Source organism: Leiobunum rupestre, chromosome 3 (genome assembly GCF_980474605.1).
Source record: "Leiobunum rupestre chromosome 3, qqLeiRupe1.1.hap1, whole genome shotgun sequence".
In the NCBI taxonomy this organism is placed as follows: Eukaryota; Metazoa; Arthropoda; class Arachnida; order Opiliones; family Sclerosomatidae; genus Leiobunum; species Leiobunum rupestre.
This window is the reverse complement of record NC_143386.1, coordinates 36,645,619-36,789,797: the sequence shown is the minus strand read 5'-3', so window position 1 is coordinate 36,789,797 and position 144,179 is coordinate 36,645,619. Positions and strand designations below refer to the sequence as shown.

The following is a 144,179-nucleotide window of genomic DNA, read 5'->3' as shown; positions in this document are numbered from 1 at the left end:
GACCACAAAGAAGGTCAAGTGCAAGAATGCATTAAATTGCCTAAAAAAACCTGATGGTTCCTTAACCTCAGGTATTGAAGAGACGTGGTCTACTCTGTTGGATATTTTTTTTAAAGAGGACTCCGTGGATGATGATGAGGAGGTTCATACGACAATAAGGGCGTCATTGCACGAAGACTTCATAAGTCAGAACGATGAACCGTTTACGAGTGATGAGGTCTTGGAGACTATCAACTCTTTTAAAAAAGGCAAGGCTCCTGGTGAGGATGGTATTACCATTAAGCTTTTCAAGATCGTTTTCTTAGCTTGCCCAGTGTTGTTTGTCAGAGGAGAAAGAAATGAAGCCAACTAAGTTGGTGATTAAAAGGTGGCTCAACGAAGTGACGACTCAAAGGTGGCAGGAGTCGTGGAATGTAAGTGAGAAAGGTAAGGTAAATAAGAAGTACCTTCCTCAAGTCAAAAGTAGTTTCAATACGATTTTTGACGCAAATCCTAAGTGGACACGGTAATTTCCCACTTTACCTGTTCAACTTGGGGCATATTGCATCACCCAAATGCATATGCGGTGCTCTGGAAGCAGACTCAGAGCACTATGTTCGTAATTGTCCCAAAACGAACCATTTGATAAGAAGACCACAACGAACCATTTGATAAGAAGACCACTCCAAGTGGATGGTCTTCGAAATCTGGATAACGAAACGATCAACGATCTTGAACGCGTAATGCGTTATATCGTTGTGAATTTTGACGAACTCACGAGTGAGTCGTGAGTAGGTGGTACAAATATACGGGTGTATATCTGTTTTGTGTACATCTTTTATGAAGTGATTCCTAATTTTGTATACAGGTCGACGGCTCGGCCGGGACAAATGATGAAAAACCCCTGTAATGCTTAGGCGGTGCACGGGGTATATAAATACAATAGTCTGATGTTTCCCAGTAGTCGAGTCTTCATTTCTAATATGAATTTATCGATTAATTGGTAATAGGTGGATATCAACTGATTATTTAGGATATTTGCTTCCGTTTCTTTACTTCCCCTCTTGCATATTATCACACAATGTCTTAGCCTCTTGTTTTTTTATTATTGTTCGTTTTCTTAAAGCTACCCCTGTAGCAAATTAGAGTCGGGCCGAAGTCGGCAAAAGGTACTAAACACTAAAGTCGGCCGACCTTTGAATTTAGGGTCGAAATGTCCTAGGGGTAAAAGGGTCGGCCGACCGTCAGCCGCCTACAAAACATCGACTCTTTACCGCCTTTTAGTAGACCTAAGAACCGACTCAGAAACGACGTCATCCCGACTTAGAATGTACTGTATAATTACGTCGAAACGACCTACTTTTTGATATTTTAAGTGACTAAAAATGACCAAATAAATCCGTAAATATAGCTATATAAATAGCTATATACATGTATGTAGTTGGTCAAGTCCCATGAACGGGAGTGAAACAATGAGTTTACTTCCGTCAATCGGAAAGCTCTTGAATCTAGAGTACAGAGTTCTAGAATTTCTTGGGGCTTAGTAAAAGTAACGAATAAATCTTCATTAATAATATCTTAGCCTAACATATTTAGCTATACGAATGTAACCTACTTGAGCTGAGAGATTTTTAATAAGGAAACATTCTCAGATTGAATATATAATCTTTTTCGAAAAAATATAATACAGAAAGGAAGTTATTTTAAAAATATTTCAATTTGTTTTATTAAATCGCCAAAGTTTCACAGTTTTGAGCGATTAATTGGCAAAGCGCGACCTTAAATCGACTCTTTGTACCATAGGGGTAATAATTAAATGTAAGGTCTATTTTAAGTCGGATAATGGTCGGCATACCGACCATAAATAGTCCCAAAAAAGGATTTACGGTTTTAGTGTCCAAAAACGTCCGAACGTTTTTGGACACTAAAACCGTAAGTCCTTTTTTGGGACTATTTATGGTCGGTATGCCGACCATTATCAGACTTAAAATAGACCTTACATTTAATTATTACCCCTATGGTACAAAGAGTCGATTTAAGGTCGCGCTTTGCCAATTAATCGCTCAAAACTGTGAAACTTTGGCGATTTAATAAAACAAATTGAAATAGTGAGATCAACAGAAGGCCCTCTATGGGCTAAGTTTCTTGATAGGGGGGGGGGGGGTAGACTGTCCATCCTGTCCCGGCTCCACTTTCTACTATGGTTGATCTCAAAAGTAAGAGAAAAGAAGGTGGGAGTAACCAAAATCTTATATTGTTTAAACGGGGGAATGCTATATCTGGGGCTCCTAGTATTAGGGGGACTAGCCAGTTTCCGAAACTTCCTATTATAATAGGTATAACTATAAAGAAAATTATAACAAAAGCGTGGGAGGTTACAATTACGTTGTAAATTTGTTCATTTTCTATTATTGAGCCTGGTTGCCCTAATTCAATTCGAATTAGGATACTTAGGGCAGAGCCAACTATAGCGGCTCAAACTCCAAAAATTATATATAGTGTCCCAATATCCTTATGGTTAGTTGAGCATAATCATCGCGGTAAAATGTCTGAAAATAGGAGGTAAATTGTAAATTTATTGATGGGTTACTCCTTTTACTATGGTTTTATAGTTTAAAAAAAATTTAAAATTGCAAATTTTGAGATATACTTTATTAAAGCTTAATTTTGATTAATGTAAACTTTGAAGGTTTATAGTTTTTTTTAACTTAAAGCCTTAAAAGCTTAGGATGATTAGAGGTCCTAATAAAAGGAATAAGGTTGATAATCAGTTTTGTTCCTTTTGCATATTTGGTGGTCTTTGATTAAATATAGCTAAGGCAGTGTAAGTAATTCGTAGATAAAAATATAAGTTGATTATAGAACTTAATAACATTAAGAGAATTAGGGGGTATCTAGCATTTGCCAGTAGTAGTATTAGGACTAGGATCTTTGGGAAAAACCCAATTATGGGGGGTATCCCTCCCAAACTTAATATCAGTAAGTAAAGGGGTAGTTTTGACCCCTTGAATATAAATATGGTTTTGTTGAGTGAATTAATATTATGTTTATCTAAAATATTCGATAAAATAGCTAAGGTGATTGAGTAGACAAGAAAATAAATTATAAAAACTTTTAAGTTAAGCTCTAGTGCCACTAGAAGCCACGCTAAATGGGAGATAGACGAAAATCCCACAATTTTTTTTGGGGTGGTTTGGTTGAATCCCCCTATGGCCCCAAAAATTAATGATAACACAATATAAAATAAGAGATTTATTTTAGTTATTGTTAAGGTCACTAGAAGTAAAGGGGTTAATTTTTGTCATGTTAGGATAATAAATGTGCTTAGTCAACTGACGCTCTCTAATAGCGTGGGGACTCAGAAATGTACGGGGGCTGCCCCTATTTTTGTTATTAATGCTAAGAGTGTAAGAGAAGAGGATGAAAAATTTATCTCCATTTGTACGGATCTGATAATAAGTATCGAGGAAGCCACCCCTTGCACAAAGAAATATTTTAAAGCAGCTTCTGAGCTATTAATATTTATTTTATTAATGATTAAGGGGATAAGGCCCATCAAGTTTATCTCGAGGCCAAATCAGACTAAGAATCAGGAGGAAGCTCTTAGGGAGATTATTGGCCCTAATAAAACTATCATTAAGAAAATTAGGTTGGCAGGTTTTATGATTATAAAAGGAGTTATTCTCATCGTTAGGTTATGGGCCTAAAAGCTTACTTAGCTTACTTTTAAGTTTTGGTGTTGCTGCACGGTGCTCTTTGAAGGTACAGGAGATAATTTGTCTTATTAAACTTAATTTTTTCTTTTTCTTTTTACCCCCAACATAAGAAAAAGGAAAATTAGGTTTTATTATACTTTATTATTATTGTTAGGTGGTTCAGTTAGGTATTCTTTTGGGAGGTTATTGTTTTGTTCGAGTTATTGGATAGATTAATTTAAGCTAAAATCTTTTATAGTCGCTTTAAAGTTTCATACGCCTTTTGATAGATTTTGAAGGTAGAAATATTATTTATGTTTATCTAATTTCTTTATATACAGGGTCTTTTTTTTTGCTCGGAAAAGTGTTTTTTTTCAAAAACTATTTATAGTACCGAGTTCAAATTTGGAAGGTCAATTCTCTATACCGGGGGACATCAGTTTGAGAAATTTGAGCGTTTTCGGTAATGTTTTTCACCAATTTTGAAAAATTATTTTTCGACCACTAGGTGCGAGATAAAAAATTTCTATTATAAAGTTGTAGGCCGTCATCGAAAACCCTTAAAAATTGTTCACTCGACGAAAAACAACTTATTTATCAGTGAAAATTCGAGCTTGAAAAATTTACAAGTTGGTGAAGCCAAATTACGATTGTTTGAAACGATAATTGAAAAGGGAACAAGTCTAATACAAACGTAGTAGAGTTTTCACACTTGAAAAAATGTACACGTTTGGTTTTTAAATGCAGATATTTTATTCACATAAATTTTTACAAAACATTTTCAATAATATCACCATTGGCTGCAACACAGGTTTGTGCGCGGACAATTAAGTTCTCAAACGCTTTCTCTACTATTTCTGGTGTGACGTCTCGGCAAGCACTGATTATTCGTCTAATGAGTTCCTCCCTAGTTTCAATGGGCGTGGCGTATACCTTTGCTTTAACGAATCCCCAGAGAAAATAATCCAGCGGTGTTAGGTCAGGTGACCTTGCTGGCCAATGCACTGGACCATTTCTCCCTATCCACCTTTCAGGAAACTCGTTGTTGAGGTGCTCAGTTACTTGCCGGGAAAAATGCGGAGGGGCGCCATCTTGCTGAAACCACAACTGACGTCTTTCAGCCAATGGAAGGTCGTCGATTGCGTCACTCAGTTCGTTCTGTAGAAAATGTAAATACCTTTGGCCGTTGAGGTTCGTCGGCAGGAAAAAGGGACCAATCAAACGGTTTCCAACATGTCCAACCCAAACATTGACCCGTTCAAATTGAACCTGGTGATGATATTCAAAACCCCAATGTGGGTTGATGTCAGACCAAAGATGGCTGTTTTGATGATTAAAGGGCCCATCTCTAGAAAATGACGCTTCGTCGGAGAACAAAACATGGCGCAAAAATTGTTTATCTTCTTGGACAGCATTTAGTAACCAGTTGCTAAATTCATAACGTCTTTGATGGTCTCCGTCAATTAGTCCTTGGTGGAGCGTAGCTCTGTATGGGTGATAGCGATTCTTACGAAGAATTTTCCACACACGATTTGCAGAACAACCCAAATCAGCAGAGGCGTTAGCGCAACTGTGACGAGGATATGCCACAAAGTACGCGAGTACATTGTTCTCGAAGTCTAAATCCGGTTGACCCAATCCGCGAAACCTAGGTTGCAAGTTACCAAATTGATTGAAATCGTGAATTGCTCGTCTTACTGTATTTACAGATGGTGCTCCATTTGGATGTCTTTCTGCGAAGATTTCAGTCACTCTTCTAAGGTTTTGCGCTGCTTCTCCATAGTAAATGGCAACTATCTCGGTACGCTCAGCTACTGAATAACGAGGCATTGTTCGAAATATTATCAAACACTGATAATAATCTCCCAAAGTTTTCCTTTAAATACCCAATGCATGTTTAGGATTGACCTATAGCCTCGTGTTTTTTAAATCCGGTCGTTTTTTTAACCAAAGTTTCAACTGGATTAGGTAATTCGGTTTCAATTATCGTTTCAAACAATCGTAATTTGGCTTCACCAACTTGTAAATTTTTCAAGCTCGAATTTTCACTGATAAATAAATTGTTTTTCGTCGAGTGAACAATTTTTAAGGGTTTTCGATGACGGCCTACAACTTTATAATAGAAATTTTTTATCTCGCACCTAGTGGTCGAAAAATAATTTTTCAAAATTGGTGAAAAACATTACCGAAAACGCTCAAATTTCTCAAACTGATGTCCCCCGGTATAGAGAATTGACCTTCCAAATTTGAAATCGGTACTATAAATAGTTTTTGAAAAAAAACACTTTTCCGAGCAAAAAAAAAAAGATCCTGTATAGATTAAAGTGAATTAGCCAGCTAAAAGCGTGCCAGCCGCTGCGGTTATACGTAAGGTTTATATAAAGTTTGTTTATGCGCATTTTGGCTATAATTTAAAAAAAAAAATTGAGTTAACTAGTGAAATAGTATCTTTTAATAAATTTTATGGTTTGTTGGATGAAAAGTTAGGGTAAAGACTAGGATTAGATACCCTTCTATGCTAGCTTATATTGTTTTAAGGAATAATTTTAAAATTAAAGAATTTGGCGGTGTTTTATCCTCCTAGAGGAACTTGTCCTGTAATCGATGTACCCCGATAAATCTTACCTTGGTTTTTATTAAGTAATTGAGTTTATATACCGTTGTTGTTAGATTACTTAGCTAAATAAATTGTTAGTTTTCGTTATAGATAGGTTGGTTTTGTCACTTCAAATCAAGGTGTAGTTTATGCTAGGGTAGAGATGTGTTACTTTATTTAAGATTTGGATCGTGAATTGAATTTTTATGTGAAAAAGGATTTATTAGTAAATTTTTATTAATAAGATGAGTTGAATCAGGCTCTAGAACATGCACATATCGCCCGTCACTCTAATTTTAATATTAGATAAGTCGTAACAAAGTAGATGTAAGGGAACTTGCATCTAGAGGTTAGAGTAGAGCTTTAAAGCGATTTATTTACATTAAATAGTTCTTTGTATAACGGAGTGCTCTTATGAATATTTTTTAGTCTGGATATTAGGAGGAATTTGGTTGAATAAGCTAATTATTTTTTTTGCTTTATTAAATTTTTTTGAAAAAGTTAGATAAGTGTGAACTGTGAAGGTGTTGAAAGATTTAGTTAAAAGTAAAATTTTTTGTACCTTTTGTCTCAGGGTAGGTTAAAATTTTAGATATATTTTAGTTTCCCGAATTAGAATGAGTTAGGTACTTAAGTGTTAATTGTGACAAAATTAATAGAATAAGTATTTAGTAGTGAGATGCTATACGAATTTTAGGTTATCTGGTTTCTTTAGAAATTAAGAAGGTAGGTGTTATTTAACTACAAAGAATAGCAAAAAGTTTGTTAGGGTTAAGCTTAGCATATGATTTTTATATTTTTTGTTAGGGGTAGTTAGTAAGGCTTAATAGTGGCTTGTTGTTTAATAACATTTTTTTTGTTAAGAATTGAAGGGTTATAAAGAGAAGATTGTAGCTTTAAAAAATTGTTCATAATGATTTAATTAGTAGAGATAAGAGCTGGTTATTTTTTGGTTAAGTTTTAGTTGAATTAGTTTGGATTTAAGTTTAATAGAGGAACTCGGCAATCATTTACCTTAACTGTTTATCAAAAACATTTCTTTAAGAATGGTTATTTAAAGTAAATTCTGCCCCCTGGTTGTACTAAAGGGCCGCAGTAGCCTGACTGTGCTAAGGTAGCATAATCATTTGGTTTTTAATTGAGATCTGGTATGAAGGGATAAATAGGGTATGTCTATCTTTTTTAAATATTTTGAATTTAAATTTTTAGTAAAAATGCTAGAATTATTCTATGGGACGATAAGACCCTATAAAGCTTAATTTTTTTAGTTTTAAAATTTTTTTCTAGTTTTACAGCTAAGTTAATTATACTGGGGCGGTAGCTAATAAACTTAGTTTAGTTAAAATTAATGAAGATCCATTTTTGGTGAAATAAGACTAAGTTACTTTAGGGATAACAGGATAATATACTTTTGGAGTTCTAATCGAAGAGTATGTTTGTTACCTCGATGTTGAATTAATTAAACTGTAAGGTGAAGAAGCTTTACTAGTTAGTCTGTTCGACTATTAAAAAATTACATGATTTGAGTTCAAACCGGTTTAAGCCAGGTTGGTTTCTATCTATAGTTTTTAAAAAGTTTCTTAGTACGAAAGGACCAGAATCTATGAATTATTTATATAATGTTAATTAGTGAAAATTTATTTGGTTAATATGGCAGATTAGTGCGTTGAATTTAAGCTTCATTTATAAGACAGTGTCTTTTTTAACAATTTTGTTAATTTTAAGTTATACTTTGATATTAGTGTGTCTTCTCGTAAGTGTCGCTTTTTTTACTTTATTGGAACGTAAGGTATTAGGGTATATTCAGATTCGTAAAGGGCCTAATAAGGTGGGTTATATGGGTCTTTTACAGCCTTTTTCGGATGGTTTAAAGTTAATGACTAAAGAGCAAATTTGGCCCTTATATAGTAATAAAATGATTTTTTACTTAAGACCGGTGTTAGGTTTATTTTTAGCCTTAACTTATTGAGCTTTATGTAATTTAGGGGGTACTGTTTTTTTATCAGTATGGTTTAATTTATTTTTTAGTTTTATCGAGTTTAGGGGTTTATTCCCTTTTGGGGGCTGGTTGGAGTTCCAATTCTATTTATAGAATGTTGGGGTGTTACCGGGCTGTGGCTCAAACTATTTCTTATGAGGTAAGTTTGGCTTTAATTTTATTGAGTATTGTCCAGTTGGTGGGGAGTTTTAATTTGGGGGAGAGTTGGAGCTTTTCTTTAGTAAAGTTGGGTCTTTTACTAGTTTTATTAGGGGTATGGTTTTTATCTTGTCTTGCTGAGACTAACCGTAGTCCCTTTGATTTTGCTGAGGGTGAGTCTGAACTAGTTTCAGGGTTTAATGTGGAGTATGGCTCTGGGGGTTTTGCTTTAATTTTTATTGCAGAATATGGAAATATTATTTTCATAAGTTTGTTAAGTTGTTACTTGTTTTTTAATATAGACTTTTTTTTAGTCTTGTTTGGGGTTATATTTTTCTTTTTGTGAGTGCGGGGTTTTTTCCCCCGTTACCGTTATGACAAGTTAATAATGTTAGCTTGAAGGGGTATTTTGCCTTTGGTTTTGGGATATTTTGGGTTTTTATACGGAGTTCTAGTATAAGTTTTTAATTACTTTGTCAGATAGATTGAGTTAAATTTAGAATTTAAATAGGGCTTAGGTCAGGTAATAGTATTAATAAGAATGTTAATTCTCCCTTTATCTCTTTTGCTTATAGGTGCCCTAAAATCTAGTTTTGAATTAAATAAATCATTAGGTTACCTATATTTTGCTTTCAAAGCAAATTGCTTTATTTAGCTAAATGACTAGTTTAGTCTATTATCTTGAATTATTATAGCTAGTGGTCTTAATAAGAAGTAGGTGAAGTATCTCATTGTAAAAACTTGTCCTAAATTGAGGTAAGGTTCCTCGATAGGGGAGGCACCAATTCATGTTAATAGCATAATTAAGGTAATAAAGCTTCAGAATATAAATTGAATATGATGAAAAATTGACTGTGTATTCCCCCCTCTCTCTCTGTATTAAACTGTGAATTATTTTAACATAAGCATACTATCACCCCACCACACAAAAAATTAAATACCAAAACCATTTATTCTTATAGAACTATAAGAATAAATGGTTTTGGTATTTAATTTTTGGTGTGGTGGGGTGAATTTCAAAAATTAATATCTCGAAAACTACAAATATTACTTTGGGATTTTGAGTGATTGTTATGTATTCGATAGCGCAGATTTTGAAAATGCTAAATTCGTTGATCTACGACTGAGGTGTCTGGGCGGGGTCAAAGGTCAAATTATTTAAAGGCCCAGATTTTAATGCAATTTACGTCACATAACAGCCCTGATTATATATTCATATTAGGGTACGCATTCCCTTTAAAATGAGATATTATATGTGATCTTTCGAAAATTACTTCATAAGATATATAAGAAAACATTTAGGGGATCAAGGTGTACTTTTGAAAAAACACGTATGCTGTATCTTGTAAACGGCTCTACCGATCTTTATGAAACTTTCACAATCGTTTTCTTAGGCCCAAAAAACCATATACGCAAATTGTGGGCGAAATCGAAAGGGGTCGGGTGTTCAGCGTCAGGCGTTTCGTCATGGAATGACCCGTAAGGGTTCGTTGTTGCGATACGGACTCCGCAATCTTTGAAGTTTCTTTCCAAATTGAGTCGAATCGTTCAGATTTCCAATTTCTTCTAAGGTAGTTACAGTAGTTGAGCCAATGCCAACGGCTTCCGTATAAACAACTTTCGAACTTCGTAAGTATTCCGACAGCGAATTTGTAACACCTAAAACTTCATCTAACGCAACGATCAAAATTAAGTTTTTAAAATTCTGCAATTGAGAAATATATCCTCGACATTCCGCTGCTTCCTGATGTTAACCTTTCTCAACCAACTTTTCTTATGCTAAAACAACAGAATTGAACCTATTTCTAAATTAATGAATTCTCTTATTTTTGCTCCACCATCTTGTCTCGCAGATATGAGGCATTTTAAGGATGACGTCATAGTCCAGCTCTTTCTGGTTTTCCTCAAAACATTCGATTCTAATAGCCAAATTGCTTTGGAAATTGTAGATTGCTTGAACTAAACCAAGCCATTCCCTCATTGCCAATATATTAGAGAACAATTAACCAAAACTTGATTTAACCGATGAGCGTTCGGACAATTACAGTCTACTGCCGCTGCTGTTCTAACTCTAACACCTGATGTGTGTCCGCTCTCACTACACTAGCCCCATCGTGCACCGCAATTTCCAAATAATAAACCGCTTTGCGTTAGAAGGTTTATAATAGCTGAGCTGATGTTTTCAGAATCAAACTTATGCAAATCTATGTACAGTCTGCAGGGCCGGATTAACCCCAATATCTGCCCTAAGCAATTTAAGAATTTGGGTGCCCCCCCCCCACCTCATTAGTTAGTAGACGCCGGATTCAGGAAAACAAAAATTCTTATTTGGAATCTTGGATAATACTAATGCAGATGCATTTATATTTTATTTATATTTTACTCCGTAACTTAATTTTTTAACGTGTATGAAACACAATGGCTATTTTTAACAATAGGTACTTTTGTTATTTTTTTGGTTTTGTTTATTGCTTTTGGTTTATTATTTATCAAGGATTACAATAATGCAAAAAGTTCTAACTGCAATTTATTATTTAGAAAGATATTATAAATATAAAATTGTTACTTGCCAGCAATTTTGGGTAAAGTGTAGAATAGCTGCCCCCCCCCCGATTTTTTTATAAATCTTATTTAAGGATAGCGGGCAAGATGGAGATTATTTTAATGTTAATTTTTTTTGGCGGAAATGAATATTTACAAAGATATGAATTTTTAAACATTGGCCTTTTGTAGTAAATTTTCCCTAGGACGATTCTTTAAATTCCTAGATTTTAATGCGTTTTGGATAACGTGGGGCTGATGACGAAAAAGAAAAAAATATTTTAGGTATTTTCGACGTATTTCTACGCATTTTAGGGGTTTTGGCGGGGAAAATAGGTAAGGTTAGGTTAGATTATTTATGTTATTAGGTTAGTTTGATTAATATCGGGTTGACGATACTTGATGCGTCAGGCTTGGTTGCGTTATAGATAGCCCATAGCTTTTTTTAGTATGGGGTTGGGGAGGCGCTGCGCGCCCCCAGCCCTCGAGCGAAGGGAGTGCGCGGCGCCGTCAGGCGCCAATACTTAGAATACATTCGACGTTGTATAAGTCAACATCACACAGAATACATATAATATGACCTAGTATGGTTAAAAAAAAGCCTAAAATGCGTTGAAATACGGGAAAAATTCCCAACCCTTAAAAGTTAGTACTGTTTTGCATTTCAGCCTTTTTCTGTAACGTCATCAGTCCTACGTTATCCAAAACGTATTAAAATCTAGGAATTTAAAGAATCTTCTTCGTCATCAGTCCTACCTCATCCAACACGTACACAAATCTCGAAATATGTCGTATTTTCCGTTGTAAAAATCGCTGGCAAGTAACAATTTTACATTGATAGTGCTTTTCTTTTACGAACCTTGCGCAAAAACCGAGGGGCTAACCACTCTTAGAAAATCTGTACACCGGATTACGCTTAGATTACCACTGTCAAAGGCAGGGACTTCAAAGATTACGCGTAATCCCATTAGTAAAGTCAAAGGTACGGCTCTGTACACCGATTACGCGGAGTGATCAGCCCCTCGACAAAAACCAAGGTTAGTAGAAATTCGCTATAAAAGGTTTGCTGGATTGCCCGGTTTCCCTCTCATAAATTCCTGCTTTTTCATTGGTTGTTGAAAATTAAGTCGCTCATAGACCATAGGGAAAATTACTCCTGTAACTAAAGCCTGTGGTTAAAGCGGGAAGCCGGCTGTTCGGCCTAAAGTTTTTCACTTATAGTAAATTTTATTAATGGTAAGAATCTGATTAATGCTTTATTTTAAAAATTATTTTGTTAACTATATTACTAAATAACGTTTGGGTAAAGCTTTTAGTTTTACTTCAAACAGTATCATTTTAAATCTAAACCAGAAAGTAAATTTTGAGGCCTTTGCTTAATCTAGCCCTTCACTCTTTCGGCTTTTTTTGTTTTAGTTATCATTTCATCTGACTAAGAAGGTGGATAGGAGATAGATTGGATAAAAAAAAGAAAAATGCCAGGAACTAGGTGCGCAGTTGCCACCTGCAACAATAGTTTAGAACAGTCAAAAAAGAATCCAGAGAAACAGAATATAAAGTATTATAATTTTCCTAAAGATGAATACAGAAGGCTCACTTGGGCGCACAAGTGCAGAAGAAAGGACAAATTTAATCCAAAAACTAGTCACATTTGCTCATGGCACTTCAACGCTGATAGTTATGAGAGAGACCTAAAATCAGAGCTTTTAAACATTCCTCCGAAACTAGTTCTTAAAAATGATGCAGTGCCAACTGAAAATTTAGGCAGTTTTCCTTTAGTTCCTAACAATAATTTCAACTCTAATGGTCGACAATCAAGATTTAAGAAGCGCCAGCGAAAGAAACTAACTGAAACCCTACTCCACAATTCTTCAAATAAAAGTTTAGAAGTACCTGAAATATTGCCACAAGTACTTGACAAAATTTAACCTCAAACATATGAACAACCATCCGAGCCCCAAAATTCAAAAGTACTTGCGAATTTTTCAAAATTGAAAAAGAGGATTCATCAATTAGAAAACCAAAACTCACAGGAAAGATTAAAAAACTTGAAGTTAAAGAAACTTATTGGATATTTAAAACGGGAAAAATTTATGGAAATCTATTCAAATAAACAAGATAAAAAAGAACTACGCGAGTTAAAGGCTGCTAAGAATAAAACCAAAAAAGCTCACGAGGAAGCAGAAAAGTGTAAAGAAATTTTAGAAAGGGTATTTACAACGGATCAAGTAAAATTATTGATGGGCAAGAAAAAAGTTGTTAATTGGTCATCTGACGTTCTTTTAAAAGCTTTTACTTTACGCTATTTTAGCAAAAGAGCCTATTTATTTGTAAAAAATGAGATGCATATCCCACTCCCTGGTCTGTCAACGTTGAGATCATACGCAACAAAAATTAACTTAACCCAAGGAATTTTAGAAGGTGTCTTGAGAATTATGAAAACGGTTGGATCAAGTCAACCAGCTTTAAATAAAATCGCCGTATTAACTTTTGATGAAATGAAAATAAAATCTCAATACGAATATGATACCAGAAATGACCAAATAATCGGGAAGCATTCTCAAATGCAAGTGGCGATGGTAAGAGGTATGTTTAGTTCCTGGAAGCAACCCATTTATATAGGTTTTGATAAAAAAATGACCAAAAAGATCCTAATGGATATAATCTCCAAAGTTAATACTGCTGGGTATACTGTAACAGCTATTGTTTGTGATATGGGGGGAGGTAACATGGGGTTGTGGAGAGAGTTGGGAGTCAATACAAACAAAAATTGGTTTTGGGACCCAAAAGAAGAAGAGAAAATATATTGTTTGGCTGACGCCCCGCATGCTCTAAAGCTTCTCAGGAATTGGTTGCTTGATGGAGGGTTTCTTTTAGACGATGGTGAAATTGAAATTAACAGGACACCATTAGACTTGCTTTTGAAGTTAGATAGAGGAGAAATTAAATCGCGCCATAAGTTAAAAAAGGCTCATTTAGATTGTGAGGGCGTAAGTAGGCAAACAGTCAGTTTAGCCGCAGAATTAATGAGCAACACAGTATCTAAAGCATTATTGGAAGTAACAAGACTTGTTGAATCAAAACAATTGCCTCGTGAAATGTTGGATGGCGTGGATCCGGATATGATAAGAGAAACTGCTTTTCTAATAGACACTGTAAATGTTTGGTATGATGTATTTAATTCCTACAAAGAGAATTATTCTAGTCCCACAAAAAGTGCATTTGGAGTCCATCTTAAAAACCAAATCAATGCTTTGGATAAAATGGAAGAATTGGTCAAAAATATGAAGTGTATAGACAAAAAGACTAAAAAAATTAAAAACTTTCTGCAAATTTTTCAGAAAGGCATTTTGGTTTCAATAAAATCTCTAAATGACCTCTATTTCGATATGAAACAAAAGTATGACATCAAGTATATCCTAACACATCGTCTCAACCAGGACTGCTTGGAAAACTTTTTTTCTCAAGTACGTCATAGAGGTGGGTTAGACGACCATCCAACTCCACTAAATGCCCTTTTTCGAATTAGAATGGTAATTTTAGGGAAGAACCCTGGAATTTTTAATAAAAATTCTAACACAGTTGCTAGAAGTCATGACGATTATCTAATAAGTTCAACTAAAAATCCAGAAGCTAAACCACAAGAATATTTGTTAGAAACCGCATTTAAAAAGGCATGTTTGCAAGCTGATATAAATGACACTACGGAAAAAAAACTGATGTAGAATATTTAAAAAGCTTAAGTGATATTGTAATTGAGATGCCTTGTGCTGATGACAATAGATCTGCTCAAATCCATTCTTCAAATACTTGTAATAAGAAAAATTTAGAAATTTCTGACAAAAATTGTGAGTCAGTAAATGAATTTTCAATTTTGGAAGAAAATGGTTTAGAGTACTTTGCAGGTTGGGTTGCGAGAAAACACCAAAGTGACTTTCCAAACTTAGATTTAGTTGACCAGACAAAATTTTCTGACCATTCATATAATGTACCTTCATGGGCTAATATTTTATCCTACGGTGGTCTAACTGTCCCCTCACATAGTTTAATAAAATGTGCCAAAGTATATGAAATGGTTTTTCGTAATTATTTACCTGAAAGACAACTTACGAATGAACCGCATATAGTACAAAAAATTAGTGATCTCATTTTTAAAGAAAACCAAAGTTATCCGTTAAAAATCATAACGTCATTTGTAAAACTAAGAATCTGTATTAGAATTAAATCCCATAATTCGCTTAAAAGTACTGTTTCAAAAAATATGATGATGGAAGCAAAAATGATAAAACTAGAAAGAAAATGAAAAAGCTAGTAAGTTAACTGTGTATAAATGTTTTATTCCCGTATCAAAATTCAATGCAATTTGTTTATATGAGATATCTATTACCTAGATTGAATTTCCTTATTGTGATATCTGTTTGCAAATGTTCCTACCCATGTTTTATCACTTCCCAATAATATTAACTTCAAAAAGTAAAATTGATAAAACTATAAGAAATGTAAAAAAACTAGTTAGTTAACTGTATATAATTTTTTTATTGCCCTATCAAAATGCAATGCAATTTGTTTATATGAGATCTATTAGCTAGATTGAACTTTCTAATTGTGATAGATCCAACCACATGTAATATCTATATTGATGTAAAGGTGATAACTAACTGTGATATAATGTTTGCAAACGCTCCTACTATAAAAACTCATTAAAGTTTTATTTTACTCAATTTTATTGTTTAAAATTTTTTACAAACTTAGCAATGTATTTAGCCGTTACCTTGTTTAATAAAACCTTTAAAATAACTGATATAGCTAAATATGACAGGCTATAATGTTTGTTAAAGTTCCTAAAAATGTTTAAAAAAATTCCGTTATTTTACTCTAGTGAATTGTTTTTAGAAGTTTAAGTAACGGCATATTGGTAACGGTATGTGACTTATGTTAATTTGTTTTACTTCATTTTAAATGTTAAAATAATCAATTTAAGTCTTTGGTTTAATAAAAAAAAACTAATTGAGCTAAACTAATTTCCTATTACACTGATTAAAATTTATGTAAAAGTTGAGAAGAACGTATTTTATAAATCAATTATAATATCCCAGAAGCCAAAGTTCTAGTGCTCCTTGTAAAAACATACCGACTTATACGGCCAACATGGATTAATAGACGCTAAAAGAAATTATTCGCTCCAAAATAAAAACCGTCAAAAGGAAGGGTTTTTAAATTAAAAACGCGTGAATCTCGATGATATCGCCCATTTTTTCGTCGCACGTGTAATTATTTATTCTGATAATAAAATAGAATCACGTGGGCTTAGCAATATTTATCTGCATTTGTCTTAGCCAATAAGATTATCCCTTCCGAGCAAGCACGCGCCAATTTACGCAATGAACCGATGAAGATTTTCAAATCAATTTCTTTTAAGATCTATTAGTAGGTATTTTACTTAATTATTCCATATTTTCCAAGGATAGATATATTAGTCTAAAATAATCTGGAATAAAACGCGCATTAAATATTTTCCATTTTATTTCAATTTAAATAGCGCACAATCCTATAGAGCCTATGGTCGGCGGTCTATGAGTGACGTCACGCGAGCCTTCCGTAAACCCGTGCCAGGAAAACGTAAATTCTCTCTCGCGATCCAGCACCCGTTGCGCAAAAACGACTACCTCAGTACCTCTATAAATATATTGGATACCGCCAAACTGGTGGCGGGAACAAAATGGAAACACGAAATGTTTTAACTACACTAAAGTATAATAGATGATGCCAGACTACCATTATTTCAAAATGTTTTCCGAGTTAAATGTATTTACTGAACTGTGAGTTTTAATAAATAAAATTTTACCAATATACGTGACTTTAGTATATTTAGTATAGTCAAAACATTTCAGGTAGCCTTTTTGTTCCCGCCACCAGGCCTGCGGTATTCAATATAATTATGTAAGTAATCGTTTTGGCGAATTGCCGATGTCAGTAGCATTGAGTTGGGAATAATACACAATGGTCAGTAGACGCTTCAAAGGAGAATATTAGTATAAATATTATATTATATATTTATACTGATATAGTAATTTTTTATTTTGTTTTAGTTCCATTGTATCATTATCACATTTTTTAGTTTTTCCCAATGAATAAAGGACCCCGCACACGGCCTATGTAAAAAAAACTTTCGGCCAATTTTGTTGAAATTTAAAAATGATGTACTACCGACCACGGTGAACTAATATACGTTCTGATCATTGAACAAAAATTATTTGTTTTGCCGCTAGGTACCTTCGAAAAAACCGATTTTGCCATTGAAAAACATACTATTAAGTTTCCACGATTAGTATCATCTAGTTTAAAAAAAAATCTATCTTCGCGAGTCGGACGTTACAACATATTGATTAAAACGTTACACAGCCTATGATATTAACTATTTTTCAAACCACTTTTGAATAACACATCCAAAATGAATTTTAAGGCTAAAGCTGGGTACGTGACAATAGTTCTTTTTATAAAATAACCTTGGCCATCTTGTTGAAATGTTGCCTCCCCGCTTCAGCTGTGGATCCGTTTTCTCTCCCACTAAAGAGTTAATGAAATCATTCTTAGGCATTGGTTGAACTATTCCAGGGCAAGATTTCAACAAGCTGGGTAAGCGTAAAGACATTTTATAAAATCAACAATTGTGTAAATGAATAGACGTTAGCAAACAGTCTAACTGTAGTATTTCTTCTCGTTATTATATTAAATGATTTATAGCTTAAGAAATATTTAGGATTTTACCTTTGAAAAAAGGGGTCCGCAAACTACATTACATTGGCGGAGCATTAATTAAAATTATCTAAGCGATAGCTAGGACCATGGTTTATATACACAACTTAGAATTCAAAAGCGATGTATGGGAACCGTTACGAACTGCAAGCCCACGACCATGATAATTATGGCGCTCGACGCGCCATCTATCTATGAATTGTTGAATTTGTTTCTTAAAAATTCGCACTATTTGCGCCTTGTCAATAGAGCCCATTAATAGCGCCATTTGCATTCTAATTTTAAGTATTGATAATTAATATATAATTTTGAAAGTACGAAAATATTTTATAACAGCTTTAGTGATGATTAAATTATATTTACATTTAAAATAACAATAATTATAATTATTAATTAGTTATTTCAAGACTTTGTAACAACATTTAATTGAAACAAAACACGTGACGATGAAACTCTGATAAGACTAGAGCGAAGCCAGAAATCTCTCAGGGGGCGAACTGAACTGAACCCAATGATTAGGGGGAAGAAAAGGTGGATGGCAGCTACTATTAAGTAAAAGATTAAATCTAAATAGGAAAATGATAATTAAAGGAAATACTACAATTAAACTCTTTACTAACGTCTAATCACTTAAACAATTGTCACGTACCCAGCTTTAGTCTTAAAATTCATTTTGGATGTGTTATTCAAAAATAGTCTAAAAAATAGTGAATATCATAGGTTGTGTAACGTTTTAATCATTATATTCTAACGTCGGACTCGCGAAGATAGATTTTTTAAATTGGATGATACTAACAGTGGACAACTTAACAGTATATTTTCAATGGCAAAATCGGTTTTTTCGAAGGTACCTAGCGGAAAAACAAATAATTTTTGTTCAATAATCCAAACGTATATTAGTTCACCGTGGTCGGTAGTACATAATTTGTAAATTTCAACAAAATTGGCCGAAAGTTTTTTTTCATAGGCCGTGTGCGGGGTTCTTTCGATTGCGCCCCAAATTTCTATATTTCTTGATGCCCTAAGCAATTGCTTTTTTTGCCTAATGGTTAATCCAGGGCTGACAGTCTGTTACAAAAGTCTTCGACAAAGGGAGTTTTTGCATTTATCTTAAATTTTCTCGAAACGTGTAAACGATAGAAAAATGAAACCAGAAGCAATTTTTAATACTTTTTTATTTCCTTTCACGTCGATTTGTCGTATTTTGCAAAGCGATAATAGTTACGGCGGAAACGCCAGATGTCGTTTTTGACAACGTTTTAAATAATGGAGTTACGCCCCTGAAACCGGCATTTTCGGATTCAGGGTGGTCGATTCATATTTAGAAAAAGTAACTGTCATTGCTCTACCACCAACGGTTGAGGAGCTATAGCCGGTTGCAAGTTTCGATTCCATTTGGGAAAAACTAAAAGACGCCAAAATCACTTGTGGCATTTCCCCGATAATGCAGAGCGTTTCAACAACAATTAATATTGTATAGGAAAAGAGACGAGAATGGAAGCAATGAAAGTAGAAAATAGGTGTAGAAAACTGTAATTGCTGGTTTAGCATCCTTTCCTCGAGTGAATGGCTTTTTTACAATATTTTGATAGATACAGTGACTAAAAGGTTTAACATTGAAACAATGGCAAGTGTCATACTAATTAGATTTACTTGTGGTAAAAACGAATTTGGAAGAATCGGTTGAGGAGTTAAAAGGCGGAAACCTTTTGCTACACCAGTGATTACAGTTTTCTTCACCTATTTTCTACTTTCATTGCTTCCATTCTCGTCTCTTTTCCTATACAATATTAATTGTTGTTGAAACTTTCTGTATTATCGGGGGAATGCCACAGGTAGTATTTGGCGTCTTTTAGCTTTTCCCAAATGGAATCGAAAATTGCAACCGTGGGTGGTAGAGCAATGACAGTGACACTTTCTAAATAAGAATTGACCACCCTGAATCCGAAAATGCCGGTTTCAGGGGCGTAACTCTATTATTTAAAAAGTTGTCAAAAACGACATCTGGCGTTTCCGCCGTAACTATTATCGCTTTGCAAAATACGACAACTCCACGTGAAAGGAAATAAAAAAGTATTAAAAATTGCTTGTGGTTTCATTTTTCTATCGTTTACACGTTTCGAGAAAATTTAAGATAAATGCAAAAACTCCCTTTGTCGAAGACTTTTGTAACAGACTGTACCCTAAAAATCTATCTACGACACCTATATCTTTTCTAGTATTCTAATTGTTTTACACGTGCATTATCACGAGTTTCATCGCCAATAACATAGTAGAAGAGCGAGATCTTGTCGGGCGCATAATAAAACAATTTCCTCGTGAGTAACTAACACCTCTCTATTTCGAAAAACGTCCAGTTTATGGTGGTCATTAACCTTAGACGCTATTGTGCCGCGGGATTTCGATTCCAAATAGTCTAAGTACTTTTTGTAGGATTGTTGGTGCAGCGATTTAGTAATATGTTCTTCGATTTTTTTGCCATATTTTTTAAATCCATATATCCATCAATAAAAGCTGTATTTCTGCCGCTGATAAAATGCCGGCAACAAAAACAATAAACTTTATCTTTCGCTATAGAGTACATTGGGTACAGTGGCGCCGCCAGGGGGTAGGCTGAGTAGGCTACAGCGTACGTGTTAATTTCATGAGGGCCCCCAATTTATCGAAATTAATAGGGCCCCATCCATTTGTCCAGCACTAGTATTTTACTTTTAAATTCATTTCGACTACAACGAACCGATATTACCAGGAAAATATATAGGTATACACTTGGAATGTCTGAGGAAGATTTTTACGGCCGTGACGAAGCTCGTAGAAATGGGCGTGTCTTAAAGCGGGAAAACTCACGAGAAAAACTCTCGCGCCTCGCTACCCTAATTCGACGAAAACTCGTCATTAAGCCTATTCATGGTTATTATATTATTAGCTTACCTGATTATATCCTTTATAACCATACAAATACCTGAAATTAGTCATCACTACACTTCTTTCGCGAAGAACATTATAATTACTTCAATATATTAAGTACGTTAACAAATTGAGGTTTTTAAATCCATTGTTTTATAAGCCTTTTTTCTGCGCGGGAAAATCGCCTATTTGTTACCATGACGACGCATTCTTTTCGCATCAAACCTCGAGCCAATGAATTTGAAATGTCGTGTTACGTCTTACACTTGACGTAGTTAAGCCCCGCCTTTTTCTCGGCGCGCTTTCGTATCACCGTCCCAATGGAACCTTAGACATTCCAAGTGAATACCTCTATAGTTTCCTGATATTACCCATAGACTTGATATGAACACGAACAAGGGGACCGGTTTTTCAGCTATTTATTTGTTAGAGTCCGCTTCCCTTAATGTTAGTCGTCTTAGACGAAGTTCTTGAAACGACTAATTCACTCTCAGAGGTTCTGCAAAATCCACAGCTTTTTTATTCTAGAGCTAATGAATTATGTCAAGGAACTATAAAATCTTTAAAGGATATGAGAAATGAAGATAAATTTAACGAAATGTGGGCTGAGGCGTCTAAAGTGGCAAATATGATAGAAATCGAAGTAGCTGATCCCAACGCTTTAGCCAAAACAACAGGAAAAAGAATGAAAACTCAGAACAGAAAATGTAAATGTATTTTTGTTTATGATACAAAAGCACCGCATAAATTTCTATTCAATACTGGATACGTTTGTCAGTGAAATGCAAACGTGATTTACGGACAACAATAGGTTACTAAAAGTAATAACAAGAATGTATTGAAGTTACTAAGAATATTGGACTACAGGATTCTGATTCCCATCCTCGCAGCGTTTCCATTCAAGTTTGCTATATGGTATAACCTTGAATGCCCCTTAAATGCAGACGAACTTTCTCCACAAAAGCTGTGAGGATGGTACCAGGGGTTAATGCTATGCTCAAATATTCTTAGTAACTTCAATACATTCTTGGTAATAACAGCAGCTGAACCTCAAAACGAAAACTTTTTAAATCCTGAAGAAATAGTTCAAGATTTTCTTTTAATATTGACGCGCTAAAATGTCATACTAAAGTTGCTAAATACCTTTTATTTGATGGAAATTTTAAAACCGTTGAAGATTGATTCAAACATCTTATTCCAATTAAGGAGGGTTTCCGCGATCTCCGAAAATATTTGAATCTTGTCAATTGTATACCAGTTTCAAGCGCAACTGGCGAAAGAAGTTTTAGTTCGTTAAAGAGAATAAAGTCATTTACGCGAACAACTATGGGAGAAAATAGGTTGTCGAATCTCTCCATTTTATCAATAAATCGCGACTTGTCTAACATTCTTAGAGATAACCCTATGCGCGTTGTGGATGAATTTGGAAATGCAAAAATAGGAGAACGTCTTTCATTATTTGAAAAAATATTTTATTGTCATTTTGAAATATTTTTAAATTGACAATAAACATTTTTCTTAAAGGTTTCATTGTGTTATTTCTTCTACAAAGGTCTCTAGCTTTGATAGTTTTTTAGGGGCCCTCTCAAATTGTTTAGCCTACGTGCAAAAAAATCCTGGCGGCGCCACTGTAGGGTACTTGGCGTACCAAAAGGAATTAAAGCCTCGATTTTTACCACCAATCAAAGTTTTGGGAAAGGAAGTGATCGTAGGTTGAACGAGCAAACAATCTTTCGGCCTCCGAGTGGTTGATAACTCCCAGTAATTGGTGTACAAACTTGTAGCTTTGACGGTACTAAAGTGATTACGTTACAGAAATCACATTACCAAAGGCTTTATTCCCCAGTCAATTTCATATGCCTGTAATCGGTGTACAAAATTTTAGGAAGTGGTTTGCCTCAGCGGCGGCGGAAGGTTTTTTTTGGGGCAGTACAAAGAATCGAAAAATGGTTGTCTGGGCGGGAGCCGATAGCGCTTGATTTTTTGTCGATATATTTAATGCATATTTCCAGATTTTCTTTAACTTATAAGTTACCGATTTTAGCCGAATTAAACAGCTGGTTTATTAACTAAGTTAGAAGCAAACGAGCTAGGAAGTTCGACTAGATCGGTTAACAGAATCAAACTAGTCAAAAATAATTACACAGAATATTCACACAAATTTTATTTTAACTTTACTCTCTTTATTAATTAAATCTTTTACTACCTCATTCAAATGAATTTTATAAAGTTCATCTTGATAGGCGTGAAGCAGTGTTGAGCATTTTCGTCAAAGAGCCGCGCAGCTCACTCACGCTCACGCAGTTTTGAGCGTTAAAATCGGCGCTCTTCTCTTTTTGCTCTTTTTTGAGCGGTAAAATTTTCGCTCCTCTCTTTTCGTTTTCGTTGAGGGGTAAAATTTGCGCTATTGTCTCTTTTCGCTTTTTTTTGCCGTAAAATTCTCACTCCTCCCTTTTTGTGTTTTTTTTGAGCGGTAAAATTTGCGCTATTTTCTGTGATATTATTTGCGCTTCTCTCTTCACTCCTTTTAGAGCGGTAATACTTGTGCTGGCGGAAAGCCCAGGGTTTTAGCTTACCCAGAGGCATAGCCAGGGGAGGAACAGGTGGCAGGTGCCCCCCCCCCGATATATATGGTTGTATGAACTACTTTCTCAATTTTTTATACAATTGTGTGCCCACTCCAAACCCAAATTCCTGGATTTCTGGGAATCCTGGCTTCTCCACTGAGCTTACCTCAGGGCAAGTAAGCACCAGGGTCAGGCTGTGGGCCTTGGTGGCCCTAATGAAGGATATGAAGTGGGCCACATCTTAAACATTAGGATCATTTTTAAGAGTGCTTTTTTCGATTTTGAAAAGAGTAAATACTAATAGTCTTTACAAATGCTGTTTAAAAAAGTATCTACTAATAGCCTTGAAAAAGACTTTATGAAAAGAGTAAATACTAATAGCCTTTAAAGAGGTTGTTTAAAAAGAGTCTATTAATAGCCTTGAAAAAGTTGGTTTGAAAAAAGATAATACTAATAGCCTTTAAAAGGCTGAAAATAGTAAATACTAATAGCCTTGAAACAGAAGCAGGCATAATCAGACTTGTACAAAATAAACTGCCATATATGGAAAATAGTTATATCATTGCTAGAAGTATTGGAACCATTGGAAACTGCGACGCAATATCCCTCCAGAGACTAATATCCAACTTTATTCAATGGTGTTTTCAACACTGTACTGTTTAGAAAGTGAATTAACCATACAAACCTCTGCCTCAGGATCACAATTATAATGTTTGGAAGGTTTTAATGAAACATTTAAAGTTAAGATTTCCAATCTATCACAACAACACACTATTCCTAAAGGCAATGGTCTTAGAGCCTAGGTTTAAAACGATACTCCTTACTGTTGAATAAGAAAAACGTTGCTCTAAATTTGATAAGAGCGGAAATTTCACAGTCAAGTGAATACGACGCTCAAGAGGGTCAAGACAAGTAAGTTGAACGAAGTGCGTCCATTTCTCTGAAGAAAAACGCTTTTTGGAGACATGTTGGGAAGAAAACTGACCAATCTAAAAAAGTAAAAATAAGTAAGCGATCAAGTCTACATATATTTGGATGAAGATGTAGTTCCTAACGATTGTAATGTATCGTAACACTTATATCTCACTTTAAGTACCCACATTTGTCACGTCTATCTAAGAAATGCATATCAATTCCAACTTCGTCAACATCAAGTGAACGAATACTTCTGGAACATTTGAAGCAACTCGCGCTACTTCAAATGTATTTCAAAAACAAGTAGAACATTTCAAATTGTTATTGCAAGCTGCGAATTTACAATTTACTGCTGTTAGTTTTTGATTATCAGCTTTAAATATGGTATTCAAAGGGTTTTTAGATGATCTTACTTTGAAATAGTTGAAATAAAATTTTTTTACTCGAAACCCACTTTAAGAGATAAGCCTAACTATTCAAGTACTCGAAACACCCGTTTCTAAACAAGCCTTAATACTCGAGTACTTTAAACCCCCTTTTTAAACCTAAGCCTAAATACTACAAAACTCTTCTTATTTTTCTATTTAAAAACGGTTCAGTCAGACGGCGGGATCAGATCCCGTTAGACAGGAGCTTATGCTACAGATACAAGTTGAGGTGTCACCTCTGCGTTGAAAGAATATGAACTACTTTTACAGTTTTCATGTATTTGTTACTAATCTTATCTTCAGAACTCTGATTTATAACATGACGGTTATTGTAAATATAATACTTCCACTTCAAATATGTTTACTAAGCGGTTGCTGATGGTCTTTCTTCTATGTCTCTTACTACTACAACTACTTTTATTAACTCAATTGAAAGTAAATATGTCAAAGAGCAAGGCCCATGGCATATCAACATTCTAAATTGGACTTTCATTTAATTTTGAAGAAACCCATAGGTTAATTAATTGAATGACGACTAATCTGAGTTTTACTATTACTTTTTTAATTTTTATTATTTTGGAAATAATTTTATACATGTAATTTGCTACGTGTCATGTTCATGAATTTCGAATTTCCAATTTTTTGTCACATGGTACAATAAATAGCAGTGCTGTGGAAACTCACCTTTGGACCTTAAGGTGTTACCAAAGATTTTTGAAATGTCATAAGCATTTCATTTAAAGTGGTGCAAACAAAAACATTTGATAATTCAATTATTATTTAGTACGTGTAAACGCAGGGCCGCCAAGAGCGGTCCCGAGCCCCGGTAAAACAATACTTTCGGGCCCCACATTTTTCTAAATAACAATGGTTAGCGGAAGAAGTAGAGTAGAAGTTCTCAAACGTGGGGCCCCAAAAGTTGTACGGGCCTCCTTACTTTGTACCGGCTTCCCCCTCTCTTGTCAGGCCTGTGTAAACGCAAGTAGGTACATATGTATTAGATGGGCTACGTTTACGTTTTTATTCTGATTTAAAGGGAATATAACCTCAAGTCTTTTTTAAGGTTCTTTTATGTTTTTTATGTTAATAATTTTGGCGGGAAAAGACTAATCAGTGCCAAAAATATCTGAAGCCCTAGGAGGGAGCGGGAAATGGTCGAAGTGTTGGTTATATTCCCTTTAAGTTGGACGTTTAAATAGGAACTAGTGTTCATATCAGAGCTTACTATCTATTGAATTTCACTTTTTAAATGGGATATTAAACAAGTACTTTTCTTGATATCCCATTCCAGTTTAATTAGTATTTAAAGGGTTCCATCAGCCTCGTAAGGGGAGAAACTTGCTCCCCCCTAGTCAGTCCGGATTTTGAATTCGATTACCGCCACTAGAGAGCGCGTCGCGCTAAACGAATGTACGATGACCGCGTAGTATTCCTCCGCGAGTTCGCCAGTCTGTTTTAAAATATTCGGTTTTAACAATGTCGAGCAATTAAATTAATGGTAATAATAAAATACATGATACACGAAAAGAAAATCAACCACTAAGACAATTCTTTGAACAAGAACAACTTTCCATATTATTTCTAATTAAATTCCAATAAAAGCAAAGTAGGCCAAGGAAACAAAAACTCTGTGCGTTGCGACCGATATCGAAATCCGAATTTCCGCGAAATGACCACGTGCTTTGTAAAGTTTCGTATTACCAAAAATATTTTGCTTTTGCGTTAACAAAAATAGTGCTATTTCACCCCCCACCCCATTGTCATCCCCATACGAAGCTGATGGAACCCTTTAACTGCCAAGACTAGGAAGTGGTTCTTCATTATTACATTTATCTTTAATCTGTGTTTGAATTACGTGACGTGTATTTTGTTTATAAATAGAACTTGAAAGCGTTCTTCAGTAAAAACTGTGTGGGTTTTGTGCTTTGTAACTTTTTATTTTAGGTTTTTTTCTTCATTCGATTTATGGCCAATCCATACAGGTCATCACCTCTAAAAATGCCCTTTCTTGAATCATAATTATTATACTAACTAAAGGAACCCTCACTCTTGCATGATCTAATTTTCTCTTAAATGTTTTGAAAAATGGCTCTTTATTTTCAAGTTGAAACACAGTGCAGTGTCCAAATTTCATGTTGTGCACGACTTTACAAATTCCTTTTTCAAAATAAACGAAATTTTCATATGAGCAAATCACCTTCAAAATTTAATTTTTTTATAAGTATAATAAATGAGTAGAATTATTTTGATGGCTGTTGCTTCATAATATTTTACGGTGTCTTTATTCGTAGCTTTATCGAAATGTCGTTCAAAGGTCAATAGAAACTGATTCAGAAAGATTAGGCCGCCTTTTTATCTTTTAAGGAATACTCTTGAATAATCTTTTGTTCACTCATGGAAGTGATGATATTGACATTTTCACGGTTACTTTGGTTTTTTATTCTAGATCTTTTTTCCCCACGCAGTAAAAACAATCTCAATTTCTTATCTCGATCAATATGTGAATGGATTAATCAAAATAAGTTTTATACATATAGCATAAGGCTTACCCAGAATTGGTGTTGTTTATATCTTAAATATTGGTTGAGCTTGACAAAGCTTATTGTTATCGTCTTTTTTGTAATGAAAAAGTTGAAATGCCTTACGCTTATGGATAAAAAAGGGCCTACGATTATAATGTCATCTGCGATGTGTAAAACCCCTGTAGGGCTTTTAAGAGTTTCGCATTTCCTTCGCTGAAACTCATCTAGTGTCGAGAAAAATTCAAAAGGCATACCTATGTCACACATACGAAGTCCAGAAGTTTGTGATAAACGAACTGTTATCGTCAAGTTTAACCATCCTTCGCATCAAGAACTGTAAAAATTTTGACATTGACTAGCATCGGAACCCGTATGTTAGGAACATAGCCTTCAGGCACTTTAGAACAGTGACCTTGGGTTACTGGATTAAATAAAGGGGTTATCGAGTCATGTATTTAGTTTGGGTCAGTACTTATATATGCATACCAGTGCACCTGGGTTATCAATCATCCTATATCACCGGTAGTCACATCTTAATACCCTGAGACAACCCGGACGCGTGACCAACAGCCTTATGCAGCAGGAGAACCCTACTGCTGACGGTCACACCTTTGACGCAAGCCATCCAACTCTCCGAAAGGTGCAGTAATAGGGCGACCACTCCCCACTTCGCACACAGCCATGGGAACAAGGATAGATGCTGTAGCACCACCGACAGATACTCAACTCACATAGAACCAAAAGTGACATAAGACCCAAAAGTGTGTCATCTCTACCTTTGCGCCAGTTAAAATATTTACTGAGACCTAGTCTCACAATAGACTACATAACCTACTAGTTGGAATAGTACTAGTAACGGTAAATTTAGTCTATGGTCTGGCGCGATTTTCTCTCCGATTTACTCGCCCGTAGACATACGTTCTAAAACGCCTCACTCGGCGGCGCTGGAGTTGAGAATATTTCAAATTTTGATGACGTATTTTCAACCCCCTCTCCCACTCCCTCTTTTTACTTCGAGACAAGCTCCCATTAAACATTTTACCGTACTGACACACTTTTGGGTCTTATGTCGCTTTTGATAGAACGTGAGTTAACTCCCGGAAGTGAATTTTACAAAATGCGCACACTGCGTCCCAGCTTTCCCCGCTAAATATCTCGAATGGATGCAAAAGAAAGGCAAGCAAGGGCCGCAGCGTCTCATACACAACTTCACCAGAGCGCGGGTAGATTATGGACATTCCCGTTAGACTGAACTAAAGCCCAGTTTCCGGCACAACATGACCGATTCGTAGGTGGAGGCATTGTAACCCGGCCACCTGAATTAACGGCTTTAAAAAACGCTTGATGACTTAGGCCTAAGGTGGTGCCTAGCTAATTATAATTGACTGATTGTAACATCTCCTAGTTTACCACCGCCCTTATGGGTTATAAGTGCTGGACCCCGACACAATTTTTTACACCCGTTGGCCATTTAAGGGACTGCATGCATGTAGTTAGCTGTTTGATGCCGCGCATCCGCCATTTCTGCTCACAGGCACTAGTAAAACTTATGGCCGAACGAGGGCCACCTTGTTTCTATGGAGCGTGACCACAATTGCGGCGCCGAGTATTGCACTTTGGGATAGTTAACTGGAGACCTATCTACCGGACTAAAAGAGTTGCGGATCATGGAAATTGGTACGGGTATAGTGGGTCTTGGGGTCGTTGGTTAACAAAATAATTCCAGAATTCTGAACTTTTATTTATTTAAAATCAACTGCATTATCTGCTCTAGCAGGGGTCTAAATAGGTCCCCGGGGGGTCTGGGATCTAACCTTTTTTGTCATTTGGAAAACGATGATAGTTTCGTTCCCCTCATCAGGCGCGTAAAATACCAGGCGGGGATCCTATAGAATACGTAATAGCAGAAGAAAATAGGGGAAGTACGTATCTGTAGCTTTGAGCCGTAGAAATCGTCGTGTGACCCACGAAAACGCCTTTTTACGCATAATAAACCAAACTGAAAACGTAGTGCCATTTTTGTTTTGATTCAACACGGCTATAAACGACGAAAGCAAATTCGCCTTAGCTCAATTAGCAGAGAATAAGAAGGACAATATGTTACAATTGTTCAATTTAAGAAAAATTTATTTTTTAAACGATTTATTCATCCGCGATTTCCCGCCAAACCGTTTTGGCTTGAAAATTCGTGAAAAGTGACGCGTACTTCCCCATATCTTCTTCTGGTAATAGGGATATTCCTGGACTTCAGAAAAGCATTCGACCTAGTTACTCACGACAATTTATTAAAATAAAATTACACCTAGGAATCCGGGGACCCACCTATAACTGGTTGTACGTAGTAATAAAACCAATGTTGAGCACACCATTTCGAAACTAAAACTAATTAAATGTGAAGCCCTCCAAGATACATCTTATCACGTCTATTAATTAACCTATTTATTAAAGTGTTGGTTGCACGAAAAATCGATAGTAATAAAAACGAATGAATGCGGGCTTGTTTTGAAGCCCAGGACGTTCTCTTTCCAAAAATGTCATTGTCGAAACAAATTTCCAAGCCTAAGTGTATTAACTTTGAGTCCGAAACCGACCTTTTTCGCTCCCAAAAATCCTGAAATTTTCGGCGAATTTCTCTCCTCCGTAGCACGAGCAATTTGGGGCAAATCAAAGCTGTAGTTTTATTCCTAAAATAGAAGGAACTGAAGTGGAGGGATTCTGTTTACTTGTAGAAGTTTTCAAACCAGAGGTTTTTAATCATAATATTAGGCTTATTATCGAAATAAAATATATTTTTTACGCGCGCGCGACCCGACGTTTTAAGAAGAATTTACAAGGAGCCTTCGGTTTCATATCGTTTTTCTACTACGTAAGCTTGTGTATTCCTATTTCAATTACTACTACGTAGGACTTTTTCCTGGGTGTTAAATCAACCTGCTTTTAATCGCATTTTCTGACGTCATGGGTGCCGAGAAGAATTTTAGAAGTCTGGAAATTCGCTGAAAAACTCGATTTCCACCATTTCGACTTCTTTTTATAATAATTCAAAGACCACTTAACCAATTTTGATGACATTTTCTGTATTTGCTATAAAATGTTTGCTCTTTCTAATGAATCATTAATTAGCCATAGCTAAAATTTCGTGCAACCAACACTTGAACGACATTTTCCTCTCGACGACAATGACTCTTACTCTACACGCGGACGACTCCCTTCTTCTAGAAAAATGATGTAAACTTACACAATCTAAGCAATAATATATATACTAAACAAGATAAAATTTATAACTGGTTCACTTGTAAAGCTATAGAACTAAATTTAACGAAAACGGTTTATATGGTTTTATTTAACAAAAACAAAAATATATATCCAAACATCAATATATTCCTTAATAATAAACCACTAACTAAAGTGGATAGCCGAAAAATTATATATTCAGTGAAAAACGTTTTTACGAAGTCTTTATTACGCTTTAATATATCCTCTCTTAATTTTCTGTGAAGTTAAAAGGAACCACCTATGGACTGCATTGTAAAGGATGATAAAATTAGCTAATAAGTAGATTAGTCCATTATGAAAAGGGATAATAAAGTTAAATCCTAAACAAATTTGAAGAAATTTAAAAACTTAATAATAGCTCGTACCGATAGGACTTCGAGCAAACAAAGAGACGCGAAACTCGGACCAAATAGATCTTCGAGTGAAAAATTAAATTAAATTAAATTAAATAGCCAGAAATTCCAACGGTAGACCGGTTTCGTCCTACTTAATTTTCTGTATCTCTTCATGGTGCAATACCCCCCAAAGCAATCCTCAATATAATTCATACATTAAAAAAAAGTTATTAAAAGAATCCATATTACGAGCCAACTAGAAAAAGTTTTATATCCCTTAATTTATATGATGTTAAATTATAAATAAAATTGTCTAATCTTTATCTATAAATCACTAAATCATCCCGACAACGATCTTTTTAAACTCGCCCCTCACAATAAATAGAACCTCAGATTACACGATTTACTATATCCGTACCATCGGCAAATACATGAAGAAAAAATAATTCAAATATATTTTACGCTGGTGTTAAACTATATAAATTAATTCCAAAAAATATACAAAACTAAACAAATTTCTTCACTTTTAAAAACAAATATAAATAATTTGATCAAGGAAATCTAAATCTAAAACTATTACAGTTACTAAAAATTAACATGTCTTTCTGCAAAAATTTAAAATGTATTATCATTAATTAATAGTTATTCTATGTATTATCATATTTCTAAATAATCGTAAACGAATAATCGCAACACTAATATAACTATTGATTCATGTAACATGTTTTAAAAATACTTAATTCATGTAACCTAATCTTGATCTCTGTCGGGCATAAAGCCCCATTTTCATGCTCGCTGGTAGCGGATAGAAATCGTCAAAATTCGCTTACTCGACTCGCAGGCGTGAAAATAAAGCTAAAATATCTGTTAGAAACAGATCGACGCGGAAAGTGAAAAAGTGTATTCGCAACCAAAAGAAATAAAAGGGGGCGCTTCGGTTTGTCCAAGATGGCGCGATCTCAAGGAAACAAATAGGCGACTTAACGTAGTAAGCTAGATAATTGGGACGTTTAAATTAGACTGATAGAATTATTTTGAAGGTGTGTTTGTAATATTTTGCAATAAAATGGTTACGTATTGCTGCGTGTTTGATTGTAAAAACAACGGTACCATGGAAGGTATGAGGTTTCATCGTTTTCCTTCAAAACAGCCGAAATTAGCTAAGGCTTGGGAAGTTGCGTTAAAAATGGGAAAAACACCCAGTAAAACTATGGTTGTTTGCTCTTCACATTTTAAAAAAGATGATTATAAAAATATTCCTGAAACACATAAAGGTAAGTCAATTCTGGTGTAATACTAAACGTTGTTTTTAATCTTGATCTTGATATTATTTTACAGATCATTTCAAATATCCACCTCGCCTACGGCCCTTAGCAATTCCTTCTGAGAAACTACCTCTTCGTAAGCATGATAAAAAGACAACACCTTCATCTCAAAGGAGAGCAAATAGATATATTGTAAGGAAAAATAGGCAGACTTCTCTCAACAAGATCAGCGAACCCGAGAGTAACGAAGACGAAGATCCGGAGCAAGAACACTTGGTACCTCAACCGCCTCTACCAGTTGAAATAGCTCAAACTGATGATAATGCCATTAATACTTTAGAAAAAGGAATCATGGTAAACACGCTAGCAAAACATAAATGTAAAGTAGCTGCTAATTGCGGAGTATTCGAACAAAAAACTGTTGTGTGTTTGACAGGAGTTCAATCGATGGAACTTTTTGATGAGATTGTTCAAATAGTAAAAGAAGAATTTCCAAGTAAAAGTGCATTGCCAGTCGCGGACAGAATTTTACTTACATTTATGAAACTTAAATTAGGTATTACGTACACTGCTCTCGGAGCTCTTTTCGGTCTTAGCCAGCAGATAACGGCTAATTATTTCAAACAAACAATATGCCAATTAGCCACGGTTTTAGAATCATCAGTTCCATGGCTAGAGAAAGAGGAAATCATGGAATCTATGCCACTTTGCTTTAAAGATTATGAACATACGAGGACGGTGTTAGATTGTACAGAGGTCTCCGTTGAAAAGCCTAGGTGTCTAAAATGCAAGATAAAAACTTACTCTCATTACAAAGGTACCAATACCGTTAAAGTGTGCATTTGTGTATCTCCATCTGGTGTGATTACTATGGTGAGTCAGGCGTTTGGGGGTAAATCATCTGATAAACAAATTACCGAAAAGTGTGGAGTTCTTGAGAAGTGCATACCGTATGTAGATGCCATTATGGTGGATAAAGGGTTTGCAATTGAAGACTTGTGTAGTGTAAGAGCGCTGAAGTTAATTAGGCCGCCTTTTCTTAAAAGAAAGGCTAAAGGACAAAACACTAGAAAGAGGGGCCAATTTTCCCGAGAAGATGCCTTGCTAACTTCAAAAATCGCTAGCGCTAGAGTTCACGTTGAGCGAATAATTCAAAGATTGAAAACTTTCAATATTTTTAACAAAAGCATACCGTGGGATTTACTTCCTTACATTAACAAAATGTTTATCGTTGCGAGTGCTGTTGTAAATTTGTCAACATCTATATTGGCAGATAATAAATTTTAGTACAATCATAAATTGCTAAATATTTTATTTACTCAAAAATAAACAAAAAGTAAAATAATACTGTAATTCAAGTCTGAGGAACAATGGTTTAGGAACGAATTGCAATTTTTAATTGCATAATAACATTTATCCTGAACCAATATTGCTTAGGATTTTAGTTCTATATATTTCTTCAAAAAATATTTAAAATAAACAAATTGCAATTTAATTAAAAGCTTAGTAACAAATACTTCAGCTATTTTAACTTCAACTACTAATATGGCATTGCTTTTCTTTGAATAAATGACTAGGTGTGCTAGCGAGAGCCCTAAAATTGCAAGGTTTAGTTGAATTTGTCCATAGAATTTATGTTTGGTTTTTAATTTCAACGTCTCCTCTTTGTGGTTCAAAAAATTCAAATCTTTAACTATTTCATCAAGGGGCTTATCATTTCCCGCTGTAGGACATTTCACTTCAATCAAAATTGACTTATTTAATCCATCCGGCGAACAAGCCAGGTACGGATGATCTGGGTGTATGACTAGACCAATTCGTGTAACATTTACTCCAAATTTTTCCTCATACTTGGCAATGGCAATAGGTTCGTTAATAATTCCATACTGAGTATTTTCATTTCCACGAAATTTTGATTCAATCATTTTGGCAATCTTCTCCGAGGGGTCTTTATGATAAGTGTAAAACTCATAGCACCTGCTTGCGGTCATTCTCTTTCCTCTGTTAGACAACCAAAAATCCCTAGTCTGGGTAATTGTTGTAATTGCAATTTGTAGAGCCTCCTCACTTGTGACTGTGATGTTAGTTTCATAGAAATTTTTTTCAGTTTCAGATAGTCCATCAACTAAGGTTCCAAGATTTTCATCCAACACCTTCATATTTTCACAGTCAAGCATTATGTTGAAACGTATTTTGATATCATCAAAAGTGTCAGAGATGGCAGAGCTTGCGGTGGCTGGATTTTTATCTTTTAATGGAGATTTAACAAATTCTTTCCTAATTTTTGGGCCAGGTAAAATATGTTTATGAAGCGCCGTTTCGTACTTGGATGAACGAAGAAGACTTAATAAGATACTCCTTTGCTTATTTTTATCAAATGATGGAACCGCATACTTGGGTGGCCCAACACAACACATATCACTAATGGGTTCCCCTTTGTGCATTTCAATCGATTGCTTCTTGAGTTTTCCCCATTTCCGAGTAACGTCAGTACAAGGCTTCGTTTCTTTACATAATGTGTTACTCTTATTAACGAGTAAAAGAACGGCAATACAATGCTTGCAATATCCACCGCTCCCACTTGGACATGTACAGATCACTTGAAATTCTGTGAACTCCACATTTAGTTCTAAAGTTACATGGTGGGGCTCCTCAGAGAAGGCAGAAGACTGCAGTACAAGAGCCTCCACTTTGTACCCTTTAAGCTTCTCGGACGTTCCAGTAATACTGCAGGAAATGATATGATTACTTCTTAGTTTTTCCTCTCCTTGTTGTAAATAATTGACTTTGGTTCCAACATATTGTATTATTTTAATTAGAGGCAGTCTGACATCAACTTCTATTTTAAAAACAAATTAATGTTTAAAATGCAACCTAAAGAACAAGCTTAGGCATAGGCCTAGTTTAGACTTTTTAAATAATATTTACCTTCTTCAGCATCGACAGTAGGGGTATTTCGATCCATTTCCGTGGTGCTGGTTTTTTCTGAGAAAAAGTACTAATTAATAATTCATTAATTTTCGAAATACATGTAGAATACTTACACCAAGTGTATGTATGCCTAGACATGCCTCCAGCTGACAGCAGTACTGTTTCCTTTAGATCGTAGTTCTGCTTTTTCGCCACTAGGTGGCGATACCATATCTTTTGGTTGCGAATAGCTGATGCGGATTTTGACGATTTGGACCCGCTACCAGCGAGCATGAAAATGGGGCTTAAGGCCTAAAAGTCTTTTAAGACTTGGCCGAAACCTTTCGCGTGTAACACAATTATTATGATATTCACTATTAAATTTGAATTTGAATATTTAATGGTCAGATAATTTGAATCAATAGGCAAAATGCTTCGTATAAGACAATACGTAATGCAGATAAGATAATCCATATTATTTACCAGATAACCAGTATTATTTATTAATTATTAAGAATTCGCGCCCGAAAACTATCGCTACGCCCCCTTTGGTTCACCATTGAAACCTAGATAGGTAGCGGCTAAAGCAGACGCTATTAGTTTTTCCTCATCATTATTCGTAATTTTGACTTAATAAATAATAATATTTTCATTTTAAGAAGAGAGTTTTGACTACTATACGATTTAGTCTTGTGCGCAAGATTTTACTTAGACCCCTGATGATGGTAGGCTGTTCTATCGAAACTTGTTGGATTTTGTAATTAAATTTTAAATAAAATCTTGCGCACAAAAAAACCGTCTTCTTCTTGTGTATAATTATAATACTTTCATTTTAATATAATTTTTGCATCGTTTGCTTATATTTTGATAAGTTTATTTAAGGATAAACGTTCTTATGACTTCTTAATTTGTCTGAAGCAGACGTTAGATATTAGGCGCTACCTCGGAGAAGCTAGTGCCTTTACCCCAACTAGACTCGTTTTGGTTGCGAATAGTAGGGCTTTGCGTAAACATAGTCGAATACGAAAAGTAACAATTTAAATGGAATAAACAAAAATTAAAAAAATATGCAAATGTTATTTTTAAATAAGGATTATGAAAACCAATTCCTTACCACAAAAAAAATTAGTTATCTTCGGTAGAAGGGTTCAGCTGTTTGTTGTAGTTATAAGATCTAGGTGTAAGGAGCTCCTGTAAGTAATTATTTATAATAAAAATCCATTTATCATTGACCAGATCACCCATACCAAAATAATCATCAGCTAGGCTAATATCCAAGGCATCGAGCGAATTTTCAGTGCCTTTAATTCAAGTGGCAATGTTATACTACGTATGAGAGTGGTGGAAAGCCCTTCATGCCACGCGAGCCAACAGCGCCTTACATTTACAAGTTTATATGGGAAACCGAAGACGTCGTGCGAAAACCCCACTGACCATTAACGAGAGAACTTGAAAATTCAACGCAGAAGGAGTTGTTCGGAGTCTACTCCCACTGCCACAAGCGAAAGTGCTTATTAGATAACCCGTATTATTAATCAAATAACCGGGATCATTATTCAGATACAGTGTTCCGAGGTGAAAAAAGCCAGGTGGACAATAGTGAGGAAAATAGTGGAAAATTCCGGCCTGTACAAAAGTGAATTTAGTGACCAATCTGGCCAAAAATTGCCAATAAATATTTTTACCACAGAAAATTACAAAATAATAAAAAGATATTTTAAGACAGAAATTTCAGATTTGGGCTACTTAAGGCAAATATATATTCATAGGAATGGACATATTCTGATTAACTTTAGAATAGTCTGTTATTTTCTTGGAATAATTAATTCTAACATTGTAAGTTCATTGTAAACTAAGATATTTTTACAATAAACTTCTCGAAAATTAATTTTCCAATTACTTTTTTTAGCTTTTAAATTCAATTTTCCTTTATTAGCCACTATTATCCACCTTTGGCCACTATTTGCCACTGACAGGGACGTTTCTCCAAAATGGTGACTTTTTTGGAACACTGCAAGTAAAACAATATCCAGAGAATCCCAATTATTAATTAACCATAAGTCAACAATAGTGAGAAATTGCGTTATAATTTCTAGACATCCAACTTTAAATATCAAAGTTGCTGATATTTTCGCCAAACAACTTATGAAAGGTTGAATTGTAATTTCTGACCCCATTGCGACAAACCTAGATTTGCAAACCCTATTACAATTGATTTTTTAAATATAGAAAAATCAATTCCCCAATAATTCAGAAATTTCGATTTTTAGGATTTCTTTTATTACAGAAGCTATATTGAAATCGAGAGACATCCGGGTGCGTCATTAAACATATAAAAAGGTCAGTTACCAATTGGTGACGTGTAAAGAACGAAACTTCTTTTAGTATCTGGCAGTTTTAACTATTTGAATTTGATGTTTTATCTTAAAACCTATAACATTGATCATGTAAAATGTTGATACGGTTTCTAAGTAAATTTTTCATGAATTAAAATTAGATAAATAGCCAACAATTAACTTTTAAGTTTGCTATATATGGGTAGTTTTAAGCAATTTTCGTGTATACTGCAAAACAATGGAAATGACCATTGGTATTAAATAATTTTATAAATGACCTTTGCCTTTGTTATAATAATATAAGTTTTAGAGTTTAAAGATGTATGAAGAACGACTTTGCATTTGTACGATGTGTTTTGAGCTTGAACGTCCTCTGTCGATTTTAACTGGCACTAATAAAACTATTTTAACACGTTTTAAACAAGAATCCACATTTTAATCTTTTGGTTAATTAATGTTTTTTTTTAATAAAATGTTTCTTATGGACATTTAATCGTCCGCATGGTAATATTATTCACATTATAGAGTATGGAAACCACCAAATTCGTGACCAGCGCTCACAGTTTTAAAGGGTTCCATCAGCTTCGTAAGGGGAAAAACTTGCGCCCCCCCCTAACCAGTCCGGATTTTGATTTCGATTACCGCCACTAGAGGGCGCGCGTCGTGGTAAAAGAATGTACGATGACCGCGTAGTATTCTTCGGCGAGTTCGCCAGTCTGTTTTAAAATTTTTGGTTTTAACAATGTCGAGCAATGAAATTAATGGTAATAATTAATAAACAAAAAGAAAATCAATTGATAAAGTTGAACAAGAACAACTTGCCATATTAATTCTAATTAAATTCCAATAAAAGGAAACTAGGCCAAGGTGACAAAAACTCCGTCCGTCGCGACCGATATCGAAATCCGAATTTCCACGAAATGACCACGTGTTTTGTAAAGTTTCGTATTACCAATTTTTTTTCTCCCTCCGCGTTAAAAAATTGTGCTATTTCTTGAAGAAATACAATCTTTTTTAAGTCCTTTTTCGAAACCGTAAATGGAAATTATTGGGTGGGTTATGACAAAAGAAGTCAGAATCTATGACTGCCCCCCCCCTCCCTTTGGTTGTCAGATTGATGTTTTGCTATAAGTACACGTCGTATCGAACAAGAACTTCTCACTTACCGAACGTGACGTCAGAGGACTTATATCTCCCGAAAGGCCTAACTCTGACCTGTAAAACCAACTGATTTTGGGTACCCATCACAATGGCCTTCCAAAAATATAATCACCTACCGTGTACCTTATTACCCCTGTAACACATGAAGTCGCTTTATAGTCGACGACCAAATGCCGACCTAAAAACGTCCGAAGGTTTTTCGACACTAAAACCTTAAATCCTTTTTTGGAACTATTTATGGTCGGTAAGCCGACCATTATCCGACTTAAAATAGACCTTACATTTAATTATTGGATAGGACTTTAACTTTATGAAACAGACCATATGTATTTAGGAAAAGGGGATATTTTAATTATTTTCTGACTATTTGATGATTTTCTGAGATAATTTTTTATTCACTTTTATTTTTGCTTCAAACTTATTTGTATTCGAAAAACGCAGCATCGAAAAATTAGATCAGTTTTGGGTCAGAAATAAGCATTAATATAAAGTCGACCCGATGTCGTTTCAGAGTCGGTTCTTAGGTCTATTAAAGGCGTTAAAGAGTCGACGTTTTGTAGTCGGCCCACAGCCGGCCGACCCTTTTACCCCTAGGACATTTCGACCCTAAATCCAAAGGTCGGCTGATTTTAGTGTTTAGTACCTTTTGCCGACGTCGGCCCGACTCTAATTTGCTACAGGGGTACTTGCTTATTTGGTCACGAGCTCTTCCACTAGACTTACTTGTTAGGCGCAAACTTACGGAAAGATTTTATTAGTAGTTACTTGCTTTTTTATGAAAATGGAACACGGACCAGCATCGACTCCCAAGATTTACGAATTTTTATTTATTTCGACTATAGCAGAAAATACAGAAAGCGCTACGCACAAGGATTGACTGGAAAGTATCGGTGATGAAGCGCCACCTATACTCGTTTCGCTCACTTGTGGTATTGATCATTTATTTTCGTAACTATGGCTGTTCCAAATTAGTTTTTGATCTCTTGATTTGATAGGACAACGTCTATAAATGGCAGCGATGGACAACCTCATGATGGAGTGGAATGACTAAATTGAGAGTAGCCACGTACCTTTTTCAGCACTTGATTGTTTATATTTAAAGGGATAATGCCAAGCTTTTAGAACCTATTCCAACAATTTATAATCCAAAACTAAGCATCAAACTAAACTGGCAGTAAGTTTGCCGACAAAGGGAGTAGGAAGTCACGAGTTTCCTGTTCCGAAACTTCCGATGACGCTATCGCTCCACGACAGACTATCATTAACATAAATCATTGTCATACTGAAATATGTTATGTTACTTTTTCTTCCGCGTGCATAATAATCAGCTAGGCTAATACCCAAGGTAGTACCCTAGGCCCAAGTCATCAAGCGACCTTTTAATGCCTTTAACCCATTGCTAATGAATAATGTGTTTTTCAATATTATGTTACATAGAACGCCCGCGGATTTCTAAATGCCAGACTGTTACAATTTATCCAAACTTAGCTCCACTTATTTGGTTGTATTTCACTTACTGCAGTAATTTTCTTTCACCGCTCTCTGGCGGATAAATAAGCAAGCTGTGAAGTCCTACAGCTAATTTTTCCTAACCCAATGTCACCTTATAGAGATGGCACATTTGGTAGCACCTTGTCAATAAACAAATGATAGAACCAAGCATATTAAATAGATACATCCACCTAAAACCGTTAATACTGAACTATGAATGAGTTCATATAATGTATATATGTTGTTGTAAGGCGGATGAAGAAGACAAGAGTAAGGTAAAAGCTCTTTATTTGACCATCATAACGGTACGAGATACTTCTCGAGAGTGAGATACAGTTGATGTTTACGTCAATATTTATACAGGCTTAAAAAGGTTAAAAAAGTTAAAGAATATAAACAACCGATAATAAAAAGGAAGGTCGAAATATGTTTTATCTTCAACAATATAATTGTTCTAGAATTATTAATTTAAAAGATTTTCACGGAAATAATTAGTTATTTAGAATTGTTCATTTAACGGTATCAATTGGCTTTGGCACCACTGATGTCACCCTTATGACGTCATACGGGTAAAATCCGCATTGGCTGACAGATAATTTCGAATGATTGGGACAATTATGTTTACATCCTCCTATGGCCTCCATACCTCTGCCGCCACCGCTTTCAGATTTCAAATAGACTTTTGTGGGAAATTTCCACCATTATTTACGTGTGCCATGATTGATTTCAACTAATAATTTGTGGTCTAATTATAAAATATAAATACAAGTTCATAGTTATCACTAAATTTATAATTAAATCTTTATTTTGTTAGGCCTTTGTATCGTTAAAATTAAATTTAGTAATGGGTCGGCCATTTAGATGGCCCAAGGTACTCTATGGCTGACGTTTTATAAAATGCTAAATGAGTATGGAAATTAAAAAGGGAGGATAGCTATGGATACGATGTAATTTATTGCTTATATAATAAACTCTATAAACGTTTTGGAACCTAGAGTCCATATATGCCTGCTTAATTTGCACCGTTAATTCAGAAAGCACCAAACAAAATGGCGTCCATTTTTTTATACGCGTGCTTGTGCAGAAAGTGGTAAACATTTTATCCCCATGTGGTGTACTTTACGTAGTTTTCAAAATCGTTGAGAGTTGCTTGTCATAAATTATTTCCGAACGTGGCGCAGAATGACTTTAATTTATCTTATCAGTTCTCGGTTTTCATATATGTGTTCTTCGTAGTATTTATCGATTAACCCTGTAGCCTTGATCTTAAAGCCGCTCTCGGTTGGATTTCGTAGTTGATATTCTCGGTTTCTGCCGATAGTCGGCGCTGTAGCTGGCCGAACCCGGGAAAGATCCAGACCAGCAGAGTATTGCATTTCTCTCTTGGTATTTGCTGCTCGAAGAAAGCTGGCTCCCCGAAACCATTTCGATGGAGACGCTCGCTTTCCGGTCGGCTTGCCAAAAATATACTAGTTTTCAGGCACCGAACTAACTAGTAATATTGTCATGTAAACTCTAATATTTGGATTTGGTTTGTTCGAAGAAAAGGCTTCTCGCGATGTAAAAATAACGCGTCCGTCGTAGATGCGCGTGATGTCTCAAATTACAAGGTATTTTTATTCACTTTCTTTAACTTCGTACTTTGCCGTTAATTACTGCTTAGCGTATTTCTCGTTTTTTCCCGATCTTGTATTTTATTATTGGCGTACTGCAACGTACGGCATTTTTCTTCAGTAATAAGGCAGCGGTTTCTCGCTAAGACTAGGCCAATAAAAGGTTTCGCTCCGCGTTCTTGTTAATCGATATTGGCTTGGCTGAAGATGCCTCCGGAAGCGTTATTCCGGCTCTGCCAGCCGCTCATCACTATACGACCAGAACAAAAGGCTACTTCTGCCAATTTATCCTTGCCTATTGAATCATGTTCTCCGTTGGAAGTTGTTATATGCCTTTCTTGTACTATGCAGTGTTGCCCTATCTACTCTACGCGTATATTTAACTGAAGAAGCAAATATTACCATAAGTTTACAATATATTTCTTACGAAAACTCCGCAAAAATTAAACATGTACTTTGGCAGTCTCGAGATAATTTTTCCAACGAGCGCTAATTTTCATAAAGCGACTTCTAATGGCTTTAATTCAGGTGACAGGGTTAAATTGCGTAGGAGGGTGGTGGCAAGCCTAATTCCGTAATTTGTAAAAATTATATTTGCTATGTATGTTTGTTTATTTATAAAAAAATTTTAGTTTTTGAAACGAAGATTATGATGCATTTCCCTACTCTCCCACTATTTTTGGATCAAAATGAATTTTGAAAATACAACGTCGTACCAGCGAGCGTACAGTGCATGTTTCAAGCTAGTAACATTAACAGTGTAGGAAGATGAGTATCACTAACTTCTGCTTGTAATTATTACACTTACGATTCACTTTGTTTTTCCAAGAAAATGCAGAATTTTTAACTAGCTATTATTAATATTAAATATTTATTAATATAAATATTTTTGTAATTGAAGCGAAGCATTTTGTAGTATCGGTTCACTATGAAGAGCCTTGTTTGTGTGCAAAGCTCCTTGTGTGGTGAGTTAGTGAGCTAGCTCCACGTGCAAGTTATTAGCGGAAAACGTGGACAGTAATCATTGAAGTTAGGAAGACCAACCGTAATGAGAGTACTCAACTTAACTACGTAAATACGCCATACATGGTACAGAGCGAAGAGTAGCTTTGACTATGGTCGAAATTTTGGGCACAAACTTTTAATCGATTGAAAAATAGAGTCATTACGCTATAGTGTGCATTTACTCTAACCAAAATATCACTTCCAGCTGAGACACTTAAAGTAGGTATATTTTACATCAAAAAATCGTCTGCTAAGACGCCCTACTACTCGGCTTTAACGTTATTAGCGCCACCCGTAGCTTCGGTTAAACCTATAGAGGGGTGGAAAACTTGTTAGCGCTTTAGGCTCGTAGCAAGAGGAACCGGGTTAGATCCCAGCTGGTGGCACTCACGTCGTCAGAGCTACTCCTTCTGCGTTGAATTTGCAAGTCTTCTCCGTACTGGTTATAGGAGTCCTCCCCCTAGCTCTTCGGTTTATCCTTTCCATAATCATTTGTTGAGGTTAACGTTAATAGTAAGTGTAGGGAGTTTTTGACTCGTGTAGCATGAAGGGCTGGCCACTACCCTTCTACGCATTGTAACCCAACCACCGCTAGTGGACTTGGGTATTATTGATTATTATTAACCTGGTGAAAGATACGTTAATTTAGGCTATGTACTTTTATAGTCCCTTTCAGAATGACTGACAATCGCTTATTTTCTCTGATAAAAAGGTTTGAACCTTCTTTACAGAGGCGTCCACTTTACTGAGGAATACGGTTTTTTTTTAAAGTTTATAGAGAATATAATGAATAGAGTTGGAAAATACAAATTTTAATGACCTTTTCTCAAGGAATTCTTTTTATGGTTTTAATTTTCGCCAATGAGAATGTCGAAGAAGGGTTTTTAAAACAATTGTGTAAAAATATTATATTTCCCAGTAAAACTTTCGACACTTTTAAAAGATTAAAACACTTTTAAAAGATTAAAACACGTTTAAAAGATTAAAACACGTTTAAAAGATTAAAACACTTTTAAAAGACTAAAACACTTTTAAAAGATTAAAACACGTTTAAAAGATTAAAACACTTTTAAAAGATTAAAACACGTTTAAAAGATTAAAACACTTTTAAAAGACTAAAACACTTTTAAAAGATTAAAACACGTTTAAAAGATTAAAACACTTTTAAAAGATTAAAACACGTTTAAAAGATTAAAACACTTTTAAAAGATTAAAACACGTTCAAAAGAATAAAAAATATTATGCTTGAAATTATTAAATGATGATTTAAATAATTGATGATTTAAATGATTAAATGATGATTTAAATAACTAAATGATGATATAAATGATAAAATGATGATATAAATGATTAAATGATGATATAAATCATTAAATGATGATTTTAATGGTTAAATTATGATTTAAATGATTAAATTATTAAATGATGATTTTAATGGTTAAATTATGATTTAAATGATTAAATTATTAAATGATGATTTAAATGATTAAATTATTAAATGATTTAAATGATTAAATGATTAAATTATTAAATTATTTAAATTATTAAATTATTTAAATTATTAAATTATTTAAATTATTAAATTATTTAAATGATTAAATGATGACTTAAATAATTAAATGATGACCTAAATAATTAAATGATGATTTAAATGATTAAATGATGACTTAAATAATTAAATGATGATTTAAATGATTAAATGATGATTTAAATGATTAAATGATGATTTAAATGCTTAAATGATGATTTAAATGCTTAAATGATGACCTAAATAATTAAATGATGATTTAAGTTATTAAATGATGACTTAAATAATTAAATGATGATTTAAATGATTAAATGATGATTTAAATGATTAAATGATGATTTAAATGCTTAAATGATGATTTAAATGATTAAATTATGATTGGTGTGTTTAAATTATGATTTTATCATTTCAATCATGATTTTATCATTTCAATCATGATTTTATCATTTCAATCATGATTTTATCATTTCAATCACGATTTTATCATTTCAATCACAATTTTATCATTTCAATCACGATTTTATCATTTCAATCACGATTTTATAATTTCAATCACGATTTTATCATTGATTGAATTATGATTGATGTGATTAATTTATGGTTGATGTGATTAATTTATGATTGATGTGATTAATTTATGATTGATGTGATTAATTTATGATTGATGTGATTAATTTATGATTGATGTGATTAATTTATGATTGATGTGATTAATTTATGATTGATGTGATTAATTTATGATTGATGTGATTAATTTATGATTGACGTGATTAATTTATGATTGATGTGATTAATTTATGATTGATGTGATTAATTTATGATTGATGTGATTAATTTATGATTGATGTGATTAATTTATGATTGATGTGATAAAATCGTGATTGAAACATTAATCACATCAATCATAAATTAATCACATCAATCATAAATTAATCAAATCAATCCTAATTTAATCAATGATAAAATCGTGATTGAAAAATTAATCACATCAATCATAAATTAATCACATCAATCATAATTTAATCAATGATAAAATCGTGATTGAAATGATAAAATCGTGATTGAAATGATAAAATCGTGATTGAAATGATAAAATCGTGATTGAAATGATAAAATCGTGATTGAAATGATAAAATCATGATTGAAATGATAAAATCATGATTGAAATGATCTAATTTGGATTGAATGATCTAATTTGGATTGTAATGATAAAATCAGGATTGTAATGATAATATCATGATGGAAATGATAAAACCATGATTGAAATGATCTAATTTGGATTGAAATTATCTAATTTGGATTGAAATGATCTAATTTGGATTGAAATGATCTAATTTGGATTGAAATGATAAAATCAGGATTGTAATGATAAAATCAGGATTGTAATGATAAAATCAGGATTGTAATGATAATATCATGATTAAAATGATAAAATTATGATTGAAATGATAAAATTATGTTTGAAATGATAAAATTATGATTGGAAATATTGAATTATGATTGAAATTATTAAATTATGACTGAAATTGTGATCGAAATTATTAAATCATGATTAAATGATTATATCGTTGTCAAAATTATTTAAACACGATCAAAAGTTTTATCGTTATTGAAATTATTAAATTATGATAGAAATGTTGAACTCGTGATTTGAACTAAGTTGAGATTGAAATGTTTAAATCGTAATTGAAATGTTGAAATCGTGATTTGAACTAAGTTGGGATTGAAATGCTGAAGTCGTGATTTGAACTAAGTTGGGATTGAAATGCTGAAATCGTGATTTGAACTAATTTGGGATTGAAATGTTTAAATCGTAATTGAAATGTTGAAATCCATTCCGAAACGAAATCTGGTATGAAATGATTAAGTCGTGATAGAAATGATTTAACCGTGATGAATTTTTACTCAGTTAATCATTATTTTTAAGACACTAAAGATATATTTATTAGACTAGATTTCAAGTTCCATTTATAATTGAGATGCATTATCTTGATTGAAAAAATGCATAATGGTATGTTAAAATTAATCAAAAAAACTATGTCAGGACGTGCCGGCCAAGACGCGAGTAGATTAAAGGCCCGTAGAATGTTCCTTTTCCAAGGTGAAAATCTAATTTTCTTACCAGGCCTTTTTTCGAACAGTTTTTTGGGTCAGGTTTGTACGTACAATACACAATGGACGTTAGAAAGTTTGCGAAATATTTGGAATGTTGAACGCGAGCCGTGAACAGTTCATTTTGTCGGCTCTGCCCTCGTAAATTCAATATTAAAAGTTTCGTCCGTCTTTGTTTAACGTTTACAGCACTGGAATGCGACGTTCATTTAGTGCAAGAAGGATTTAATAATAAAGGTTTCGGAAGGACTGCCCCCATCGAAAGGCGCCCTTTAATTCGGCGATGGGGATTTTGGTTAGAGAGGCGCTCACCTCACGAGCCGCTAGTGAGCACCAACTTGAGATATGAGCGGTTTCAACGTTTGGCTCTCATCAAACACCGCTCTATTATCAGAATAATCACTAGTGATCTTCTCTTTTCGGAGTCATTTGTGGAACGAAATCGATCATTTGAAGAAATAAGTCGGCGCTCTTCTGGTTAAGCGCTCCTTGGAGAAATGAAATCTGGGCTTTTCTCTTGGGCTTATTTTAGGAGCACAATCGGAGATCCTCTAATGTAGGGCTCATTTTATGAGCACAATCGGAGATCCTCTAATGTAGGGCTCATTTTAGGAACACAAACGGAACTCCTCTAATTTAGGGCTCATTTTAGGAACACAAACTTAACTCCTCTAATTTAGAGCTCATTTTAGGAACACAAACGGAACTCCTCTAAATTAGGGCTCATTTTAGGAACACAAACTTAACTCCTCTAATTTAGGGCTCATTTTAGGAACACAAACGGAACTCCTCTAAATTAGGGCTCATTTTAGGAACAAAATCGGAACTCCTCTAATTTAGGGCTCGTTTTAGGAACCCAATCGGAACTCCTCTAATTTAGGAACACAATCGGATCTCCTAATTTAGGGCCCATTTTAGAAACAAATTTGGAACTCCTCTAATTTAGGGCTCATTTTAGGAACACAAACTTAACTCCTCTAATTTAGGGCTCATTTTAGGAACACAATCGGAGCTCCTCTAAATTAGGGCTCATTTTAGGAACAAAATCGGAACTCCTCTAATTTAGGGCTCGTTTTAGGAACCCAATCGGAACTCCTCTAATTTAGGAACACAATCGGATCTCCTAATTTAGGGCCCATTTTAGAAACAAATTTGGAACTCCTCTAATTTAGGGCTCATTTTAGGAACACAAACGGAACTCCTCTAATTTAGGGCTCATTTTAGGAACACAATCGGAGCTCCTCTAATTAAGGACTCATTTTAAGAACACAATCGGAGCTCCTCTAAATTAGGGTTCATAATCGGAGCTCCTCCAATTTAGGGCTCATTTTAGGAACACTATCGGATCTTCTCTAATAATTTAGGTGTCATTTTAATAACACAATCGGAGCTCCTATAATAATTTAGGGCTCATTTTATAACGAAATTGGCGCTTCTCTCTTTTAGCGCTCATTTGAGAAACAGATTCAGTACTCCTCTATTTTAAAGGGGCTCCAAAGTTCGGTGGCAAAATGTGTATAAAGTCAGTAAAGTGCGAAATTTACGGTTGACTCTGCCCGCCTGTGCCAAGGGCGAGTGAGGGGTTTGGTGCCTTAGGGGGGGGGGATGAAAAGCTTGCTCAATTTTCTTTTTTTTGCCACCGAACTTTGGAGCCCCTTTAAAGCTCATTTTAGGAACAAAGTCTCTTTTCACGATTCATTAGAGAAACGAAATCGGCCGGTCTTCTCTTTTAGGAATAACATCAGAGCTCTTCTCCTTTAGTGCTCATTTTAGGAACAAAATCGGAGCTCTCTTAGGGCTCATTTAATAACGAAATTGGTGCTTCTCTCTTTTAGGGCTCATTTGAGAAACAAATTCAGCTCATTATAGGAACAACTTTGGAGCTCCTCTCTTTTCATAGTTATATGAAAAAAAAACCACAGGTACTCTCTTTTAGGGTTTATTTGAAAATCAAAATCGGGACTCCTCTGTATTCGTTTCGATCTTTTTCAAAACCATAATTTAGAGCTCAGTTCTGCTCGAATTGAGATAAGCTTGCCCATCACTTGTTTAATATAAAAGCCTTTAAGGCGGCAGAGCAGGTCTTAAAATGTGGGCTCACCCTTAGGAATCCAGTAGTTGGCCCTTCCAATTTTAATAGGTACGCTATAATACCGCCTTGAAAATAGTTTATTAAAAACACTTGACGCTCGAAGGTTTACTCGTTTGGATAATCTGGCTCATAAATTACCTCTTTTTATAGTGCTTTCTATTAATTGTAATTGAATCTTTGTAACAAATTTTGTAATTTTTATGAAGATACGGGGGCCTTAACTATCGTATAATTTTAAGCATTTAGCGATATTAAAATATTATCTTTCGATACTTTTAACCAAGAATTTATTCAGATTAACAGTCCCAACCGCAGCTTCTGTTTCCATGATATTATCCACCTACATTGCGAGGGAACTGGCCATCATACCAGAGTGTCACGCCTCCTTTCCGGGAGAAAGGGGGAAAGATTGCACGATGGAAGGCGGAGGGGCGTGGTCTTTATTCCGGGAATCACGAGACGAACATATTATCTGTAAACCCGAATCAAGAAATTATATATGAACACATTTGGAATGTCTAATGTTTCATTGCCACCGTGATCCGGCCCTTACTGTGCCAATGGGTGCAATAATGCATGGTGTCTTTAAGGGAGTGTCGGGGTCTGGCACTTATAACCCACAAAGGCTCTGGTGTACTGGCTTATGTCACCCTTGGTCAAATTGATCTATCCCCCACTCCTACTTCGGTCAGTTACTAGCCCGAAATTGGGTTTCGGCTCGGGCTAACGTAGGAGGCACTGTTGCCCTTGCTTTCAGCCGAATGTAATTAGCACGTTGCGAGTGAATCTCCGTTTCTATGAGATTCATCAGGACCACCACAGTCTTCCTTACACATTTAAAGTGTCGCTAAACCGTCTTCGTATCGGTGAGGAACTTTGTAACTTGGCCACCTGTTTTGATCCAAAAATGACAAAAAAGGCTTAAGAACTAGTTCGTGGGTTTTATCTGCCGCGTGATTGTGCCTTTAATCTCTGAAAAGAGTCGCTTCGAGGTTGTATTATGATCTTAACTGTCGTTTTTTAACATTTCCTCGAGATTTTAGGAGGGATTTATATTTGCTGAATCTAAACTTTATCACCGCGTTGAATCGTAAAAATATGTAAATCCTTTTTTCTACAGGGAGGGCGCTGCAAGTTTTACGGCTTGTTTTCACTAGAGGAAAAACGTCACGATGGTGATCAAATTGTATTAGGCCTAACGGAGATTTTCGCGTCGCGATGTTTTAGCCGGAATGAAAACCAGCCTTTTACTATAGTCGCCGCTCGCCGCGACGCAAAAAATGGTTTTACGTCTTACGGAAAGTTTTTGCGTCCACAATCGCCGCGACATAGAGATTGTACTAGGTCAAAAAAGTTTGAAATTGGATCGGCAAACGTCGTCCGAAAACCTTAACGTTCCTTCTCAAATATCGCGGTTTTGGCTCTTTATATATTGAAGAACGCTGGAAACCACCATATTTGATGTGATTGCTAGGCCTTTATATCTTTTAGGGAAATTATTGAGAAACTATTTAAAAAGGTGAGATCCGCGTTGGAAAAATTTACTAAAAATAATTTATGCGACCAATCGTTATGCGGAGCTAGCACGGAAAAATTCAAACACCTATATGTTGCCGTTTAATAACAAATAAATCACGTTAAAATAGACAGGATAACAAATTAATTACAGTAACGTAAAATTTAAATCAAACATTTAAACTAAAATAGGATGTAATCCAATTTCAATCATAATACTTAAAAAAAGCAGTTGATACCTGATTTTTGATAAATCAAATAGAAAAATTTTAACACCTTAAGATATTGGACCGTTTGGACTACAGAGATTCTAAACCGCATCCTACCTCACGTTTTAGCTCAAATTCTTCTGCTTTCTAATTTCCGTTCACAGAGATGATCGCCATCTATGATTAAAAAACAGATGAATTTCGCTACGAAGTACGCAATTTTGGTACCAGATGGAGGAATGGTAAGGATTCCTACTGTATACCAATTTTGCAGTAGGGGAATGGTACTCACAAAAACAGGGTTGGCAAAAAACCGGCTTTTTAAAAAAATATAAAAATACATATGGTTAAAACTAGAGGTCGGCGGAACAAATAAATTAACCGCAAAAATTTCAAATAATTGTTAAAATTAGTATTATTTGTTTTATACGAATAATTGTACGATTAAACAACGATTTAACATACAAAATTAATATTTTTTTTCGAATATTTCTGAATAATTATCGGTTATGGATAAATATAAATAATCGTATAATTTCTTATTCAAACGCCGACCTCTAGTTAAAACCGAATGTAACCGGTGGTTTAAAGTGGTTAAATCCATTAATAAAAAAGGCTCAAATTGCTTATATCTAACCATCATTTCTTCGAAAATGCTCAAATTGCCCGACAGTACCTTTACATTGTGAGGTATAGCAGACTTACCCTATCATGGCGGCGTACTTTAAGTACTGTTTAAGTTTACTTTTTTACGCTGGTTACCCCAATTTGCTTACAAAGACCTTATTTACCTATCACACGACCCCAAACCTTTATGTTCGCATTTCCCTGCTGCTTGGTTTTGTGCTTGTTGCAGCCTACTTCCAGGCAGTAGCGGCCGCAGCAAGTTTTTCTGGTGGTGCGAGATCTTATTGCGAGTTCAGGCGTTTCGGTCTTGCGGTCAAAAGTTATTGGTCCCGTCATCCTGATCCCTATGACGGCGCCCTAGAGCCGCCGCTGCTTCCAGGGGCTAGTAGGCCACACTTTGAAGCTCTCTGGCGCTCTTTTAACTCATCTTAAGAAAATGGGGAAAAACGGCATACTTCTCAACTCACCCCTACAACTCCTTTAAATTTTTGCATAACCTTTTGAAACACCCAGTATATCAGTCGCCATTATCTCGCTGGCAGCGAGGTGTACCATTAAAAACGTTTTGATGTACTACTCCTTACCTTTTCTCCATGGTACAAGAAAGTCCTCAGGTACCTGAATACCTTCTGGGTTTTATTTATTGGACTTTAATTATATTAAAGATAATTCAATTTTATTCAAAGTTTAATAGCGGTTAAACTAATTAAAGGAAATACTGTACAGAAAAAAGTTAGTAAAATTTCCTTGATTGACAATAACAAGAAAAATGAACTGACCAAATGGTTTACTTTAAGCTCAACGTCAAAGAAGTTTATTTCCGTGAAAATAATTCTTTTGTTAAGCGCGTGACACTCACGTGGGATATCAACGACTAAATTGAACCAACATTTAGTCCATTTACATTTTCCGAAAACACCGTGTAAGAAAAACTGCGCTAATTCCATTAAAAGAGTCTCGAACTAACGACGAACGCGTCGAGGTTTTACGCGGGATCCTCGAGCTCCCTTTTACGAGTTGAACTCATTTGGCAGGCTTAAAAGTTTCGCTCGTTAATAGGACGCGAGAAAAACAACGCGACGAACGAGTACGTACTCTTTTAAATGAAATTAGGACGAATTTTCGATCAAAAAGAAGCTCTCTCATTTGTAAAACGGTTACGCCATAATGGAAATGCCTTAAAATAATTATTTATAGACATTAACGTTCTAAGTATCTTGTTCGGAGGCGGGAACTAGGCGTATCTCGCCTCGAAATCCAATTAAGGTTAAAGCGGAACGCTCTCGTTCGCTTTCGGAAGGCCAGATGCGACCTAGATGTCCAGTAACTAACATCCCTCGCTTCCCCGAGTGCGCGCTAATGTTTAATAAATTGCTGATTCTTTTTTAGTGCTCGATAATGCCTCTTTAGCTCGCGAAAAAAAGGGCTTAAAACGCATTTGCCCCGTTATATATCAGGGAGATAATCGAAGGAGGCCGATATTAAGAGCGTCTAGAAGGCAAAAGGGCCACCGGCCACTTCCCAAGTTTAAAAGAATCAACTTGTTTCCCGGCGTAATCACACTCTTATCATATCGGAGGCGGGTCCTTTTTTTGGCGGCCAGGTTTTTGACCTTCAGCCCCGACCTGTTTCGACATTTTGTAGGGTAAATTGACACAATTTCCTTCTGGACTCGAAAACCAGAGATGTAGGAACGTTTGAGTAGTCGTGGGCAGTAGCGGCGCTAAGGTTTTTTCACAGGTGGGCTAATTATTTTGTGGCCCCTCAGAATTTTGTGGCCCTTAGCGGGAACCTTGGATTGACCATATTTCGCAAAAGTGGTGAAATCGAAAAATCCCAAAATTTTCTAGGAAGCGAGAAGAGCAAGGTCGTTTTATTGTTGCGGGTCTTGTCGCGAATTTTTGGACCCCCTACTGACCTTGTATCTGACCTGGAGGGGACACGTGCATGCCTGGGATATTTCCGTAAATTCCCATAAGTCCCTTTCTTTTCAACTTTCTCTCAATTTCCGCTACCTTCCTCCCGAATCTATATGTTTATGGTTTACTACCTTTTTGAGTAAACAAATTGATTTTGAAAGATTTTTTCCAGAAAAACGTTTCTTCGCAATAAAACAAATTTCTAGAGATAATGAAAATTCATAAATTAAGATATGTGGCCTCTTAATTATGAATATATGGCCCTTTTAATATCAATATGTGGCCCCTCTCAGAAATGCAGGGGGGCTAAAGCCCACTTCAGCCCACCCTTAGCGCCGCTACTGGTCGTGGGACCTGCTCACCGGGGTGCAGTTTTATTTTTGGAAATAATAATAAATAGCAAGGAACCACACACGCCTAGTTAACTAGTGACTTTGAAGCCAATAACTGGTGGTCGGGCTAAATTGCGTTTGAGGGTGTTGTCAAGCCCTTGATGCCACGCGAGTCAACAGCTTAGTTCACTTCCAAGCATTAACCTCAGAAAGATTTTATTGAAAGGTAAAATCAGTAGGGAGTGGTTCCGAGTTATCAACCAGTGCTATAATCTGGGATCGTACCCGGATCTTCTTGCTGCGAGGTGAGAATGTTAACCACTACGCTACCCTACCTAAGGTGATATTTTAAATTTAATTTCGAGAATTTATTGAATTGGATACAATTTGATTTAAAATATATTGTTATATTTTCAAATCTGAATTATAAAATTACAGGAAAACGTTTCTAGTATGAGCTAAATTTTTATTTCTTTAAGCATTATATATCTTTAACTCGACAGTTTGAAGTTTTGTACCAATCAAATGTTGGAGGATTCAATTACATTAGTGCCCTTTCCAAGTACAATATTTTTGAGAGGAGTAATGTCACCCGCACCCTACGCCACTGTCGAGGACATCTGTATTTGGATGCTCTTAATGGTAGAAATGAGCCCGCTCACTCGATTAGCAAATGAGTTTCAACAAGTCAATTACGTTTTTAGAGTCGCTGGAAAGTGTACCAAATTGGTTTATTTGATTAACGGTCATTCGTAAGCCATATGGCCATTCCTGAAACCACGCACTTACATTAATGAACGTGATTATTGGCATACTCAAGTACGATTGTTAAAGCCACAAGAAACCATCGCTACCATTAATGCGTTATTCCTATCCAGTGTCACACGCTCCGTCTGTAAAGGCAGTAGCCAGGGTTTTGTAAATTAGGGGTAGTAATGGTGGGGGAATTAATTTAATTTCAAATTCCCATTTCACGCACAGCTAAATCTGCACTCTGGTATATTACGATAGGAGGTTTACCCATGTTTAAGCGGTGAGTTTTTAAGCAGAATCTTCTTTGAATGCACTCGGGAAAGGCGCAGGAGTTCGAATTTTGCATCAAGCAGTAGAAATAGAAGCTCCGATAGACATTTCACTCTAAAGGTCAATCAACAGCGCTCATGGCGATAAAAACATAAAATTGGTTGATCATCATTGCGAATCTATAACATAAGGAGGTTAAGCCGTTAATAAACAAAAAGCATTTTACGCAAACTACAAAATGTGTTACATTTTCTTTCCTATAGCAAAGTACATAAATTCCGTTGTGGTTAGCGACTAAATGCGGGTTTAAACGCACTCTCGCCAGCTGAATTGTCTCACGTAGGTAGCTTTTAGTTCTTTTATGAAAAAGAGATGGCGATGGAGTCTATCGCGACGCGTGCTACGAGCTATTCCAATCTCCCTTCAATCTTATTGTAAAAGTCGAACCTTAGAGTAAAAGTATATGTGGGAAGGAATGAACTATATGCCCCAAAGAGTTAGAAATAAGTCACTCCAGGGGGTGAAAATCCTCTTTCCGCCACCTTCGGCTGTACAGCGTAGTTAGAGAAACCTGCGCTACTCTCATTGCCGCTACTATCTACTGGAAAAAAAAATGAAAGAAAATAAGTAGTCCCGAACTCGACGCTAACACAAATTTTGAGCTTGAGAGAGTGCGTTTAACTCTAAAAAAAATTGTTTCCTATTCCAATTTCTACTGATATATAACGCCCAGATTTATCGGAAGAAATCTGTGGCGTAGTCAAACAAAACGTCCATATCCCAATGTAAAATTGCTTAGACAAGTCAAAACTAGGAGCCGTCACTCAAGTAACCTAGTGCATAAATCGTACAGAAATCACGGGAATTCACATGAAAAACAACTGGAAATCACAGAAAATTTTTAAAAAAATCACTGAAGTTATAAGGAAATGTTAAAAGTGATATTCCTTTCTAGTTAAATCTATGACACTTGACCCTAAGATGGTTTTAACACCACAACCCCTCTATGGCACTGAAATGAAATAGAATACTCGCAATTACCTAAAATTAAGACTACCCTGGTGGCAGTAGCGTCTAAAATTAGTGGATTAAAACGTTAAACACCCTTCAGCAGTATATGCCTTAAAATTTATTTCTGAACATTTTTTAAAATGAAAATCTCCAACGAAAATAAATTATTGGGAGTAACCTTCGCCTAAGTTGCAAATAATCACGGGGTTATTTATTTTGAATAATTATTCGCGGTTCAAAACAAGTGTTACGTCCTGGAGAGTAATTACGCCGTATATTACGTTTCTTTCTATCTGCAGGCGCCTTGTTTGGGTGAAACGGTGTCGCCATATTTCTTTCTATCGGCAGGCGCCTTGTTTGGGTGAAACGGTGTCGCCATATTTCTTTCTATCGGCAGGCGCCTTGTTTGGGTGAAACGGTGTCGCCATATTTCTTTCTATCGGCAGGCGCCTTGTTTGGGTGAAACGGTGTCGCCATATTTCTTTCTATCGGCAGGCGCCTTGTTTGGGTGAAACGGTGTCGCCATATTTCTTTCTATCGGCAGGCGCCTTGTTTGGGTGAAACGGTGTCGCCATATTTCTTTCTATCGGCAGGCGCCTTGTTTGGGTGAAACGGTGTCGCCATATTTCTTTCTATCGGCAGGCGCCTTGTTTGGGTGAAACGGTGTCGCCATATTTCTTTCTATCGGCAGGCGCCTTGTTTGGGTGAAACGGTGTCGCCATATTTCTTTCTATCGGCAGGCGCCTTGTTTGGGTGAAACGGTGTCGCCATATTTCTTTCTATCGGCAGGCGCCTTGTTTGGGTGAAACGGTGTCGCCATATTTCTTTCTATCGGCAGGCGCCTTGTTTGGGTGAAACGGTGTCGCCATATTTCTTTCTATCGGCAGGCGCCTTGTTTGGGTGAAACGGTGTCGCCATATTTCTTTCTATCGGCAGGCGCCTTGTTTGGGTGAAATGGTGTCGCCATATTTCTTTCTATCGGCAGGCGCCTTGTTTGGGTGAAACGGTGTCGCCATATTTCTTTCTATCGGCAGGCGCCTTGTTTGGGTGAAACGGTGTCGCCATATTTCTTTCTATCGGCAGGCGCCTTGTTTGGGTGAAACGGTGTCGCCATATTTCTTTCTATCGGCAGGCGCCTTGTTTGGGTGAAACGGTGTCGCCATATTTCTTTCTATCGGCAGGCGCCTTGTTTGGGTGAAACGGTGTCGCCATATTTCTTTCTATCGGCAGGCGCCTTGTTTGGGTGAAACGGTGTCGCCATATTTCTTTCTATCGGCAGGCGCCTTGTTTGGGTGAAACGGTGTCGCCATATTTCTTTCTATCGGCAGGCGCCTTGTTTGGGTGAAACGGTGTCGCCATATTTCTTTCTATCGGCAGGCGCCTTGTTTGGGTGAAACGGTGTCGCCATATTTCTTTCTATCGGCAGGCGCCTTGTTTGGGTGAAACGGTGTCGCCATATTTCTTTCTATCGGCAGGTGCCTTGTTTGGGTGAAACGGTGTCGCCATATTTCTTTCTATCGGCAGGCGCCTTGTTTGGGTGAAACGGTGTCGCCATATTTCTTTCTATCTGCAGGCGCCTTGTTTGGGTGAAACGGTGTCACCATAGCTCGTATCACGCCAGTCCGTTTGTTGGCAAGGTCCCCTCAGAGACTTCTCTATTTTGGCCTCCGGTATTATTATTTTCCACTTCTAGACGCTTTCTTTGAAAACCTTTTCCTCGGAGAACGCGAAAGACTCGTAACTCAACAAAAACTGATTTAGGTGATATCGGGGGATTGCCAGGCCCCGGCATCCGCGCGATTTGTGGGTCGCGCTCCGAAAGAGTCGCGAGAGGGCCACCAGGCCCATAACGAGGGCCCGAGATTCTCTTCGCGAAACTCGTAATCGATGTGAGACAGCTGGGCACCATTGTTCGAGGTGGAATTAATTTGGCCTCTCGCTTCTGGTCGACGCACCTCCCCTTGTTTCGCCCTAAAAATGCGAATCTCGATCCAGCACTCATTTTGCTTTTCAGTACGGCACATCATAGATGCCCGCCAGAATTATACTCTAATAATGGGACAAATTTCAGTAAGTATGTTTCTTGGTTGACACCATTGCCAAAGGTAGAGCCACCCTTGGATATCTGCAAACATTATCCCAGGGTATAGAATTATATATATATATAGATTATATATGAGAACTTTTCGCTTCGCTTCGTCGCTGTCTGTTCTGGGAATATGGGGTTTGTTGTTAAATTTAATTTAATTTAGGATTAAATCAATATCAAATAAATAATTTAATGCATATTAAATAAATAATTAAATGAATATTAAATAAATAATTAAATGAATATTAAGTAAATAATTAAATGAATATTAAATAAAGAGTTAAATTAATATTAAATAAAATAAAATATTAAATTTATATTAAAAAATATTATTAAATAAAATAAAATATTAAATTAATATTAAATTAATATTAAATAAATAAATAAATTAATATTAAATAAATAATTTAAATAAATATTAAATATAGAATTAAATTAATATTAAATAAATAATTTTATTAATATTAAATACAGAATTTTATTAACATTAAATACAGAATTTAATTAATATTAAATAAAGAATTAAATTACTTATCTATTATTAAATTAGTAATTATATTACTTATCTAATTTTAAATTAGAAATTATATTACTTTTATTAAATTAAGAATTAATTTACTTATCTAATGTTAAATTAGAAATTATATTACTTATCTTATATTAAATTAGGAATTATATTACATTATTATTAAAGTAATAATAATATTACCTTGTTAGTTTCACGAATATAGATGGCGACTTAAGCGCCGAACTGGATTTTCCCTTTCGTGAGCTTGTTTCGTGTCCCTTTGGCTGGCTATCATCCGGAGGCTGGCTGCCACGCAGGATGTGTCTATAGATCCCACAACAAAAAGCGCGCATCCCGAGTTGGTAGCTTTCCCCTCGGGGATTTATAGTGTCTCAAGATAAAGGTTACGCGCTCTGTTTCTCCTTCAGGCGGCCCTCTAGCTACCGAAAAAGAGTCCCACCAAGTAGCCCCAATGATTCCTACGAGCATAAAAGCCACACTGTAATACTAGGTCATATAGGCCCAGGTTTTCCTGCACTACTTGTACAAGTTAATGATTGAGCGCTGCTTGCTTCGAGTTTCGGCTTTACTAAGATCAAAAGCTTATAATACTTCTCTTCCGTGGGAAGTATCCGTCTACGACGTAAAATTGAAACACGTTCCTTCGCAGCCTCGAGGCAGTTTCTAATGGAAGCCAAATCGCGGATGGCCGTATAATCAAGGATCCTATATGTTAGAAGGATATGAGTCGAGGGACGAAAAATGGCAGCGCCGTCGGTGGGTCATGCGCGATAGAGAATCCATCTTTAGATTCCTTCAAGTACAAAACATGGAGGAAGCACCGCCAAAAATTGTCCTTGATGGAATAGAAACAAGACGTCCCACGTTTAGAGGTTCTCTTAATATATCGACGGCGCTGCCGGCTTTTTGAAAACACGAGCTGGCCGAAGGGCTACCTATCCTTCTAACATGTAGGACCTTTGGTATAATTATGGGGAAATCATTTGTTTTCAAAAAGATTTACAGAATCGTTTGAAGAAGGATTGATTTTATAAGAATTGAAATGTTTGGCAAAACGTAGGCCATATCAAACAGATTTAATATTATACACAGAATATCTGAAACTACGGCCTCTAAAGCGAAAAATATATATATATCTTACTTTTCCTAACTGTACCTTATTCCATATCCATCATCATTCCTTTGTCATTACTGTTAATTCATTCTCATTTTTGTGTAACTTTTATGGTATTTGATATTATCTCCATTCCCTACTAAAGCAGGGCGCAATAAGTGTAAACTTCCTTTTCCAGTTCAATAAACTTTATTATTATTATTACATGATATTAATCAAGTTCTGATATTTCACACGCTCTCTTCCGATGTAATTGACGGAGGCAATTTAAAAGTATTAGCTTGAACCTTGGAACCTTGCGCAGTTAAATAGTTTCGTAAAAATTCATAAATCAGAAGCGTACCTCACAGTTTTGAAACGAAACTGATATTAAATTGTAGCCTAATTTTTCTTGGGGGTGATTACCCACTTTATTCCAAGGCAAACCCCAAAACATGATCTCAGAGTTAGCACAAGTAACATAATAACTATAAGTATAACTTATTTTCAGAGCTAATGAGCAATCTGGGTTTAGTTGTCAGCACAGGACTCCCCAGTGTCTAAATATGCCTAAGGCGAAATATACCAAAGACTATAGTATGCTACTCACCTGGAGTGCAAATCAGTTTTCAAAAAAAAAGGTTCGGTCAGGAACTACGCATTTAAGTGGGGTGGCGGAGTGGTCAGCACTTTCGCCTCACAGCAAGAGGAGCCGGGTTGGATCCCATCACTCCTTCTGCGTTGAGTTTTCATGTCTCTCCTCACTGCTTAAAGGGATTTTCCCCCTAAGTTCTTCTGTTTCCTCTTTCTTTAAAAACCTGTAGATGTTAACGGTAATAGTAAGTGAAGGGAGCTGTTGGCTAACGTGGCATGAAGGGCTTGCCACCACCCTCCTACGCATTGTAACCCGGTCACCCGTTGAAAGGCATTAAAAGTCGCTAGAGGACTTGGGCTTAGCTGATTATTATTAAACAATAGGAAGTGTCATACTTATCGTTATTAGGTTATTTATTGAGTTAGCAATAACAACATTTCGATTATTGTTTTAAATATGAAAAAATCGTCAAGTCAGTTAAAAGATGGTAACTTAATTATCCCATAAAATATCTTTCTAACGGGTTGCAACTGAGAATAAACCATATTTGTTCGACGTAGTAGCTTTTGTAAGTATGTCTTTCGTCCTGTACTTTTTGTTTCTTCCGATTTAAAAAATCAGCGGGAGTCTGCGAGTACCATTAGCAGTATTCGCTAGCTTCTCCGAGGTAGCGCCTATGATCTAAACGTCTGCTACAGACAAATTAAAAAGCCATAAGAACGTTTTTTTTTAAACAAACTTATCAAAATATAAGAAAACGATGCAAAAATTATGTTACATTGCAAGTATCATTATTTATAAAGTCAAATTTACGAATAACGATGAGGAAAAACTAATAGCTTCTGCTTTAGCCGCTACCTATCTAGGTTTCAATGACGAACCCAAGGGGGCGTTGCGATAGTTTTCGGTCGCGAATATGGAGACAAACACTTCTCTCTAAGATGTATATTTTATAGTTCTGGTCCTACAAAGGTATATCATTATTTGTAATTTGATCCGGGTTAAAGGTTAGGTCTAAGTCTTTTTTGGCTGTTGACCAGATATTAATATCGTAGTCTTTGTATCTTATCTGGTAATCTGAGGCGTCGATCAACAAAATAACAGACTGTGAGCATAAACTCAATGCTTTATTTTTGAGCGTATTTGAATTTCATTTGAAACCGTTTGATCACACTAATTAAATTTTAAAAATGTCCTCTCAAATTTAAAAATCAGTCTGAGACTTGAGCTACATCACGTCACAACTTTTAATCTTAAAGAACTTAAAGATAATAGAACCGCAGACGTTTGGTGTAGAACATTATTAGGCCTTAGAAAATTCTGGCGCCAGTTTGTGAATTCGATTGGAACAACATTTTGGGCCTTGCAATAACAAGGCAATTTCTTGGCAGATGCATGTCCAGAATAAGATTGTCTATGTAGTACCGTTTTAAGGAAAACCTGTTAAAATATCGTCTGCTTCCCAAATTCTATTCAGTAGCTTCCAAAATTCGCCGCTTGAAGGAAATAGGAATAAATTCCATTAATGTTATTCTTAAAACTCCCAATGTCTAAAAGAGCACCAAATTACATTGCGTTCAGGAACACACAAAATCAATCGCTTAAAATAGTCTTAGTCGATAGTTCAAAGTAACGGTTGAATCAGCTTAGAGAAAAATTTGGTGCCGTAAGCCTCCATCATTTTCGATGTGGAGAAACAGCGCTGCCAGACTAACGGGCATAAAAGAAAGCAGTGTTACCAGATTTAGATTATTTGGTTTGAAATACACTAAAAATTATGATTTTTCCTTACCCTGTCGAATATGGAGGCGGTGTAGTATCGACTAAGATTATTAATAGCGTTTTCCATTTGATTGCTCGAGATTAACTCCGAATCTGTCTCTGACGTCATAGATCTCACCCCAATCGACTAGAGGTAAACCGCAAATGGAACATTCCTTTATCATATTCCCGCGTTTTGTCTTGGCCTGCCATTTTGACAAAAAAACTAAAAGGAACACGCAAAAATTTACTCCGATCTCGATCCGTTGATCTGTCGAAATCGGCAGATCGTTATGGGCGGGAAATGGAACTTGATCGGAGCAGACCCGAGCACGCAAATGGAACAAAAAATGTTGATCAGAGTGATCTAGAGCGCTCGAGAGCAGTACAATGGAAAACGTTTTAACAAAATCATCGCTTGCCAGTTCTGGACGCTCTTGTAATAACTTAAGTCTACATACATTGTTGAAGTACTTTGTGTGTGGTGAGCGGATAAAATGTATGTTTTCGAGAGATTCTCTGTCGGCATTATTTATTTCGTTTGTTTACAGTTGAAGCGTCTAGATGTGTACTCGGATGTCGTCTCTGACAACGAGGGATTATCCTCTTTGATCTGATAAATGGAAAAGGAAATCTTTTCTTACGTCGGCAGAAACTCACCACGATGGAGAACGAGGTCGGAGGAATTTTCGTGTCAAGGAGCACCAATCATTAATTAGATCGCGTCGCCCGAGAAGCGCAATAAAGATGGCCGCATTCGTGTTATCACGCGCCGTTTCCTTTTCATCGTGACGTCTTTAATCGTTTAGTAGTTAAAAATACGTTACTCGCGAAAGTGTTCGAAATTGGTCATTAAACTGGACGAATTGAACGATCAGTCTGTTCGCGGAACATTCCAAAATATGCGATTTGGTACTTCGGCAGTGAACGCGGCAAACGGGTGAAGAGAATATTCGGTGGAGCCATGCCGCTAACCACTTCGCATAGCCAAATTGAAAGCCAAATCGAATCATTCGTGGAACATTTTAAGAAGAATGGGTCGGTGTTCATCAATAACCTGACAGTCGAGCATTGCGGGGCTCCCCCCGCCAGAGCCGTGACGCCGCCAGAGGTGCGTGGCTGGACGGAACCGCCGATGCTTGTGCCTCCGACCACTTGCAGTCGAGCCATGTCCGTTCCCTTAAACCACACTTATCACCACAGTCCTTACTTGAACAACCACTCAACCGCATCAAGGTGCGTCTCTTCCTCGTACGGCTCCAGTTGCTACGATTCCTCTTCGTGCGAAGATGGACCAATCAGTGATACGGGTAAGTGTTCTTAGTGTGGAAGTTATTTCTAGGTAAATGCTGCTTCGTTTTGGTGTATTTTTCTTTATGGCCGTAAAAAGGTTTGTACCTCCCAAAGCTGAGTTACGCGCGCTAGTGTATTCTAAAGCTTGGTTTCCACCAACGCGCGTAAGAGCGCGTCATACACTCTTAAAAAAAAGGTGTATTTTCTGGTCCCATATTTAACACCTTAACAGGTTTATAAAGGATGTTATTCTACACATTAAAAAGAAGTTTTCCTGCTAGGGTGTTTATTTACACTGTTTGGGATGCTTAGGTCCTCCGTTTTGGTTACTTTGTTATACAGTTTGGGGTATAAACCTATTCCCTTCAGGGTACAAGACTACTCCTTTTAGGGTACCAAACGACTCCCTTCAGGGTGCTACAATACTCCCTTTAAAGTGTTAAAATACTCTTTTTAGGGTACTAAACTACTGCCTTAAGGGAGCTACACCCTTACGAGGTGTTAAATCACTCAATTTACGGGGTAATATAACACCCTTTATACACCTTTTCAAGTTTTTAATTTGGGACAATAAAAATCCCTTTAGATCGTTTAAATTAACATTAAAGAGTGTTTTTTTACAGATATTACACCCTTAATATACCATTTAAACACCCTTTTTTTAACATTATAATGTTAATTTTTTGTCGCGCGTAAGAACATTTGCACGTTTCAAAGCTGAGTGTCGCTTCTTGACGCGCGCTGGTGGAAACCAAGCTTAAGGATAACGGAGATTTTTTGCGTCGGCAAAAAAAATGTATTAGGCCTAACGTAGATTTTTGAAGTTGACGCTCGGCGTCGTAATGAGCTCAAGTGAAAACGAGTCTTTAAGCCAATTTTTGGTGTTAAAGAACCGCAGAATTGTTAGAATTTTGAGGGTGGGGCTAGATAATCACCTGATTTTGGAAGCGGGAAGATATGCCTGAGCCACTAGACGGAGGAGGAGGTAACTGAGGGAATATTTTTCTGTGAGAGCTAGTAACGAAGTGACGTCATCACAAGAAGAAAATCTCCCCACAGCGGGGTGCTGTCAAAGGCTACGTGTGACGCGTTAACAAGTGAACGCAAAACAGCGACGAAGCCCGTAATGCAGTCTGTCTTATTAATAGCTCTCAGTAAATCCTTTGCATGTGACGAATAGGAAGTGTCACACTTCTGTTGCTACTTATCGGGTTTATAAGGCTTTCTATTGTGTATGCAGATTCAACGTGTTCGAAATGCTTAAAAATTACCAAATATGTATACGATTGTGTATGTTGTTGCCTACGTTATTATAAAGGCTCGTGCACGTGAAAATTGTTCAAGTTATTTCTGGCATTTTAGTTCACCATTTCTGGCCACTAGGTTATCTCGAATCTGAGGTCCATTACCTAAGCAGCGCCAAGATTTCATCAGTCAAAACCCCCAATAAAAATATGGCTTTTGCAAACTGTTGCGTTATATCAAATTTGGGATGTATAAATAAAGGTGAAGACATACATTTTAGTAACTAAACGCCCACCTTGAATAAGTTCATAACAAACTTCATAAAAACCTCTTTCGTTAATCAGAAACAATAGAAATGTAATCCTTTATTGGGAGGCGTGTATGAGTGATGAGTCTTTATAATAACGTAGGCAACGTAGATATACTATACTTGAAGGTGCCTAACTCTAATTTGGAAAAAGACTTCTCTAATTTTAATTGACAAAATATGAATCGAAATTGAACGTATGAGAAACGTTTAAAATTTTTAAAATTTCAACCGTTTTTTATGCAAATATTTTCAAATCGTTTTTTAACTAATCATATTAGTGAACACGTACAAATAAACCTAAACAAAACAAACAAATACCGACCTTATTTTCCTATGTCATGTGGCAAGTGGAATTTCCTGTTTCGCACCATAGCCCTTTAGTTTAAAGTAATATCTCAGTCTGGGCCTAATAAACTTAAAAAGTAAACACTGGCTTATAAATACGGCTAACGCTTATCAGGGTTGGCAAGAACCAGCCAGACCGGTTTTATCCACCTCCTTTTAACCGGTTTGAATCACTTTGAAAAATCGATTGTTAAAAACGATATTTTTAAAAGTATAAATTAAAGCGCAAAAGCTGTAAAATCAAGCTAAATAAACTTTTTTTAGAATTAAATTTGAATAACAAGAGTCATTGAATAACAAAATTACGAAACTAAAACTTTAAGGCCTAGGTTTTCTTCGGCCTGTCCCCTTTAAATTAGGCCAACATGTTCAGCGGTTGGCCTACCACCAGGGTATTTGTGCTCCACTAAGTCAATTTAAAGGGGGACAGGCAGAAAAAAACCTAGGCCTTTAATGATTTGAATCGTCTGCTAAAAACATCAAAAATTAGGGAAATACATAGTAGGGCCTGATATAAGAGTTTTAATGGTGGTTTCATTCTGGTTTTAACCACTTAAAACCATACTTGCTCTTTTATTTTTAGTCAAAGCCGGTTTTTTCCCAACCCTGACGGTAAAATGTATAACGTTTCATTTATGTTAAAAAAGATACAACCTTTCCAAATGGTATTGATCCGTTTTAAAGAGGAATTCTTTTTATTGAATTCGAAATCAATAAATAATTTATTTTGGTCTGCGGAAGAATTTATTAAAAAATGTATATCCTTTATTATGATGTCCACGTTAAGGAAAGTTCGTACAACAGAAATTTGATGGCATTATACAATTTACAAAATGGAGGATTTCCTTTATCGAAAGGAACTTAGGTAGTTGACCCTGTTAAAAAGTATCGTGTGTTCTCATTAATACCTAGCTACGTTCTTTGTATTGAAATATTTGTGCAAATAAATACTCCCCTAAGGAAAATTTTACGTGAGACATCTATAAATCTTCCGCGGCAAGTGTTAACGTATAACGTAAATGTATTGCTTAGAAAATCACTTTAGATAATGCACTACGACAGATCAATCCTAAGAGCCACCCCAAACAGGAATATAAAACCAGCTTTTATTGTGATTACCCTGGATGTCGAATGTTGACTCTCACGAAAAACGAACAAGAGAGTGTTAACTTTGTGACTGTCTGGGAAACAATATATAGCTTTTACTGTAGTGATCACTAGCCACCATTATAGATATTGTTTTCCTATGACCGCGATTCACTGCACTGAATTCGTTTTGGAAAGCCTTCCTGCATTCAGTTTCACACTGTACGACCTTATGACCTTTATAAATTGACAGGGCCGGTTTTAGTTTTGGAAGTCATTATGGGTAGGGGCAGAAGAAAATAGGGGGAAGTACGCTTCTAGTCAGCTTTGGAAAGGCGTCACTTTTCACGAATTTTCGCGCCAAAACGGTTTGGCGGGAAATCGCGGATGAATACATCGTTTAAAAAATCAATTTTTCTTAAATAGAACAATTGTAACATAATGTCCTTCTCATTCTCTGCTAATTGAGCTAAGGTGTATTTGCTTTCGTCGTTTATAGCCAAGTTGAATCAAAACAAAAGTGGAACTACTTTTTCAGTTTGGTTTATTATGCGTAAAAAGGCATTTTCGTGGGTCACACGACGACTTCTATGGCTCAAAGCTACAGATACGTACTTCCCCTATTTTCTTCTGGTAGGGGTTAATTGGTTTTGACACCAAATGTTTTGGTAAAAGTGTCATAACTATCAATCTTATCTTAATTTTTGTTACTTTTGGGTATTTAAAAAAATCACAAAAATAGGCAAAAATATGAGAAAGCAATGGATCTCAGTAAAGTTTACATTAATGCCGGCTTGTTTGGAGAACATGATACCTCTAAAGATAAATCAGTAACAGTAAGATTGCTTCAGTATTTTGTTAAGTTGCCAAATAGAAAATCAAGTTATTGATTAATATCTACAAAATACCGATACCAAATTTATGTTTACTTGAAAATACTTGAGCTCCAATTTTTATTATTTTTAACCGTTGTTAATTCTTTAAGCTGCCTTTTAAACCACGACGACAGTCGTCGAAATTTATGTTTCGAAAAAAGGATATTTGCCGTGAAATTTTGTTGTTCTTGGCATAATTCTTAACAACTGCGCGTTTTCCCAGTGTTTCAAGGTGACTGTGACACTGAGATAAAATATATCTGTAGTTCTTTGGACACACGTAGACTTTAGCGAAATAGAAGGAATTTTGCATTGAAAATCAACTGCTTTTAAAGTTTTGTTGACAAAGAGGCTTGCAAACGGAAATTAGTATCTTTAATCAGTTACAACCCGCTTGTGCCGTCCCATCTCGGGTAAATAAAGTCAACTGCGTATTGTTTAAAAGCGATCCCACTATTAGAGATTTTCCCTAACTAAAGCCACGTTCACACTAGAGCCTAAAACCCAGTTTAGGTCGGTTTGAATGCCAGTTTTGACCGCCGACGATAATTCTTGGTTCACACGTTGCGAAATCGCTTCAACCCGGTTCGCTTATAGCCAAGGCTTAACGTCATTTCAAATTATGACCAGAATTTTGAAAATACTAAAATATATCCTAAAACAATTAGTTAATCATGTTTACTACACAAAGAGTAATATTATTTGACATTATTTAGAATTTTATTTTCATTATTGTTGAAAATACGAGCAATTTTACCTCCCCGCCTTGGCGTTTTGAAAGCGATTCCAAGCGAACCGACTAGGACGAGTTGCTTCCCGAATCAACACGAAGCGATTTCTCACGCTGGTTTTGAAAACTAGTTATCTAAAACGAAGCGATTTTAGGGGTAAGTGTGAACCTTGCTTAAGATTGCACCCGAGCCGAATACCGAAACGCCATCCGGTCTCTTTGAGTTCACCAAATAGCGAATTTTGAACTCTGCAGCGGATATTAAAATTTTAAGTTCCGGTTTGTACCAAATCCGGTAATTGCGAATTCTAGTTGTTGCGCGAGTAAATATACAACGGGCTTTTGAAGGTCCATGACATAACCAGATAACAAACCTTATATTATTTCTATTTACGAATATATAATGAATTGTAAGGCTCGTAACGGACATTCGTATTGTGACGGGATGTGTTGGTATTGTCGTAACGCTGAGGTCATCGAACAATAAATCGTGCCGCGAGAGGCTGTTTATATCTATGGGAAGTCTTTCATCAAAGTTTTTACGTAACATTGGGCCACTGACCTTTAGATAATAAATCAGTAATCACTACACGACAACAATACTGAAAATATAAACTCATTCAACAGTTAATTACGATGGACATTACATGTCAGCAGAAGTATTTAATATATATTTTGCGAGATAAGTATCCATCCTTCTAACCTGCGTAAGTTATTCGCTTGGAACACAGATTTAAAAAAATACTTTTCCGAAGAAAACGTAATATGATGGGCCGAAATCCGTCATATAGTCAAATCGTATTTTTTCATCGTAAGGCTAAATATTGTCAGTCGTGTTGCAATGTACGCGTCCGCGATTTGTTGAAACCAGCCTCGATCCTGCGTAGATACTTCTGTGGTAAGATATATCTTATAAACTTCTGATGTCAGTTATAAGATTGCGAATGCGTTTACCGTTCACTCCACTACGTGATAACTTTTAAACTTACAGATAATTATCCTATTTTAATAATCAGCTAGGCTAATACCCAAGGCACCACCTTAGGCCCAAGTCATCTAGCGACTTATTATGCCTTAAACAGGTGGCCGGGTTACAATGCGTAGGAGGGTGGTAGCAAGCCCTACATGCCACGCAAGCCAACAGCTCCCTACACTAACTATTACCGTTAACCTCTACAAGTTTTTATTTTTAACACCATAAGTAACGCAACAATCATAAGCGTGACAGTTGTAGCCTTGTCCATACTTTTTTTCTTATTTAGGTTGCTTTAAAGCTTAAATGTCGTAGAAATTGTTTCGACATTTTTAGTAATACTGCAATGACACAAATCGATAGCATTTATGTCACATAAATAAGTTCTTGTAATTAAATTGCGGAAAATTAAATTTAAATCCGCCAACTATTAGCGACCGAAAACTATCGCAACGCCCCCTTTGGTTCGCCATTGAAACCTAGATAGGTAACGGCTAAAGCAGACGCTATTAGTTTTTCCTCATTGTTATTCGTAATTTTGACTTTGTAAATAATGATACTGGCATTTTAATATAATTTTTGCATCGTTTGCTTATATTTGTTTAAGTTTATTTAAGAAAAAATGTTCTTATGACTTTTTAATTTGTCTGTAGCAGACGCTAGATCCTAGGTGCTACATGTACCTCGGAGAAGTTAGCGCCGTTACGCCACCTAGACGCGTTTCGGTCGCGAATAGCCCTAGTTACGATACCCGTAGTAACTTTTTTGGAGCCATTTTTAAAATTTAATCGATTAATTACACAAAATTGTTATTAACAAGTCCGTTAATTAGAAAAAGTAATCATAACTTCAGTTTTTTCATTGTCCTAAAAAGTGGAACATTTAAAATTACGCTTAAGATCCAAACTTAAAAACAAATCTTACAGTAACTTCATATATCACGTTGCCCGTCTATCCGAAGAAAGTGTCTAGCGAGGGGCTAACCAGTTAGAATTTGCCTGTACACCGATTACGTTATCATTAATGAGTACAGATGAGTAAACATGATTACGCAATGAGTACACATGATTACGATGAGTACACTGGCAACCCAAAACTTTAAAATTGTTACAGATGAGTAATTGAGTACGGGAGAATTCCAATGAATACCCGTGATTACAGATGAGTACGAAGATTACAAATGATTACGGGATTACGAATGAGTACAAAAGATTATAGAAGATTACGTAATCATTACAGTTAGGGAATACACTGATTACGGGAAGTGGTTAGCCCCTCGGTGTCTCATCTTTAAAAATGCTAACGCAGTGTTGTGTACAAATTTCATTGGACGAGCCTTTACGCTGAACGTTTTACGGAAAGGGGGAAGACAATTTCAGAATTTCCATTTCCAACGGCCGCCGGCGCTAAAGCGTCTAACCAATGACAATTGTATACAAGAAAATCCACGACTTTTGACGGGTTGCGTTCTCCTTGTGTGGAGTGCTGTGTTTGTTGCTCCTTGGTCATAGTGACCAGTGAAGACGCCTACGACTAGCGCCTGATAATTTGTTTTAATTTTCCTCGCTAGACGCGCTTATAAATTTAAGTGTGACGCCAATACCACACCACTCCAGATGAAGATAACGATTATTGGTCTAACGTGCTAAAATATTTCGTTAAGTCTCAAATATGCGTAGTGTTACACAATATACGCTTTGAAAATTTCAATATAGTTTCGGAACAAGACCTACAATGGTTATTGTATCTTCAAGAATATATATATTTATAATTAGGAGGAATTACTATGTTGAGACGAGTTTTAGCGTTGCTGCATGAAATCTCCCTCACGCTCTAACAGTAAGCTCCGCCCCCCTCCCAAAAAAAGGCATTCAGTCGAGTATCTTATTGGTTCGACCACTATGGCTCAAGATCACCCTCAACATATCCATTACCTCTAATTATAAATAAACACATCCTTGGTATTAGCCTATCATAAGGTCCCCATAAGCAAAGGTCTAGGCCAAATTTTATTAAGAGGTAGGTATTCAAAATCTGCACCTCCTAGTAGCTACGTCCTCGAGTATGCATTTCTGAAATAAATTTTGCGAAATGCATTATGAATGCGCACAAGCCGTGCGTGAACGGTTTTAAACTGAAGCTTGTTTTCCACTGGCGCGCGCAACGACGCATTTCTCAGCTTTGAAACGTTCTAACGTTTTTACGCGCGTAAAGAAAATAACATTATGACGCCCGCTAGTGGAAAACAAGCTTTAGAATCACGCAGGATAAATTTACGCCGCGAGCCCTTAGCACCGCGCCGTAGCCAAGGCTTATACGCAATTTTATCGCATTAAATTTTAAAATTAACACTTATCTTTGTAAAATGATTCATCAGAACATAAAACTGGCTATTAAAAATGAGAGTTGTGTTTATGAAGGTATTTATTTTTCAAATTTGAGATTTAGACGCGTTTTGTGTGGCATTTATCAACCCGAGCGTGGCTGCACTACCTAGTAAGATACTATTTTAGATGTAGGAATTTTGAAAAAGGAGATGTCGCTACTGCCCTATCGTCGTACGTTAATTTTCTTCTCTCCAGGACAACGCCGTTACCATGGGCACCTATGGTAGACCTTTACAAATGGGGACCTTATCACAGGCTTATGATATCTGCCACAGCTTTTATCTAAATGTTCGCGACTGACCTCGCTTGGCCTTGTAATTGCATAGCGAATTCAACAATATCTTAGTTATGTCGACTATCCGACACACTTACGGAATCATTTATAGACTTATGATAAAAAGGTAATAACGAAAGAAGAAACTTCGGTATAGCGAGCGCGGATGAGAGCGTTTTAATTTCGGAATTATTATTTGGCGCGCAATTAATGCGACTGATTGAAGCGAGCGAAAAATATAAACGATCGGGCAGTTCGGCTCGTGGCACCGAGCGCGTGTTTTATATCGTTGGCGAGTTGCCAAGCGAGCCACGTCGAGGGAAGGAGAATCGATTTTTTTATCCTCCGAAATAGGCCAATCCGCTCCGGTCGGCTGGCCACGCGGCTCGCGGGGACTGCGATTTTTGTGGTTGTCGAAAAGGCTGCGGTGGGAGCTGCGCAGAAATTGCCTTTGATGAAGAAACAACTCCGAGCGGGGAACTTTTATTTATTAGCGCGCTCCTATTCATCATGGAGCGATACGCCCGGACTTTTTGGAGGTACTGGAGGCACGGTAAGATTGAGAAACGTGTAGGCGGACTATATTGGCTGCGGGGGGGGGGGAGGATCCTTGGCCCCTCTTTCCGTACCGCTGCCTGGTTTTCAGCTCATTGGCTACTTCGGGAGGTGATGGAAACACTCTGTTATCGCGGTTAGCCAAAAATTAATTTTCTTTAGAGGCAGGACTGACAATTTACCTTAAACGTCTCTCGAGCGATTAAACCTTGCCTACTTAAGAATAGGTTATCATAAGTATGCTCTAAAGTAAATGAATTGAAGTTATCGTAACGCTTTTTTTCATATTCTTACGCCATTCTTGTTTAATCACAGTTTTCTAATTGAAGCATAAGTAATTTATTAGAAATAAGTATGACACTAACTATTATTTTAATGTAATTGTTTTACGGAACCTTATTTAGACACTGACACTAGCCACGATCCGCAACCGAACTGAGTAGTATATTATCGTCTTTTGTATTTCACATTGGGTATATTTGATTGCGCAATTATAATTTTTAGCAATTGCCATACTTATTTTTATTAAGTTACTTATTGTAGTGTTTATTTGTAGTTTGGGATAATAATTATGTTGAGATGATACGCGGGAATCATCATTTCTCACCGGCGTGTGCTTCAATAGGCTCTTAAAGGGGCTGGAAAGTGGGGTTTTGCAATCGTCTAGTGACGTAGTATCTCCAAAAAAATCCGGACCCTGCTTTATTTTCTTTTTTCCCCGCTTGAGGAATTTCGCTCTGACGGAGATGTTTTGAAAATAGTGAGGAGCGACCCGAGAGAAACTAGTGACAGGTATTCATACGCGAACTAAGATATTCGGGCCTTCGTGGACGTGGTTTTGGGTCTAGTATTTTAATATTTATTTAATTATAATGAACGAGCTCAATTCAAATAAAAACCGGAAACGTGATAATACGAAAATATCTCTTGTTAGTGAATTAGATAAGTGTGAAAAGAACTGGGGTTGAGTACTAAGGTTTATCAACATGCTCCAGTGAAACCAAGGCCCTGAGAAATTAGGAATAATTTAAAAAATTACGAACACACTACTACCAAAAGACCATATCGCTCAAATGAATTTTTCGTGAAACATTTGTTGTTCACTAAACTAAATCTTAATAAAGATAAATGAAATTTTAAAACTTCGGAACTTCCTACGAGCTCAGCTAACACTAACCAAGACCACGCTGGATTTCGTCATACAAAAATCCCAACACAGCGGTGCCTGTTTACGTCTTCGCGAACTTGAGAAAAAGTAGTTCTACGCGCCAAAATTTCGTTAATGCCGTCACAGATGACGTTTTTCAAAACCCCACTTTCCAGCCCCTTTAAGGCTGGACCAGGCTGGTTCACACTGGCAGTGTTTTCCTGGTTTTCTTTATTTTCTAGTTTTACCGCCTTTTCCCGTTGTTCGGGTGCACGGGAAAACGACTGTTCACACAGACAAAATTTGCCCGATTTTATCGCCGTGACTAGGAGCACGGCCAACTTTGATCACGCGCTGTTCGCGCTACAGCGGCCAACACATTCGTCGAAATTTCGCGAGCAAGGATTTTCCCCCTATAATCTGTACTATAATGTGTAGGAGGTCAGCGCCACGCTCGGTTGTTATATTGGCTTCAATGTAAAAGCTATTCTAAAAATAATAATCCGATAGGGGCGCTGACGTCATAGACATCTTTTGCTCATAGGTTAACACAGAAACGTCAACGAATGAGTTGGCCGTGCTCGGAGTCACGGCGATAAAATCGGGCAAATTTTACGAGAAAACGGAGAAAAAAAATTGAAATATCTCTACTTCATTTTCCTTTTTTTTTAGCACTTTGAGCTCGACCAATCAGCGAGCGTTACACTGTCACATGCTATACGGAGCGATTTTGAAAGTCTTTAAAAGTAGGCTTACGAATTTTTGCGTCTATCACGTGACGGCATAACGCTCCATCATTGGTCGAGCCCAACGCACTCGCGGCGGTGAAATCTGGCAAGTTGGTCCGTGTGTACAGTCGTTTTCCTGTGCGCCAGAACAAAGGCGGTAAAACTAGAAATTAGAGATGCCGAGCTGATTTGATTTGGTTTAGGGGGGGCGGAGCTTACTGTTTGAGCATGAGAGGGATTGGCAGCGACGCTAAAAAAGGTTTTAACATAATTATAGTTAATAGCTTTACTATCGCCACTTAGCGGCGGTTATTCCTAATATGTTAAGCCTATCATAAGGTCCCCATAAGCAAAGGTATAGGCCAAATTTTTTACGATCACATATCCTTTATTAAGAGGTAGGTATAAAAAATCTGCACCTCCTAGTGGTTATGTTCTCAACTATGTATTTCTGAAATAAATTTCGCGAAATGCATTACGAATGCGCACATGCCGTGCGCGAACGTTTTTAAACTTAAAACCACGCGTGATAATTCCCGGAGAAATCTGCGCCGCGAGCCCTTAGCACCGAAACCAAGGCTTATTAGCAATTTTATCGCTTCAAAACTTAAAATTAACACTTATCTTTGCAAGATTATTCATCCGAACCTAAAACTGGCTAGAGTTTTGTTTCTGAAGGTATTTATTTTTCAAATTTGAGATTTAGACGCGTTTTGTGTGGCATTTATCAACCCGAGCGTTGTACGTTCATTTTCTTATCTCCAGGACAACGCGTTACCATGGGCACCTATGGTAGACCTTTACTAATGGGGACCTTATGATAGGCTTATGCTAATACATGAAGGCCTGAACGAAGGACCTTATAATTTCTCTATATGCCAATTATGATATCACTGATGATGACATAACTGATTGCTGTGATTATAATTACTACCAAAGTGATTACGAAAATATTACAGCTATTACAGAAAGAGTACTAAAGCGAGTACGTTATGAACTAGTGATTTTGGCGATTACAGTGATAACAGATCTAGCTACTATAAAATGATTACGCTAATCGAAAATTGATCGATTATGAATCGATTACTGTAATCATTTCAGCCACAAATTTTCCCCGGTTACGGCAAGTACAGGGCCGGATTAGGACCTTGTGGGGTGGGGCCCAAGGCCCAAGCTAATTTTGGTGGCCCCTGCAATGACGAGCGAAGCGACCTAGGCGCTCCCACAATTTATAATTAACAAATAGATGGTAATTACAATTTCAATGTAGACTTTGCGGATACTTAAGTGACATGGTATCGATAAATGTGGGCGCATTTACTCAAATTAATCCAGAAGAAAAAATTGTGAAAAGTAAATCATAAAATTTTTTTATTTTTAATTTTGTCGAAACCTTCTGGTGCCCCTTGTAGCATTGGTGCCCTAGGCCCAGGCCTAGTCGGCCTATTGGGTAATCCGGCCCTGGGCAAGTACTTCGACTTTAGTGCTTAGATACTCATAATTAATTTTGACGTTTTCGTGGAAAATGAAGGGCATGATATCAGCCTAATTGGCTTCCCCCATTAGGAAAGTGCTTCCCAATTTACGGGCCTAACTCAGTAACTTCATTTACTTCTGGTATGATACTTTGAATATTTTACAATAAAGGTTTTTATTAAATGAATACTTTTACTACAGTTTAATCAGTACAAAGTAACTATAATAAACGAGTTACCTTCCCCTTATCAAAATTGCTTCGAAATCGCTTTATTAGTTATCGCATAAGTAACAGAAGCCCAATAAGTATGACACTTTTTATTGATTTAATGCTAAACTCCCGACCTAACCTTTTTTGGACAGCGACATTCTCACCCAGCCTCGACTTAAGTTCTTTTATTAGCCCTTTGTAGCCGGAAATTTTGCCTTACGCGTATTAAGATAACAAAACTTTGAAATCATTTCGGTGATTGTCATACTTATCTGTATTTTGTTACTTATGGTTCTCGGTATATTGAAAGCAGTCATTTTCCACGATGGTGGAGAAAATACCGAAAGGTTAATGACTTTTGAAAGGTCAAATAGAACCCTAGCTATATATCGAAACGGTCGATCGGTGTACAAGATATTGCCTGTTGGGAAGTCATTTAAGCCAGCTAAATTTAATATTGAAAATTGAAACTTTTCCGTAATGAAATCAGACGCTTACTACGACGAAATAATAACACATTATTGAACTGGAACGTAAAATCGGCTATTACAAAGACTGGCTTCGTTTATTTATTGTTTTTATTTGGAAATTTGAAACCAAAAAAACGCGTTGTCACTAGTATTTGTCACTAGTATTTATCACCATCAACGTAACCTGGTAGTCATTCTCTCATCGAAGAAAAATAACCCTCTAGTTTGCTCTCGGTAGCTACTGAGGACAAACACTACAATCGTGATTCTTTTACGTAGTCATAGGTCAGGGCCTCAGGGGCGAGCGATTGAAATTGCCTTTTTATTTTCGTTAACATTTTAACGATTAGAGTAGAATCACACCCTAGATGAAATTAATTCAAACATAGATTCAAAAAACTTTTTATTCTAAAAGTTATAATTAGGCCAGAAAAAATTAGAAAATATATAGGCGCTATTTATTTTACAGCGATTGAGGGGGCCAGATAATATTTATAATTTTAAAGTATCCTGAGAATCATTTTTGGGCCCCCTTTTCATGAAATAGGGCCCCCTATTATAGGCTATATAGGCTACAAAAAAATTGACATAGGCTATAGCCTACTTAGCCTGAGTGTAGCGCCGCCACTATAATGTAGACGGATTTTAAAGACCCTTTACGGCAATATTAGATTACGTACCAATCTTAGAAACGTAAATTACGTAACTCTTAATTATAAACACGCGCTTCTACGTTAACATATTTCCTTTATAGTTCATATAGCAGCCGAAACATTCTTAGAAGGGCAACGTTTCAACGAGTTATTCCATATTGCTATCATTAGGGACCATTTTTGCGCGCGACCATTAACAAGGAAATCCCATTCAGCGACAAACTAGACATTTTTGAAACGCGCGCTGTCGAAGCACTTGGCGAGTGGAGTCGGCGCCACTTTGCGGGAAATCTCTCTCCAGTTTCGCTGATTTTATCAATTCCGCCCGAAAAATTGCGAGAGAGAGAGAAAAAAAATTGTCGCTCCTCTAAACCTGTTTGCAAAAGCTATTCGCGTTTCATTCAGTCAGGTGTGATTCCTTTAGCGTAGTGTTCTTCGTTGGAACGGCGGCTCGCCGATTGCTACAGAGTACAGAAGGCAGTTTGTGAGTCACGCGCAGAGGCTTAACAACGGAATAATTACCGAAACTCCAGCCCAGTTGCCAACGCCGAGAAAACGTGGAAGGCCAGTCCGCGCTTGGAATCAATATCGCGCGGCCATTTGATTAATTGCTTCGACTGTGATGGACGTCGTATAAGGCATTCTACGGAATTATGTTTTCGTACGCGACTATAAACAGCTGCGCTAAAAATTATTTCGTTTACCCTCGCGTGACTAACTGCATTACGACGACAATAACGGGGATAAGGTTACCGCTACGTACGACTCTTCCGCTTTAGTGCCGTTCAAATAGGTACGTAGCCAATTATTCTGGTAAAGTCATTTATCGAACGGACCACGTGTAATCTCGGCCGGTACCGAAAGTGAAAGTGATAAGTAGGTCAGCCTGGGTTCAATATCGGAGATTTAGTGACACTGACAACGTTGTAATTAAAGTCGTGTTTTTAAGCCATCTCCTCTTAAAGATAGTACAAATATTGATGGATTGTCTTATTTAAGATTTTTGACACTTGATTTGACAGAAGCTGTAGTGGGTAGTACAGTAACATTGGTTTCAATTATTTTAAAATTAATTATTATAATTGTACTTTCCATAATAAATACTATAATACCATACTAATAAAGCTTTGTCTTATGACTTAAAGAGCAACGTGTTTTAATAATACTCTTTTTCATTTCATTTTATAAAATCATCTTTTAAATTGGTCAAAATCTAGTGGAGTTTCTCAGAATTAAAAAAACCCATTTATTTAAATTTTTCAGTGAATATTAAAATTATTTAGTTTATTTAGTTAGGATAGTTTAGGTTGTCCTAAAATTAAATTTGGTTCCTAAGTGAAATTGTAACTGACATTTGTAGCATATTTCGAAACCAAATTTCGTACATTTCAAACAGTTTTAAGCTCCAGAGTGACCATATAATATTTTAAAATCATTTAAAGGAATTGTAGGAAATTTATCAGTGAAATTTAGGAAGTGACCACATATCCTTTAATTATTTAAATTTATTATTATTATAATTTCATTAAGTATCCTAAAATACCCTATATTTTAACTCATAAGTCTGAAGATATGAAAATAGTTGATATTTTACACTTAGAAGTCTTTACAACGTTCTAGTTTTTAAAGATGCTTATTTCCAACACTGTTCGCCGATAGTTTTCGACTATTTATATGCGTTTTCAACTTTATTTTTAATGTTATACTCCCTTTAAACAATTTTGACAATCGTTTTCTCTTTTTTATATAATTAATGTTATCCTATTTTTCCTTTTTTTATCCCAATTTTCTTCCTATTTCACTGATAAATTTCCTACAATTCCTTTAAATGATTTTAAAATATTAATCAGCGGCGCAAATAGTTGCCTCATAGGGCCTGCGGCCCCAAAAAATAACGGCCCTAAAACTATTTAAAAAAAAATACCCTTTTGTTACTTTTAAATAATTTATAACTTGTGCTCCGCGTGTTAAAACTTTTGCTTGGGGTTATTTCTAGAAGGACCAAACATTATGGCTTAACTTCGAACTAAGTAATTAGGCTTAATAACCCTTCTTTGCCTCGTTATCACGGGGAGCTCTTGCCGAAGCGTAGGATCGGCGCGTGATAATTCATTTATTATTAATTAAGTTATGTATTTTTCTCGCTAGGGTCACTTATATTTTCGACTATGACGTCAGTTCTACATCACTTCACATAACGGTCAATAACTAGAGCACTTATGGAATTTAATTATAGACTTATGATTAAATGGATTGTTTATGTAGTTGCATTCCACAATAATATTTTCGGGAAAGCGTAAGCGCTATTAAAATTAATTATTTGGTAATAAATGATTCAATATTGGCGCCTTTTTGGAGCTATTAACTCATTAAAAGATAATCCTTACCTTATCAGTAATTTTCGTTATTTTTCTGGAATTACGTGTGGCAAGCCCGAGTACCTGTACGGGCTCATTTCGCCAGTACAAGTTGAATGCACGTTTACCCACATCAATAAACCCGAAATGGGAAAGTTTCGGTCAAGGTTTAAACCTTTACTCCGCGCCTCTTTCGAAACAGCAACTGGCTGACTGCCTTGTGTCTTCTCGCGTATATTGCAGCCGATTGTACCTTCTTTATCGCAATTGGATTGACGCGTACCCGAAGTCAATCACGTTTCATAAGTGTGGCCCTAATCTTTCGTTTTATCGAAAGCCTATTTGTGCCAGGGGCGCGTCGAAATTCTAAGAAGGAATTCTTATCTTGAGAAGAGTTCTTCGTGAGAATTTTTCTCCCCGTAAGAACTCGCTAAAATGTGTCAAAAGTAAAATGATTCTTCTAAAGATGGCGGCTTACGATAATGCCACGAACGTAGTAAACTGCGATTTTGACAATAAACATTATTTGTACACGATTTCACGACAAAATCTGAAGGAAGAAAACATTTTATTTATGATTTAAAAGGAAATATTTCATCTGAAATTATCTAACCATTCTGTATTTTCTGAAATTCATTTTCGTCCACAAAATATCATAATGTTTATTTTCTTCACCATCAAGTAAACTGATTAGAATATTAGCTGCCATTCTTATTTCTAAAATCCCCCTTTTTGACCAAGTGAGAATGCTCGGAGGCATTCTCACTCTTCTCAAGAGAACTCGCGAGAAGAGATGACGTCACTTCCTGTGAGAAGAACCGTCAAAATTTTGAGAAGTGAGAATTCTCACTATGAAGGGAAGAATATTCTTAGAATTTTGACGCGCCACTAACGAAAAAAATACGCGACTTCAAAATGAATTTTAACGCGCTCACTATGATAATAATAATAATAATAATAATCTGCTAGGCTAATACCCAAGGCACCACCCTAGGCCTAAAGGCTGGTTCACACGGGCAGTGTTTTCCTGATTTTCTCAATTTTCTCGTTTTACCACCTTTTCCCGTTGTTCTGGCGCTCGGGAACACGACTGTACACACGGACAAAATTTTCCGGATTTTATCACAGCGAGCGCTGCCGGGGAATGAGAAATTGGATAACCTTTTTTTGAGGGGCGTTGGGCTCGACCAGTCAGCGAGCGTTATGCCGTCACGTGGTAGACGCAAAAATTCTTAAGCCTACTTTTAAAGAATTTCAAAATCCCGTGACAGCGAAACGCTCGCTGATTAGTCGAGCTCAAAGTGCTTCAGAAAACCGGGAAAAAAAGTAGAGATATTTCAACATTTTTTTCTCCGTTTTCTCGTTTACCGGCAGTGCTGACGGCGGAAAAATCCGTTTAATTTTGTCCGTGTGTACAGTCGTTTTCCCGTGCGCCAGAACAACGGGAAAAGGTGGTAAAACGAGAAAATAGAGAAAATCAGGAAAACACTGCCCGTGTGAACCAGCCTTAAGTCATCGAGCGACTTTTAAAGCCTTTAATTCAGGTGGCGAGACAAAGTTCACAAAGCGCTAAAATTTGGCTTAATGACTTTTATTAAAGTCCACGAAAAATTTTTAGTCATTGTAAAAATGGCTCTCTATGCAAAATAACGAATTGACACACTTCTATGAAACTTAATTACGACCTTATGGTTTCACCGCATGATCACAGGAGTTTTAAATTTATTAAAGGGGAACGGTCAATCCATAACCAGTTAGATAGCCCTATAGCCCGTTAAAAACTAAAATTTATGGTGAAAACCGCATAAGTAAAATATTAAGCGGTTTATTTTTAATAAAATAAAGAAATTTCGGGAAATTGAAAAGCACGCGTCCGCGGCGACACCTGGTGAGAAATCGATGAGACAGAAAAACAACATAAAAACGCGCGCTGCTGAAGACGCGAAAGATTGGTTTTTCACGCGCGGCGCGTTCCAGTTATACGATACCTAAGCCTAAATTGCGAGATTTTAAAAGTTAGGATAGTTCGCAAATCGGGCGCTGGCGATACACCTTAAGATGGCGGCGAAAATTCAAACCCAAATACTTGGCGTTATTTTGCATTTAAACTTTTCAGGCCAAAAACTATTTTTTCAACACAAAATAAGGTACGTGTAGGTATATTGAACGTCTTGTTGATCATTTGATATGCAAAAAAGGCGACATTTGGAAAAGCTTGGCCGTTTCCCTTTAAGCCCATCATTAAAGTGTGGTTATTCTCCCTGTGGAAATTTACACGAGGAAAACAAGGCACTGACACCTAGGTGAAACAAACACAAGGAGAACGCAGTTAGCCTTTAAGCACGCTAACGCAGTGTTGTGTACAAATTTCATTGGACGAGCCTTTACGCTGAACGTTTTACGGAAAGGGGGTGAACACAATTTGAAAATTTTTCCCTTCCGACGGCTGCAGGCTCTGAAGCGTCTAACCAATGAAAACTGTAGCAAGAAAATGCACGACTTTTAAAGGGGTGCGTCCTCCTTGTGTGGGGTGCTGTGTTTGTTGCTCCTAGCTGACACTTCCGCGGTTGATGATTATTCACTTATGGCGTAAGGAGCCCTTCTGTCATCGCGTGACGCAACCCCATTACGTCTTCCGCATTCACTTATATCAAGAAATTACGTTTAGAACTCATTTGGATTAAATTCGACCATTTTTATACGAGTGACACGAGCTCGCCTAATATTGTATTTTTCTTTACCCGCGTTACAACTTTGTACGTGCCAAAGTTGAAAAACTACCCGTTACACGCGCTAGTGTAATCTAAGCCTTGCTAGATTAGGCACATGTTTTTTCGATTGCACGCCCGTCAAACAGTATACTTTCAAAAAGATCGCGAATCTACAGGTACCCTCACAATAGTCGTTTAAATTAAAGATAACTCAAAGCCAATTATAGAGTTTGTGCTGCTGCGACTGGTTTGTCTATGGTTTATCTTTATACTGCCAAAGCTGAGAATTTTATAGGCATAGATCTGGCAGTGTTTTTCAACAGGGGGCAAGACAGTCAGAAAGGGGTTTATTTAACCGCCTATTGACAAATATACATTTCGACACTTGTAGCGGCATCTATGACAATGTTTTTCACGGATGAAATTTTAAGTATCTATCTTCATGTTCTGTTAACTTGAAACATGTACCTTCGCTGACTTTGCAAAATGCCTTTCAAAAGAATTATTTGGCGCTGAGAAATGTGGTATTTTGGGTAATCAGCTATACCATAAGTGTATAATATTGTTACATAAGTGTGACACTTCCTATACTTCACATGCAAAAGTTTTACTGAGAGCTATTCGCAAGACAGACTGCATTACGGGTTTCGTTGCCGTTTTGCATCCGCTTGACAGCGCCTCGCTAGGGGGAGATTTTATTCTTGTGATGACGTCACTCCGTTACTAGCTCTCAGTAAAATATTCCCCAAAATGAAAAACTTATGAAACAATATTATCGTCGCCGTTAAAACAAAACCACGTATCTTTTCGGTGGCCTTTTTGAGAAAAGTGGATTTTTAATTTTGCAGGGACTTGGGATATCGCGTGTTAGGTTTTTACATGTGAGTTAATTTTATAGTTAAATAATTTCGTTTCAATATTGAATTTATGAGGATTTTAGAATTTTTAGAGATACGTGGTTTCGCGTCATGAAGTGAGATAGGAGCTGAAAATAAGCAAGAAGTTGTGAATATCAAAGATACGTTTAAATGTTTTCTCGATTTAAAAAAATAAATCCAATTGCAACCTATTAATGTTTTTAATGTTATATACGTAAATTGGGGTGTAAAATCTAAATATGTCAATTTTGACAAAACCACGTATCTCAAATTATGTGGTTTTGTTTTAACGGCGACGTTATATACTTATACAGGCGGTAAATCTTGAAAACTGCCACAAGCCCGTGAAGATACACGTTAATGCCCAAGATGGATACTTCTGACACTAAGCATTGCTCTTTTGTGATCGTAGATGGCGCGTAAATCACGCGAAGTTGTCTATTTAATCAACGATTAAAAGAGACGGAATAAAAAAATATTTTTACTTATTTTAAAGTCTAAAAGGTCTTCATATAAGTCGCTACGCTTGCCCAGCCTTTTTTTATGTGTGGCTGCAAATAATGCAGTCAAATCCTATGAATGAATTCATAAGCTCTTCGGTGAGAGAGCTGGCGAAAGTAAGCCCAAAACGTTAAAACAAGAAGGCCATTTTACTTTATAGAAAACTTATTGTCTCTTGAGATTTATTCCGTTCGAGGGGCAGCTCACTGCAATTATTATTAGGACACCTTCGTATGATTAAATCATGATAAGATTAGATTAAAATTAAATCCTTAGCTTTGGCTGTACAAAGATTAAATATGATTAAATAATTATTACATTTTTAATCATTATTATTAGGACACCCTGTAAGTGATCTGTCCCTCGATTACGTGTTTGAATTTATTTTACCTAAATTATAAGTTTTATTTAAAAAATTAAAATATTAGGATTCTAATATTTTAATTTTTTTAATAAAACTATTTCTTTAACCATCGTTATTTTCTAATTAAGTAAATTGGTGCAAGTCGCTAACTAATATTCTTTTATCGGTTTTCGCGCAATTTTAAACGTATGTAAGGCATTAATTGCCGAAAATACCAACAATCGTGTCTCTCATTTAGATTTTGGTTTAAGTAACAGGCAAAATTCCGGCCCAGTTGTATTAGGCAGGTTGAGTCACCCCTCGAAAATGTGTAAGGATGGCTTAGCCTGCTTTCTGCCGAGAAAGCATTAAAGTAACTAAGAACTATGAAGTTCTATGAAGTTTTACTTCTTAAACTCGGGGAATTGACTACATTTTCATATAGTTCAGAAAAAGTAAAACTATAAATTATAATTTATGATTCGTTGTGAATATTACTATTTTTATAATTGTAAATTATAATACTCAGTCAGCGAATCCAAATTATATTCGAATGCAGTGGAATGAACTGTCAACTTTGCTTTTAATGAATATGCTTGTAGTAGCAGTTGAATTTACACTGGAGCGTGATGTTTAGTAATAGAATTTTTTTAGAAAATCTGTGCCACTATCTTTAGCTGTTTGGTCCAAATTTCTACTGGCAATGTTTATAGCTTTAGCTTTATCGCACTTCTTTCGGCTAAAATTACTAACATCATGGTTATTGAAAACGTTTTATATGTATATAGAGAGTAGTATCAGTGCTACATCACGCAACGTCACCCATGCTTTTTCCTATAGACGCATTCACATATTGCCTACAGGGAAATATGCAAAAAGGGGCGAAATCCTCCCGAGGTACCTTCCTATTTAATAATGTTTAAGGTAGATGGCGACACTATAAAGTTTAATAAAAATGAACTTTTTTAAAAAGTTATCAATTAATTACTAAATAGTACTTTAAATTCTTATTAAAAATATATATTTTTTGTAATTTAAATTAACAATTAATTTTAACAGTAGTTAACACTCTCCACCATAGATGGCACTATAGTACAATTTTAAACTATCCAATCAGGGAAGATAGTTTTGTATTTTAAATCTCGACAAAACCGTTCTCCACTAAAAACTGAAATCTTTCAACCAATCGTTGAAAATCAAAATTATGACGTCATGTTGCTCTCCAAGCGCCATCTACTAACAAATAACGCCATCACCACGTTACCTCGGATGAATTTTACCCCTTTAAAGTCGTCTTTGCACGTTAAAAATTGTAAATCGATTTATAGGTATATAACGCGCCTAAATGGCGGCCATGGCCAAAGCTACGAGGTGATACTACCATGGAAGTGCGACGGGGAATGTTTTACATTCCAGGATACGGTTCACTCATATTCCTAGCTATAATCAACATTTTTGAGATGATATGATCAATTTTACGAAGAAGACTTGAGGAAATATTTGGGGGTGAGGGGCTAATTTGGAATTTGGTCCTAGCGACGCCCTTGTACCCGGTTATATCATATGTAACATAATTACTCATAAGTGTGCCTCTGTTTAACATCTCTGTATTAAAAATTTAAATGAGACCTTGTTTCATAGCCACCAAAGAAAATACGGACTAACGTCGCGTAAAACTGGTTTTAACTTCCTTCCCTCCGTCATCGACTGGGAAGTGACGTCAATTACGTCATATCCTTGCAACAATGTCTCATTGAGAAAAATTTATTTCTGGCACACTTATGAGTAATTACGTTACATATGGTTATATAGTAGGTGAGATAGTAGATGAGGTCTCGCAATTCCCAGAACCGCGACAAAGTCTGTTACGGCAAAATCAAACTTTAAACGATGGATTTTGGAAGTTAAAAATAAGGACTGAACGATTCCCGCTCAGCCAGTCCTAATTAATGAGGGCGCGGCTTAAAGGTTTTCGCGGAAGATATTCATCAGTCCGTTACATTTTGGCCCAATAAAAAGCGTTGAATAAAATAAATGGTTCCCACCCCCGTAGGCGCTTTTCGCGGCCAGGGCGCCAGGAGGGAGTGAGAGTGTGTGGCTGAGCTAATTAATTATCACATTTTTTTCTTTTTCGTTCCTTTTCGGGGCTGCAGATGAGACGATGGAGGAGACGTCTGGTCCCCTGACGGTTCGGGATGTCGCCGAACTATTGCACGGCAGATACGCTATTGTTACTGGTAAGTACTTAACCGACCCGCGAGAAGAGAGCAGCCGTTCGCGGTTCATTGGTCGCTGAGAAATGCCACGTGCGAATGACGATACTTTCAAATGGAAAATTTCAAACGTGCCCCGAAAACGCTGCTAATTGAAATCGATCTAAAATCAGACGGAAATTTAAGGCTCACAACGGTAAAATGGCCGGAGAAAAAAATCGAAGATTATGATTGGTCGGATCTGTTATCACGAGGTGTGCAAGAGGAGGAGCTACTGGTTTTACACCCAGATTTTTCAAACGACGTTGTGACCCGTAAGAGACACCAGAAAATTTACAAACGTGAACGTCTGAGAGTTTCGGTAATTACGCAAATATCAGTTTTAAAATAAATTTTCTAGCGAAAATATTAAAGGTAAATACCGTCGGATATTTCAATTACAACGTCTAGGTCCCAACTATAGCTTTGACAATGGTTTAAACCGTATCTCGAGGTTCCCAATAGATGTGGCTTAAGTCATAACATAACTGGTTTAAATCATTTCAATCGTGATGAAATCATCCAAATCTCGATGAAATCATTTAAATCGCCATGAAATCATTTAAATCGCTATTAAATAATATAAATCGCCATGAAATCATTTAAATCGCTATGAAATCATTTCAGTCGCGATGAAATCATTTAAATCGCCATGAAATCATTTAAATCGCTATGAAATCATTTAAATCGCTATGAAATCATTTCAGTCGCCATGCAATCATTTAAATCGAGATGAAATCATCCAAATCGAGATGAAATCATTTAAATCGAGATGAAATCATTTAAATCGAGATGAAATCCTTTAAATCGAGATGAAATCATTTAAATCGAGATGAAATCCTTTAAATCGAGATGAAATCATTTAAATCGAGATGAAATAATTTAAATCGAGATGAAATAATTTAAATCGAGATGAAATAATTTCAGTCGCGATGAAATCATTTAAATCGCCATGAAATCATTCCAATTGCCAGGAAATCATTTAAATCGCCATGAAATCATTTCAGTCGTCATGAAATCATTTAAATCGAGAAGAAATCATCCAAATCGAGATGAAATCATTTAAATCGAAATGAAATCATTTCAATCGAGATGAAATAATTTCAGTCGCGATGAAATCATTTAAATCGCCATGAAATCATTTCAGTCGCCATGAAATCATTTCAATCGCTATGAAATCATTTAAATCGCCTCGATTAGACTAAATAGTATTTTACCAAATTTAGTTTTATAGGGACCTAGCATACGTCCCTCTTGTTGAAACAGTCCGTGGAAAATGCACAGCCTGGAATATAGCAATAGTTCTTGTCCTACGCGTAAAACCATTTTGAAATGGATTTTTCAATGTCGATTTTTACGCGTAATTTGATGGTAAATAAAGTTATGAATGAAATGTTTTGACGTTAATGTTTCCGTAATTTTCTGACAGGTGGCAGAACGGCTGAGAATTTTCCAATCATAACGTTTCCTGATCTTGGAACATTCTGTAGCCTGTCCGACGAAGACTACAAGAAGCTGATGCTTTACCTTACTTCAGTTCCTACGTAAGTTTCCCTTTTTTAATCGATGACTCAAAAATTTCGTTGAATAGAAATTGAATGTTTGGGTGAACGAAATGAGCCGTTTAGGTTGAAATAGAGTTTGACCTCGCTGCTGACGCTCGTATAGATAGCAAGTCATTCTCTTTTTTCTAATTCGTTTTTACGGAATTGCGTTTGAAAAATAAAATGATAGGCGCTGTCGTGTCGGCTTAGAAATAAAATTACAGATTTACGCACAAACATTATTTTATATATTTATTCTGGTCTTCGGCTTGGAAGTTTAGAAGCTGTGAACAGGGTTGCCCATATTTGGGATATTTTTAAATGAAATCAAAAAATATTTTAATCGAATTAAATAGTTTTTATTTGAATTTTTGTAATATTACTGGTTTAATTGATTTTGTTGATTTTTTATATAATAAAATATATTAATTTGAGTAAGTGTAAATTTAAATTAATAATCTTAATTATGTGGTATTAGTACTACTTTATATATTACTATGGTAATAAAAAACACCTAAATTGTTCGAATTTTAACTATATATGGTATTGGTACTACTTTATATATTACTATGGTAATAAAAAACACCTAAATTGTTCGAAATTTAACTATACTCTAATCTACTGGACACTTAATAAAATTCATACTTACTCTTTTGATATAAAAATTGTGTAAGTATTGGAAATAATATTTATAATAAACAATACCGTATAATCAGGGTTGCCATAGGCCAGGGAAATCAGGGTAACGTCAGGGTTGGCTGATTTAAATCAAGAAATTTAAAAAATCATTGATCACACCATGTATTTCAATGTTGAAATAAAAAAATAGCCTAAAATAGTTTATTAAAAAATTAAAATACATAGAAAATCTTAGCAAACTAAAATATTAAATAGTAATTACATTTAAATATGATTTCATTTAATTCAAGATTAGCTAACTGATAAAAGAAAATTATCTGTAAATTATACAGGAAAAAACCATTAATTGTATAAAAATCAATAAATTCTATGAAATCAAAAAAATCCGATTTAAATAAAAAAATCAAAAAGGTTCTAACCCTGACATTTTTAAAGTTAGTTTTACTTTTATTATGTGACAATTTATGTTATTATTATTTAGTTCCTTAAAAGTTCTGGTTATTTTTTTAAGCGTTGCAATAAAAAGTTATTTTTGTTAAAACAACCTATGTAATAAAATATATGTCGAAGAAATTTATTAACTCATGATAAAAGTAAAACGTCTTATTTTGATTTGTCTATCTCTATAATGGTCAAGGAAAAGTCATTGAATTTAAGTATGAAAATATGTAATATTTTTTACACTGTATTCCAACAAATCTTAAGAAAAAATATGGAAAATGGTTGTAATAAAGGGCTTTGGTATCGGAAAATGTTTTCATTGAATAATAATAATAATAAAAATAATAATAATAATAATAATAATAATAATAATAATAATAATAATAATAATAATAATAATAATAATAAAATAACAATAATTTAATATATATTTAATAAATAAATTAAAAACTTAAAGAAGATAAAAAATTAATTAAACTTTTCCTTATTTTATAGGTAGGCCTATATGTTTTAGCGAAAATAAACGTATTTAGCTGGTTTCGCGATAAACCATTACGAGTGGAATATTCGAATTATAATCGCCGTATGTCTAAGTTATTTAAATGAAGTTTTTTTGTGAAGGCGTCGAAACAAAGACAAAATAATTAATAACAATTGAGAAACCAATTGGAAATAGCTCTATGCCTAATTTTAATTATTACTATAAGAAGTGTCACCCGGAAAAAAAATTATATCTTTACCACCATTATCACCCGTTTTAAAGCTATTTTACCAAATATTTTTCTCAATGGGGGTCGGGATTCGGTGCACATTAAATATTTAATTTTAAAATCGCTAATATTTCAAGTACTTACGTAATCTCGATACCATTTTTTTAAACGCTATTGAAAACAGAATAATTAGGAATTTTAGAAGCACCCATATACTTTGAAATATAATAGGTGATTTAAATCAACGAGTTTTTAACAAAATCTTTTGATTTAAATCGAATTTAATTTAATCAGACAACCAGATCTGTAAATGTTGTTTTACTGGTCATCACAAATCTGCGAAGCTTACTTTCCTTTAAAAGCTAAAAATATGTCCATGAAGTAGAACAATTCAGTATATTTTAGCAATTTTTATTAATTTCAAAATTTTACATTCTCTGTACAACAATCTGGTCCTAATTTTAATACATATATAATTTCTAGTTTGAAACTATTTATATTATTATATTATATCTGGTGAAAACGATGAATTGTAGAGATGAGGAAACTCTTCTTTCTGCAATCGTAAAATTAAATCAAGGTTTAAACTTAACGTGAAAACGCGAGATGAAGAAAGCTAATGTTACTTACGCGGTTGGTATTTAACCGATGGTGATTCCTTTCTCGAAGCCCAAGGCTTTGCTGATGGCCAAGGGGATTTCGATGTTGGCGTTAGTGCGGATGTTGGCTAGACCCAAACCGAGGTCCTTGCCGAAACGGAGACCGATTCCTCCAGGTCCGATGGTCTTGCCTAGGTTGATGTTGAATCCCTTGTTGCCTCCGAAGTCGAGACCGAATCCTTTGTCCAAGGAGAGACCACCGGCGCCCAAACCCACACCCTTGTTGAAGGACACCTGAGGCATGGGGATTTCGATTCCTTTGTTGATTCCGAGACCAGCACCAACGCCGAGGCCGAGACCATTGCCGAGACCGAGACCGAGACCATTGCCGAGACCGAGACCAAGACCATTTCCGAGACCGATGTTCTTGTCCATGCTTAGTCCTTTGTCGAGATCTCCACCGAGTCCCAGACCGAGTTCGGCGCTGCAGTAGGCCACAGCAGCCAAGAAAACGACGGCAGACTGAAAATAAATTTGTAAAAGAAACGACTATGTAGAGAAAATATTTCGTGCATTAAGTACAAAATTTCCCAAGCACCAAGTTTAGAAACATTGGTCTTCTAAGAAACCTAGGATTCAAATAGTATGAAATTTTCACTTACCAATGAATTCATGTTGAAGATGAGATTGGTTGTTGCTTGAAGGCGAAGAAAACTGTTTGTGATTTTGCAAGGAGTAAGGAGCCCTTTATATACCGGATTCCATTGCCTGCAAGAGCTTCGACGGCACTTCAACTCCCTCTCCAGATTTTAAAAACTTACCGATTTTGATCTCCACGAAAATAATTATACCTACTGAGCTCGTCTTTCTATCTCTTATTATCCGGATATCAGTGACGTACTCTCGGGGTTCGTTTGATTAATTTAACAAAAACTTAAAATTTAATAGCCGAAGTCGATACTTCAAACCCTTATCAAATTCTAGATTTTTCCATCTTCAAAGTGATTTTTACTTCGTTTAATTTTATAATGGAAATGCGCTTTTGCGATTGCATTCAATTTATTTGTTAGAGGATAAAATGCTTTTTAAAAATTCTCGTGGTTACGTTACTCCAACTTTCTTCGTGAAAATAAGAAATGAACGTTATCGTGTTATACCGTAGGCGAGAAAAATGGTAAATTTCACTTTATTGATCCATGCCCCTAATATTTAAAAATATCTAATTAAAATGCTCTGGTTAAGTTCGTTTTCCAATGACGTAAATAAATTGTTAAAATATTTCCGTCATTGACAAACGATTAATTAATTAATTCACAAATTATTTTAAAATTAATGAAGTTTTGGGAAAATTGAATCGATTGCTCTTACAATGTATTCATAAATGTGTGAAATAAAATACAAATATTTTTAACGGGTGCTGTATAAATGTAGCTTTACCTAAAAATATATTTTCGTAACAAAGAGCAGCAATCATAAAAGAACCCACCATTTAATTACGTTATAACTACTGGTGAGTGGCTCATTATAATAAAACCACAATCCATTTAATCCGTGATTAAATCGCACAAAAATATATAAATTGCGGCTTTTGCTAAAACGCTGTTTTTCCCCGTTGACGCAAAAATAATGAATTAGGCCTAATTTGGATTTTTTTAACTGCGGCTATTCTGCAACAGTGAAATCGACCTTTAAATCATTTCAAATTTAGGTTTGTTATTGTGTACAATCGAACGCTGAATATTCCTGATGTTTCATCTTTTAGAGCGTTCTTTAGGGAATGTATTTATTTATAATTAGGGAAAGTAAGTATTTGTATTTAGGAACAATAACTCTGTTGGGACGATTTTTAACGTTGTTCCGAATCCCTTCATGTTGCCGGGGAAAAGTCGACAATGAGGGGGGGGGGGGGGTTGCAATGATTGAAACGCTAAAAATTGTCTCAGTTAGTTATCTTTCCTAAGTAGAAATAAGTAAATTTTTGCCCAGCAACAAACCTTTAAGTAGCGCCGAACATGTCAAAAGCTATTGTAGCAGGGCTCCCAGCGATTATTTTTTTAAATATAGGAATTTATAAAAAGTCTTGAATCTTCTCCATAAATTCCCTCGTAAACAAATTCGAATACTTTAAAACTTTAATATTCACATTATCACATTTAATATTGCTTCAATATAAACTTAAGACGTGTTTTAAAATAAAAATAGGAAAAAAATTAACGCAGCCAGGAAAATAACTGCTAACCCCAGTCCTAGAAGTAATATACATAATTATTATCAAGAGCTCCGCTAAGTGATTTTTTAATATTTCCTATAAGTTAAGGTGTTTAGTACATTTCACATAAGAGTTTCAGCAGCTATCTAAGTACAATTTTTAAAATAGGTATATAAAGGTACAATTTTTGAAAATATAGGAACAATTTGAAAAAATTGGAAAATATAGGATGAATTTGAAAAAAATAGGAAAATAGAGGAACAATTTGAAAAAATAGGAAAATATAGGATCAATTTAAAAAAATGGGATAATATAGGATCAATTTGAAAAAAAAATTAGGAAAATAGAGGAATCATTTGAAAAAATATGAAAATATAGGAACAATTTGGAAAAAAAATAGGAAAATAAAGGATAAATTTGAAAAAATAGAAAAATATAGGATCAATTTGAAAAAAAATTGGAAAATAGAGGAATAATTTGAAAAAATAGGAAAATATTGGATCAATTTGAAAAAAAAATAGGGAAATAGAGGAACAATTTGGAAAAATAGGAAAATATATGATCAATTTGAAAAAATAGGAAAATATAGGATCAATTTGAAAAAAATTAGGAAAATAGAGGAACAATTTGAAAAAATAGGAAAATATTGGATCAATTTGAAAAAAAAATAGGGAAATAGAGGAACAATTTGGAAAAATAGGAAAATATATGATCAATTTGAAAAAATAGGAAAATATAGGATCAATTTGATGAAAAATAGGAAAATAGAGGAATCATTTGAAAAAATATTAAAATATAGGAACAATTTGAATAAAATAGGAAAATATAGGACCAATTTGAAAAAATAGAAAAATATAGGATCAATTTGAAAATATAGGGATTGAACTCTGGGAGCCCGGTAGTAGGGTGCGGACTATTTTGGAACCATTGGAGTCGAGCCCAAAATACTAATGTTTATATTCCCTTGGCCTACGCTCACTTTCCGAAATCAATGTTTATTATTATGTATTTGTAGTTTATTATTTGGTATTTTCCGGGCGCAGGCTGCATGAAGCCGACTTCGGATTCGTGTTGGTCGTGGACCGCAGGAACGACAAATGGAGCTCTGTCAAAACCGTGCTCTTGAAAATCTCAGTAAGTTCTACTCATTCTCCACTTTTATTACAAATATCAGAAGTGTATAATATATCTGTTACGAGAGAAGTATTTGTCTGCCTATCAGGTTAATTTTTCAAAACGCGTTTGAAAAAATATACAGGGTGTTTCAAAAGGTAATGCAAAATTTTAAGGAGTTGTAGGGGTGAGTTGAGAATTATGCCTTTTTTTCCCCATTTTCCTACGATGAGTTAAAAGAGTGCCAGAGAGCTTCAAAGTGAGGCCTACTATCCCCTGGAAGTAGGCTGCAACAGGCGCAAAACCAAGCAGCAGGGAAATGCGAACATTAAGGTTTGGGTTCGTGTGATAGGTAAAAAAGGACTTTGTAAACAAATCGAGGTAACCAGCGTAAAAGGTAACATAAACAGTATTTAAAGTCCCTGTTGCTTGGTTTTGTGCTTGCTGCAGCCTACTTCCAGGGGCTAGTAGGCCTCACTTTGAAGCTCTCTGGCGCTCTTTTAACTCATCTTCGTCATGTATTGCTTTTATATTATTATCAATATGATTTATCGATATGTAAATATCCCAACGCAATGTAATTTTTACATACTCGTTTCTCATGTGGCAGACCAGGGTTCGAGACAGAGTATCTAAAGCAGGGGGTGCACAGGGGGAAAATAACCCCCCCCCCGAAACGTTTGGTTGTTCATACAAATATTTTTATTTTTTTACTTTTTTTTCAATGGTTTGCTCCCCCCCTGAAACCAATTCCAGGCTACGCCACTGATCTAAAGTGAACATCTTCATTACTGTAATATTTCAATTTCCTTTCAAAAACTTTTATATTTAACGCTTTTATAAATATTTTATGAGTAGTTCTGTAACTACACAAATTTTAAAATGCCAATACACAAGTTTCACAAAAAAGATATGATATTGAAAATGTTCACTGGAGTTACGAGGATTCTATAGGTACATTTTGCGTCGTGTTTTGATTATTTTGAGTAAAAAAAGCCAACTTAATAGTGGCAAAATCACTCTGTTTTTTTAATTAAAATTGAATTGAATTGATAAAAAAATTATAATATAATTTTCTTTCTAATTTTTAAAAAACAAATAGATTTACGTTACGTAGCCTTTTCATAATCCATTAACAGCCAAACACAGAGTCTTACGATTTTTTATAGGATCCGCCTAAGGTATTCTAGTTGAATATTCATGGGTGAATTAAATCCTTGCTTCGGTATTTAACCTTCTAAAACTCCTATAAATTGGTATCTTTATTCCTATTAATCTCCTATTTTAGTTTTCACCTACACACTTAAAGCAGACAAAAAGAAACTAGAAAAATATATCGTCGCAAAAAATAATTCAAATGTAGAATTTATCGCACGAAACGACTTCTAGTTTTACCATAAGTAACATAATAAACATAAGTATGACACTTCCTATTCTTATAACGATAGTCTGTGTCGCCAATGGTCATATGTGATTAAAGACTGACAGAGCAATTGACTATTGCAGTTACGATTATATTAGATGGTTATTTTAAAATTTTCGACTTGAAAGCGTTTTCGCTCGTTGTTATAGCCATCAAACTAATTTGTCAGTAATTTCTCCAGCAAAGAGAGCAACTTACGGAAATCACACTACGACAGACTATCATTTACTGAAATCGTTCAGTGTCATATTTATCTTATTATGTTACTTATGATTTTATCAATAATGTAGTAATTTCTACTTAGAGATAATGACTATGTTTAGACTATTTTTAGCTTTGCCTATTCGCATTAGCCAACATTTTGCAAAACATTATTGACCAACAGTGTTGGCAAAACCGAGTTACTCCGTGGGAAAATATTTACACAACGTGTTGGCCACTCAATTTGGTGGCCAAGTTTTGAAAACGACTATTTTTTGTGACCGAGGCTTAAGTCCCAATAGTTAAATCTAATAATTTTCGTACACATAATTTTGATTGAACAAAACCAAATTAAATATGCGTAGAAAATACCTTTATTAGGATACATTGGATCGTATGAAATCGATCGGGATACATTTTTAGCTTTAGTAGACCCTTTTCGAGGGGACTTAGTTTTTGAAAGAACGCTGACAATTTCAAATATTTGCATTTTCTCGTTTGTGTCCAGGGTTTCTTTCCCGGTCTGATTCAGGAGGTATTTGTACTTCGGCCCTTAGGGTTCTTTCAAAAAGCCATTTCAGAAGTCAGCAACAAATTTTTTAAAGAGGAGTTCAAATTCAAAGTAAGTTTCCATCACTTCAATTAAATAGTTTAAGCTAGGAGCAACAAACACAGCACCCCACACAAGGAGAACGCAACCCGTCAAAAGTCGTGCATTTTCTCGCGTACAGTTTTCATTGGTTAGAAGGGAAAAGTTCGGAAAATGTCTTCCCCCCCGCCCGTAAAACGTTCAGTGTAAAGGCTCGTCCAATGAAATTTGTACACAACACTGCGTTAGCGTGTTTAAAGGCTAGCTGCGTTCTCCTTGTGTTTGTTACTCCTAGGTTTAAGCAATAACGAATATTTTAAGTTGCGTAATGATGTAATGTGAAATATAATACCGTGTTTTTACCTGGTCTCTCGAAGTTAGTGGTCTGTAGCAACGTAGACGAACTCCACGAACACATAGAGCCCAGCCAGCTGACTCCTGATCTGGGAGGAACTGTCGCCTACTGCCACGAGGACTGGATCGAACAAAGAGTGGTATGCCAAGCCTACATTTTTCCAATTCATTTTAAGCTGCATCGAACCGCGTTCTCCCTTAAAAGACCAGCTTAGGCAAAAGTATATAAAAAGCTCTTCCAAGAAATCTGGTGTACAAATAGTGAGAAATCGAAATAATTATTTCCGGAAGAAATATAGGAAATATTGAATCCAGGATAAATATTGGAAATCTAGAGAAATAAACGGAAATATTTTCGATATTTCTGGAAATCTAAAAATGCAGGAGAAATATTAGAAATATTTTCGATATTTCCGGAAATATAGAAATACATTGGAAATATTAGAAATCTAGAGAAATCCGAAGAAATATTAGAAATCTAGAGAAATCCAAAGAAATATTAGAAATCCAAAGAAATATTACAAATCTCGAGAAATTCAAAGAAATGTTGGAAATCTAGAGAAATACAAATAATTATTAGAAATCTCGAGAAATTCAAAGAAATATTGGAAATATAGAGAAATAAACGGAAATATTTTTGGTTTTTCTGGAAATCGGGAAATCCAAAGAAATATTGGAAATCTCGAGAAATCGAAAGAAATATTGGAAATCTAGAGAAATAAACGGAAATATTTAAGAAATATCGGAAATACTTGGAAATCAGAAATCTGATGAACAATTTTTACTAAGTGGCTACCCCATCGGAGATAAGTATTAATTTCCGTATACTGCTTATGCCATTCGCTCAAAACCGAGGGACTAGTTACTCTACGCAATCGGTGTACACGCTACTACCTTTGTCTGTCTTACACCCGGTTTTCACTGTGCGATTTTCGTATTTTTTTGCGGAAAAGGAAAACACATTTCCTGTTATTTTTGCGAAATTCGTGTTTTTGCGTCGCGGGTCCTATTTCTATTTTTGCGATATATATTTTGGTGCGGTTTTTTTCCCCGTAGACGTAGCCAATCATAGCCAGTCTTTTAGTCACGTGATTTAGGAAACCGAGGGAGCGCGTGTGTTTACCTTTTTCAAGTCGCCATTTTGAAATTTCGAGATAAGACCTATATAGGCTTAGCTCTTCGATCTGATAGTATAGCGGTCTGCACTCTGCCGTGTATTAAGTTAAAATGACAAAAATTAATTCTGAAGCTATTGTAGAAGAGATTAGAAAATACACATATCTTTATGATAAGAAAAACTCGAGCTACAAAGATGTAATCATGAAAGACAATAGGATGAAATCTATCGCAACAATGTTAAAATGTCTAGTGTATTGTTTTTTTTCCCCAACTTCGATACAATAAGTAAACTTTAAGGGTATTAATAACTTCGACAACTACGTCGTCCTCCATGTTTGTTTGACGAGATCCTTTTTATTTATTTTAATTTTTTTAACACGTATTCGAAATTAAAAGAAAATTCGTTTCGCTTAGTGAAAACTCACAAGCGAAAAACAAATTTTGGAAAACGAATTTGACGTTTTCCGCTCTTTTTGCGAAATTATGTACGCAAAGTAAGTCGCCCAGTGAAAACCGAGTGTTAATGATTAACAGTGTTGAGTACACGTAATCCGTGTACTGACAGTGGTTAGCCCTCGCTCGAAACACGTCACTTCCAAGGCTTCCGATAAAGTGTGAAAAGACTTAACGTAAGAACAAAACGCGTCGAATAGTCACTTTCTGAAACTATTACATTTGGAAAATGTTATTTATACGTAAGAAAATACCTTTACGCAGTGTAATATTTATGTTTTATATCTTCTGGCAGCCTAAAATAAATGGATATCTCTTTCTAGAGAGATATCGTATTCGTGACCGAAAACTATCGCTACGCCCGCTTTGGTTCGCCATTGAAACCTAGAGAGGTAGTGGCTAAAGCAGACGCTATTAGTATTTCCTCATCCTTATTCGTAAATTTGACTTTATAAATAATGATACTTGCATTTTAATATAATTTTTGCATCGTTTGCTTATATTTTTATAAGTTTATTAAAGAAAGAACGTTCTTATGACTCTTTAATTGGACTGTAGCAGACGCTAGATCATAGTCTCTACCTTGGAAAAGCTAGCGCCGTTACGCCACCTAGACGCGTTTCAGTCGCGAATATACCTCAGGCTACAGCTCAGTTATTTTCGGAACAGATAAATGGCCAGCTTTAAAAAGAGGCTATTTTATTACGATTATTTTTTATCAAAGTTTTTGTTTTACCAGTTTCTGTATGAGGCGACTATACTGTACAGGTTTAGTAAAAATATAATAGAAATTCAAACAACGGCAACTACCTGTCATATCTAGATAAAATTTCTATCTCTCAATTCTTTGTTGAACCAATATTTAGCAGATTGTAGGTTCTAGAATCTCGATAGTGTTGCCAATTAATAATTCAGCAACGTGTCTAGAGATGGCGCCACGGTTACGGATCCAGCTCAGCAACGAGTCTAGAGATGGCGCCACGGTTACGGATCCAGCTCAGCAACGAGTCTAGAGATGGCGCCACGGTTACGGATCCGGCTCAGCAACGAGTCTAGAGATGGCGCCACGGTTACTGATCCGGCTCAGCGACGAGTCTAGAGATGGCGCCACGGTTACGGCTCCGGCTCAGCAACGTGTCTAGAGATGGCGCCACGGTTACAGATCCGGCTCAGCAACGAGTCTGGAGCTGGCGCCACGGTTACGGCTCCGGCGTGTTAGTCACCATGGATAGTCTGTAGATTTTTCCCTCAACTGGTCTACGTTTTAAAGTCATTTACCTTCTATAACCAGGACGAGATACTGCCTCGAAGGAAGACGATGTATACAAAACCGTGACTTCGCGTTTTCGAGAGTTTGTTTAGAAATATGAAAAATGAAAATTAATCCGCTATAGAATTGTAACTCCGTGGTAACTTCTGTCTATTTCTTAAAATTCAAATGAAAATTCAGTTGATTTAGTTGTTAAAATGGATTCCCGTAACAGGAAGGCACAAGCACTCCTATTTAAGCCGTGGCTCCGCTATTTAGTTTGTTTACATCGACTCCACTGTTCAGCACGAGAAAAGTTTACAGTGCTGCCAGATTTTTGGACAAATAAGGAGAAAGTAATTGACATGTGCGACTTAATTCGTTTAATCGGCGCGGTAATAGAACGCACATTATTTAGCCATTTGAAGAGTCCCAAGATTGAGGGACCTCTTGTAAAAAAATGCGTCATATTTATCGGAAGTTTGTTTAATAGACCATTCTATAAAATACTACTTATGTGCTTATTTACTTTTGTGTATAGAGAGCAGTGGCGAAGCCAGGATTATATTTCGGGGGGGGGGGGTTGGGCGCACGCCATTGAAAAAGAGTAAAATAATAAAAATATTTGTACGTACGACCTTACGCCCGCCCCTTTGGCTACGCCACTGACAGAGAGGCAGACGGTTTGGCCCGATTTTTCATGAACCAGGGAGGCTTATAAAAGGTTTCTCTGGCAAACCTGTCAACCTAGTTGTCTGGATAAATAGTGGATTTTTGATCAAAATCCTACTCATTTAACTGCTATAGTTTTATACAAACCATTATAAATAGTTAATGAACAAGGCCTATATCTCATTGATTTTGTAAATAGTTCAGATATAGACTTACTATACAATATACTATCTTCACGTAGGCTACCGTAGCTATATATAGAGTGTTGTCGTCTGATACGATTTTGAAAACTTGTAACGTCACAGCTGTAGTGTTGATAGTGGCCGCCATGACAGTTACCGTTTTTTATCAATAGGCAAATTACAATGGTGACGTCGCAGGGTTTCAGACGACAACACTCTATTGAAAATCGAGTTTATGGGTGACTCTTCAGAAAGTACCAATCAAATAGGAATGAGCTTAAACAGAATTTTTGAAACCAAAGAGTAAATAAGTTTGCAAGTCCTACTGAAGTAGCGCTAAGTTGTCTTTGTGAAAGCGTTTGGCCTGTTTAGCTAGGAATTTATAGAAAGGTCTATTCGTAGGCTGTGGAGAAGTTTTCAACGAATCTGCAAGAGATTTCAGCGGCTTTGCGCGAGATGACTCGGCGATTGCAAGAGACGGAACTGCCCAATGACGTCGATTCGACGCGATGTCTTCTAGAGGAGCAGGGAGGCGAGTTCCGGGAACTCAAGGATGACATCCTCAGCGCCACGCGACACGGGCAGACGCTCCTCAGCTGCATCCGACGCCCCGCCGCCGTCTCGTCGCCCCTCGACTTGTGTCCCGACAGACTCATCAACGTCACTGCCGTTGAAAGGTATTTCGTACCCGCGCGGATATTCAATATTAACCACACTCTCGCGCTACTCGAGTGACAGCTTGACCAACGGGTTAGACTGTTCTTTCATTGAATATACAAATCAAACATCGATTAAAGAGGTCATGGGTCAAATAATGATAAAACCGGGGCATGACTCTGGTACCTTCACGCGTACCAGCGGCGTAGCAACCAGGGGGACAAGGGGACAATGTCCCCTGCTAAATTTTATACGTCTGTATTTGTCCCCCCTGAAATATTGTGTATTTGTTTTTACAACCATTATGAAAGAGATAAATTTGTCAGTTAAAACTTTTAACAACAAAGTAAGAGGGAATTTAAATTCAACTTGGTTCATTTGCCATTTATTAGGACTCCCCAAACTCAAAAACGTTCCTACGCCTCTGACGCGTACTAAATTGGCCGTCCACTAAAAGATACAGGCGGCCATTTTAGTAGGAGGGGGGAAAAGGGTTAAATGAATTGGGAGCAAATACAAGCAGAAATTTCCTGTTTCTCGAACACCATCTAGTGTTGACTAAGTCAGAATTCGGAAATAAGTGGAGGTTGTAATTCGAAAATCTTGCCATGTTTGGCACCTCATTTTTAGATTAATTTGAACTATTATAGGAAAGTATTTGTTTAATATTAATTGTATATATTATACTAATTATGAACTTAATATGTATAAAAATAAATAGTTACTTCAATATTCACACTCAATATTAATAAAAATTCTAGGATATTTACTACGACGACCACGTGTATTATTTTTGAAAACTGTCCCTAAACAATTTTACCCCAAAATGACGTGGGTCTGCGATCGCGCGTATTTTCCAATAGTGGGCAATAGTGGTCGGTTGTTAGCGCTATTGGACAGGTTTTTGACATAGAGTCATGTCCTGGATTTATCGTTATTAGGCCCATCCCGAGGTAAGGTAAAACGTCCGAAACAGTCCGAGCTATCACTCGTCAGAAAATTGAGTACCTGAGACCACTTCTCGGTCTTTAAAGACCGACTACATATTTATTCGGTTTACTCTGTTTCTCACTGGTAGTCGGCTGCTTGCATAACATATGTGTCTTGCAGCGAGCCAGTTTCCAGTGAAAGACAGAGTAAACCGAATAACTATGTAGTTGGCCTTTAAAAAGGAACAATTTATTAAAAGGAAAGCACCAAGATGATCAAAATTTAATTTTACTGCGAAATCCGGGTTAATAATTTTAAGCCGTTGTTTGGCAATTGATTTTTAAAGCTTCTGAGCGCCTTCTATTGAAGCTTTTAGATAGTACAAGTAGCTCGTGCCAGCAGCGCGACCGTTAGTTTGATCATATGCAGTGGTGCGTAGGATAAGAAACTGGGACTGTAGTTAATAGCCGCGGTTTTAAGTTGTTATAACAACGCTCCGCCCCATTTCAGGCGCCATCTCTGGAACGGAATACGAAACATTAATAATAATAATAATAATAATAATAATCAGCTAGGCTAATTCCCAAGGCACAAGTATTATTATTTTAATTCACAATTAGAAATATTTTTTTTTTATAAATTCTTTGTATTTTATAATATCATAAGTGTATAATATTAAAACATAAGTGAGACATTTCCTATTCTTTACATGGAAAAGTTTTACTGGGAGCTATTCACAATACAGACGGCATTACGGGCTTCGTCACCGTTTTGCGTCCGCTCGCTTACGTGTCACACGTAGCCTTTGACAGCGCCTCGCTAGGGGGAGATTTTCTTCTTGTGATGACGTCACTCCGTGACTAGCTCTCAGTAAAATATTCCTCAAAGTGACAAACTTATGAACAATATTATAGACTTATTAAAATAACGCATAAAAATGAAATTTTATTTATATTTGTAATTTAACTCAATGCTAATTTTTATTATAAAAAGGACACATTTTAAATTTAACAATTTGGTATTTGTAAAACTTTCCATTATTAATACTTTCGATTTCGCTGAAAAGATAGCAGTATGTGACTCTTACAAAAATATCAAAATAAATTGTAGAGCTACGTGGAATTTGAAACTGTGCCAGTTCGAGGATCTTCCTTGAGATATATTAAGATTTGATATGATTAAGACAGACATCGAAACTTTAGGAACTATTTTGGAGCGTTTAAAAGTATTTGGTGGCTAAATGTAAGTGTTTGTATATTTATAAGGGCCCTTTTCAACTTATAAATCTTACATTCGTGGTAGAAAGTTTCCACCAGCACAGTTGGAAGGGTTCGCAATGACACAATTTGTCCTGGGCCTGAAATGTCTCAACTGATTTCATTTGTAGAATAACTTACGAAGTTACGTGTTTCACTTCTGCTTTTATTTATCTTTGGAAATAGTAGAATTATAACCTATGGATTAATTTATTAGCTTATAATGTAAATATGCTAAATGGAATATACAGTAGACGAATGTTTGCGCTAGGAGTGCTTTTATTTGACTTTTAGGGAGGAAGGTCTGTAAGAGCCCCTTTTACTACCACCATAAGTCTATAATATTGTTCCATAAGTTTGTCACTTTGGGGAATATTTTACTGAGAGCTAGTAACGAAGTGAGTAGTGACGTTATCACAAGAAGAATATCTCTCCCTAGCGAGGCGCTGTCAAAGGCTACGTGTGACGCGGGAGCAAGCGGACGCAAAACGGCGACGAAGCCCGTAATGCCGTCTGTCTTGTAAATAGCTCTAAGTAAAACTTTTGCTTGTGTCCCACTTATGTACCAATATTATACACTTATGCTACCGTCTTATGCAAAATTCGAGCGCTTGCTCCTTTCCCGCGACCATTCGTACTGTAACTTGATCGAAGATGATTCATTCGAAAAAGACTAAGGGGCTGTTCACAAATTACGTAACGCAGAAAAACCACTTTTTGGACTCCCCCCCTCCCCCTCGTAACAAAGAGTAACAAATGGAAGGACCCCTCTTCTTAAATTACGTAACAAATATCGACCCCCCCCCCTTAAATTATTATAGTACGTAACAACTAATATGCTGGTAATAAAGTACTATAAGATCAGGTACTAAATTTTGTTGTTTGTAATTTACATTTGAAATTACAACTGTATTTTTACGCAATACTTTATACCCATGGGTATGAAATTCTTTTAAACGTGAGTAAACCAATGAAAATGCTTATGTTCTTAATAATTGCGACTGTTTCTGAAAGTGATGAAAATTTTATTCTACGATATTAAAGATAAGATGTGTTACGTAACATTTTAGTGAACCCCCCCCCCTACGTAACAATTCGTAACACTTGCCAAAACCCCTTCTCCACCCCTACCACGTTACGTAATTTGTGAACAGCCCCTAAACCACTGAGTATAAAATTTCAATACCCCGCAATTAGTACACCAAATAGTCAAAACACTTGATTCTCCATTTAAGGACGGAAAGTGTGTTAAATTTAACGGTTCTGACTTTTGTTTTATTGTTTTCTTTTGACCAGGCTACTAGTCCAGTTAGAAGAAACGGAGAAAGGTTTCGACTCGTTCTGGTCGGATCACGAAAAGCGGTTAAGTCAGTGCCTTGAGCTTAGAAAATTCGAGTTTGATTTTAAAGAACTTCAAGCCAACATTGTTAGCAGTCTAAAGGAGCTACGAAAAGTTTCCGAAGCCGGTGATTCAGTCGCGCAGGTCGACTGTCTGCTCACGCAAATGCAGCGCTTCAAACTTATCATCGAGGTACGGTATAATCTACTATGTTTCACCAAGGACGTATTATTTATACTTTAGGGTGCTAACAAGAATGTATTTATTTATACTCAGGGAAAATGAATATGTCGAAACTATCGACGGACACGTTGAGGCCCTAACCCCGTCACGCTAAGGGGTAGGGGGGGGGGAAGGTGGTTTTATTTTTTGCGTCCTCGCAGCAGCGTTAATAGCGTCGAAAAACGTAATTTTTAAGAACCAATGAGATTGCAGTATTATTTGATTTTATTAAAGCGGAGGAGTATACCGGGGGCCCCAACGGGTGGAATTGGAGAAACAATAAAAATAATCTTCGACATATTCATTCTCCCTGAGTATAAATAAATACATTCTTGGTGCTAATGACTAATTTGCCTCCGGCACGAGAGGTTGGAGGGAAATAGGTCAAGCGGTTGTGTTACCACAACGAAGACGTTAATTTTAGAGAATCAATGAGATTGATTGAATTGACAGACCGCGAGGGGGAGAATCGTCCCTACATAGTCATTTATTCTCCTTTAGTAAATTCACAAGTTTATTATGTTTATAATTTTATTTATATGGTAAAATTAAATGCATTATTGGTGTCACAAAGAACACTCACATGTCACATCGACACATTTCCACGGTCATTTTGCCACGTCGTCCAGTTTATAAATCAGTAATTATCATCAATTAATTTAATATTTTGAATACGTGGTTTTTCTCGCTAGATGCCGCTCTTTGGTTTTGGGCAAAGACTTGCGAAAATTTAAATTTTCTGTTATATAAAAATTCCCTGCGCCAAAAAAAAACTATTTTCGAGCTTAAATAATTCCTAGTAAATGTTAGGACATGAATGAATTTAACTTAGTCCTTTGTGAATGTCTTCACAGTTGTCTTTAAGCGTAATCTTAAGGCGACAAATTTTGAAAAGGGATTTTCTAATTCGCTGTGTTCGGACATTGATTAGAGTAGGCTCTTCTCTTTATACTTTATCATAAGTGTATGATGCCTCTAAGTGGTCAACGTAGCCCTCACATAAACTTCTACTGCCGAAGCCAACGTTTCTCTAATACCATTTGATGCATGGCTAGCATGAGATGTCAAAAGAGAGATATTCGGTATTTCCCTGGAATTTTCGGTCCCCCCGCCGCACTGCACAGTTTAAAAAAATCGTTTTCCCCTCCACCTTACTAGGCGCCACCTACTTAATTTACCCCCGCCCAATTTAGTTTCATTTTTGACCGCACAGCTGCGCCGGGTCCGATTTTTTTTCAAATCTTTCATTTTCCCGGGAATCGGAGGTACAAGTTTTGACATAACATTTTCTAGACAGAGATTCCACCTTGAGATGGCTTATTTGAATACTTAGAGCCATTATTAACTTGTGACTTTATTTATACAACAATGCAATTTCAATAGTTTAAAACCAATCTCGCGGATCACACTTACAAGGAGACATCCCGAAGTGTAACCCACCGATTTTGTTCAAACTCATGGGATTGGTAGACCTTCATGTATCATGAAAAATACTAAAGGGAATTTATTCAATGAGCAACCGTTTTGCCATGGCAACGAAAAATGTTTTTGACAACACAAATTATTAAATTTTCCCATTGAAAATAACATGGGATTTTGACTTCAAATTGATCAAAAGTAAATCAATTTTGATGTTTTTATTGTCAATTTTTATTTCTTTTTTCTTTTTTGGCATTTTCGAAATTTTGAAATTTGTTGGAATTTTTCTAGGAATCGGTCAAAATCCCATGTTATTTTCAATGGGAAAATTTCAATTTTTTATTGTCAAAAACTTTTTTCGTTGCCATGGCAAAACGGTTACCCATTGAATAAATTCCCTTTAGGATTTTTCAAGTTACCAATCCCCCGAGTTTGAACAAAATCGGTGGGTTACACTTCGGGATGTCTCCTTGTTAGTTTAAATTTAGGTCTTTAAACATTCAGTGATCAAGCTAAGCTTTTAGTAGTTTTATTCCAAATTTGACCGTCAAAACTGCTATAACTATATTTAGTTAAGGTTCTTTGCGCCTAGTTACAGCAAGAGAAATGCAATTTCCTGCTTCAATCTAGTTAACAAATAGTCATTTAAAATTATTTATTTTAACGTTGCTGCTAGCGTATTTGTTTCTTAAGTATTCGAATTTTGATTAGGATGAGTTGACGAGAGCGGAGCAAACGTGCAAAACTGGCAAAGATCTCATAACCAAAAACCACTACGCTGTGGACTCCATTTCGCCCAAGTGCGTCGAACTGGAGGATATGATCGTCGAGATGCGCACCGAAGTGGACAGGAAGATTGATATTCTCAACAAGTACCGGGATTTGCAACAAAGAATTGAAAAAGTAACGCTGTTTTTTAGTAAAGCCTTATTCAAACGAGTCAACATTTTTGCAAATCATTGTTTTCCAACACGATTCTCAAATCGTGCTCCACTGTGTGAATGCGGATAAAATGTACACGCCACACCTTTGTTTTGATGAACGGAGGGAAAATATGACCGAGGCTTAGTTATAATATTTTATCTTATAATTTTCGTACACAGCGTTTTAATTGAACAAAACTAAACGAAAATTTTATTCTTGCCACCTTTATTAAAGGGCAACGCAAGCTCTGTGGCAAAAAAAAAAGATAAAGCACCGTGCTTTTTAACCCCCTACACCCCCACTCGGTACTATCGAGACCACGCAGAGTTTACCGTAAATTTCGCACTTTGCATACGTAGTCACACAAATGCCAGCTCACTTGCGTTGCCCTTTAAAGTGAATTGACCGGTTTTGTGGACCGTGATATCGAAAATAAATGTGTTTTACGAACAAAGTTGTGCAAAATGTTGGCTGGTGTATTTCTTAGTACATTTTAAGGTTGTTAATTTTCCGGAAAATTAAAAAATTTAAACATAAATTAGTTTTTAAGGGTTTTTAATGTTTTTTAACTTTTTATCGACATAAAATGTCTAATATCAGTAAACATACTACAAAACATTTATAGTGTTACATTGCTGATCAGTTTAAACTAGTCTAGAAGTTTAGTTTTACTTTTATATTCGAAAAATGAGGCGAAAATGCCGCTTATTTCAATTTGCAAACAATATATTAGACTAATCATGGAATGAAAACTTTTTAATTTTTTGCGGAAAAATACGGAAAATTTTCCGACTTACATCACTAGTACATTTTAAATAGCGTCACTGAAATTAATGTAAAGATCTATCATGTGATTACTTTGTCACTTAATGGAAATTGAAGTGCCTTTTCCCTACACTTAATTTTAATTTAGCTCAATGTTTTATTTTCAAAATCAGAAAAAAATTACTATTAAACTAATTAATTTTGGGTGACAAATGTTTAGGAAATATCACCTTCTCAGGTCCGTACACTGGATGCAGCAAATATTCGTAATACGAAATTTCAGTTGTCTAGTAAAGCGACACCAATTTGAACATGCAGTGACAAAATATCAAAAAAGCACATATTAACACATTTTTAACACGATAATCTTCCTATTAAGTTTATAAACTTGTTATATTCTAAATCAATGTTATCTGACACTATTATCTGATCAGGAGATGGCCTTGGCCGTCTGTTAATGTTTTAATTTAGCTATTTTTAATTAAGAGCACCAACATAAACTTATAAACTTTGCACTCAAGCTTTCAAAGTAAAATCGAAATGTTAATTTACAAAACAAAATCAATAGTTGGCAACTAATCGTTAGTCTTACGTTACATGACAATTTAATAACCCTGTTATTTAAACGCAATGTTCTCGTCAACGTACGAGTGGATGTAATTATGAACAACGATATTCGAGATACAGTTACATTATGACGTATCTTTAAAATTTTATTTATAGTCATTTTTATGTTAAGGTTTTGGTCCATTTTGATACCGGTATATATATTTATCGTAACTCTAATTAGTTCAGAGCGATCACTTTATCTAGTGGTCTATATTTTCTGAGAAAAGCTTGACCTTTAGTAGTGGTAACGGGTAAAAGTGGTTTCGAGTATAAGCTGTATAAGTTATTCTAAAGGTATTCTAATATTGACCTGACTCATCCGTCGAACGCGCCAGTAGGGCAATGTACTTGTACCGTCGGGATTGTATCTAAATGAAGATCGTCTTTTGATCCGCGTGTCTGTCTGTCTGTAGGCGAATCGATGGTGCGCGCGAGGGGTGGACGTTTTGGCGAGTCAGCAAATCGAGAAGTGTACGTCGGCAGAGTTTTCCGAAGTGGCCTTGAAGGAGCTTGACGAATTTCTTCACAGCTCGAAAGATTTTCGCCTCAGCGACCCCAAAGAGTTTCACGCGATCTTTAAAGATGTCAGTATGACGCCTGAAACCAGAGCTCTAGTTCAACAAGTAAGATACTTCCCTCATACGTACTTTATAGAATTCGATCAACTTTCAAAAGTTCTTGAGGTAGCAAAATGTGTCGCGAATTGCGCAAAGCTTAGTAATTTTAAACTTATCTATATATAGAGGAGCGTAATTAACGAGACACTTGGTACAGGATGTTATAAACAAGTTTTCAAATTAAGCTTAATTTTATAAATTCGGTGCCGAACGTATATTTGTTATACTGGAATTTAGTTGAATCTGCGATACAACTATTGAATCGAAAGAGTATGTATATATAGTAAACTATAAAATTGTGTAGTTTAAGACTTGATGCTAAAGGACACTGGACTTTGATCTTAACCAAAGGACGAAGAAACTTAGAATTCAATTTTAATTTTATACCAAGTCATCTATTTTGTATAAAATAAAATATTTTATGAAATGTTTTGTTTAAAGGACCACAGTATCGTTTGAATATAAATAATTTCGCGTACTAGTTGGATCTGTCACGTGAAATTCTGGTCCAATTTTTCTATTGACTCTGAGGCCGTTTTCAGTTTTCAAAAATAAGAATTATACCATAAATTAAACAGAAAAGAAATCTAAAGTTTTTGGAGAAACATTCTTTTAGTTATAGCTTTAGTTAACTGATTTAAATAAAAAAGTCGCGGAAATTTCGCTTTGAATTCATTTTAATCGTATAATGATCAAATCAAATATCTTCCAGACTACTGAACTAGCTATCGACGAAATGTTTGTATAGGTTGAGTTAAATCCGCAAACGTCTTAAGTTCTATTCACTTAAGCGAATTGTTTTACCCAACTTTGTTGAGCAGTTTTCGACACGAAAGGTTGTTGAGATTAATGGTTGAAGATTTCAAAATATGTCAGTAAGCATCGGCCATTAAAACAGCCTTTCTTCAAAACTTGTCGAAGAAAAGTTTTTATGTGAACCAATCGTTGTAGAAATCTGTTTTTGCAACTCGTCTTGGAAAATGTTGGTTCGTATGAATAGGCCTTAAGCTGGCTGACCAATTTTATTTAACCAGAACTTTTCACATTGATAATATTCAAAAGATGCAGGAATATATAACTTTGACCGAATGGTTTCATAAAAACGTAATCAAATCATGAAAATTATTGGGTTTTGCCATACGAGGGCATTAGACTCGTATGCCAACACTGAAAAAAACCATACAGTGCGAACTTGCCGGAATTTAAATTGTACACAATAATGCTACATCTATAACTCCTACAAGTTTCCGATACACGTTTTCTAAGCGCGGTCTTAACCTGTCTATTACTTCGGCTAACGCAGTATTGGTAGTGTTATTCCAGCTACCATAAATTCCTAGTAGCTTGCATAATTTTCTTAAAAACTAACTCCTACAGGATGTGGATACTTTTTGCTTGTTTTGGAATTAAAAGTGTCAGTAGCGTAGCCTGGATTTTACGGAAAACAATTGAAATATAACTGTACATAAACCTTATTTTAGGGGGAACGTGTCCCTGTGACTCCCCTGACTAAGCTTTGGAAAAGTGTTCAGTTTAAACCCCACACCTAACTATTTGCCCGTTGTTGACAACTAAGCAAGGTAAAAAGGCCATCTCAAAGTCAGACTTAAAATCAAGGGAATATTAACAGAAAAAAAAACCAAGATCGTAAATACACACAATCCCCCCGATGTATTAACTATATTTCAAATATTAGATTTAATTAAACAAATTTCCAATCAACTTGTACATTAACGAAAAATAATTTTTTGAGTTACCTGGTTTCGGAAAGTATTAAAACGTGAACACGTTATTTGAAATTAATTTTTAGACAAACCGATTTTTTCGAGTTACCTGGTTTTGGAAATAAGGTAGCGAAACGTTAACGAGTTAGCTGGCGCCGGTATTAATTGGCACGAAATTCAAATATGACAATAGTTCGTATGTGGGTTGTGGGGTCCCTCGAATTGGCCAGAAAACTCACTTAGAATTAAAATTTCTTAATGCAACCGAAAATGCAGTTCAGAAATGATCAGTACTACCTAGACATACAATATTCAACCAAGTCGCTCTTAATTAAAAAAAGTATATACATTTTAAGGTGAAAATCGCCAAAAATCACTAAGACCCACTTCCGGTTAACAATACCGATGAGGGCATGATATTTCCAAATGATTGACGTGTCATGGTACCTCTAATACACACCAATCCCCTAGGTGTGTGTAAAAACGAGATCCAAAAATAACTTGTCTGCGGTGTCACTACAATTTACGGCGGAAAAAATTAAAACCTTTTTCCTGAAGGTCACTTTCCCGTCGTGTGAACTCTTAAAGTTTACGTAAATATTTTTGCGTTTACCTTTCAGTCTCCATTTCTGTGATATTTTAACTTATGGCTTTATGTTACGCCGTTAACTTAGGGCAACGACATGGACTTTAGGCAAAACTTTCTGGTCCGCGTCAAAAACCAGATTAAAAAATAGTAATCTGATTTGTCATCTGAAGAGTCATAGTTGTCTGCGAAGAGCTTACACTTTTAATCCCAAAACCGGCGAACAGGATTTAGAATCCACTTACTATTTCTTGGAATTCTGATTAACCCGGCTCCGTTACAACATCCCGCGCTATTAGAAAGCACAGAATTGGAGTAAAATGACGTCAAAAGCCTACACTCACTATACTAACTCGATATCCCAGAATAGCAGATAAGTATCCATGTCTTACACCGTCCGTGAATTAACTCAAGTATGGAAACTAAAGGCCTTGACCCAACTAGATGAGTCAACTTGAGTTGAGTCAACTAGTTGGTTCGTGTGAGTAAAAGTTCGATGAGTTGATCCACCAGAAAAGTACGCGAGAAAAAATGGATCACTGATCCATTTTTGCTGACTCAGCATTTTGATTTGAAAAGTTGGCTCGGTTGAAAAGGTCTTAATTTGTAATTCGAGCGGTTTCTTTAACTGTCCTGACAGGTACTGAAACGTGTGGAAGATGTACAGGTGATGTGCGAACAGCGGCGAAGTAGTTTGCAGAAACTGATAGCCAAACCCATCCGACCCATTCAAGCTGTCGTCCCCGAGCCAGCCGTGCCTTTGTTGCTCAGTACTCCTAACGGAAGTGGCGCCCCACAATTGGGCGTCACTTCCGGCGCTGCAACAACCAATTCCTCTTCTATCGGAGCGACGACACTGCCCAGATCGGGAAAGTCACCGCCGGATTCCGAAAAAAAGCTCATCAGGAAAGCCAAGACCGTGCCTAAGGTTGACCTCCATTCTAGTACTCTTCCTTCAAGCACGCCTTCTTCTTGAACAACCGCCCACTCTCTGTAGCATGTACTCTCTCTAGTACATAGTGCCTTAGTATTGCACCGGCGCCCTATTAAACGTACTTTCTTACGTTGTGTTGTAATGAACTTTATTTATTAGAATGAATGATTGGGCTGAAAGCATGATGCACGCATTTAGAAAGTCGCTTCTACTTGGTTGCCAGCGTAACCTTATCTGAGTTTTAAAACATCGAAAGTTTTGTTTTAAGATTTAAAATCTGTTTAGAAAATATTAGTAACTACTGTTTTATCGTATTTGTATCGGATGAATTATATTAATAATAATAATCATAATCAGCCAGGCTAATACCATCATAAACCTTATTAGAAAATGTTCATAACAGAGCTACGATGTTTTTAAACTCGGGTAATTATGTCTGTAATCAAGGAAGCTTTATTATTGATTTATATTGCCAAATAAGTCATTATTTCGTCACAATCTTCTGAAATTTTTATTTTATTATTTGTGTATAGTTTTTTTTTAATTTTTATTATAATTTTCCCAACATATTGAAATAAAAAATCTTCTAGTTTAAAATTACCAAGTATTCGACACTATTATTTCCCATAACAGTGTTAAGCTTTCGTGATGTTAGTTAGTGGAATATACTACACTAGAATATTTGGTGAACAATCCGCCAAGAAAAAATTATATTGTAGAATATAAGAGTTTCTGGCCTCGTTTTCATGGTCGGTTTCCAGTTTCCAACGTTTTTAATTTAATGGAATAGTTGCTTAAGCGTATATTCGCGCTGGTCTAAATTAATTTAATATTTTCCGCTCTTATCTTCGATTTTACACGTGTGCTGTAAATAGCCCATAGTCTCGGGATAAATGTGGTCTGCTGCATATTCATCAACAATAAACCATAGAACGTATAACAGAGGAATAGGAACTTGGCTGTTTATCGTCATGGGAAATTTAGGCCTATTAATTTAAAGCAATAACATGACTTACGCCTCGTCTATTGATAAATATACTAACCGGAAATACATCGCGCAAACCACTATCTTTAGAACCTCAAGATACATTTTGAAACCTTGTCCAACCTAGAGTTGCTATTCCTCTTCTTCATTTTGTTTCTCGTCAAATAAAAAAAATATCGCAAATCCGTCAGGCCAAAATATTTCCCATTTTATTAACAAGCGTAAGATTAAGCGGAAAAATTATCTAGAAGTGTAAGCAAAATCCGCTTAAGGTTTTCTAATTTCCCTTTAGGCGAACATTTTCCACTAAAGAGATGTTCATGAAAACGAGACTTCAAAGGGACCCTGACCAAATAACATTAAAATGGTGCTTTAGTCCCATTCGACCGAAGGCGGTTTATGAGGTGTCCCATTCGACCGAATTCCGCCGAAATGTGCGGTTTTTATGTGTCCCATTCGACCGAATTCCGCCGAAACGTGCGCATTTTTATGTGTTCCATTCAACCGAATTCCGCCGAAACGTGCGGTTTTTATGTGTCCCATTCGACCGAATTCCGCCGAAACGTGCGGTTTTTATGTGTCCCATTCGACCGAACGCTTTATGTGTCCCATTTGACCGAACGCTGCTATATAAATTGGCTTTTGCTATGTTTTCAATTTAGTTACTGAAGTCGTTTGCAATGGAGCGGATAGCTAATAAAGGAGGGTATTTATACATCAATAATAATTATTTATTCCGTCTTAATAAAAAGAAAGATACAAATTGCTATTTTTCTTGCCGAAACGCGATGTGTAAAGTAAAAATAGTAACGCATGATGGTGTAATTAGTAAAACGGCTCCTTCAATTCATCCATCACCTAGTCAAGAAAAGTAACTGAACCAAAACTGAAATAGTAAACTTAACCAACTCTAACCTAACCTAACCTAACCTAACCTAAACATGGATCTTCGATAGTACATACCTTATAAATAAAATACCAAATCACCCCGCCAATTGGGCTACATTTTAAAATTCTTTCGGTCGAATGGGATTTCGGTCGAATGGGAATAAACGAAAAAGCGTACTTTTTATTAAACGTTTTCACTCCGTAGGTTGTTGCTTGCGGGTTCGACCCAAAGATCACTAAATAGGTGTACAGTAGTAACCTTTTCAATTGAAAATGTGTAGTATGCGTCTTAGGAGCAACAATCGAAGAGTCCGTTTCTTGCTCCTAGCTGCAATATATTTAATAAATTTAATATTTGCCGTTTCCGAAGTCTTTCGTTTGAAGTTAATCAAGAAATACATTAATTATTAGATTTATCATTTATTTATAAAAAAGGCGAGATGTATATTTTTGTTTTCAAAAGAAATAAAAGCATTTGTTAGCTTTTTTATTTCGTACTTTTTTTCGAAAGATAGTTTGGCCACAAATCGAAATGGCTCTCTCTTGAACGGTCATTCTGTGAATTTTTGTGCCCGCAGATGCAGATTGAGGTGTGCCTTGGGAGGGACCAGCCAAATTGCCTTCCAGTCATGGTCAACGGAGATAGCCAGTGTGGAGGACTTATGGTGCCCAACCACCAAATATACGGGGAGTCCACTTCGCCTAGAACTGGACAAGAGCTCCAAGATAAGAGAGGGTAATGAAAATAATCACTTTTCTTCGAATTTGATTGACGTAAAACGGACTCGCACTCAGAAGCTTAACCTTTAGATAGCTGCCCCCACGGACGTTTTCCGAAATTGGCCAACTTTTTTGAGTTGGTGAAACCCCATTGAGGCTGTTTCTGCCAACAACCCCCTCGGCTCCAGTTGGTTGAATGTTCATTACGCTCCCTAAGAAAAACACTCATCGCTACGCCCCTGCTTGAACTTACAATTGTTAGTATAAATACTTTTATCCACACGACAACCATTATTTATCCACACGACAACCATTATTTTCCCACATGACAAGAATTATTTTTTACACATGATATCAATTATTTTCCACATGACAAGAATTATTTTTTACACATGATATCAATTATTTTCCACATGAAAAGAATTATTTCTTACACATGATATCAATTATTTTTTGTTACGTTTAAAACTAGAGGTGAAGTAAAGTAAATACTGCTGGGTTGACAAAAACCGTTTTTTTTTTATAAAATGGAAAATCCAGTATGGTTTTATCTAGATAAAACCCTAATGAAACCACCATTAAATAACTCTTATATCTGGCCCTATTATTTGTTTCTCCGAGTGTTGATGTTTTTAGCAGACGATTCAAATCAGAAAGTTTTAGTTTCGTACTTTTCGTAATGACTCTTGTTATTCATATTTCATTCGAAATAATCTTCATATTTCGTAGCTTTTGCGCTTTAATTTATACTAGATTTTTTTAAGTGGTTAAATCCGGTTAAAACAGGTGCTTAAACCTGGTCTGGCTGGTTCTTGCCAACCCTGAAATACTGCTCTAATAACTCAACAGAAGCTATTTATCAAGAACACTCACTAAATTATATCAGACGGGTCATCAAATCCTGTTTATATAAGTAAATAATATATAAGAAATAATAAGTATTCTTGAACGCACTAAAGCTTCGTGTTTTCCCTATCCAGTTTTAGCTCAGGTTTATTTGACCTTGGAGAAATAAAGCTTGCGGATGTAACGGACGCTTGGGTAGTTCAGTTTCATCATTGCCTGAAGGGTCACTGAAGAAACTGAACTACTATTTACATTCTTATTTAGTTGTAGGCATCGCTTATAGATGGCGCGAGGCGAAAATGACCCCGCTACTCTGCAAGCTTTATTCCTCTAATATTTGGCCTCTCTACGAGCCCGGTGAAGACTATATATTCTTACAACAAAGTTCAGCCATTACATCATGTCTATTAAAACACTGATTATTTATTATGGTTTTTAAAGGGAATATAAAGTTCCATATTTTTGGTGGATCCCCTCATTTCACATTCCCCCCCCCCCCCCCAGGACTTATAAGAAGCTCAGGGAAACTGGCCTTAGTTACTTGGCAAAAACGTCGTAGTGCGTGTTAGCAGATGATCTGTAAATCCTTAGTGGCATTGGCGCATACATCGCTCTACCATTTCTTAATTAAAGCCAGGGTGCGCCACTGATTGATGGGGCTTTTTTCCTGAGAGGTTAAATGCGGTAATCCTTCCTTTTTCAGTCACGTGATGGCCGAACTTATTGAAACCGAGCAAGCCTATGTCTCAGAGCTTCGTAGTATTTTAACGGTAGGTAAGTTTTACCGTTATACGTGGTACAGCACGTAATGTAAATGATTGCTTTTGTTTTGTCCGATCGTTCTCAGGGATATAGAAAAGAGTTGGAGAGTCCCTCCATGCGCGAGTTGATCCCGTCCATGCTTATGGGCAAAGGCGATATTCTCTTCGGTAACATGGAGGATATCCAACAGTTCCACGAGAAGTAAGACCGGTTTCCAGCTTCCAGATTACGCTCATCTGGTCATGGAATACGTCGATCCCACCCTGTCATGGCGACTAGCGCCTGACAGCCAAAAACGTTGCGTCGTCCCTAGATTAATTGCCAAACCTAAAGCTTTTTATGGAGAGGTCAGTGCAATTAGCCGCAACCAGCGTAGTCTGATTCTGGTAGGGGGAATGAAAGTACATAGATTATTAGGACACTCAAAAGATTAAATCAGATGAAAATATGACGCGCTATCAAAAGACCACTAGAAGAATTAATATGAATTCCTGAAATTGATAAACGAGTTGCGCGAATATCCCTCGAATGCGCTGACCTGTTCGAAAAATGATCTTGGCGGAAGTATTAATTAACAAAGCTCGTGAGATTCTAGAAACGGTCGTCTGTTAAATGTTGGTTCATCGATGAATCTAGAGATGGCGATATTGTAAAATTTCTTCCGCTTATACTGCCTTCCATATTAGGTGGAACCTCAAGCATATTTTTACCAGCCTAGACCGTGGTATCGGCTTATTTCCATGACATTTTAAGTTTTCCTTCAATTTGAAAATTGAACTGTAATTCTATGATTTTATCAATTATGCAATTATAAATTTAACGATTTTGAGTGAGCAAAGATAACTCTGAGCGATAGAGTAGTTGTCAAGACGATGCATATTTCTTTCCAGGGTTTTCCTTATTGACCTTCAGAATTGCAGCCATACGCCCGAAATGGTCGGACGCTGTTTTGTACAAAGGGTAAGATGACAGATCACAATATTTTTTTGAATGAAAAACGATCCCCAGAAGCGCAATAGGAATTAAAACGCCAGGTGAAAAAGTTATTTATCTGGCTTCCAATGTCGATTTTTGGCCAATGGCGTACTGAGCTACGGTGTGGGGTGGCCAACTCAAATTCATGAATGCCAACTCTTTTCTGAATATATATAGTTTTACGTAAAATTGAAATTTACCCCATTTCGTTAAAAGGTTGTCAAGCACTTTGCCTTATGAGATTCGGTTCAGAGGATTGGTTGTTCAGTGGTTTTACTGTTGGAAAATTAAGAAATTCATCACAGCAACGTTGCTGTAAACGGAAATTTGTCGGTTGAACAACCTTTTGCGATGTTCAACCACTAGAGCCGTGCGCTCGGGGACCAGTTATATATGTATATCAATTTATTAAAATATTGATCATGTGTTTATATTTGTAGAGTGATGTTTTCCATAAGCTGTACAGTACGTATTGTATGAATAAGCCCAAATCTGAAGCACTGCGTCGCCAGTGTCAAGATGACAACCCATTTTTCAAGGTAAATTTTGTTGCAATTATTCTCTTTAGATTAACAGAGTGATTCGTGTTAATTTGATCTATTATCTACGAAGGAGTGCCAACGTAAACTAGGACATAAGTTACCTCTAGGAGCATACCTACTAAAACCTGTGCAAAGGATAACAAAGTACCAGTTATTACTCAAAGTAAATATTTTTAAATTTAGAAAAAACTTGATAGGATGGCATTTTTGCTAGAAAAAATATTCAAATAATGTTACTCGACGTTGTTTCTTTTAAAGGGAAACCATGTCAATGTTTAGTAATGTTTTCTGTTACCAGATAGTGTAATGACTCTATCATTAATTAATTTAATAAATTCGTATCTTCGCCGCAAAATAAAAATTAGAGTTGTTACGTGCTTAGAAATAATATAAATATAAAATCTATAAAGTGCTATAAATATCGAGAGCGATCTCTAAAGTGTGTCTTAAAACGCCTATTTTAAATAATTGTTATAAAATAATTATAGATTGGAAATGTGGTCTGAACAGATTTTACGTTATTACCTATTTAACAAAATAAGCAAATTACATCCATTTATCTTAAGCCATTCTCATAAAACTGGATATAAAAATTCTCAAATATATGGCTTTGAATTGGTTCAAGTTTAAGATTAAGTTAAAATTACTAAAGCGTTAATAGATTTTTTTAACAAATTCGAGAATACATTTCATAGTTTTCAATGATTCGATTTAAGACCAAACGTCCATAAAACGGATACAAAAATAGTATAAATCGTTACATTTGAATGATTTCCCCCTAAGACAGTTTTCCGTATAAAATATTTCGATCTCACAACTCAATAAACGTAATTTTTGGCTGTAGGACCTTTCTAAATATTCAAATGGCTTAGCTCAAGCAGAACTTCAAGAGGCAGTTGAAACCATGTTGGACGTATTAAAATACGTCAACGATAGCATGCACCAAATAGCCATAACTGGATTTCACGTTAGTAGACACCGACATCTCGTGGTCGTTCTTTCTAAGTTGGATGAATGAAAATGACGTTTGTTTTACTTGATAAAGGGTAGTTTAGCCGATTACGGCAAGTTGCTGTTACAAGGGGCCTTTAACGTGTGGATGGAGAAGAAGAAGGACCGAATACGCGACCTAAAGTTCAAACCCAGCCAAAGGTACATCTTCCTGTACGAACAGCTCGTGCTCTTCACCAAGAAAGGAGGCAGAGACGACAGCCCGAGTTACGCATTCAAAAACGCCTTAAAGGTCTGATCATTGCTTCATACGTCACAACGGGTGAAGTGAACTACATTGAGTTTTATATTCATTTTGGTTGCGCCTGATAGACCTTGTCACGTAGATGCCGAGGGTATTTTTTATTTTGGCCGCAAATGATTATTTAATTTTTTAATTTAATTTAATTTAAAAAATTTCACATTTTTGGGCATTTTCACGTGTTTCGTTGTACTTATTTCCGTCGTGCGTTCGCCGACACCCCAGTTTCGGTGTCCTAATAATTTCCACGTGATATTCCGGTAGTTTATAAAATCAATTAAAGTTTTGGTTCATTTTCTAGGTGTTTTGTATTTTTGAGCCACAAACGCTTATTTCAGGTTTTAATTGAAAAGCATTTGAGAGAGTTGGCCGTTTTAGGTCTATCGAAATCTGGCAGCCTTGCCCGCCTTCCGGCCTGTATCTCCATACCGAAAATGGCCGACGATTACGCCGCCGAAAATATTTTACTAAACTGATCGGCGGCGTTTTTGAGCGTTATTTAAAATTAAATACTTGATGCGTAAGGCTTGGTACTGTCCTCTAGGTCGCGTTATAGATGGCACATCGCTAAATTACTACTTTTTTAAAATTAAGTTAATTAAAAAAAATTATCATTTGCGGTCCAAAAAAATCACTTCGTAATCTACGCGTCAAGTGCTACATTTTCCGCCCAAAAAATAAAAAAAATCGGCTAATCCCCTAAAATTACTACTTTTTTAAAATTAAGTTAATTAAAAAAATTATCATTTGCGGTCCAAAAAAAATCACTTCATAATCTACGCGTCAAGTGCTACATTATCCGCCAAAAAATAACAAAAAATACATGAGGCCGCTGTAGTTCAAATTTGCCGTAACAACTACCCTAGAGTACCCAAAAGTCCCTGTTTTTATTGAAGGTCCTTAAATCACTGTAAAATTGGGTTTTAGTGCATAAGGTACCCAATACCTATAAATCCGGTGAAAAGAGCCTCCACCTTAAAGCAAGTGGCGGCTCTATCATTGTCACATGTATTATGAAAAGCCCCCTTTTACAAGAGATGGCCATGAATGATGAATCTATCCGATTCTTGGAAAATAAACGACTTTATTGGAGAGCGTGGTGCCATCTATTTATGTCAAAGGAAGCTAAAATTAAAAACAGCCAAATGATAACGCCGTCAGAGAGCCATTGTAGAGTATTATAATTACACAACTTATACTCTATTTAGTGGGCTTTAACCTAAATTATATATCCCATGTAAAAATATGGTTTCTAATTGCTGTAATTTATGATATTGACCAATTTACAAACGATCCAATCAACGCGAGGGATACCTATAAGCACCGCCTCTTTAATTTCGACGCTATTGAAAAAATAGCTACTTCACGTTCAGTCGCCACTTTCTTTAAAATATTTTGATTCTTCGGTTCCAGGGCACTTAACGAAATGGGCAAGCTGAGGTGTATCCATACGCAATAGCAATAGTTTAGTAATAATAAGATATGTAACTTTTGGTCAAAACGAAAAGTAACGCAACGTTTTTGCCATAATGAAAAGTTAAATGGTTTTGAAAAATCGAAAGTTATGCAAGTTAATGGGTTAATTTAATTAAAATTAAAATTTATTTTTACTTTAAATTTATCCTTATTTAAATGCTAGTTTGAAATAATCGGTTCCATTTTTTCCCTAATTATTTTTAAAATTTCGTTGGGAGCCCTGAGTTATCGAGTAACTTTTTAAACTTATAAGACAAATTCTGAACACTGACTGCTATATCTAATGTTTGATTTCAGACTTCTCAAATTGGTCTTACCGAAAACGTGCGTGGCTCGAGAGGAGACAGGAGAAAGTTCGAAGTGTGGCTTCACGGCAGAACACAAGTCTTCATTATTCAGGTACCCAGCGTTTTAACTTTGCGCCTCACGACATCAATAATTTTATTTGCCGATTGAGTAAGGCAAGACTAGATACCTAAAGGCAAAGACGCGGGCAGAAGGTTGTTTTTTTTTTCTAAATTAGGTCGCAGGGGGCTATCACCACTTCGCCCTAAGAGCCAATCCGGCCATGTAATTGACAAAAAAAGTTCACCTTAATGTTGTCCACTGATTAAACTATCGCTCTGAAGTAACATTATTTGAAAAATGTCATTAAGCTAATGTCGCTAAATGAATTGAAAGAGCTAATTATTATTACATTATTTTGTATACAATATAAACGGGACACTGGCGCAGGAGATGTTTGAACTGGTTACTGAACGTCTGGTGGGGTTGCGTAGTTATTAGCTTCTTCGCCTCGCAGCAAGAGGAGCCGAGTGGAGAGCTGTTGGTCACGTGACATGAATGGCTTACCACCACCACCCTCCTACGCAGCTTAGCCCGGCCACCTGAAATAATGGCATTAAAAGTCGCTAGATGACTTTTGCACTTTTACCTCGCAGCACGAGGAGCTGGGTTCGATCCCAACTTGTGGCACTGGGTGAAAATTCGGAACAACTCCTTCTGCGTTGAGATTGCAAGTTATCTTCCCACTGTTTTAAGGGGTTTTCCACCGAATTCTTCGGTTTCTCCTTCCATAAAAACTTGTAGAGGTTAACGGTAATAGTTAGTGTAGGGAGCTTTTGGCTCGCGTGGCATCCTGGGCTTTCCACCACCCTCCTACGCATTGTAACCCGGCCACCTGAAATAATGGCTTTAAAAGTCGCTTGATGACTTAGGCCTAAGGTGATGCCTTGGGTATTAGTCTTGCTGATTATTATTATTGTTATTATTCTTAAAGGTGGTGAATTAAGTAATATTATAACCGATTAATATCATTATTTATTTATATTACAATTCGATCTGTGACGTTATATACTTCGGGTCAAGGTTACCCATTTAACTCCGCATAGTGCTTCTAACCGACACATTCAGCAAACTATTTTGAGTAGTTTTTAAAAAAACAATATCTTTAGATATCGTCAATCTAGAATATTACAACGAAATAATCGGATTACTAAATGATTAAAACAGATATGTCAGCTTAGAGATAATGTGAAATTGGTGTAGACGAAGTTTATTCAGGACCGAAACGAGGTGGCGCTGTGGTCCTGAACACTTCGACATTGCTAATGACATCGAACAATCCAAGTCATGAACTCATGACATCCGCTGAAAGAGGGGGTAGCCATAGTTTTCGCTGACGAATTGGTCCCATTCTTCTCGTAACAAGCGTTCTTAACACACGATTTTCTGTATGGGCTTAATCTCAATTAGCAGAAGTTAATAAGTAAGCATTTCTTCTATTAGCTTTCAATTGATTTTAATGTAATAAGGACCATAATAAGAAATTGTTTCTCCAAAGATCGTATTTTAAAATTGCATTTGGGACTTATGGGATTTGAGGCCAGAGATCACCATATTAGTAGAACTTTGTAAAATCAGTTGTTTAAATTTCTCATATCACACTATCCCCCAAACACATGCTTCGATTTAGTTCAATATCAGATCAATCTAATTTTTAATGAGATTTGAGTAGCTTCAAAATAAGACTAACCTGTAAAAATGCTTTGTAGGCTTCATCAAATCAAGTGAAAGACGTGTGGGTGTGTGAAATTAAAAAGGTCTTGTTTCAACAGTTTGAGAAAATGAAAGGTAAGCTTAACATCTAACAAATTACTCGTCCATTCAATCCATATATATTTTTTTTGTATGAATAGACGTTAGCACGAAGCAATATTCGGACAAGCCCCAAAAGCTGGCTCCTGTCAATGGAACAAACACACACTTACCTGCTGTCATCAAAAAGTAAGTCCCAAATCCAGCACTATGATAGTTTATCTTTTAGTTATGGTAGATTAACAAAACAAATAGGAACGTTATAGAGTGGAAGAGCTTCCACTGACGTCGTGAGTTGGTACCACCAATGGTTGTACCATAGATTCCTATTCGAGTTGATGTAAAGTTTCACAATCCGGTTTTGGGGATAGCGTGCGCAATGAATTGTTTGATTTAAATATAATTATCACACGTTGTAGATCACGAAATGTGATGGGAAGCCTGAGCTGGGACAATTGCCCAACAGCCACCAATAACAATAATCGTGTGATCAACCATCGGCCACCAGAACTGGGAAGAAGAGCCACTTTGCCCGCGTTCCGCAGCTACAGACAGAAGCAGGAAGTGGACAGTTGTGGCGCTTGTGGGGAGAGCATCGAAGACGGCTGGTCGACCGACGAATTCTCCAACTCGGACGAGGAAGACGACAGGGACGTCTTCATCGACCAAATTGAGGTCATACACTCTCGTTACATTACATTAGATAACAAAAGTTATACTGTCCAAAAAGTAAAAAGTATCCATATTATTGGATAAAGTTTTGCTGTTCAATGCCATGTTATACAAACTTTATGGAAAAAATTTATTAATCGTAATGGCGTTCTTAGCCACTTTAGAACACTTCGAATCAATGAACAGTTTATTCAAACTCTTACTAAAGGGGTTGTCAATATTCTACTTACAAGGAGACGACCCGAGGTGATAATCACCGATTTTGTTCAAACTCGGGTATAGTGTAAACCTCCATGTACCTTAAAAAACCTGCAAGGGAAAAGTTGCGACAGGCTTTCATTTTGCCATGGCAACCGAAAACGTTTTATGACAACATGATTTGGAATTTTTACCATTGAAAATAACATGGGAATCTGAAGGATTTTTTTAAGGGTCCCCCCTGTGAAACCTTTTAAGAAATGAAAAATTTTGAAAATTTCAAAAACGTTAAAAATACATTTAAATTGATTTTAAAAATTAAATGTAATCAAGTTTAAATGCAGTTTTGTCGATTGTGGGACCCTTAAAATCCTTCAGATTCCCATGTTATTTTCAATTTAAATAATTCCAAATCATGATGTCAAAAACGTTTTCGGTTGCCATGGCAAAACGAAAGCCCATCGCAACTTTTCCCTCGCAGGTTTATCAAGTTACATGGAGGTGTACATTATACCCGAGTTTGAACAAAATCGGTGATTTTCATTTCGGGTCGTCTCCTTGTCAGTATAACTGTACTTAAGAGTGAGTAAGATCTTTTCGTTCTGTGTACAAACAAACTGAGTAAATAGATGAAAGCTGTTCATATACCACACAGCGTAGATATTTTGTTATAATGACCCAGATTATCCTGCCTAGAGGTGGAGTATATGAAGAACGACGGGTTATAAAACAGAGGCTTTTTTTTAATTAAGTGTCCCTCTGTACCAAATTCCGGCTACGCCAATGATATAAAATGCCTTTCGTTCAAATGTATTAAAGTAAAGGTGTCTAATTACCGATCTTTGGAAAAATGTTTCAATTCCCTTTATTTTAGCGGATCTGCTCGCCGCCAACTATGCGTGGCCCTGTATATGAACCGTATTAGATTTCAGGTTAAGTCTGGGTCACAACTTGGCCAACAAAAGCATTTGTGTTGCCAACACGTTGTCAGAATCTTTTCTCCATGTTGGCAAACCATATTTTGGCAAAAAAAGTCAGCTAGTGTAAATAGGCGTGAACACACCAAGGCAATGAAATTTAGGGAAACTCTACATGAAAACTGGTTTGAAGCGATATTGTGATCATGGCTTAAATTAGATAAACGATATGCGAGATAGAAGCGCTCTACATGGTCGCCTTGAGGAAGAGAGTGATGAACCCTAAGGGCTTCACAGATAATGTCTTGTTCCCTGGTCTTGTGCTAACTCGGAAATGGCGATATTACGAGTAAATTCGATTATAGTTACTGCAAACACTCTAGACGCAACTATATATTTTGAAAGTTTGAATATACATTTACCCAATTTTTAAATTTTGCGCTATTGAATTTTCTGATGTACTTATTTTGCATTCTCTGGTGCCCTTAGATTGGAGGCCGGTTTTGCGTATTGGGTGATTACGAAGCCGTGGATGTCGGGGAAGCTAGCCTGCACGAAGGCGAAACGGTGGAAGTACAAAAAGTCGGTGGCGCTGGTTGGTGGTACGTTCGTGTGATTGAAACTGGCAGTCAAGGATGGGCACCCGCTTCTTACCTAGGACCGGCTCCCAGCAAAAGGGGATCCAACACACCTTCCGTCAGCAGTCAAGGTAAATAATCGAACTTGGTCATACTAAGTCATACTATGAATTTATAGTTGTGCTTCACGTTAGTTATATAATAATAATAAGCTACGCTAGTATATATTTACCTTCTATATTTGTTGAATTCCTAAATCATAATCATCATCGTATGAAGCGTGTGCAGGAAGCCATACCGAGGCTTAGGACTGGCGTGTTATAATATGTTATTCAGTTGAGAATTTTATCTCCAGAGGCGCTAATTTTTGTGTATGATGTCAATTCTAAGTCCCTCACAAATCAATAATTATGAAAACTAACTGACACACTTATAGAACCTAACGTATTAACCAAATTATACACCTATGGAACCTAATTATACACGAATGGAATATAATGATACACTTATGGAATATAATTATATACTTATGGAGACAAATTATACATTTATGGAACCTAATAAGTCACCTATGGAACCTCATTATACACTTATCGAACCTATAATTTTACACTAATGGAAACCTAATTATACACCTATGAAACCTCATTATACACTTATGGAACTTAATTTTACACATATGGAAACTAATTATACACCTATGGAACTTAGTTATTCACTTATGGAACCTAATTACACACTTATGGAACCAGTTAGACACTTATAGAACATAATTATACACTTATCGAACCTAATTTTACACTTAGGGAACCTAATTATAATCTTATGAAATCTAATTATACACAGATGGAATCTCATTATACACTATTATACTATTATATTTCGGACTGAATAGGTGTCTGACTAGCAGTAACCTTAGAAAAAAAATTACTGTAATGTATTGAATTATACTTAGAGATAATGGCTTCATTGAGATGATCCTTGGGCATCATGGTCGGATACACCAAGAGCCCGAGTCAAAGGTGGACGCTCAATCACTTTGGAAGGCACCTTGGGGAACTAATAAGATACCGGGCTAATTTGAGTTTTATAAGGGATATCATAAAAGAAAGGGTTATAATAATAATCAGCTAGGCTAATACCCAAGATACCACCCTAGGCCCAAGTCAACTAGCGACTTTTAAATGGCCGGATTAGAATGCGTGACAAGCACTTCATGCCATCTTGGATAAATAATAGTAGTTCCTACCTGGATATATCACTCTAGCATTTCTTAAGTGTTTGTTACGGGTTCTGCCTTGTAGAAGGCTGCGTGTTACGGGAGTTTCGGAAATTCTCCGTTATCTTCGCCGAAGAGGCGCTGCTGTTGCAAAAGTCATTTGCTTGACAGGTTTTTTCCAAGTGATATATCCAGGTAGGAACTACTATTATTAATCCAAGATGACATACGAGCCAGGCGCTCCCTACGCTTTCTATTACCTTTAACCTCTGCAAGTTTTATAGGAAAGGGGAAACCGTAGAACTCTTGGGAGAGAACTTGCAAACTTTACGCAGAAGGAGTTGTTCCGATTGCCATTTCGAAATAACAAATCGTGAGGTTGTTTTTGTATTTGTAGATTCTGGAAGCGGTAGCTTAAGGCACGCGGTCAGTCGCACCAGCGTGGCCAGCAACATCAGCAACACCAGTCTGGAAGGCGGGCAGCATCCTCTGGCGGGAGCGGGCTCCGTTTGAATTGAAGTATTACGAACTATTTAATACATAGATACAGTTAATAAGAAAAGGTTATAAACGTAAATAAATATAAATTAACGCAACGAGTGTTCTTTTCGTCCGCTGAAGGGCTTTGTAACCTTTAGAAAATTAACCAACTTTAAATTGAAACATTGTGCTTCCAATAATTTTTAAGAAGATCATGTTTTCTATGAAATATACTAGCAAAAATACATTCACGCACTCATTTACTTATATAAATACAAATAATTAACGAAACATTTGTTTGAGTGAATGATGATAAGTGCATTGAGAAAGAGAATGTTTTCAGATGGCATGTACTTTCTCGCATTGCTCCAGAATATTGCTATCGGTAGTGAGATCATACAACGAGTAAGTCCACTTTCGTAGTTAATTCGGAAGAACAATTATACTTTCAACGCGCGTGGTTATTCTAAATCGTTAATTAATGTTGTCTAGAATCCGCTCGCTTTAAGGTGTTCATTTTACTCTATACACCTTCACAATTCTGAATTAGCCTTTTCAGCGAACATAGAGTCACCTAGGTGCAAGCGTGAGAAGTACAATTAGCTTAAGGATTTTCTTCCGCGAAGCTGACGTTTTGTGATTTATGACGACAAATAGTCTTTTTAGTGGATGAAAAATCCACTAGCTAAAAAAATCCTACGGTTGGTGGCTAGGTGGCTCTATGGAAGCTGAACAGGCGAATGGTAAATATGACGTTAGAGTTCTGTTAAATACTTATTCGCGACCGAAACTCGTAGTGTAGCGTCTGCTATAGCCATGGCTTCCACTGGGTAATGTTGAAAAAACATTCAATTCAAAAAGAAAAATACCGGAAATCTCTTCTTCGTTCAAAATAATGAAATTATTATAGAAATTAGTTGTCTTGTTGTGTAATTACATTTTTTGTCATAAACTATAATCAGATCGGCTAATACTAGGCTAATACCTAAGTCATCAAGTGACTTTTAAAGTCATTAATTCAGGTGGCTGGGTTACAATGTGTGTGAGGTTGGTGGCAAGCCCTTCATGCCACGCGAGCCAACAGCTCCCTACACTAATTATTACTATTAACCTCAACAAGTTTTTACTTGCATATAGTTTAAAATACATTTAATTAGAAACGAAAAAGTTAAAATCGTTTTCTTCAAATACACGAAAAATATTGTAAAAAAGCCAGCACGTAAATTTATTTAAATTAATAGATATTATTATTTTTTGGAAAATAGAAGAATGCTAATAGAAGAATATCCCTTTTTGTCTTCTCAAAAATAATATACCTTTTTGCTTCCCTATTAAAAATTCAAATTTTTGCCTCTCCACGAAAAATATCCCTTATTGCCTCACCACGGAAATTACCCCATTTTGTCACATCACGAAAAATATATCTTTTGACTTCACTGTGAAAAGTACCCTTTTTTTGCCTCACCACTAAAAATATCCCTTTCGGCCTCACCAAGAAAAATATAATTTTTTTTTCTTTCCACAAATAATATACCATTTTGCCTCGCCATTAAAAAATCAATTTTGCCTCACATGAAAAATATCCCTTTTGCCGCACCATGAAAAAAGACCATTTTTGCTTCACCAATAAAAATACCACATTTTGCCTCACCACGAAAAATATCCCCTTTTGCCTCACCACGAAAAATACCCATTTTGGTCTCACCACAAATAATATCCCCTTTTAAAAAATCTATTTTTGGCTCACAACAAATAATATCCCTTTTTAAAAAGTCAACTTTTGGCTCACCACAAATAATATCCCTTTTTAAAAAATCAATTTTTGGCTCACCACAAATAATATCCCTTTTTAAAAAATCAATTTTTGGCTCACCACAAATAATATCCCTTTTTAAAAAATCCATTTTTGGCTCGCCACAAATAATATCCCTTTTAAAAATCCATTTTTGGCTCACCACAAATAATATCCCTTTTTAAAAATCAATTTTTGGCTCACCACGAATAATATCCCTTTTAGCTTCATTACTAAAAATACCCCTTTTGGCCTCCCCACGAAAATATCCCTTTTTGTCTTACCACAAAAACTATATCTTTTTGCATTACCACGAAATATTTCTACAAAGAAGAAGCAAATCCCTCAACAAGGAAGCCCTGGCTGTAGGCCAAAGTCCGTTTCGCCGATCTATAAATTCAGCTTATACGCCACCTCACATTGTTTTCGAAACTCGGCAAAAGAGGGAAAAGTGATAGATTTCGATCGCGAATTAAGTGCATTAACATTTAATTCCTTTTACAAGTAATGTAAATTTTTGCTGTAACGGTAACTGTTAAACCTGAAAACTATAATATTTTTCATAATTAATTTCCGACTATTCAGAGCGCATGACTGTTTTTCGAGCCTAGTTCTTCAAATGGCTCTGTAATAATGTTAAAAGTTTCATCTATGCAAAAGAAATCGAACTGACTACTCTATTAGTGTTAAGTCGTAGACTCTACATTTACATTGAAAGTATGAAATCTCAAATCATTGTAAATATTTAATACGAAGAGTGGTTTTTTTATCAAAGTGCATTTGTTATTTTAGCGGCGTTTGGCTCGTGATAGACGCTCCCAGTCTTTGAGAGAATAACTTACACTTTATTAAAGCGTTTTAGAAATTTCAGATAATTTATTTTTTAAAAATAAATGCTTTAGATTTATAATAAGCTATTACAGTACCAAATAAATCGTTGATTGACGTAGCGAAAGATAATTTCTCTCGCTCAGAGGTCACTTAGTGGTCACCGCCGATTTTCAGACACCCGGAATCACCGGTGTTAACCTCTAAAAGTCTATATATAGTTTTTATTATTGAACATGGTTTGATAAACTTAAATTATCAATTCAGAACTTGCTAAAAATATTGAAATTACTATTTTATTTAAGTTTAAGTTAACTAATATTTCACCAAATATTGTTATTAAAGATAAAATAGTTTTAAATGTTTCGTCGTCCAATGAAGAATAATCGCTACCGTGAATATTTTGGAGCAAATGAGATTGATCAATATAGATTTGTTACCTGCAATGTAATCGCGAATTCAACATAAGCGTTTAAACGATTAAAAACGGTTATTATGAACTGTTCGTCTAATATTGCTAAAAATTCGTTTTCAACTCCATTTTACGAAGTATTAGCGTACGAATTATAACGTCACTGTCTGTACAAAAACACAACGGTCATTTTTAATAGAAAGGTTCAAGAATTACTACTCGTAAAGTACATGTTTGCGTGGAACTATTGGTTTTAAACTATACATTTGCGTTATCAGCGTAGCTTTTAAAATGTCTTTTGAACTATAGTTTCCGCAGTCAAAGCTTTTAAGAATCGATATTGGACGGTAACAATTTATTGAGTTTATTATTATGAAATTCCAGAGATATTGAATTATTATTAAATTAAATTATTTGACCAAATAAGAGAGTTTATGGAAATGGAAAACATTTAGCTAAATTAAACGTTCAAATAAATTTACACCCCTGTAAATTATTATAAAAACTGTAAATATGCTTTAATTGTACATCATAGCGTAAAAAATGTCTATGGTTCAAAGTTGTCTACTCCGAAATTCACCTTATAGCTAGTGAAAACGAACGTGGATTTTCTCTTTAACGTGTTAAACAACGTGTTAATTGAAATTCTTGTTACAAATCTCGACCTAAATAATTTTAAAATTAAATAACCGTATTAGTTCTTTAACCTATGAAGTATAAAAGTCAAGATATAATATCAGGTATCACCGTTTTTAAACTATTTAATTTTAACATTTGTACCAATAGTTTTTACCAAAAAAGTTATGGCAGTGAGAAACACCCGGAGAAAATATGTAATTTATTGGATTGCTGAGAAAAAGTAGATCGCTTTTAATTAAACTTTAGAACACTACTGATTACGTATTAATAGGTTTGTGGTAAAACTATTATCGGTATCTATATTTTTCTGATAATACTGTTATTTTTATCTACCGCTTTTTGATCACATGGTTATTGATACTAGTCTATTTGCGAATCCACGGTCATCGGTATCGATCGATTTGTGAAAACATTTTTAATGTTATGGATCAGTTTTGTGATAACCTTTTGTTAATATTGTCGATCAGCTTGCGATCACATTTTGTTATTGTTATCGTTCCAGTTGTGATAACATTGTTGTTGATATTGATTTGGTTTGTGAAACCATTCTCACCGCATCGATCGGTGTTACCAAATTGTGTAACACTATTGTCCGAAAGACTGCTTTATGATACAATTGTTTTCGATTTGTGTGATATGGTTATTGTTACCAGAAATGTTATTATTATCGATTGGTTTTTTGAGAACATTGCTGTGGGTATATCGATCGGCTTACCTTATATTGCACGACCGGAAAACTAAACGAAATTAAAGAGTATAACGAGAAAACGACACCGTTAAAGAGACAGTCCACTAGACAATATATAAGTAATATATTTATTTTGCGAATCATTGTCTCCAAAATCCTACCCATGGCTATATTTAAGCATTCATATTCTTACGTTTATATTATCTCTCAATAAAGTGACAAATATGAAGTTTGAATTATTAGATGATGAAAATATGGTTTAAAAAATGTTTTATTCGTCGGCATCATATTCTGTCATTGCAAAAGTGACGAAATTTGTGGTAGTTGATTCAAACGAGGTCACTAAAACCCTGCTCAGCTTTAGAATGTAGATTATATATATATATATATATATATAAATGATGTTAGAAAGAAAATGACTTTATTGTTTTAATATAGTACAAAACAATTTCAAGTAAGCTAATTGAAATTATACCTATTGTACGTTTTCATCATCGAAATACGATATTTTCGCCACTAGATGTAGACATATAATTTGCCATAAAATTAAAAAAAAAAACATTCATAAAATGGTAGTCTGATGTATAAAATACAGTTGCACTTAACGTTATAATAAGAAAACCAAACTTATTCGTATTGACAAGTTTTATACATTATTAAAAAACAAATCGAGAATTCCATTCATTTTGATGGTCTGTATTTTTAAAATTAGGAACTATTGTACTTTTTGTGGTTTCTATTTTCAAAGCGAAGTTACAATTTTAATAGATTGGTTTTTCAAATTTATCAAAAATGTATTCATGTTATTGTGTAGTGTAAAATTTGGATAGTACGAATTTTTAAACATATTCTTAAATAATACTTATCATATTAGTAGAAAAATAACACGATGAAATGATTACTTTTTAAATTAAATTAAATAAATTTTATTATTTTATCGTTTTAAATCGACGGCAAAAATCAAGCGGCCTCAACTATATTCGACTCCTGAAAATAGAAATTGGCTGAGATCTAGGAAACCGATTTTATCCATTTTCTATCTGTAAATACCAACATGAACACTCAACTAGTTGGATCGTGTGAATGTGCATTAAGTTAAATGTAACTTTTCGTTTGAAAGCGTACATGTAAGTGTACACTGAACAACGGATCGAAATGTAACGCCCCCAGACGAAGTAAAAATATTACACTTGGACTTTATTAATTATTTAATGATTAATTATAAATATTTTTCGATGGAAACGTTTTAAGAATTTTCTGATAATTATTTACCATTCCCTATTTTTTGGAAAAAAGTCGTAGATTTTTCTAGACAATAATAAAGACCTAGGAAGATCATTGTTTCTATCGTAAGAGATTTATTTAATACTTCTGGTTTGACGGATAATTAGCCCTTTCAGTTAAAGCCACGTAGCGGCTGATGCGAGAAGCACATTCACTGTTCAATTTTCGTCTGCTAAGTAGACGATTTGCAATTTTAAAACGTAAAGCGTTTGCTTACCACACGGAAATCCTGCAGCTTATGAGATCGCGTTGGCCGTAGCCCTGTTCTATGTCAAATGAAAAGGCTAATTGGAATAACAAATTTGAGACAATTGATTCCCCGAAAAGGCGCGTAAAAAGGAATAAATTATCAATGTAGAAGTTCGCCCTCAATACTTCCAATAATGAATAGAGAAGTTATGAATTCCGCTTGTTCGGATTTTAAAAATTTGTTTTAAAGGTTTTTTTTCTGTTAAATGAAGTTTATTTCGCTTTACAACGTAGAAACCACAAACAGTATAATATCCAGAATGGAAATAATTTGAAAAGTAGTTAAAGAAAGAACCCCATGAAGTCTTTTTACATTGTTACGTAACGTATTGTAATATAATAAAGTATTTCTAACTATTTAAGTGCACCAAAAAATAACCTGGGTACTCCCCCGCGAGTGTGCCAATTTAAATTCGCGAGAATTCACGCGAACACAAATTTGAAATATAATCTGGAAAACCCGATTGAGAAAACGCTATTATAATTTTTCTTAGACACTGTCTAGTAACACCATATACAAATAATTAAACAGGTTGTGAACTAAATAATATGCACATTTGACAAAAAAGACACCGATCTGTTACATGTGTGCCTTGCTTTTCGTTGATGAAATAATTCATTCGTGTTCTTCGATTTAAGCTGTCCTTTTCTCACGAAGCTCAAAAAAGTAGTTTAACAAACAACCGCATTGCATGTTGATTAGTTGCCAATTTTCAAGACAAACCACGTACAACCTTTTAGGGATTTTTTGTAGAGAAAAGAAACCGAGTACATTTTTATACGCGAAATAACCATCGCTATCATCACCGCGCAACGTCGCATCGTTGAAATCAGAAAAACTTGTTTCGTTATAGCTTATTGTCTGTGTTCGATATTAAATAAAATTCTTCAACTAATATACGCTTTGTTGATTTGTCCTACATTTACTAACCCTTGTAATTAGCGAGTGCTGGCGATAGGTTACATTGTTACATTGCTAATGAGATTTTACAGTGGATAGTATGGACACGAGTAATTGCACAATGGCCATATGATTGGATTCAGGTTCCTAAGAATATGTCACTGTCAAAGGAATTTTCGTGCCACTCTTTCACACGGACGATTGAGTTTTTTATTTAATTAGAGGTAAATTTACTTTCACTAAAAAGAATGAAGAGAGTTTTTTGGGAACCTGAATCCACTGTTGCCATTGTCCAATTACAAGTCGCAAATGCTACTGTCTCATATTTTTAGCAGGGTTGTTCAAAATGCATTTGTAAAATGCTAAATACCACTCATCAGGACATCAAATTTTCGTGACATTTTTGTAAGACCTTTTTTTTGTAGTATATGGTAATTTTACGAACAAGACTACACCTACTTTTTCCAAAATGTACTCTTAAAATATTTAAAAAAAATTGTATGTGGGTTTGTTCAATTTAACCAACAACAATATCCAAACAATATTTTATAATCGCTTCAGAATTTGTCATTATCGGTATTTTATTATATTTATTACTCATAAAATTAATTTCGCCACGTATCAAATATAATTAAAACTTGGATCTATAGGCTCACATGAGACCCCTTTATTTGTAATGTGAAATTTTACATATTTGCGCAAAAATGAAAAAACAATAGGCAAAATATCTAATTCAATTGTCGGTAAGATACTAGCAGACTTGGAAATAGCAGGAGTCCTGGGGCCAATGGCTCTTAAAAATAATCGAGGGGCCCTTAAAATAAATCATCTGAACAGGGGTTGCGGGCCACCAGGGCCCCCAAATTAAATAAAAATATTAATTAAAATTTCACGGAAATTTCTGTAAAATATTTTTTTCCCCGTTTCTGAAACGCTGTTTTCCTGCCCTAGTCGAGAACGAAATCTAGCGTTAAAGTTAACGTTTTAAAGTCAAAAAATGTTGGCGTAAGTAACGTAACCAATTTTTATTCTCGTATTTTCCCTCCCTATTTTTTAATTTTACCCCATTTACCCCCCCCCTCCCCCTGGGCCAGTGGCCCTCAGTAAAAATAAACTTAAGGGGGGTCGGGAGCCCGTAAGACCCCCGTTAAAAACATCACTATTTCCAAGTCTGGATACTAGCATGAATTTCCGGTAAATCGGCGGCGAGAATTTCGAATTTTCTCTGTAGGGGGGGGGGGGGGGGGCAAGAAATTGCGAAAGAGAGATTGGGACGCCGCATGAAGTGTTGCCAGGTGGGCGGTTTTCCGACAAATTTGGGCTACTTTGTGAAAGCTATTGTGGAGACGACAAATTAAAATCGTTAAATGGTTCAAATTATCGTTCTAAAGGCTATATACCTTCCCTGATACCACTACCAAAAGCCAAAGTGTCTTCGTAGTTCATTGCTTTAATCATCAGGTAACAGCGATTTCCTTGGGTTGGAATTGGACTGTATTGAAGAGATAACAATTTTGTTTGGGCGAGATTTTGGGCTAGTTTCCCAATTCTTAAAAATCCTTAACATTAATCTGGCTACTCCGCCGCCGACGCTCCCACAGGAATCCGTCGCGCCGTTCGCGGTTTGAGAACTAAAACCACGTAACGTAAGTTGTGTAGTTCGGTTGTATGTTTGAGGTGCTTGAGAGCTAAATTCATATGGCTATAAGTAATAAATAAGTGTGACACTTACTTATCGAAGCCGTGTATAGCCAGAAATAATATTTCACTCAAATTTAAGGTTTATTACTAATTCGTGATTTTATGCTACCTGCTTAAATGAAATACGGGCACGAAATAATATTATCGCCTTCTTGGCGAACTTGTTTACTTTTCCGTTGCTCATTGTTTACCGTTCTAACCGTGATATTCCCATCATGCCACCCCAAAAAACATTTACCTTTGACAGAAATGCAAATGGGGCTAAAGCTGCTTAAAAAAGAACCAACGAAAGTGACGAAGCTAGAAAAACATGACCCGATCATAATAAGTTGTCAAAAACATCTTTACGGTCACGGGAAACGACTTCGCAAACGGAATTTCGTCTTTCTGAGTAACGGCAAAGAGCGACCGCTTCGAGATCGCGAGAATTACCTCCGGAGACACAATCGCGCCTCGGTGCACAACGGCTTAGGATGGAAGCTTCGCGATTGCAAGAGACACCTTCGGAAACGCAACTGCGCCTTAATGACCATCGTGACCACACAGTGGCGTCAAGATCGCGAGAAACAGAAACACCTTCCAGTTGACAAGTTAGACTACAATCTCAGTAAGAGAGAACTTTAATATCAAGATCGGAAAAGTAGCTTTTCCTAAGAGGAGCGGCTTTCAAATATCAAGCGGATTAACATTATGAAGGTGAACCATTGCTTTCTATAGGAGTTATGTCCAAAATTTGTAAATTCAGTGGGGTTGCTAAGTGGAAAGGCGAAACTCCTGGCATGTGTTGTTCTTTGGGTGAGGTGAGCCTATCTCGTTTACTAGAACCCCCGGAACCACTGAAATGCCTCCTCATGGGTGATACCTCTCCATCTAAAAATTTCCTCACAAACATCAGAAAATATAGTTCGAGTTTCCAAATGACGCCTTTCAGCGCCACAAAAGTTATTCGACCTTTTGAATTTATGCCGGCTTTTAAAGTACAAGGCCAGGTTTACCACCTCGCTGGGTCCTTGCTTCCTCGTGAAAACGAAGAACCAAAATTTCTTCAGATTTACTTCATGACTGACGAGGACATAGAAGCTAACCAGAGGGTAAACAATATACCAGGCTTAGATAAAGTTATTATTTTGCAATTACAGCACATGTTCCATGAACATAACATTTATATAAGGAACTTTAAAACTGCATTCGAGTAAATGCCAATGGTTGATTACACAGCCAATAAATCACCGGCTGGTGAACACCCAAGACGCTTCAACGCTCCAGTTGCGAACGAAGTTGCTATTGTCATGGTAGGTAGTGATTTTGGAAAGAAGTATATAATCATCCACAAACGAAACAGTGGCCTTGAAAGAGTTAATGAAACTCATCGCCCTTACGACTCTTTGCAATATCCCTTACTATTTGGTGTAAGGTGGGGTGGCGGAGTGGTTAGCACTTTCGCCTCGCAGCAAGAGGAGCCGGGTTCGATCCCAGCTTGTGGCACTGGGTGAACACTCGGAACAACTCCTTCCGCGTTGAGTTTGCAAGTTCTCTCCCCACTGGTTTAAGGGGTTTTCCCCCGAGTTCTTCGGTTTCCCCTTCCATAAAAACTTGCTTAGGTTAACGGTAATAGTAAAAGACCTTTTCACACGAGCCAACTTTTCAAATCAAAATGCTGAGTCAGCAAAAATGGATCAGTGATCCATTTTTTTCTCGCGTACTTTTTTGGTGGATCAACTCATCGAACTTTTATTCACACGAACCAACTAGTTGACTCAACTCAAAGTTGACTCATCTAGTTGTATCAAAAAGTTGGCTCGTGTGAAAAGGCCTTTAGTGTAGGGAGCTGTTGGCTCGATCTCGTGGCATGCAGGGCTTGCCACCACCCTCCTACGCATTATAACCCGGCCACCTGAATTAAGGCTTAAAAAGTCGCATGATGACTTAGGCCTAAGGTGGTGCCTTGGGTTATTATTATTATTATTAAAAAAAAAGAAAGATGGTTACCATTTCCAAATTCCTCAAGTTAACTTGAATACGGGACAGCTTGTCCACGGTAAAACCGTTTCTGCCATGAATTTTAACGCTCATAGACAGATGGTTAGGCCTCAACTACATTCTCTTATATTGACCACTCTTACACCAGTTTGCTGTCAATATGTATGTCAAAATAGAGACTGAAAGATCAATTTTATACGCACGAACCAAAAGAAACTAAATTTCGAAAATTACATTCATTTAAGAGACGCCATTGCTACCGTCATCTTGCCATCTTTTTTCACGTATATTCACGTATATACGCAAGACGCGTATATTACTTATGTCACGTACTACGGCGCACCAGATTTATTTGAGACATTTACTTGCAATCCGGGGTGGCCTGAAATAACAGAAACACTTTTCCCTGGGAAATCATCGCAAGACTGCCATGATATTATTGCGAGAGTTTTCCCACCAAAGTTAATAACGTTTATGGATTTAATAATTAAGGGTTCGAGTTTCGGAGATGATCGTTGCTGGATGTTTTCCTTCGAATGGCAGAAAAGAGGCTTACCTCATTCCTACATAAGATTAAACCAAATTGATCAGGTGATAAGTGCGAAATTGCTAATCCTTATCAATACCCTACACTGCCTGCTGTAATCGTCAAAAACATAATTAACGGGCCGTGCGGTGCATTGAACCCTACTTCGCCCTGCATAAAAGATGGTAAATATACTAATAGGCCAGTGCAATTAGAGTTTTATACGGGGAATTTTAGGTAAAAGCTGGAGTCTGGAATATAAATAGAACCTACCGTAAAAAAAATATACTGAAAGTCCCAAGCTGAAGGACGCTTGCGTTCCAAGATGGCGGCCATTCAAGATGGCCGACGCGCGATTTACGTTATTGCCTATAACGTCGGTTCTATTTGTCGGAATGATTCGTACTATATATCAATTGAAAGCTACAGTTATTCAATATATTTCATTTTATATAATTTTATTAGCTATCTGTAGCCATATTTGAAATTCGACGCATTTTAAATTTACCCACCCACTTTTCTTTTGACAATTTTGAACATTATTCAAAACCCAAATAAAAATTAAAATATTCGTGTCCATTGACAAATATAATTAACAGTTATCTTTCATTCGAAATATTGCGGAAGAAAATCCAACTAACAGGAGGGAAGATATTTGAAATTTAAATATTCGAAATTTCAAAAACAAGTTGGTCAAGACCAAAATAAATAAAGCCGGTTGATTAATTAATTAACGAACTGATCCTCTTAGAGATAACAATGACGAAATAAATTGGTACTTTTATGTTAAGTCTTTAGCATTCAAGTTTGCGTCGTCGCCATTTTCCAATAGGGACGCCCATTTACTCAAATTTTGTAATAAATAAATTTTGGCAACGAAAGTCGCTAAGAATACCCTATTTTAATGATTTTTACGAGAGAAAAAATATCAAATAATTCTTTCGACGACATTTTCCAAAATAGCCGCCATATATTTTTGGAAAATTGATTAAAATGTATTTTTCAATAATGCAAGTTTATTGACATAAAAACTTCTTGTATAACATTTGTATGAGTTTGAATGACGATGTTTTAACTTTTCATAACCAAAATTAGTGCGCTATCTAAAATTTTTCATTATCCTCGTCGTCATAAGAAATTGAACCCGCATTGTTGCAACTGTTTCCACGACAGTATGCGCACATTGCTGTGCACATAAGTCCACCTTTTTGCATTCGCAATTCGTTTTGCACGATTTTTTGCAACCACAAGTAATCAGCCTCAGAAGATTGTCTGGAGCTGGTGAAAGAGTAGTTACTGTTGGTCTTAAGGTACCATTGGATGTCCGTTGCCATCCCCATTCTTCAGGGTTTAAATCGATACCTTTCCATTTCAGTACTTGTAAATATACTCTGTAGGAGTGCTGTTGTGCTGCCGCACTTGCTGGTGGTAATTTCGCTAGTTCAAACGATGATTTTACAGCTAAGCGTGCTAAAGAACGATTATAAGTGTAGTACCTGCAGTCGTTTAAGGTGTCCAATTTTTTACCACCGTAAAACGAAACTAAAAACCTTTCTCCAGCTCGGGCTATATCACTGTGTGACTGACCGTTAAGTGTAAATATTGAAAATGCTTTTCGTAATTCTTCGTTAATTTTAAAAAGTTTTAGAGCGGCTTTTTTACCCTTTCCATATAGCGCCGAGGTAGTGTCACAACCAGTTATCGCGTGAACGAAAAGAAGGTGCTCTTTAAGATTACCTAGTCAGTTTTGAAGATTAGAAATTTTTATTAGTGTACTAGAAGTATTTCGAAGACACGGTTTCAAGAAATAGATGTCGGAATCTGTATCGGTGAGTGATACTAAAAGTACGAGCACATCCGTATCTTCAGCGACTATGGTGACAGGAATATTATTTTTTTGCGCTTCGCTAATTGCAGTTACCACAATAAGTCTGTCGGCGTCCTCTTGTGCGTGGTAGCTCTGGATTCGGTTTTCAAATAGTTTTTCACGCAAGAGTTTAATTAGTTGACTTTTGTTATGCGAATTACTTAAAAATGCTGCTTGTGAAATGGATACAAAGGCGTTCTCTTTAACTTCAACGTTTACCGAAATATTTTTAGAAGCTCTTCTCATTTGTTCTTCTACTTTAAGAGAATTTCCGCTATCGTAGCCATCAAATACTACCAAAATTTTGGAACCGTAATGCGAGATTAAGTAAGATTCGTATAATTCAAGCAAATCCTTGTACGTAGCGGGCTTCGGCCAAACAACCTTGTGCATGAGATGGCCTCCATCGATTACGTAAAGGGTCTCTGTATTGCTCTCGTGAGAATCGTTACTCGCAATATCAATTAAAATCTTTCCAAGTGAAGCCTTGTTTCCTTTTCTCATTGAAATGTCGTCAAAAAGAGAAGGTGAACGAGGAGCGAGCTCATAGTTCATGTAATTTTTCATGTCTTCTGTGTAGTCAATAACACACGTAATTCTGTTAAAAAGTTGTTGAATATTTACATTAACAATCTCGTCTCTAATTTTAACTCCATTCACCATAGCAGCCAATGTTTTAACTTTGTTATTGCGTTTTAGTTTGAGATCGGCAAAGTTCATTCCTACCATAGAGGCCATTGATCGCATTCCGATCTCCTTAGCGTTCTGACAATTGATAGTTTCATCTGCTACCATCCCACTGAACAAAGACACCAGATTTTTACTCTCTCTATTGAAGGGATTGTGATCTTTGAGCCAATCCACAAGTTGATTGGTATCATTTTTATCACGAAACTGCCTACTGTCTCGTAGCTCCACGTGTTGTTCAGAAGTGCTAGTCGGTGCTACTCTGCTGAATTCTTCCACGGCCTCAGTAATTTCAATACAAGCTGGCATGGCCTGTATCCACGTTGCCAAGGTACTGTCTTTTAAACCTCGTCCTTGAGTAAGGCCACCTGTTACTTTCATAGAGCGCATCAAAACCTGCTCAATGGTCATATCTGTCCAAATTCCACTCCAATAGCGATCAGAACGGCAGACAGTGAAGAAACAATTTTTAACGAAGTTTTGAAATTCGGAAGGCGGCAAAAGGTTTTGAAGATTTTCCATCTGTTGCAAGTATATTTGGGCAGCTTTAGCATACAGTAAGTGTGCGGCAGCGTGAAAAAACGGTAGCATTTGGCGTACAGAATGGAAGATCCCAATCACCCATTCTTTCAGCTCGCACAAACATCCTTATCAATTCTACTTGTTCGTAATACTGTAACCAAAGCTTAGACGTTTCACTTCGATTGTTCAGATCCGAAGTCAATTCGGCAAGTCGTTCTTGAACGTGGCTAAGAGTTGCCGAATTTTCAATGTTCAGAATTAATTCATCATTTCGTAAAATGTTTCTGTATAGCTCACAAATATCTTTCAAACTCTCGCCGATTTCTGGAACTTCGTCGAAAAGTATCGAAGTCAGTGCTAGCTGTGTGAGAGAGTGTGCTCGAAGTGCAGTGAGGATTTCGCATAAATAATGGACCACAGCTCTAGCAGACCACTTCCGGCCATTATGTTTCCATTAGCTCCCATGAATGACATCAGCAAATGAAATCCTCCCAAACGTGGAATGATAATGGATAGATGACTGTCTTCTTCAGCTGCTGCAACCATCTCTACCGCTTTCGTATATAAAGGCTGATCGAAGGTGGAAAAACAAAACTTTTGTCCATGACGTCGTGCTTCATTAGCGGCAAATATTAAGGCAGTGTAAATCGTAGTTGGGTTGCTCGGATCCATCGTAATAAATGGTAGAGGAATGACTTTTGATGTCTGATAAGGTGTTTGTGTTGCTGAGAATGCTTTTTGCATAAATCCATTCCACCCGGGAGTTTCCATATCTTGTTGTCTGGAACCGATTGCCCATAAAAGATCGACTAGTGTTTTATAAGTGACAACTTGTGTAATTGGCTCTCTTTCAGTGAATTGGGCTTTAGCGACAATATTTTTTAAACCAGGAACTTTAGGATACTTATAGACAATTGGCGGTATTTTTTCAGCTTCCGCTAACATCTCCTTTACGGTCCCCATGGTAATTCTTGGAACTGCAGTAGAAACGTGAACAGAGTTTGATGGGGTAACGCACTTCATTCCACCCATGCTATGGAAAGTACCCTGCCCATCAATGGTGCGAGTGTTGAAATCAGCATTGTCAAGCACGAATTCCAAGTAAGCACTTTCATCTATTTTGGTGGAATTCGAGTATCGTACTATTGCCCTTTCATACCGAATAACCTCTTTATAGGTTGAACAAATTCCATTACTCGCGATCACATCTATGAGATGTCGAGAGCCGAAATTCCGATGAAGGTATATCCCGAGACCAATTTTTACAGAAGACACAAAAGACCGAGGTCGGACTGCGGTTATAATTTCATGCGCTATAGTTATATTCTTCTTTTCTGGGGCCTTCGGTACTTTATCGACAAACAGGCGAAGAGACTCTGGAATGTTTTCTGGACTACCCGTTCTGATGTCTAACTCATTAGGATAAACAGATGTGTCGTAAGCTTTGAATCTAATGTCTTCGCGAATAATTTTAGCAGCAGTTTCCACAATCCTTAGGCGTTCTTCTTTTCTTTGGCTGTGCCAAGTTTCTAATAAAATCTGGTTAGCTGTTTGTTTAAACGTAACTACGGTTGGTTTCCGTGGGTGATCAGTAAACAAAATTCTATCTTTAAATTTCTTGGATAGCTTGTCTTTAAAATGCCGTTCGGTGTAACATTCCCCATGGTTTAAGTATTGTTGCATTTGATCATAGAGTTCCTTTAAAGAATATTGACATTCATCATTATTTGTTATATAGACACACATTTTGGAAAATGCGTCAGCGGCAGCTGAATATTGTGGTCTTGTAGCTGATAATTCGTTTGACGTGGTTTTGGCGAATTTTCAGTGACAGGCGTGATGGTAGCGAGCTTCGGCAGCTACCAGGTCTATCGTGTCACCTATTCTTGCAAGAACTTGAGCACTCCACTCGTCGTTACGATTCAAGGCGTTTTCCTTAACCGAATCAATTACTTCTAAAGTTTTCACTTCGCTTATTTTACTTCTATATTTAATCGTTTTTTTTTTAATTCTTCGCTTGGATCTGCTAAATTTCCACAAAAGAAACACAGCTTTTTGATATCGAAACTATCGGTGGAAGACTGTAAACAGGGAACAGAAATGTTTGTAGGTAGTGAGGTTGACAGCAGAGACGCCTCAACTTTGACTATATTAGTTGTACGAGTATAATCTTTCCTACAAGTATAATGTAATATTACGTTTTTCAAATTACCGATCTTCTTGTCAAGTCCATCTTGCCTTCTGATACTGGCCTCGATAATTGTTTTAAGTCCGCGAGTGACATGCAGGGGCGAACCGAAGAGAGTACGTTTGGGGCGGGGGAGGTAAGTTAAATTTGCCAAGTAAAAACCAAAGTTTGTCAAGTCGCCTAAGTTTGGATTGTTACGGTAGATTTCAATTTAATTGTTTCATTAAAATTATAATCGGTGGCGCCAACCGCTGTTAGCGGCAGGAACTATATACTATACAATTGAATTAATGGTACTAATGTACTTTGGAAGTTATAGATGGCGCCACCCGTATAATGATAGAGTTGACGGCTAGAGGTCGGGGATGGTTAATCATTATCCATGTTTAAATTGATTTTTTTCGGGGAAAAAATGTAAACAAAGAAATTTACCGGTTACTTTTTCGGAAAATGATTAAAAAACATGTATTATTCGTAAAATTTGAGCTTTTTATCGAAAAAAACGTCGTTTTTCCGATTAATTTTACAAATTTATCAAAATATTAATCGGATAATACAGAAATATAAATTACTTGATCAAAACATTTTTCGAATAATTTTGAGAGCTTTATCTATTGAATAAAAGTTAACCATCCCCGACCTCTAGTTGACGGCTGAGTGCGCCGACTGGAAATTTCAGAATTTGTTTCGCGAAACCACGACTACCGAACGCGCCTATGTCATTCTAGCGGGACTATTCCCAATTCAATGGCGAAAACGGCTCGGCTTCTAGTTATATTGAGTGAAGCATTTGCGTACTCTCTTTATATATAAAGGAGATACACGAAGAAGAAAACAGAGATTGAACGATGTTACAGCAATTTAAAAATCCCATCAAACCCGCTTACTATTTTCTCGTCGTGTAACCCACTGTAGTAAAAAATAGATACATTTCATCGTGACGAATACTAGTTGTTGTTTAACTGAACTGCTTTGAATAACTGGAATTATTCATACCGAAATATAACATAAACAATTCAAACACTTATTACAGAAATATTAACGTAAGAACAACCGACACTGTATCACACCATATGATCACACGTTATCTTTATCCAACGCAACTTTAGGAATATTGGCTTGTGAAATTTTCACTTTCCTAAAGAATATCACTATAATATTCACGACTTACCTAATTTTCCCTAAAAAAAACTGTAACATCTACTATAGAAATTAAAACTATTTTTATAAATTTTATACAGATTGCCAAATTTAACGTAGAAAATGAACACTGAAATAATATCGAACAACCGATATTCTATATCACGCGTCTATCTGCCTTTCAATTTTATAAGGTGCTGTAGGAAAAATGACTATTTAAAAAGGTTTTACCACAAGGCTGAACTAAAGTTCCGACACACTAGCTGCCTAGCGTAGAAATCAGGTCTTGAAAGTTATACATAAGGAGAAGCAACTACATAGAAATCTCAAACATAGTTAATGACTTTAGGGAAATAAATTGCTGGGAAATTCTAAATGATTTGTTTACTATCGATTTAGGAGTTTTTTTAATTAACTAACATGTTTCATAATTTTCCTTTTGCCAAGTCCACCTCGATTTGCCAACTCTACAAAACTTTGGGGGGGGGGAGCCTCCCCCTGTCCCCCCCAAAGGTACGTCCCTGGTGACATGAACTGTTGAGCCGATAGTCAAGCTAGACCCACAAATTAGGCAATTCATTGCAATATTTTGTATTACGCACTATGATAAATATCGATATTTGATGTTTCGGAAGAATACCGGCGACTACGAATTGCAGAAAACGATAAAGCTTACCCAAAGAAATAGCTATTGAAAGCAATATCTAAAGACCGAACTTTTCAATCTGAAATTTGATTTAATATCAAATTTACTTCAGCATCTTAAATTTACAGCTCGAGCGTTAATCGGTAACGGTTGACGTAACGCGCTGCCGCTTAAGTGCTGAGAAGACGCCGGTGACGTGCTCTACCCTTCGGGTGACTGCCATTTTGTTAATATTTGGAGACAACAAAACAACGGCGTCTATTTTTAACTCCCCCCTTTCGATGTCCATTCAATTTAAACGTGGTGCTGAGCGCCAGGCGTCACTCGCGTGCCGGGAATACGTCACAAAAATCTACCACTTTTAAAATTAATTATCCTTAATAATATCAATACCTTAAAAGGTAAAAGATACCCAGCTAAGTAATAAAAAAATAAAATGGCGTCTGAAAAATCATTCGATATTTTTTTATCTCGTAAAAATCATAAAAATTGTATTTTTAGCGACTTTGGTTGCAAAATATATTTTTTCAAAATTGGCGTCCATATTGGAAAATGGCGACGACGCAAACTTTAATGCTAAAGACTTAACATAAAAGTATAAATTTTTGCATTTATTTCGTCATTGTTATCTCTAGGAGAACTAATTCGTTAATTAATTAATCAACCGGCTTTATATAGTTGGTCTTGACCAACTTGTTTTTGAAATTTCTAAAAATTAAATTTAAAATATCTTCCATCCTGTTAGTTGGATTTTCTTCCACAATATCTCGAATGAAAGATAATTTCTAGTTATATTTGTCAATGGACACGAATATTTTAATTTGTATGTGGGTGTTGAAAAATAATCAAAATTGTCAAAAGAAAAGTGGGTGAGTAAATTTAAAATGCGTGGACTTTCAAAAATGGCTACAGATAGCTAATAACATTATGAAAAATGAAATATATTGAATAACTGTAGCTTTCAATTGATATATAGAACGAATCATTCCGACAAATAGAACCGAAGTTATAGGCAATAACGTAAATCGCTCGTCGGACATCTTGAATGGCCGCCATCTTGGAACGCAAGCGTCCTACAGCTTGGGACTTTCAGTATATTGTTTCTTACGGTAAGTACTATTTCTACTCCAAAATCAAGCTTTTACCTAAAATTCCCCGTATACGGCACATTTTTATTTTATCTGTCCTGGCCTATAAGCGATACCCACGCCCTTTAGTACACGAAACGTCGAAACTAAAGCTACGTTCAAATGTAAGCGGTAGAAAACGGTTGGAATCGGTTTCAAATGACTTAGCCTGGTACACAACTACTTCGAAACGTTTTGAATCGATTTGAATCGATTACAAGGCAAAGTGTGAACGTGGCTCAAGTG

General features: G+C 36.1%; 1 protein-coding gene across 2 annotated transcripts; it reads left to right on the top strand.

Annotated features, from left to right (window-relative positions):
* The first annotated feature begins 61,362 nt into the window (after nucleotides 1–61,362).
* LOC149951622 (guanine nucleotide exchange factor DBS-like) lies at nucleotides 61,363–125,036 on the top strand. Of its 2 annotated transcripts, none has more exons than XM_090168107.1 (25): nucleotides 61,363–62,180; nucleotides 84,572–84,655; nucleotides 86,100–86,214; nucleotides 91,856–91,946; nucleotides 94,058–94,171; nucleotides 94,516–94,632; nucleotides 98,570–98,844; nucleotides 102,307–102,541; nucleotides 104,702–104,893; nucleotides 106,702–106,911; nucleotides 109,856–110,143; nucleotides 112,601–112,758; nucleotides 114,292–114,358; nucleotides 114,436–114,551; nucleotides 115,241–115,310; nucleotides 115,766–115,864; nucleotides 115,938–116,030; nucleotides 116,712–116,834; nucleotides 116,913–117,110; nucleotides 118,893–118,994; nucleotides 120,650–120,728; nucleotides 120,794–120,881; nucleotides 121,112–121,367; nucleotides 122,969–123,188; nucleotides 124,674–125,036. In XM_090168107.1, the coding sequence occupies exons 1-25, from the start codon at nucleotides 61,835–61,837 to the stop codon at nucleotides 124,787–124,789; spliced, it is 3,852 nt and encodes a 1,283-aa protein (XP_090024233.1). In that variant the 5' UTR covers nucleotides 61,363–61,834; the 3' UTR covers nucleotides 124,790–125,036. The 2 variants fall into 2 exon arrangements, with proteins under 2 accessions (XP_090024233.1, XP_090024235.1); XM_090168109.1 differs by lacking the exon at nucleotides 61,363–62,180 and adding an exon at nucleotides 75,962–76,421 and having other exon boundaries at nucleotides 124,674–125,035.
* Nucleotides 125,037–144,179: the final 19,143 nt, after the last annotated feature.

Bases quoted from the DNA above. Each gene is read 5' to 3' on its own strand.
- LOC149951622 (XM_090168107.1), top strand. From the start codon at position 61,835: ATGCCGCTAACCACTTCGCATAGCCAAATTGAAAGCCAAATCGAATCA. The intron at 84,656-86,099 runs GTAAGTACTTAA...ATTTTCTGACAG, and splicing joins CAGATACGCTATTGTTACTG to GTGGCAGAACGGCTGAGAAT. The intron at 104,894-106,701 runs GTAACGCTGTTT...GTCTGTCTGTAG, and splicing joins TGCAACAAAGAATTGAAAAA to GCGAATCGATGGTGCGCGCG.